Raw genomic sequence first — 144,179 nt, 5'->3', positions numbered from 1 at the left:
GGGGGAAAAGGCACAGGGAATAAAAAGCATAATTGGTAGGCACAAAATAGACAGGGTGAGGTTAAGAATAGTATAGGAAATGGAAAAGCCAAAGAACTTATATGTGAGACCCCTCAATATGAACTAAGGGGGAGAATGCTGGAGGGAGGTGGGTCCAGGGCAGAAGGGGATAAAGGGTAGATAAAAATAGGACAAGTATAATAACATAATCAATAAAATATAACTTCAAATGATGATAATAAATGGGCTAAAATATATTGTTTCTTGTACTAAAATAGTTTATATGGAAAAAAGTAACCTATGAGTAATAGCTCAGGAGAGAAAAAGCAGAGGGAGAAGAAATGGAGGAAAAGGCAGAGCTCTTTTATAATAAAGAAGGAATGAGAAAATTAAAAATCCCCATTGCAACCCATAATTTAATAACTTATTTAAGTTAGGATCATCAATGGATGCTGAAATGACTAGGTAAAAGGTTTTGTATACCATGACCTCATAATATCTCCATGAGATTACTTCTTTTTTTAAAAGTTATTTATTTATTTATTCATTCATTTATTTTTAGAAAGAGGGGAAAGGAGGGCAAAAGAGAGGGAAAGAAACTTCAATGTGTAGTTGCCTCTTACTTGCCCCTCACTGGGGGCCTGGCGCGCAACCCAGGAATGTGCCCTGACTCTTTGGTTCACAGGCCAGCACTCGATCCACTGAGCTACACCAGCCAGGGCATGATTATTTATTAACAATGAATAAATGTAACTTTTACCATGGAATAATCAGATGCATACATTACTTGAACCAAAGTGAACAAATTTAGTATCATTAAAAATGGGTCAAACCTAAATTATGTGCTTCTTGATGTGATACGATAAGAACATACTACCACCCATACATAGTATTCTTGCCAAATACATTTGAAGTTAACCTAGTCATGACACAACAAATGAATCCAGAATGTTAGACATTTTACACAATAAACATTCTAGACTCCTCAACTCTTCAAAGCTGACATTATGAAACACAAGTGAGGGGAAACTCTACAATCAAGGGTGTCCAACCTTTTGACATCTCTGAGCCACATTGGATGAAGAAGCGTTGTCTTGGGCCACACATTAAATACACAAACACTAACGAAAACTGATGAGCAAAGAAAAGGTTTTCAGTAAGTTTATGAGTTTGTGTTGAATCGCATTCTTAGTCATTGGCCCGTTGGACACCCCTGTTACATTAAAGAAACTAAAAATATGTGCCCTCTCTCCACCACGTGAGAAAACAGTGAGTATGGTCATCTACAAACCAGGAAGGGGCTCTCACCAAGCGTCAAATCTGCTTGTATCAAATCAATCTTGGAACCAAATCAATCTTGGACTTTCCAGGCTCCAGAACTGTGGGAAACAGATGTTTGTTTTTGATGGTTGTTGTTTTAAAAGACAAGTCCATCCAATGTAATATGTGACTTTGATTTGACTTTTGGATCATTTTTTAAAACTGACATATAGGACCTTTGGGGAACAACTGAGGCAATTTAAATATGGATTATATAGCAGGTGACACCACAAATCAATGTTAAATTTTTTATATGCATTTGATATTGAGGTTATATAGGAGAACCACCTTGTTCTTAGAGATGCAAATGAAAATATTTAGTAAAGTATATGATGTCTGCTCATATGTTTATTCATAAATGTTGAGCAACAAACAAAAATACACAAATAGTTATAAACAGAGATTAAGCAAATGGTGTAAAATGTTAAAAACTGGTGACTCTAAATGAGGGACATGCAGTACACATCAGTATACTATGCTTTTAGTTTTCCTGTAGCTTTTTTACATTGTTGTTCAGTTATAGTAATCCCCATCTTTCCCCCATTACTCTTCCCTGCCCTATCCACCCCCCACCTTCCACATTCAGTCCTCCCCCCCACCCCATTGTCTTTGTCCATGGTCCTTTTTCCTGTAGTTTTAAAATTTTTCAAAATAAAAACTTAGGAAAAAATAACTATAAAAATGCCAGAGTACCTCCAGTACTTTCCCAGAATCACTAACTGAATGCTTGACTCGTATGTACTGATGTAAATCCAATCTTTTGGAAGAAAGTGAAAAGCATTTGCCAGTATCCATAAAGTCTCAAAGAAAATGATCTAGTGCTGGGAAAGAGAACACACTTACCAATACTGTTCACAGATAGCCACTACCACAGGGCTGGATCCAGTTGATGGGCTAAAAAGATAACTAATCCTTCAAGGTTTGCAAAGTCAAAATGGGTCATAAAGACATAAATCTGCAGTTGCCGGTTGATAAAAATGGTACCTGAGATCTATGCAAAACTATCACCTGAATATTCCTTTTTCTCTGCACTCTTTGTAAGAGGCATGCTTCTCTGGATTTTGTCTGCTTCTACAGAGCTTAGGTCCCTCGCCTCCCTTTTTGCTCCAATATTTTAAAAGTCTCCATTTTCTTCTGAATTTTTAAAATTTAAATGTAAATAAATGGGCAATTTATTTTCCCCATAAAGAAAGAAAAAGAGATTATCAGTAATGCTTAAAGTCCCCTTTGACACATCTCCATCCTCTCTTCTCACCACCAAAAATACCACTGACAGAAGTTTGGTGTGTCTCCTTCCATTAAATATATACTGTATTTATATTAAATATATCACACTATATACTAAAAAAAAGTCCTCAGCCCCTGCAGTCCATATTTCTAATGGTCTTAACCTTTTTGGGAATCTGATAAAATTGCCTATACTTTTGCTAAAAAGAATTCACATTATATCTACACATACAAATATCACAAGTTTAATATACAATAAGAAGCCCATTCAAATGGAATCTATTCATTTCAGGTTAACAATTTCTGTTTTTCACTTTTAAACAATAGCCTCCTTTTTCTTCCAAGCTGTCATCACAATTCTTCAAAAACCAAGAGATGACCCAAGATCAAACAGATGTGTCTTCAAATCAATGCATGCTGTCTAATTTGAAACCAGAATCTATCACCTCTAAAATAAAATATCCTACATCTAAATCTCTCATGCATACTCTAACAAGTCTTACTCCCCTGTGACGCTTTGACCTACTCTAAGTCAGTGCAATTTGACCTTATTTCACATCCTTATTCCACACAGCTATACTGAATCATGCACACAGGTTCATTTCTTCAACAATCCTGCTGAACTTGCTATGCCAGTCACATTACTGGGAAGAGATCAAAGTATTCGGTATAGGGCCCTGCAAGCCAGAGTAAGTTTTATTATTTTTTTTCCTCCTGAAGGGTGGTGGAATTATAACTCTATATTCTCTATGTTGGAATTTCAAAAAGTTTGAGATTATTTATATTTTTAAAAAAGACCATGGAGTCTTAAAGTGAAAACAAGTTCAAGCTTACCAAGAAAACACACATCCTTAAGTTCCTTTCTCTCTGTGAGCAAAGATTTGCCCATCAGAAAGTGGGGACAAGTGTTTGACCTGGAATTTAGGAAATCTGACTAATGCTGGCCTCTTCTCTTCTCAGGTATAAACTTACATTATTATTACATTAGTCGATGGCCTCTCAACCTTACCACAGAATGTCCCCCTAATAGTAGAAAAGAATGGATGCCTACTTTGGGGGGCTGTGTCAGAGGAAAAAGCAGTTAGCCTAGGACTGGCTTTGAAATAATCTTTCTTTAAAAAATGTTTATTTTGTAGTCTTCCCCATAACACAATGTATTTGCTCTGATAGAAAAATCATTTATGTACCAGATAAATTGATAACCTTTTTAAATTTTATTTTAATCGTTGTTCAAGTACAGTTTTCTGTCCTTTACTCCCATCTCAGCCCACCCACCCATCCCTCTCCACGTCCCTCCCATTTCCAACCTAGTTTTTGTCCATGTGTCCTTTATACTTGTTCCTGTATACCCTTCCCTTTTTTCTAGATCATCAAATTAGTGTTTAAGGAATAAATAACTTGACCACCTATCATTTTTTCACAAACACATTGCTCTTTTGTTAGCTGAACTCCTACAAACACTCTGAAATACAGACACAAGAAAAGCAGATTTACATAAACTCACCAGGCACGCAACCACACTCAATTATGGTCACAAAACAAACTACACTAGCAGATGTCCTTACTCTGTCAGACAAGCCCACACTCGCGTAGAATCACACACGTGTTAACAACCTGCCACTGTCCGGCAACATCTCGCGTTGTTTCACACTCACACACTGAAGTGCCAGGAGAGGCACAAAAAGGGTCTCATGCTAGTCGCAGCCTCTGGCAAGTCGTTGCGTGGCTCCAGCTCCTTCCCCGCACCTGCCCCGCAGGCCAGTCCCACTTTCTCCTGATCCGGTAAGGCCCTGGGACTATTCAAGACTCCAAGTCTCAGGCCTCAACCGCCCCGGCTGCGCGCCCCTGACGCCTGCGCACTGCGCGCTGGAGGGCCCTCCCAGAAATCACCGGTGCGGCCTTTGGCGCAAGGCGGTTCTGGTGCGGGGTCCCAGGAGACCCCTGCTAGGTGGACTGCGTTTCCCAGTGCCTTGGCTGGCCTTGGACTACATTTCCCAGAGCCACCGGGTTCCAACGCAAGTTCATTTCCGTTTGTTCGCGCGATTTGGCGGCGTCGCGTGGGAAGGTTGTATCCGTGGAAGAAAGAGCTGGGGCCAGCTCTGGTGAGGCCCGTGAAGCCGAAATCTACCTGGAACCCGAACGCCAGACTTTGGACTCCGAACGGTACCTTCTGGCGAGGTGGGCGGAAAAGCTCGGAGGAAGCGTCGCTGGAAGTGCAGGTGTGGCAGTGTATCCTGCGGATTTGTATTGTGCGACAAACCTGACTGATTTTGGTGACTGTATAGGTTAAGGGGCGTGTTCGAGTGTGGGTTTGTGTTTAAGTGTTTGTGTGAATGTGAGTTATTTGTGACTATGAGGGTTTGATAATACTACTGTGACTGGGGTTGCTTGTGACTGAGGTGTGCGACGGTGCTGTTGTGACAGGGTGCACTTTGAGGTTGTGTTTTTGACTGTATCGTGTTTTACTGGATTTTGCCCGAGACTTTGGGGTATTATAAGTGTCTCTGACAGTGTTCGTGTCGGCTTGTTTCTTGTACCTGGTACTTGTTTGTTTGACTATCTGATTGGATGACTCAGTGTGCTATGTTGTGGGAGTGTTATGTGCCTGTGCCGTTTTCGTGACTATGAAGAAAGTAAAAGTGCTGCTATTAAAAGGTGTTTTTGGCCGTTGAGTGTTCCTGAAAGGGTGGTTGTGTGTGCTTGAGTAGGGTTGTGTGTGTGCTCTGTGTGTGATTTGATTTTAAGACCAGGCGGTCTGACAGTGTAGCATTAACGTGGTAAATGTGACTCTGGTGGTGTGACTATGGAAATGTTATTGTGTCCCTTTGTGTCGTCATTTGTATATTTTATAGTCTGTGCCCTTATGAGAGTTTTGTGGAGTACAGAGGTAAAATTGCTGTGGTGTTAATGGGGTTCATTCCAGGATAGAATCTGGCTGTGTCCTTTACTGAGGGAGGACTCGACTTCCTAACCTTCTTGCCACAGCGACTACCCTCCCTCTTTCTCTCATTCACACATGGCCTGTATTGATTGCTTTATGTCTGTATCCATCGTTAGTTCACCCTAGGGTTGTAGTTGAAGGTTCCGTGCTGTTTTCTGGTGCCCTCTTAAGGGTATTGGATGCAGGGAGTGACAGAAAGGAAGTCAGAAATTTGAGACCATGAATGAAGAATACAAGAGTTGTTTCTAAGCCACACGCCTGGTTTTGAGATGAAAATGTTAGAGCTGATAACACCTTCAAGAAAGACCACTTGGAAATGTAATAGTATTTCAAGAGTGGGAATGCTTTAGCAGAGTGTGTGCTGTAAGAGGCAAGCTGCACACTTAAGAACCTGTAACACACCCCTGTAGGGGTCTGTCTGTAGTGGTCAACTTTGCATCCAGAAGTACATTCTAGCCCAAGACAGGTGTGATTTTCTTTCTGAAACAAAAAGTGAAGAACTGTTCTAGTCTCCTTCTCACCTCCCTCTATGTTAAATGAGGGGTGGATTGGGGAGTGGGAGACAGAAGAGAGTATGTTCTAATTTAGAATATACCTTAAGAAAGGCCTAATAATTCCATTTTCTTTTCCTGACAGTAGAGCCCAGAGGAGGAAAAAATGGCTGTTATGCATTCAAAAGTAAACCAAGGTGAGTAGATGTTTCCTCTTTGTCTGCTGAACTGCCTTTGTTTCAGGACAAAGGAATCTTTGTTTGCTTTTTGGAATTTCCTAGCTAAACCTTTGCAAATAATGGAGGGGTAGGGCAGTTTTCTGTAGATTGGGAGCAAGGATCATGTGCAGTTAATTGTGATAGATGCTTCCCAATAGTGGTTAAATTGAGGAAGAATGGATTTGAGATTCATAAATTTAAAAAGGATTCAATATTATGTTATTTCTTACATAGCATTTTTTTCACCATTTAAATTCACTATAAGAGTTTTTATTCACTATATAAATCTTCCTAGAGTTTAGTAGGATATAATCTACTAGGGATCTGTAATCAAATTACTGTGTTTTTATTCACCTAAAATAACACCTCTCATATAGTTAAGCCACCCACCTGAGAGACAGAGTTAGGCTCATTTTTTTCATATTGCTTTTACTTTTAGAAATTGTTCCCTAGCCCTTGATTGAATTTTATTTTAAAAGTACCTAAAATATTTATATATTTCCAAAATCTAAACTACAGAACAAGAAGAATTCAGAGAAGTCTGGTATCCATTCCTGTCTTATCTACTCTGTTTCCTTCTTCCACATGTAGATAACTACCTGTAATTATCTTTGGTTTATTCTTCTGTTTGGTTTATGTGTTTGTATATATATGTATATATATTTTTAATGCCTCATTCTTAATTAAAAGGGAGACTCCTATGTACGCTGTTCTGTACCTTCCTTTTTTTTCTCACACATTAATGTATCTCAGAAATCATTCAATAACAGCCTGTAGAAATCTTCCACTTTCTTTTATAGGGATATTTTGTGTGGATGTGATAGTTTATTTTGCCAGTCTCCTATGGGTAGACATTTGGATTTTTTCCCAGTATTTTGTCATTGCATAATGCAGCAATCAATAACTGTCTATATGGTTTCTATTTATTTAGGTTTCTGTTTGGGACAAATGTCTAGAAATAGCCCACTTTTAGTTTATTTTAATGCTTTTGACATAAATTCTACCTGAATTGCAATGCTAATAATAAAATTGGTGCATTTTCTCATTTTCTCCCCTCTTTATCTTTTTCTCCATACCCAACTTGAGAAAAAATCTTAAATGTTTATACTGTTAGTTATTATTATTGTTATTATTATTATTAGGGTTTTTTTTTTTTTTTTTTTTTTTTTTTTTTTTTTTTTTTCAGGATTTCAGTAAATCTTTCAGGCTTCTAGGCCCAGGCTGGGGAACCTGGGCTGTTACCTACTCTGCTTTGCCCAGGGTGTCAGCAGGGACATGAAGGACCCTTCAGGTGATGCATATGAGGCCCGTTCTGCAGAGGCAGATGCTAGGCTGGAAAGGGAGCTTGGGTAACTTTTTTTGGTGCTGATGGTCCAGGCCTCTTTTATTTGTTTTTTATAATATATTTTTTTTTATTTTTCAGTTACACTTGACATACAATATAAGCCTATTTTGTCTTCTATTAATACAGGTACACAAACTTTCTTATACTTAGTATTTGTGTGGTGTATCTTTCTTCACTATTTTGCTTTCAACTTATCAGTGCCTATATATTTAAAGTCTGTTTCTTGTAAAGAGCATATCGCTGGACTTGCTTACCTTGTTTTGATGTTGTCTCTTTATTGGAATGGTTGGACTATTAATCTTTAAGGTAATTGCAGTGTAGTTGAAGCCCTGTGAAGGATGAGAGCATCCATATATGTCTTTTCAGAAAAGCTTGGCGCTTTTTAGATTTTTATTATAATTTCAGTTAAATTTCTTTGTGCTCAAAATTTTCAGTTAAAAATCTCTGATGACTTTAAAAGGAATTATGATCTTTAATTTTATCTGAATTATTTTTGGTTGTTAGAATGGACACAATTATCTATTGCACCCTCCTAATATACAGAGGAAGTGGAATTTCTAATTAAATATCTATTGAGCATCTATATCAACGATTCTCTGTAGAAGCAGTGACTTTTCCTAAGGAATGTTTTAGAAATATATCTGAGTGCTTTTAGGTATTATAATAACTGGGTGAAGGCTTCTAGCTTCTGAAAAACTAAAGCAAGACATGGATCTAGATCACAGGTTAGATAGCTTTTCTATAAGGGAATAAACAGTAAATAATTTAGGCTTTTTGAGCCATTCAGTCTCTCTTGTCACTGTTCAGCTATAGCACTCTAATGTGAAAGTAGCCAAAGACAGTATATAAATAAATGACTGTAGATGTGTTCCAATAAAGCTTCATTTACAAAAATAGTGGACCAACTTCTAATCTAGATGTCCTGCAGTGCACAACAAAGAATTGTTCTATGAATGGCAAAATGAGGATCATAGGCGAGGGAAAAAATGTGTTTCTTATTATGAGGGTCTAGTACCTTTTACATAAAGCATTTTTGCATGATTTATTTCAAGTTTCTATATTTAGTATTATTGCATGGTTTTACTATTAGTTAAATCTTTCAGGAATGCTAGTTTGTTTGAGAAAGATGAACTTTATTTTATTCAGAAATTCACTGAGACTTTTTAAAACAATAAAAAGTTTTGGCACTAATCGAAATACTGCTTATGACATTTGACTTCCGAGTACTACATACTTGTAGAAGCCTCCATTTGTAGATAATGAATTTCATTTATTCTGCAACACGTTTTTGTATATACATACACACACATACATACATATATAAATATAGCCTTTATTTCAAAATGTCAAATATAAGTAAAAATATGTCAACAATACTTAGTTGAATATTGTCATCTTATAAATCTAAATTTGTCCATTTTAAGTGGTTGTAAACATTTAATTACTTATGCCTTTTACTATAGTGGTTTGAGTTGTGACTGCATGGATGGAACTGGAGAGCATTATGCTAAGTGAAATAAGCCAGGTGGTGAAAGACAAATACCCTATGATTGCATCATGAACAGGAATCTAATCAACAAAATGAACAAGCAAGCAAAGTATAGCCAAAGACATTGAAATTGAAAACAGGCAGACAGTGACCAGAGGGGAGAGAGGAGAGGATAATGGGGGAAAAGGGTAAAGGGTTTACAGGAACAATTACAAAGGACATAATGGACAATAACAAGGGGGGTTGGAAACAGGGGAGGGAGGTGAGAAGGAGTGGGGGGAAAAGGCAGAAAACTACTTGAACAACAATTAAAAATTAAATTAAGGTAATATTTAAAGAAATATATATGAAATACAATAATTGGTCATTATCTATTTTGGTATTATATATAAATGGATCACTATAAGTTTTATTTCAGAAGTGATAAAGAAGATTTTGTAAATATTTTCTTTTTGAATATAGAGAGCACTGAGTTTGACAGGGGTAAGAACCACCACCTATATCCCCCCTACTTAGTGTGTATCTTGGGAATGGGAGCAAGAGACGAAGAGGAGGGCAACAAAGGTAATTCTAACTTAATTCTTTTGGTGCTTTGTGAGAAATGTGGTCTCATAGTTCTGTTTTCTTCATTCCAGCACTGCCTTTTCCAGACACTGTGCTTCTCCAAGATAGGAATCCAGGAGAGGATTGATCGTTTCTTACAGATATAAAAATCATGGCTCAGGTAAATGGGGTTTTCTCCTGTCCTCTTTAAATAGCCACTTTTTTTACAGGGTATGTGCATGTTTACATTCCTTATTCCTGAAACTTTTTTCCTAGCTGACCCCAGTCAGGAATGAGCTTCTCAGTTTATTCCATTCTTTGAACTGATAGCATCTTCTCTAACTGAGTCTTTCTAACCCAAGCTATATTCACATACAAACTGTTGAAAAATCATCTGACAGTCTTATGGGAAGTCCCTTATAGGTAACTAACTGCTTTTCTCTTACTGCCTTTAAGATTCTCTCTTTGTCTTTTACCTTTGGCGTTTCAATTACGATGTGTCTTGGCATGGGCCTCTTTGGATTCTTCTTTGAGACTCTTCTATGCTTCCTGGACTCGTGTGTCTTTTTCGTCCTTTCTACCAGGCTAGGGAAGTTTTCAGTCATTGTTTTTTCAAGTAGGTTTTCAATCCCTTGCTCTCTCTCTTCTTGTATGCCACTGGTAAAAATGTTGCTATGCTTGATGTTATCCCAGAGATCCCTTAAACTATCCTCATTTTTTGGATTATTTTTAGCTACTCTAATTGGGTATTTTCTGCTATCTTTTCTTCCAAATTGCTAATTTGATCCTCTGCCTCATCTAATCTGCTGCTGATTTCTTCTAGTATATTCCTCATTTCAGTTATTGTATTCTTCATTTCTAACTGGTTCTTTTTTTATGGATTCTATATATTTTTTATGCTGTTGAATTTCTCACTAAGTTCCTTGAGCATCCTGTAACCATGGTTTTGAATTGTGTATCTGGTAGTTTGATTTCCTTCATTTCATTCAGTTCTGTTTCTAGAGATTTCTCCTGTTCTTTCAGTTGGCACATGTTTCTTTTTATCCCCATTTTGGCTGCCTCTCTGTATTTGTTTCTATGTGTTAGGTAGGTCTGCTGTATCTCCCAGTCTCAGTAGGATAGCCTGATGTTGAGGGGGCCCTGTTGAATCCAGTGAAGCAGCCTTTCCTGTCACTTGAGCTGGGCACTCCATGTGTGTCCCCTGTGTGGGCTGTGTGCACCGTCCTACTGTACTTGAGCTTGGATTGCTATTGGTACCTCAGTGGGAAGGGTTGACTGGGCACAACTACAGTGGAGGAACTGCAGTGCCGAGGTTGACCCTATGGTGCAGAACTCACTTCAGCGAGGTTATGGTGCCCTCTAAGTCTGCCCCTTGAATGTGTTGCTTATAGAGGTGGTTGGGTGGTACTTCGGTATAGTCTGAAGATGGCCACTGGGGATGTGGGCTCTGGAGTCTTTTGGATGGTGCCGACCAAGGTCAGCTACTTGTATTTTTTCTGGGACCACCTTGCATGAACTACAAAGTGATCTGCAGATGGCTGTTATTTGGCCTGTGCTCGGAGGTACCCAGAAGAAGCCAAGTTGTAGACCAATTCTAGCTACTACTAGTGCCAGGTCTGGGACCACTTAGCAAGAGATACGTGGCATTCAGAGGCCAGATGCTGCTTGTTTGGGGTTGTGAACCTTTGAGAGTATTTAGGAAAGTACAGCATGAACCAAAACAGGCCATTTGTATGGAAAAGCCAGTGAAAGCAGCTTGGGTAGCCCTGCAAGTTGGGTGGGTTAGGGGTCTCAGGGACTCTTATTTCTTAAATAGTGAATAAGAAAGGGAAACTTTCATTTATTGGGAATGTGTGATGTACAAGACACATATTATACCAGGCATTTCTGTATTCTATTTCTTTTTATTGTAATATTGTATTTTTAAATTAACTTTATTTCATTAACTTTATTAATGCCCAGGCTCTGTGTGTAATGAGATGGTCTATATTCAGGAAATGTCTACAGCAACAGGATTGCCCATCATCTCCCCTTCCATTGAAAATACATTTTTTAATTTCCACTACTAGTATTATGTTTGTTGTTTCAGAGATTGGTGATGTTCAGGGATGTTGTCATTGACTTCTCTCAAGAAGAGTGGGAATGCCTGGACTTTGCTCAAAGGCATTTATACAGAGATGTGATGTTGGAGAACTATAGTAACTTGGTGTCACTAGGTAAGGAGATCTACTTTGTAGTATTTTAGGTTCTCTCTTTGGAATGGCTGCCTTAACTGATGTTATTTCAAGGTTGTTTTTAAGTAATTAACTGAATTTCTTCTCAAAGTAATGGTTTTAAATTATTGGGAGTAGACATAGTTTCTCCAGAAGGCACATTATCTTGTCCACCCTTCGTATATAATTACCTGTCTTCATATCTTCTTTGATGGTGAAGGGGCTAGGTTTTAACTCTGGGACACTTATAATATTGTAAGAAAAAATAGACTATGCATTGTTAAAATTTAGGTCTGCTAAAGGAGCTTACATTTTTTTAGAAATAGATATAGGTGGGCACTTAGGCTGTTTCCAGCACTTTTGAGTTGGTGTTTCCAGATTCTTAGGGTATAATCCTAGCAATGGGATCACTGGATTAAAAGGCAGTTCCATCTTTAGTTTTTTTAAGGAAACTCCATACTGTTTTCCACAGTGGCTGCACCAATCTGCATTCCCACCAACAGTGCATGAGGGTTCTCTTTTCTTTACATCCTTGCCAGCACTCATTGTTTGTTGATTTGTTTATGATGGCCATTCTTATCGGTGTGAAGTGGTATCTCATTGTGGTTTTATTTGCATCTCCCTGATGGCTAGTGATGCTGAGCATCCTTTCATATATCTATATGCCCACTGTATGTCCTCCTTGGAGAAGTAGCTATTTAAGTCCTTTGCCCATTTTATAATTGGGTTGTTTTGTCTTCATGGTGTTGAGTCGTATGAGTTCTTTATATATTTTGGAGACCAAACCCTTATCCAAGGTATATTGGCAAATATGCTTTCCTATATAGTTGGTTCCCTTTTCATTTTGAGGATGTTTTCTTCAGCCATGCAGAAGCTTTTTAATTTGATATAATCCCATAAATGAGTGGATCAAAAACTGTGGTACATTTACACAATGGAATACTACATAGGAGAAAGAAAGAAGGCGCTCTTAGCCTTCACGACAGCATGGATAGAACTGGAGAGTATTATGCTAAGTGAAATAAGCCAGGTGGCAAAAGACAAATACCATATGATTTCACCTGTAGGTGGAACCTAGTGAACAAATGAAACAAATGAGCTAAATAGAACCAGAGACATGGGAATAAGGAACAAACTGACAGTGACCAGAGGAGAGAGGGATAACAAGCGAAAGAAGGGTCTAGTCAAGGAACACGTGTAAAGGACCAATAGTAATGGACAACAGTGTGGGGACTAACTGAGGGAGCAGGCGGTGGGTGGGGCAGGGGAGAGCAATGGGGGAAAATTGGTACAACTGTAATGGAACAATTAAAAAAAAGAAAAATAGATACAGAAATGTATGTTTTTAATGACAACAGAAGAGCTTATATTATATAGTGATAGGCTGGATCAGTGCATTTCACTAACAATTCAAGTGAACCCAATCAATTGCAATAAGCACATTCTCTTATATATATTTCTTTTTATGGTTATCTTTGATATATAAAAACTTTTAATGTGATGTAATCCCATTTATTTATTTTTTCATTTATATCCCTTGCCCAAGGAGGCATATACAAAAAATATTGCTAAGAGAGATACCGAAAAGTTTAGTGTCTATATTTTCTTCTAGGTGTTTTATGGTTTTAGGCTTTACATTTAAGTCTTTAATCCATTTTGAATTTATTTTTGGTGTAAGAAGGTCTAGTTTCATATTTTGCATGTTTTTGTCCAGCTTTTCCAACATCGTTTATTAAATAGACTGTCTTTTACCATTCATTGTGTATTTTTGCAACCTTTGTCATAGATTAATTTGCCATTTAGCTGTGGGTTTATTTCTAGGCCCTATTCTGTTCCATTGAGCTATGTGTCAGCTTTTATACTAGTGCCATGTTGTTTTAAATGCTATCATCTTATAGTGTAGTTTGATAGGTGGTGCAATACCTCCAATTTTGTTTTTCTTTCTCAGTATTTCTTTAGCTATTCCTGGTCATTTGTGGTTCCATATACATTTTAGAACTATTTATTCTCTTCTGTGAAAAATGCCATGGGTATTTTGATAGGGATTGCATGGAATCTATAGATTGCTTTGGGTGGTATAGACATTTTATTGATAATTAATTCTTTCTATTCATGAACACCAGGTATGCTTCCATTTATTTATATCTTCTTAAATTTCTTTTGTTAGTGTATTATAATTTTCTAAGTACATTTCTTTTACCTTCTTGGTTAAATTTATTCATAGGTATTTTTTGATGCAGTAATAAATGCGATTGCTTTTATAGTTTCCCTTTCTGATAGTTCATTATTGGTGTATAAAAATGCAACTGATGTTTGGGTATTTATTTTGTATTCTACTTTACTGCATTTACTTATCAGTTCTAATAGTTTTTTGTGTGTTTTTTTGGTGGACTCTGGTGTTCTCTCTATATAGTATCATTTCATGTGCAAATAATGACAATTCTATTCTTTTCATATTTGGATACTTTTATTTCTTTTTCTTCCATGATTGCTGTGGTTAGGATTTACAATACTGTGTTGAATAGAAGGGATGAAAGTGAACATCCTTGTTTTGATCCTGATCATTAGGAAAATACTTTTAACTTTTCACCATTGAGTGTGATGTTAGCTGTGTGTTTGCCCTGTATGGCTTTTATTATGTTGAGGTATGGAGGTATGTTCCTTCTATTCCCACTTTGCTAAGAGTTTTTTATCAATATTGGTTGCTGGCTTTTGTGAAATGCTTCTTTTTTTGGACCTTTTAATATCATATGATTTTTAGTTTTCATTTTGTTAATGTGATCTACACATTAATTGATTTGCAAATATTGAACCAACCTTGTATCCCACTTGAATAAATCCCACTTGATCATGGTATAAGATCTTTTTAATGTTTTGTGGAATTTGGTTTGCTAATATTTTGTTGAGGGTTTTTGCATCTGTGTTTATCAGGGACATTGGCTTATAATTTCCTCTTTTTTGTAATGTTTTTTTCTGGTTTGGGGATTAAGATAATACTAGCCTCATAAAATGAGCTTGGAGGCCTTCCCTCTTCATCAGTTTTTTGGAATAGTTGAAGGATGGGTGTTAATGTTCTTTTAATGTTTGGTAAAATTTGCCTCTGAAGCCATCTGGTATAAAGCTTTTGTTTATTGGGGTTTTTTCCATCATCGATTTGATTTTGTTAGTAATTATTAGTCTGTTCAGATTTTCTGTCTCTTCCTGATTCACCCTTGGAAGATTACACATGTCTAGGAATTTATCCATTTCTCCTTGGTTGTCCAATTTGTTGGTGTATAATAGTTCATAGTATTTACTTATAATCCTTTTTATTTCCATTGTGTCAGTTTTCACTTCTCTTTCATTCCTGCTTTTATTTATTTGGGCCCTCTCTATTTTTTTTTTTGATGAGTCTCTTTAAAGGTTTATCAGTTTTATTTCTGTTTTCATTGAACCAGCTCTTGGTGTTATTGATCTTTTCTATTGTTGTTTTTAACTTTATTTCTACTTTGATCTTTATTATTTTCATTCTTCTACTCATGTGGGCCTTTGTTTATTCTTCCTTTTCTAGTTCTTGTGTTAGGTTACATTGTTTATTTGAAATTTTTCCTTTTTTGATGTATGCTTGTTTTGCTGTACATTTTTCTCTTAGAAATGCATTGGCTGTATCTCACGTATTCGTGGTGATTGTTTTTATTTTATTTTCCTCAAGCTATCTTTGGACTTCTTCCTTGATCTTGTTGTTAACTTGTTCATTGTTCAGTAGCATGTCATTTAGCCTCCACATGTTTGTTTTTCAGTTTTTTTTTTCTTTTAGTTTCTGGTTTCTTACCATTGTCTTTGGGAAAGATGTGTGATATGATGGAATCTTCTAAATTTAATGACTATTGCTTTGTGGCCTAATGTGATCTATCCTGGAGAATGTCTCATGTGTACTTTAAAATAATATATATTCTGATACTTTGGGGTGAAATGTTTTAAAATTATCAATTAAATCCATCTGGACTAATGTATCATTTAAGACCACTGTTTCCTTTTTTATTTTTTCTTCTGTCTGGATGATCTCTTCATTAATGTTATTGGGGGTGTTAAAGTCCCTAGTATGACTGTATTACTGTTGATTTCTTTATTTATATCCATCAACATTTACTTTATATATTTAGGTACTCTTATGTTGGGTGACTACATGTTTACAAGGGTTATATCCTTTTCTTGGATTGATCCCTTTATCATTATGAAAATCCCTACTAATCAGGAGTGTCCAAACTTTTGGCATCTCTGGGCCATGCTGGAAGAAGAAGAGTTGTCTTGGGTCACACATTAAATACACAAACACTAATGAAAACTGATGAGAAAAAAAAAGGTTTTAAGTAAATTTATGATTCTGTGTTGGGCCGCATCTATAACCATCCTGGGCCACATGTGGCCCATGGGCTGTGAGTTGGATATCCCTCCAGGCCTACTTTGTCTCTTTATAGCTTTTGTTTTAAAGTCTATTTTGTCTGATATAAGCATGGCTACCCCAGCCTTTTTCAGTTTCCATTTGCGTGAAATTTTTTTTCTGACCACTTACTCACAGTCTATGTTTGTCTTTCAGTGTGGATTGTGTCTATTATAGGCCAAATAAAAATGCATGTTTTTTTTTATCCATTAAGCCACCCTATCTTTTCACTAGAACATTTAGTCTATTTATATTTAAAGTCATTATTGATAATTATGCAATTATTACTATTTTTAAAATTCTATTCTGCTTGTTTTGTACTTCTCTGTTCCTTTTTTTCCCTCTTCTCTTGTGTGTTGATGACTTTCTATAGTGCGATGTTTGGATTCTTTCTCTTTAATTTTTGTGTGTCTCCCATATATTTTTGGTTTATGGTTACCATGTGCTTCACATATATACCAAACTGTGTTTATAGCAGTTTATTATAAGCTGATGTTCAGTTAAGTGTGAACATATTTTGTAATCACTACAATGTTTACTGATGCCTTCCTTGTTATGTTTTTGTAATTTTCTTTTTTACTTTTGTTTGTGTGTTTGTGTTCATCCTTTAATTTATTGTTGAAATCCCTTTAATGTTTCTTGTAATACTGGTTCAATGTTGATCATCCTTAGCTTTTTCTTGTATGGGAAACTCTTTCTCTCTTCTTCAATTTAAATGATAGCCTTGTTGGTTAGAATACTCTTGGTTGTAGGTCCTTGCTTCTCATCACTTTCGGTATTTCACTCTATTCCATTATGGCTTGCAAAGTTTTTGTTGAGAAATCAGCTGACAGTCTTATGGGAGCTTTCTTGTAGGTAACTAACTGCTTATCTTTTGCTACTTGCAGGATTCTTTCTTTGTACCTTTGGCATTTTAATTATGATGTGTCTTGGTGTAGGCCTCTTTGGGTTCATCTTGTTTATGCTTGTCTATGCTTCCTGAAATTGTATGTCTGTTTTCTTTCTTTCTTTCTTTCTTTTTTTTTTTTTTTTTTGTATGTCTGTTTTCTTAGCCTGGTAGGAAAGTTTTCACTTATTTTTCCTATAAATAGGTTTTTAATCCCTTTTTCTCTACTTTTCTCTTTCTGGTACCCTTATGGTGTCGGTACTCTTTATATTTTCCCTGAGGTCTCTTAAACTATTCTCATTTTTAAAACTTAGCCTTTCTTTTTGTTATTTGTTCGTTCCAATTAGGTGTTTTCTGCTACCCTGTCTTTAAGATTTCTGCTTCAGTCCTTGGCTTCCTCTGTTTGGCCATTGATATTTTCTAACGTAATCTTCATTTTAGTTGTTATATTCTTCATACTGACTCATTCTTTTGTTTTATGTTTTCTATCCTCTTTTTAATGTTCCTGTCTCTTTGTTGAAGTTCTCACTGAGTTCATCTTTTCTTTTCTTAAGTTCATTGAGCATCCTTATAACCTGTTTGAACTATGTACCTGATAGATTTCTTGTCTCATTTCATTTAGTTCTTTTTCTAGAGCTTTGTTCTGTTCTTTCATTTGGGACAAGTTTCTTTGTCTCCACATTTTGGCTGAAACTTTGTGTTTGTTTCTGTGTATTAAGTGGATGTATTGTCTCCCCATCTTGACAGAGTGACCTTATGTAGACAGCATCCTGTGGCATCTAGTGGCTCCGTCTCCTTCTTTAGCAGAGCCAGGCACTCCTTGGGTGTCCCTTGTGGGGGTTGTGTGTTCCTTCCTGTTGTGGTTGGATATCTTCTGCGAGGGTTGTGTGAGCCCTTCTGTTATCGTTGAGCCTTAGCTCAACGATGTGCTGTTGGCACATCAGTGGTTAGGGTTGGCCTTTAGTCTGTCTGGCTGTAAGGGCTTGTTGTGAATGCAGCTGACTAGTTATGTGGGAGCTGACTCCACATAGTGGTTGTTGCTTTACTGGGTCGCTGGTGACAGCTGAGTTTACTTTTTGGGTGTGTCATTTGTGCAACTGGTTGGGCAGTGCTCTGGTGTGGTTTGAAGCAGGATTCTGTGTGTGTTCATTTTGGAGCCTTTTTGGGAGGGACTTCTGTGCAGATCATCAGCCACCACTTTGTGCTGCTTGGTAGGAACTAAAAAGTGAACTGAGGCTGGTTGCTTGTTGTGCTGGGCTTCGGACCATTTGGTAGAAACCACAATATGCACTGAGGCCAGCCACCACTTGTGCCTGGTTTGTGGCTGCTTATTTGAAACTGCTTTCCATGCCAAGACTGGCCACCCTGATGACAGTCTTGGGACCGCCTGATGGGAGTTACAGTGTAAGTTCAGACCAGTTGCTGCTTCTAATAGTCTAGAGCCACTTAGCAAGAACTACAAGGCATGCTGAGGTTAGCTGCCACTTCTTTAGGATTGGTGACCTTTGTGAGATTTTGGGAAAGTTTGCAGTGTGATCTGAGGTAGGCTGATTATGTGGAGAGCCCCTTGAAGAGAAGAGGCTCAGGCTAAGAGAGTGAGTTGGGTGGAGTGGGGTCTCAGGGAATCACTAGGATGGCGCAAATGGTTTTAGGCAGGTTAATGGAGAGCACAGATTTGGCCTCCACCTGCCTGCACTGGGCTGGCTGGGTGGAGGAAGGATCAGCAAAGGAACAGTGGTGCTTGTCAGTGCTTGTCCACAGAGACAGTTGCCCCAACCCCTGCTCCTCCAGCCCTCTTCATGAAATTCGTGAATTCTGATAGTCCCTGCATGTCCCTGGAGCTTTCTCAGCTGTCCTCACTGCGCTCAAGTGAGTCTGTGCATGGTCCCTTTTAGACCTGTGCCTTGTTCTTTTGCAGCCCTCATTCATTCTATGATGCAATGCACACTGGTTTTCACAGCTAAAAGTTATGGGGACTTCTCTTCCCTGCATAGGTTCCCTAGACTGGAGAGCCAGGTATAGGTCTGGGACTCCTAACTCCTCAGGGTGGACCTTCACAACTCAGTGACCCTTCCTGGTTTTAAAAGATTTTATTTATTTATTTTTAGAGAGAGGGGAAGGAAGAACAAGAAAGAGAGAAACACCAATGTGTGTTTGCCTCATGCGCTCCTACTGGCGACCTGACCCGCAACCCAGGCATGTGCCCTGTCTGGGAATCCAACCAGTGACCCTTTGATTCTCAGGCTAGCACTCAATCCACTGAGCCACACCAGCCAGGGCTCTTTCTGATTTTAAAGCGACCCACCATAGGTGTGGGTCCTCTGTTCTGTATCTCTGCTCCTCCTATCAGCCTCAGCTTGGCTTTTTCTTTATAATTTTATATATGAAATTTGTCCAACTAATTTTCAGGTGGTTCTCATTGATGGTTGTTCTATAATTTAGTTATAATTTGATATGGTCATGGGAGGAGGGAGCATAGTTTACCTATTCTGCCATCTTGACCGGGAGTCTCTAGGTTTACAGCTTCATGATATGACATCTGTATATTCTGTTATGTACTCAGGAAGCGAAATCAGGTTTTTTGCAGTTACCATGTATTTGACCGTCTTTACAATCTTTATTCTCCTCCCATCCCTCTGCTCCCAGGTGATCACCATTCTGTTATCTGTGTATATGGGTTGTTTTTTTATTTGTTGCTTTTCTATACATCCCACATATGAGTAAAATCCTATGGTATTGTCCATTTACATCTCATTTATTTCACTTAGGATAATACTTTCAAGATCTATTCATATTGTCACAAATGGCAATTTTTCATTTTTTTCTTATAGTTAAGTAGTATTCCCTTCGATATATATACCATATCTTCTTTATCCATTCATCCAGTGAAGGACACTTGGGTTTTTTTCCCCTGTTTTTTAACTATATTTTTTATTTTTTATTGTTGTTCAAGTACACTTTTCCCCCCACCCCTCCACACAACCCTAGCTCTCCTTACCTCCTTCCCCTGTTTCCACCCCACCTTGTTATTGTCCATGTGTCCTTTATAATTGTTCCTATAAACCCTTCACCCTTTTCCCCCATTATCCCCTTCCCTCCCCTCTGGTCACTGTCAGCCTATTGTCATTTTCAGTGTCTTTGATTATATTTTGCTTGCTTGTCTGTTTTATTGATTAGATTCCTCTTAAATGTGAGATCATATGGTATTTGTCTTTCGCTGCCTGGTTTATTTCACTTAGCATAATGCTCTCCAGTTCCATCCATGCCTTTGCAAAGGGTAGGAGCTCCTTTTTTCTTTCTGCTGTGTAAAATTCCATTGTGTAAATGTACCATAGTTTTCTGATCCATTCATTTACTGATGGTCACTTAGGTTGCTTCTAGCACTTGCCTATTGTAAATTGTGCTGCTATGAACATTGGGGTGCATAGGTTCTTTTGGATTGGTGTTTCAGGGTTCTTAGGATATAATCCTAGTAGTGGAATTGTCAGGTTAAAAGGCAATTCATTTTTAGTTTTTCGAGGAAATTCCATACTGTTCTCCATAATTGTGGAACCAGTCTGCATTCCCACCAATAGTGCACTAGGGTTCCTTTTTCTTCACAAACTCTCCAACACTTGTTTATTGCTTTTTTGGTGATGGCCATTCTTAGTGTGAAGTGGTATCTTATTGTGTTTTTAATTTGCATTTCTCTGATGGGTAGTGATGCTGAGCATTTTTTCATATGTCTCTGGGCCCTCTGTATGTCCTCCTTGGAGAAGTGTCTGTTCAGGTCTTTTGCCCATTTTTAAATTGGGTTGTTTGTCTTCCTGGAGTGGAGTCATGTGAGTTCTTTGTATATTTTGGAGATCAACCCTTGTCTGAGGTATCATTGGCAAATATGTTTTCCCATATGGTTGGTTCTCTTTTAATTTTGATACTGTTTTCTTTATATCAGAAGCTTTATATTTTGCAGAAGCTTTATATTTTGATGAGACCCCATTTGTTTATTCTTTCCTTTATGTCCTTTGCTCTAGGGGACATATCAGTGAAAATATTGCTGCGTGGAATATCTGAGATTTTCCTGCCCATTTTTTCCTCTCCAACTTCTGTGGTGTCATGACTTATATTTAAGTCTTTTATCCACCTTGAATTATTTTTGTGTATGGTGTAAGTTGGTGATGGTTTCATTTCTTTGCATGTAGCTGTCCAGATGTCCCAACACCATTTGTTGAAGAGGCTATTATTACTCCACTTTATGCTGCTGCCCCCTTTGTCGAATATTAACTGACCAGAGAGACTTGGGTTTATTTCTTGGCTCTCTGTTCATTTTCTTTGGTCTTTGTGTCTGTTCTTATGCTGGTACCAGACTGCTGTTTTTGTTTTTTGGGGTTCTTTTGTTTTTGTTTTTGTTTTTTACAGTGGTGTTGTAATCCACTTTGATATCAGGTATTGTGATCCCTCCTACTTCATTCTTCTTTCTCAAAATTGCTGTAGCTATTTAGGGTCATTTATGGTTCCATATAAATTTTTGAAGTGTTTTTTCCATATCTGTGAAATAGGGCATTGTTATCTTAATGGGGATTGCACTGAATATATAAATTTCTTTGGGTACTGTGGACATTTTGATGATGGTAATTCTTCAGATCCATGAACATGATACAAACTTCTATTTGTGTCTTTCTTAATTTCTTCAGTGTTTGTATACTTTTCTGATTATGGGTCTTTCACCTCCTTGGTTAGGTTATTCCTAGGTGCTTCATTTTTCTTGTTGCTGTATATCAAATGGGATTTTTTTTCCCGATTTGTTTTTGGTATTTTATTGATAGTGTACACAAATGCCTTTGATTTCTGAATATTGACTTTGTATCCTGCTGTTTTGCCAAATTCACTTATTAGGTGGAGTAGTTTTTTGGTGGAGTCTATAGGATTTTCTATGTACACTATCAATGGCAGTTTTGCTTTCTCCTACCCAATTTGGGTGCCTTTTTTTTTTTTTTGGTCTGATTGCTGTGGCTAGGATTTCCAATACTATGTTGGACAGGAATGGTGAAAGCGGACATCGTTGTCTTATTTCTGATCTTAGTGTGAAAGCTCTAAGTTTTTGACCATTGAATATGATGTTGATTGTAGGTCTCTCATATATGGCCTTTATTAGGTTGAGGAATGCTCCCTCTATTCCTACTTTGCTAAGTGTTTTTATCATAAATTCATGCTATACCTTATCAAATGCTTTTTCTGCATCTGTTGATACTTTCATGTAATTTTTGTCTTTGGTTTTGCTTATGTGATGTATTATGTTTATTGATTTGTGAATAGTGTGCTATCCTTGCATCCCTGAGATGAATCCCACTGGATCATGGTGTGTGATCTTTTTAATGTATTGCTGGATGTGGCTTGCCAATATTTTGTTGAGGATTTTAGCGTGTATATTCATCAGCAATATTGGCCTGTAGTTTTCTTTCTTTGTTGTGTCTTTATCTGGTTTTGGGATTAAGATGATGCTGGCTTCATAAAAAGAGTTTCAGACTCTTCCATCTTCTTGGGTATGTTGGAATAGTCTGTTAGCTCTTCCTTAAAGGGTAGGGGTTAGCTCTTCCTTAAATTCTTAGTAAAAAACTCCTGTGAAACTCTCCTGTCCAGGCTTTTGTGTGTTGGGAGTTTTTTGATTACTACTTTGATTTCATCAGCTATTATAGGTGTATTCAGGCTTTCTGCTTCTCCTTCATTCAGTCTTGGAAGATTTTTTTTTTTCTAGAAATTTGTCCATTTCACCTAGGTTTTCAAATTTCTTGGCATATAGTTCTTCATAGCAATTTTTTACAGTCTTTTGTAGTTCTGTGGTATCAGTTGTAAACCCCCCTCTTTCATTTCTGATTGTGTTTATTTGGGTCCTCTCTCTTTTATTTTTCTTGATGGGTCTGCTTAAAGGCTTGTCGATTTTGTTTATCTTTTCAGAGAACCATTTCTTGGATTTATTGATCCTTAGAATTGTGCTTTTAGTCTCTATGTTGTTTAATTCTACTTATATCTTGGTTATTTCCTTCCTTCTACTTGCTCTGGGCTGTCTTTGTTGTTTTTCCTCTAGTTCTTGTAGTTGTAGGGTGAGGTTGTTTATTTGAAATGTTTCTTTTTTAGGTAGGCCTGTGTCACTATGAACTTCCCTCTCAGGACTGCCTCCGCTGTGTCCCATAGGTTTAGATTGTTGTGAGTTCATTTTCATTAGTTTCCAGAAATGTTTTTATTTCTTCCTTGATCTCATTATTAACCCATTCATTGTTTAATAGCATACTATTCAATTTCCATTAGTTTGATGTTTTTTTTTTCCTTGAAGTTGGTTTCTAGCTTTAGTCCCTTGAGGTCAGAGAAAGTGTTTGTTATTATTTCAATTTTCTTGATTTTGTTGAGGCTTGTTTTGTGTCCTATCATGTGGTCTAGCTTTTAAAATGTTCCTGTTGAACTACTATAAAGGACACATGGACAAAACCAAGGGGTGAGTGGAAACAAGGGAGGGAGGTGGGTTTGGCTGTGGTGTGGTATGATGTATTGGTGGGAGGAAAATGCAGACAACTGTAATTGAACAGTAATAAAATAATTTTAAAAAAGAAAATGTTCTATGTGCATTTGAAAAGAATGTGTATTGCTTCTTTGGGATGAAAGGTTCTATATAGATCAGTTAAGTCAATTTGATCTAGGATATTATTCAATGCCACAATATCTTTGTTGATATTTTGTTTGGAAGATCTATCCATTTTTGACAGTGGGGTGTTAAAATCCCCTACTATAATTGTATTGTCAATATATTTCTTGACGTCCTCTAACATTTTCTTTATATATTTGGGTACTGCTATGTTGGGTGCATATATTTACAATGTTTATGTCTTCTTGATGGAGTCTTCCCTTGAGTATTATGAAGTGACCTTCTGGGTCTCTTTTTATGGCCCTTGTTTTGAAGTCTCTTTTGTCTGGTATGAGTATTGCTACCCTGGCTTTCTTTTCCTGTTCATTTGCTTGGAATATTTGTTTCTAGTCCTTTGCTTTCAGCCTGTGTAGGTCTTTTGTTCTGAGGTGGGTCTGTTGTAGGAAGCATATGTGTGGGTCATGTTTTCTCATCCATTCAGCTATTCTATATCTTTTGATTGAAGTATTTACCAGTAATTCATTTACATTTAAGGTTATTATTGATAGGTACTTATTCGATGCCATTTTACTTCCTTCGTACCTGTGTTCCTCTCTCTCTCTCTCAATCTTTCTTCTTGTTCTTAAAGTATACCCTTTAGCTTCTCTTGCAGTGCTGCTTTGGTGGAGGTGTATTCTTTGAGGCTTCTTTTGTCTGGGAAACTCCTTATTTGGCCTTCCATTTTAATTGAGCACCTTGCTGGATAGAATAGTCTCAGTTGCAGGCCTTTGGTTTTCGTTACTTGGAATATTTCTTGCCATTTCCTTCTGACTTGCAGTGCTTCCATTGAGAAGTCAGCTGCTAGTCTTATTGGGACTGCCTTGTATGTTACTTCCTGTTTCTCCCTTGCTGCCTTTAAGATTCTCTCTTTGTCTTGGAATTTTGCCATATTAATTATGATGTGTCTTGAGTGGGCCTCTTTGGGTTCCTCTTGATTGGGACCCTCTGAGCTTCCTGGATTTATGTGACTTTTTCTCTCACCAAATTAGGGAACTTTTTCATCATTACTTTTTTAAACAGGTTTTCTATCCCTTGCTCTTCTTCTCCTTCTGGTATCTCTATTATATGGATATTATTACATTTCATGTTGTTACTCAGTTCCCTTAATACCTCTTCATTCTTTGTGAGTCTTTTTTCCTTTTCTTGCTCTTTTTCTGGGTGTTTTTTTCTACCTTGTCCTACAGCTGTGCTTCTTCTGTCCTGCTTTTGATTCCTTCTACTGTGTTCTTCAATTCAGAAATTATATTATTTTTTTCCTGTTGGCTCTTGTTGATAGTTTCTATTTCCTTTTTCATGTTGATAGAGTTTGAAGTGAGTTCATCATAGTTTCCCTGTAGTTTTTGGTATTTCTCTGTGATCTCATTGATCTTTCTTATAACCATTGCTTTGAAGTCAATGTTTGATAGCTTTGCCTCTATTTCATTTAGCATTCTTTGTGAGGCTTCCTCCTTTCATTTCATTTGGGGTTTGTTTCTTTGTCTTCTCATTGTTTGTGAGATTCTTCTTGTTAACTCTGCTTCTTAAATTCATCTGCTGACTCCCTGCATTTGTGGTGTGAACTTCCATGGTAGGAGACCTGTTAGACTCAGTGGTGCAGTCTCCTTAATCTCCCGATCTTGCTACTCTCGGGTCGTCATTTATGTTGGTTCTCTGGATATAATTGGGTTTGATTGTCATTGGGTCTTTCTTTGATGGGTCCTTCCCTCCAGCTGGTTAACTGAGGGTCACTCTTCTCACCACGTCTTGTATGTTGTCAGCACCATTTACTGAAGAGAATTTTTTTCTGTTGTACATCTTTGGCTCCTTGTTCAGCATTTATTTGCCTATCTACATGTGGGGTGGTTGGCTCTCATTTTTATTCCATTGGTCCGTAGTCTATTTTTCAGCCAATATTATAGTGTTTTGATACTATAGCTTTGCAGTATAGTTTGAAATCAGTGAGTATGATACCTCCAGCTTTGTTCTTTATCTCAGGATTGCTTTGGCTAATCTGGATCTTTTGTGGTTCCATATAAATTTGAGGATATTTTGTTCTGTTCCTGTGAAAAATGCCATTGGGATTGCATTAAATCTGTATATTGCTTTAGGTAATAATACCATTTTAACAGTGTTACAGTCCATGAACACAGAATATCTTTCCATTTGTGTGTGTGTTTTAAGTTTCTTTCATCAATATCTTGTAGTTTTGAGTGTACTGGTCCTTCATTAACATTTTTTGCTGATGTATTTTATTCTTTTTGTTGCAATTTTAAATGGGACTGTTTTCTTTATTTCTTTTTCTGGTATTGTATTCTTGGTATATAGGAAAAGAAGAGATTTTGTACATTGATTTTGTAATTTGAAACTCTTACCGTGTTTGCTTATTGTTTCTAAGTTTTTTGATGGGGACTTTAGTGTTGTCTATACATTGAATCATATTGTCTGCAGATAGTGACAGTTTTATGGGTTTTTTTTCCCAATTTGAATACCTTTTATTGTTTTCTTTTGCCCAGTTGCTCTGGATATGCCTCCCATTTCTCTGCTGAATAACACTGGTGAGAGTGGGCATCCTTGTCTTGTTTGTGATCTTAGAGGAAATGCTTTTAGTTTTTACCATTGAGTATGTTAGCTGAGAGGGTTTGTCATAAATGACCTTTGTAATGTTACAATAACTTCTATACTCATTTTATTGAGAGTTTAAATCATAAATGTATGTAATAGCTTGTCAAATGCTTTTTCTGTTTTTAAGATTTTATTTATTTTTAAAGAGAAAGGAAGGGAGGGAGAAGGAGAGGGAGAAAAACATTGTTGTGTCAGAGAAACATTGATCAGTTGCCTCTTGCAAAACCCAGCAGGGGACCTGGCCCACAACTGAGGCATGTGCCTTGACCAGGAATAGAAATGGCTTTGTGGGACAACACCCAAAGCACTCAACCACTCGGGTCAGGGCCAAATGATTTTTCTTCCTCTATTGATATGATGATATCATTTTCATCTTTTATTTTCTTAATGCACATTGATTGATTTTAGGATGGTGAACCAACTGCCTGTGCATCCTGGAATGACCTCCTCCTGAATGTTGTGTATGATCCTTTTAATGTATTGTTCTTTTCCATTTGTTTAAGATCTTTGCATTTATGTTCATCAATGATATTGGCATGCAGTTTATTTTTGTGTGTATGGTTGTTGTCTGGTTTTAGTATCAGGGCAATGGGTAATGTTGGCCTTGTAAAATGCATTAGGAAGTATTGCCTCTTCAGTTTTTTGGAAGATATTAGGAAGGATTATTAAATGTTCTTTGAGTTTGATAAGATTTACCAGTAAAGCCATATGGTCCTGGGCTTTTGGTTTAGAGGGAGGTTTTTGATTACTGTTTCAGTTTCCTTGCTAGTGGTTGATCTAGTTAGGCTTTCACATTCTTCATGATTCAGTCTCAGGAGGTTGTATATTTCTAAGAATTTGTCACTTATTCGAGGTTGTGGAATTTGGTGGTGTATAGCCTTTCATAGTATTCTTGTGTGGTCCTTTGTATTTCAGTGGTGTTTGTTGTAACTTATCTATCATTTCTGGTTTTATTTTTGGTTTTGGTAGAAGAGCTCTCTTGTAATTCAGGTCTTGTGGTGATAAATTCTCTCAGCTTTTGCTTGTCTGGAAAATATTTTATATCTCCTTCATATGTAAAGGATGACTTTGCTGGATATGGTGTCTTTGCCTGATGGTTTCTCTTTTGCAATATTTTGAATATTTCTTTTCATTCTCTCTTGACTTGCAATGTTAGAAATAGAAAATCTGATGATACTCTCTCTAGTGGACTTTCCTTGGTAAGTTACAGTCTTTCTTCCCCTGGCTACTTTGAGAATACTTTGTCATTAATTTCTGACTATTTGAATAATATGTGTCTTGGAGAAGGACCTTTTGTGTTGATATAATTAGGTGATTTGTTAGCTTCCCTTATTTTAAAGTCCAGTACTTTCCATAGGCTTGGGAATTTCCATCAATATTGTTTTTTGGAGTAGGCTCTCTGTTCCTTTCTCCCTCTCTTTTGTTCTTCTACCCATTATTCTTATATTGTTCTTTTAATGCAATCAGATAGTCATCATAGAGTTTTTAAAAATTTTTTAAACTCTTTATCTCTTCTTCCTTGGTCATTTCTACATTTCCATCTTTGAGCTTGCTAATGCTCACTTCTTGTTTTTGCTATTTCTAATGCTCTCTAATGTATTCCTCATCTCATTTATTGATTTATTTAGCTCCGGAATTTGTTTTTTTATAGTTTCAGTATCTTTGGTAAATTACTCTTTTTGTTTATTAATTGTGTTCCTGAGCTCATTGAACAGCTTTTCTGAGTTTTCTTGTACCTCACTGAGTTTCTTCATAGCTGCCATCTTGAGTTAACTGTCATTTAAATCACATTCTTCCATGACTGAGTTTGATTTACTAAAGACTTTTTATTTTGTTTTTGATGCTCCCAGGTTACTTTGGTTTTTCATGGTACTTAGTGGATTGTGCATGTGTCTGTACATCTGAGGTAGTTTAAATATTGTTTTACTCTGTACATTTTAGCAGGTTGATAGGTAGGGTACTTTCTCTTGTTTTCCAATAGAAGGTGCTATAGCACAGCTTTTGCTTTCTATCACCTGCACTTTTTGCACCTCTGGGATTACTGCTTTGGTTAAGGAAAATGTCATGTAACCACCAGTTTGGTGGGCGTCCCCTCTTTTACAGGCTTGCCTCGGTTACAGGACACCATTATGTGGAGGAATGTGGTGAACAGTAGAGAATTGGTTTTGTGAGCTCACAGCACTACTTCCTTTTTAAATAATGGCCACTGACCCCACTGTGTTTTTGATGTCTTCACTGTCTGCAGTGGCTCTGCCACGATTGTCTTGTCCTCCCTCTCATTCCACACTCTCTCATCATTCCAGTGTGCCTTCAGAGATACTGATATATGGATCTTTCAGGTGTGGGGGTTTGTTGAGCAGGGGATCCTTTGTTAAGCTATAGTTGTCTGATTTGTAAATTTAAGGGGAGTAACCAAATAACATTTTTTAAGTTTTGAAAAATAAATGTAAAGCAACCTTTTCTTTCCTTCTCTTCTTTTCTTATTTGTATCCAAAGACTCCCTCAACCTCATCAAATCCCATAGCTTTAAATGTCATCTATATGTTGCTGACTCCTAAATTTACATATTTAATATCTTTTTAGAACTCCATATTTGAACATATACTTGTCTACTCAACATCTTTTTTATATCAAATAATTCAAAACCAAATTCTTGATACTTTCTCCCAAATTTGCTTCTCTGTAAGCAACACATTCATTGCTCTAGGTGTTCAGGTAGAACACTTGATTTCCTCGACTTCTCTTTGTCATATTACATGTTCAATCCAATGATATCTCACATCTCACTTTCTCCACCTCTTTCTCCATAATCATCTTGTCTGAGCCATATGGATTATTTCTGTAGCCTCCTAACTTCTATCTACCCAGCTTTTGTACTTTCCCATTATCTGTTATCTTTTAATTTTAATGAAAATCCAAATGATTCATTTTTAAACAAAAATCGAATCTTTTCATGCTGCTTTTTATAACCCTCCAATGGCTTCTCTTCTGAGAGTAAAAGTCATTTTTTTTAAATGGCCAAAACTAAGATTTCTCTTGTCATTTATCTTAGAGACTAGAGGATTTTTTTTTCATTCATGTAAACTATACGCCCAATTTTGTGAAGTTTTTTTCTTAATCCCTGACCTATTGTTGGTCCATTTTTTAAAAAATTATTGTACTTTTCCCATTACCATTTAACCCCCTTATCCCCCCAGACCCCTGAAATCACCACACTGTTGTACATGCCCATGAGTCTTTTTTTCCTTCTTGCTCAATCTCTCCACCCCCTAACCTCCCCTGTCCCAATAGCTCTCATCCCGCTTTCTGTATCTATGAATCTCTCTCTGTTTTGCTTGTCAGTTCAGTTTGTTCATCAGATTTCACATATAAGTGAAATCATACTGTATTGCCTTTCACTGACTGGCTTATTTCACTTTTTTAGATCATTTAAGGTAAGCAGTTGAAGACTGTAAATGTCCTGAGGTTATGCTGGTTTTATTTTTTTTAATTATATTTTATTGGTTATGTTACTACAATTGTCCTGATTTTTTCCTCCTTTACCCCGCACCCCCTACTCCCTCAGGCAATCCCCCCACCATTGTTCACGTCCATTGGTCATGTGTGTAAGTTCTTTGGCTACTCCATTTCGTATACTGTACTTTATGTCCCCATGGTTATTCTGTGACTACTTATTTGTACTTTTTAATCCCCTCACCTCTTCACCGATTTCTTCACACCTCCCTCCCACCTGGCAACCATCAAAATGCCCTTTGTATCCATGATTCTGTCTGTGTTCTTCTTGTTTGCTTAGTTTGTTTTTTAGATTTAGATTAGTTTGTTGATATGTGTGTGTTTTTTGCCATTTTATTGTTTTAAAGCATGTTTACTATTTTAGTTTTTGATTCTTGTTTCATTGTGAATCTTCTTTACTTTCTTTTAAATTTTACATATTTTAGAATATTATGTTTTATTCAATATATTGGTGTTCTTCAGGCAATCTGATGCACTATCTACATATAAAGTGTATCCACTGTCACAGTCATAATGTACAACAGTTCCATTACACTCTCAAATTCCTTCATGCTGTCCTCTTGTTGTCAACTCCTCCCCCTCACCAGCCTATAGAAAATTGACATATTTCCTATCCCTATTGTTTTGTCTTTTCCAGAATGTCATGTAAGTGGAATCAAAATATATATTCTTGGGGTCTGGTATTTTTCACTTAATAAAATATATTTAAGATTATCCATATTGTTGCATGAATCATTAGTTTGTTTCTGTTTATTGCTGAATAATGTTCCATTGTATGGAAATATCAAAGTTTATTGATTCATTCGCCTTTTGAGTAACATCTGGGTTTTTACTTCTGGGCAATTATGAATAAAGCTGCTGTAATCTTTGTTGTATAGATGTTTGGACACAAGTATAAATACCTATGATTATGACTGCTAGATTGTATGTGAAGTGTGTGGTTAACTTTATTATAAAAGACAACCTACCAAACTGTTTTTCATCATGGGCGCAGTTTTTCATTCCCATTAGCAGTGTATGAGACTTTTTTGTTCTTTTTTATATTTCCACCCAACATCTTTTTTAACATAGAATTTCTTGAACTTTATTACTCCAGACTCCTTCCATTATGGTCAGTAATTGCTTTTTTCCTTTTCTCCTTCATCCCAAACATTATATACGATTACAGAAGCTTTTCTTTATGTCTTTGACCTGTATCAATGCCTCAGAAATTACAAAGATATTCTTCTTGGATGAACAAATAAATTGGCCTTGGATAAGAAAGTAAATAGGAGAAGATAATGAGACAGGGTGTAAAGAAACAAAAGAGACTGAGAAGTAATGATCAATGAAAGCAACTTGCTATTCTGGTTGAAAGAATAGGGAGAACTAAAGAAGATAACCAAGGCTAGTATCTAAGAAGCATTATGCATGAGGGAAAGCAATTGGTGAGGTATTTATACTTTTCTTTTTTTCTTCATTTCCACTTTAGATTTACTATGGGTGTACTTTTATTTCCCTTTGTTAGGAGGTATTGAGGAAACCACAGATGAACAGTTTCTAATTAATTTACCATGAGGGTGAGGAAAGGTTTACTATAGAAGAACAACACAAGAGTATGTAGGAGTAATAGACTGTTGGGTATCATTACTGTGGTGGTAGGTACATGACTTCATTCCTTATAGGGCTGTTTCTTTTATCTGTTTTCTCTTGTTTTTCAATTATTTTTGTACCTTCACATAGTTATTTGTTGAGTGCTCTATATTAGAAATAAAAATTACAAAATTATTTAGAAGACTTGGATTTCATTCATCTTCAATGAAGATTTAGGTTTGCTTATGGAAAGCAATTTTGAATTATTTTAATCCAAATTTCTGGGTTTGAAATCATTCAAATATGATTTAACTACAGACTCTGTCCAGAGTGGTCTACTGTTTCTCCCTTGTTTTTCATGGTAGCCCTGAGAGTTCCCATCCCAATGTATGGAGAATTAATGTTGGGTCCTATGCTACAGTTATTGTTGCCCAAGCTCTATGAAATAAATGGTCTAAAACACTGCCTAGTTTCTTCACTTCTCAGTTGCCTTTTCCAGATTATAAGACTTCCTTCAGGGGACAAGTAACCACCAAATGTTTAGGTTTTTTCATCTGAGTTTTCATATTTTTCAACTTTTAGCCCATTAATTCTTTATTTCAATATTAACTTTTTAATGTTTTCAGTCAGGTACCTTTTATATTTTGTCCAATTTGTGTAATTACTCTCATCTGGAAGGTTAGTCTAAAGTATTTAGCCTTCTGTTACCAGAAATGGGTGTTTAAAATTCAGGAACTTATATTTAAATTGAAACCTAAAGGATGAGAATAACTGTATAGAGTATCTAATATAGAGCAGTTCAAAGATGTGGAACCAGCTCTAACTAGTCGTAAGTTCCGATTGGATGTATGACTTTTTTGGAGCTAAAAGAAATCGAGTATGTTTGGAAAATAGCAAAGCAGAAAAGATTCATGGGGAAATCAGATACATAAGTAGGGACCAGACTATGAAGGGCTTTGAAGGGCTTTGTCAAAGTCATGAAAACCATTTGGATTTTATTCTAAATTTAATTTGAAAGTCATTTAAAAGTTCCAGTCAGAGATAGCAAATCACAATCTGAATCTGAATGAGAATCAGTTGGTGGAATATATTAAAACTAAAGATTTTCACAATCTTTTTCTGATTCACTAGATTCAGATCCAGTTAGTCTGGTGTGTTATCTGGGTATCTTTAATTTTAACAAACTTCCCAGGTGATTTTGATTCCCACCAAAGTTTGAGATTCACTGACTTAAAAAAAAATTGCTTAATCTCTCCCCTTATCTTCTCAGATTTTTCATTATTCTCTCATCTCCTATGTACCTTTTTTACATGTTAATATATGAGGTCATTCTTAGCTGATATTTTTTTCAAATTCTAGGTATTTGAAAAATATTACTGCATCACGAAATTAGTGAACTTTGATTATGCATGTTTATGTGTGTGAGAGAGAAAACTAGAATAGAAAGCAGATAGGTATTGCTTTATGCAACTATAAATGTTGCAGACTGTGATGTGAAAAGTAACTAGGTATTACTATAGGTCATAGTAAACAACATTTATAAACATAATGTAGTCCATATATTTTTCATGGGTATAATTTCCCTATATGCATTTTTTCCTATGTAGTCCTTTTTACTATTGAAGTTCTACTTCTGAAATGACAACTAACATTTTTTATTGGTTTTTATCTTTCAGATTTGCCTTCAAGGTGTGCAAATAAATACTTACCTCCAAGAAAGGACACTTATGAAACAGAATTATCCCAATGGGAAATGAGTAACAGGCTTGAAAACTATGATCTTAAGGAGTCCAGTTCTAGAGATTATTTGAAAGTCAGAGGCACATTGGATAATCAAAAGGAATATTTCAGTCAAGTAATCATCTTATATGAAAAAATGTCCATTTTCAATCAGCATACTTACTTATCTCAATATCCCACATGTCATTTTGAGAAACCCTATAAATGTAAGGAATGTGGGAAGGCCTTTAGACGAGCTTCACACTTAACTCAACATCAGAGTACTCATACAGGTGAAAAACCCTATGAATGTAAGCAGTGTGGGAAAGCCTTTAGTCGTGATTCACAGCTCAGTCTTCATCAGAGACTTCATACTGGCGAGAAACCCTATGCATGCAAGGAATGTGGGAAAGCGTTTACTCAGAGTTCACAACTTATTTTACATTATAGAATTCATACTGGTGAAAAACCGTATAAGTGTGAACAATGTGGGAAAGCCTTTATTCGTAGTTCACAACTAACCCGACATCAAAAAGTCCATACTGGTGAAAAACCTTATGAATGTAAAGAATGTGGGAAGGCCTTTACTCAGAACTCACAACTTACTCTACACCAGAGACTTCATACTGGTGAAAAACTCTATGAATGTAAAGAATGTAGTAAGGTCTTTACTCAGCTTTCACAGCTTATTCTGCATAAGAGAATTCATACTGGTGAAAAACCCTATCAATGTAAGGAATGTGGGAAAGCTTTTATTTGTGGCTCACAGCTTTCTCAACATCAGAAAATTCATAATGGGGAAAAACCATATGAATGTAAAGAATGTGGGAAGGCCTTTATTCGTGGCTCATTACTTATGCAACATCAGAGGATTCATACTGGTGAAAAACCCTACAAATGTGAACAGTGTGGGAAAGCCTTTATCCGTGGTTCACAGCTTACTCAACATCAGAGAATTCATACCAATGAGAAGCCCTATGAATGTAAGGAATGTGGAAAGACCTTTAGTCATGGTTCACAACTTACACAACATCAGAGAATTCATACTGGTGAGAAACCCTATCAATGTAAGGAATGTGGAAAAGCTTTCAACAGAGGCTCACTCCTTACCCGGCATCAGAGAATTCATACTGGTGAGAAACCCTATGAATGTAAAGAATGTGGAAAGACCTTTAGTCGTGGCTCAGAACTTACTCAACATGAGAGAATTCACACTGGTGAGAAACCCTATGAATGTAAGGAATGTGGAAAATCCTTTATTCGTGGCTCACAGCTTACTCAACATCACAGAATTCACACTGGTGAGAAACCTTATGAATGTAAAGAATGTAGAATGGCCTTTACTCAGAGTTCACATCTTTCTCAACATCAAAGACTTCATACTGGTGAGAAACCCTATGTATGCAATGAGTGTGGGAAGGCCTTTGCTCGTGGCTTACTGCTTATACAGCATCAGAGAATTCATACAGGTGAGAAACCTTATCAGTGTAAGGAATGTGGGAAGGCCTTTATCCGTGGTTCACAGCTTACGCAACACCAGCGAATTCACACTGGAGAAAAACCCTATGAATGCAAGGAATGTGGGAAGGCTTTTAGTCATGGTTCTCAACTCACTCTACATCAAAGAATTCATACTGGTGAGAAGCCCTATGAATGCAAAGAATGTAGAAAAGCCTTCACTCAGAGCTCACACCTTTCTCGACATCAGAGAATTCACACTGGTGAGAAACCATATCAGTGTAAGGAATGTGGAAAGGCCTTTACTCGTGGCTCACAACTAACTCAACATCAGAGAATTCATATCAATGAGAAATCTTTTAAATATAAGGAAAGTGGGATAGACTTTACTTATGGTTCACAAGTTTATATATGAATTTTTTGAATCCTTGTGATTAATACAGGCAGACTTCTGTGGTCATTAATCCATTATCATCAAAGAATTCTTAAAATTTGAATATGGGGAACTTGCTTGATAAAGCTCAGCATCACTGAATTTATGTAGGGAAAGATAATGTAATCCATGTAGAAAAATCTGTCATTACTGAAAACCAATTAAACATTAACAAATTTTAATAGACAGTAATTTGTTAGTATAGTAAATATAGGAAGGACTTTAGCCATAGCATGTCTTGACTATCAGTTGCCTTCCTTTGTGACATTGATAATTAACCTCCATTTTTGTTTAATCATTTGTAAGAAAATATACCTTATCAAATTCTTGAAAGTATTGTGTGAGTTATTACATGTAAAGCTTTTAGAACAGTGCCTTAAACATATCATATCACAAATATTAGCTGTCATTATAGTGTTAGATAATTTGCATGAAAGGAGACTTATAGTGAATATTGAGAAATCTTTCATTTAACACTTAACCTCAGTTATTTGAGTGGGGGCACTGTATGCTATAATAAACATGAGAAAGCTTTCATTCAAATTTCATCCAATATACTATAAAAGGAAATTCATACTATACAAAAAAGCACTGTAAATTCAACCAGTGGATAGTTGAAGAGGTGTTAAGTGAATTGTAACAAAGTCCCCAAACTCATAATTTCTACTGTTTCTGACCACAATTTAAGAATATTATTTAGAAATGAAAAAAAAAATGGATAGCCAAAATAAATCTTTCTACTTGGAACTTTTTAAAAATTCATGTTTACAGCTTTTGATTAAACTAAAAATAAAAGCTGACATTACAGACTATTTTGCAATGAAGAAATGAGTCTGGGTCAGAGACTGCTGTTTTTCTGTCTGATGTCCATTTTCCTTCTTTACTAACAGAATTCTTGGTTGAAAACCTGTGTCAGATTCCCTTGCAGATCAACAAAGTGGAAGTGGTATTTGTATGAGTATGACATTTAAGAAATCTTTTTTTTTCCTCTCTACTTCATTTTTATCTTTTTGTTTACAATGTGAACATTTAATCTGCAGCTCTGGCAGTTTTATGGGGATTTTGAGAATGGTATTAAGGATGGTGGAGCAGAAGCACAGAACAAATATACACCTCTGCCAATTTAATGGAACAGCCATAACAACTCTGGTCTTCTTGCTTCCTGTATTTCTTTATATAAAAATGAAAATAAATTTATTTGTTGATGCAGTTGTTATTTTCTTATTAAGGCTATAAAATTTTGTATCTGGGTGTGGAGTGCTGTGGGCAAAGAAATCTCAAATGTGGCATTGCCTTAGGGCTATGGAGAAAGAATCTATGTATCTCAGACTAGAAAACTGAAGATTGTTTTTATACACAGACATTTGGTCAGACTCCTACTCTCTCTCACAAGGCATATCTTGTGCCAGTCAAGACTGTTACATTAGAAGAAATGATGGGAGTGATTCAGAATGCTGCTTGTTTTATTCAGTAATGTTTTGTGAAAAACTCAAATTAGGGTTAATTACAAGGACTGCTAACATTTAAAACAATATTGTCTTGTTAAGAGATGCAGGTGCTCAATCCAGGTTGATGGTAAATTTCAGAACCTTGATCCTTGTTGGATTCAAAACCCAAACTGGTTGTCTTTAACTGAGGCCAGTTAACAATGATTTAAAGTGGCAGCCTAAACAAGAAATGAGACCATTGCCCGTCCTTGCAAAGGCAGTGAGTTTATTAGCAGCAAAAATAATTCCTTCCCCCAAACCTACTCTTCTTATTATTATGTTTGCTATATTTCAGGCACTGTGTTAGGTGTTTGGGATATATCAATGAGCAATTCTAGCAGGAGGTGATAGAATACTACATTGTAGAGTATGTTAGAACATGTTATGGGGAAAATTCAAAAGAAGTTGAGGGGGATATGACATTTTAGGTTGCTATATGAAATAGAATAATCAGGGTAAACCATGGAGAAGGAAAGATCTGAGTCAAGATTTGAAGGGGTGAAGGAATAAATCAGTGGTTATCTAAGGGAAGAGCATTCCAGGCAGAGAAGAGGCCCTATAATGAGACGATGATAGTATATTTGGGCAACAGCGGTGAAGCTTACTTGTAAACGTTTGTGCTAGTGGGTGATTGATAAAGGAGGTCAGAGAGGTAATGAACAGCCACATCCTGTAAGTTACTGTAAGCATTTTGTATTTCACTGAAGTAAATGTGCAGCTCCTGGAGAGTGTTAAGTAGAGGACATGATCTGGTATGTTGCTGTGGTGTTTAAAAACACACAAAACTTAAGTGGTGATGAACAGGAGGCTATGGCATTAATTCAGATAAATGATGGTAGTGGCTCAGACCAGAGTGGTAACAATGGTGAGAAGTGGTTGGAGTCTACAGATACATGGTAGCTATGATGGAGGAAGCCATATTTGTGTAGGGAGTAGATGTCAGGTGTGAGAAAAATGCCCAGAGTGAGTTTGACCCAAAAGTAGGTATCGAGTAACTGGAAAGATGCTCTCATCAGCTGAGATGGGGAAAGCTGCAGTTCCATCAGGTGCGTAGGGCAGATTGGAAATTCAATTCTGAACATGCTGGGTTTGATGTGTCTTTTAGACACAAAATCACAATATTGAGTAAGCACTGGGATGATCTAGCTTGTACAGTCAAACCTTGGTTCTTGAATGACTCTCATCTTGAACAGTTTGGTTTTCAACCAAGTTGTTTGTGGGAAAAAATATCAGCTGTTAAATACAACTTTGGTTCTTGACCCAATAACCCTTTCATGCTGATACCTGTGGGAAAATGATTCTGTTTTTTAAAAAATTGCATCTCAAACTGTATTCTGAAACAAATTAAATTTCAGAACCAAGGTACTGAACTATTTGTTGTAGAGGTTATGTTAATTTGGTAGTTATTACCTATACTTATTTAAAATCATGAGGCAGAATATGATCATTAAGGACCTGAATGTAGAGAGAGAAAGGACTGACCCCACCCCCCTTAAGAGTTCAAAGATGATATCCAGCAAAGGAGAATTAGTGAAATGGAAGAAAACCCAACAGGATAGTATCACAGAAGCCAAATGAAGGTGAGGCAAAAGATGATCAATGGTATCACATAACATTTGCAGATTCTCTAATAGGCTTTTGAAATGGCTATTGGATTTAGCAATATGGAGGCTATTGTTGACCTTAAGAAAAGCAAGGACATTTTTCTTTGTTTTGGAGTAAAAGCCAAGTAAAATGAAAATTAGTAGCTGTGAGTATAGAGACGACTTTTTAGAGGCATTTTGCTGCTAAAGGGAGAGAGATGTTAATAATTTGGAGCAATAGGAATAGGAGTATGGTGTAAGGATTGGAGAATAGCGATTCTGTATGCTGATGGGAATAATCCAGTAGAAGGGGAAAATTATTTGAGGCCAAGAAGGAAGAATCACTAGAGCAATGACCTCATGCAGGTAAGACTTAACACGTGAAGTATTAGCTTTAGATGATACGGAAAGGTAATTTCTGATAATAGGATAACAGTATGGTGCAGATGCTGAAAAATGGGTACCTGAGGTGGAAGAAATCTTGGAAAGTGGTCTTTTGATTCCTTCAGTGCTTCCATGAAGTATTAAGCAAAGATATTCATGCAGGTGAATTTATAAATGTGAAATTTATGGGGGTTGAGAGGATTGGGGTTTTAAATGAAAGGTATGAAATAGTCATTAAAGTGAATTATTGATTTATTTAAAATTATTTTTTTGTCTTTTTTTTAATATTTTATTTATTTTTAGAGAGGGAAGGGAGGGAGAAAGAGAGAGAGAGAGAGAGACATCAATGTGCAGTTGCTGGGGGCCGTGGCCTGCAACCCAGGCATGTGCCCTGACTGGGAATCGAACCTGTGACACTTCGGTTCACAGCCCGCGCTCAATCCACTGAGCTACGCCAGCCAGGGCCTAAAATTATTATTTTTAATGTATTTTTTCCATTACTATTTATCCCTCCATACCCTCTTTTACCTCCATACCACCCCTTCCCCCGGTCACCACAATTTCTGTCCATGAGTGAGTTCTCTTTTCCACTTGATCCCTCTACCTCCCAAGCCTGCCAAAACTATCATTGCCCACTTTATATCTGTCTCCATTTTGCTTGTTCAGTTCATTAAATTCCATGTGAGGGAAATCACTGACTGGCTTATTTTACTTAACAGAATATTCTCCAGGACCATCCATGCTTTCACAGAGTAAAATTTTCTTCTTTTTCATAGCATAGTATTCCATTGTTTAAATGTACCATAGCTGTTTTTACTTGCTCATGTACTGGTGGACATGGGCTGTTGTAAGTAATGCTACAGTGAACATAGGGGAGTATATATTCATTCAAATTAGTGTTTGGAGTTTCTTCAGATAAATTCCCAGAAGTGGAATCACTAGGTTCTGTTTTTAATTTTGAGGTAACTCTTACTGCTTTCCACAATGTCTGCAATGATCTGCATTCCCATCAGCAGTGCAGAAGGGGTCCCCTTTCTCCACATCCTTGCCAGTGCTTGCTTCTTGATTTATTGATAATAGCCATTCTCACAGGTGTGAGGTGATACTGTGGATTTAATGTGCATTTCTCTGGTGATTAGTGATGTTGACATCTTTTCATATGTCTATTGACCATCAGTATGTTCTCTTTGGAGGAGTGTCTGTCCAGGTCCTTTGCCCATTTTTTTTTAAAGTTGGACGTGTGTGTGTGTGTGTGTGTGTGTGTGTGTGTGTGTGTTGAGTTTTAAAAGCTCTTTATACATTTTGGATATTAATCCCCTACTAGATGTATCAGCAAATATGTTTTCCCATTCAGTGGGTTGTTTTTTTCATTTTGTTGATAGTTGCCTTTGCTGTGCATACTTTTTAGTCTCATTTATTTTTTTCTTTTTATTTCCTTGCCTGAGGAGATATAGCAGAAAAATTGTTGCTACTAAGAATTTGAGATTTTACTGCCTTTGTTTTATTTCTAGGACATTTTTGCTATCAAATTTAATATTCAAGTCTTTAATCCATTTTGAGTTTTTTTTCTTTATTTTTAAATTTAATTGTTGTTCAAGTACAGTTTTCTGTCTTTTACTCCCATTTCAGCCAACCCCCCCAGCCCTCCTCACCTGCCTCCCATTTCCATCCCCCCCTAGTTTTTGTCCATGTGTCCTTTATACTTGTTCCTGTAAACCCTTCCCCTTTTCCCCTGAAATTCAAGTTCTTTTGTATTGTGTGAGGTGGTCTTTTCTTGTCCTGTCTCTTTTCTTTTCTTTTCTTTTCTTTTCTTTTCTTTTCTTTTCTTTTCTTTTCTTTTTTCTCTTCTCTTCTCTTTTCTTTTCTTTTCTTTTTTCTTTTTGTCTTCCCTTCCTTCCCTCCTTCCCTCTCTCTTTTCTTCTCTTTCTTCCTTCCTTCCTTCCTTCCTTCCTTCCTTCCTCCCTTCCTCCCTTCCTCCCTTCCTCAACTTCCTCCCTTCCCTTCCCTTCCCTTCCCTTCCCTTCCCTCCTTCCCTTCCCTTTCTTTCTCCCCCCCCCCCCCGTGGGTATCTGTCCAGTTTTCCCAACACTATTTACTAAATAAACTATCTTTATCCTATTGTATGATTTGGCCTCCTTTGTCAAATATTAATTGACTATAAAGATGTGTGTTTACTTCTGGGGTCTCTATTCTGTTCTATTGATCTATATGCCAGTACCATGCTGTTTTGTTTATTATGGACTTGTGTGACAGTTTGATGTAAGGTAGCATGATTCCAACAATTTTGTTCTTATTCTCAAGATTGCTGTTGCTATTTGGGATGTTTTGTGGTGCCATCTAAATTTTGTAATATTCTGGTTCTGTGAAATACACCATTGGTATCTTGATAGTAATTACATTAAATCTGTAGATCACTTTGGGTAGTATGGACATTTTCATTATCTTAATTCTTCCAAGCCATGAACACAGTATATACTTCAACTATTTGTATCTTCTCAAATTTTCTAGTGTCTTTTCATTTTCTCAGTTCAGGTGTTTTCCATTCTTGGTTAAATTTATTCCTAGGTATTTTATTTTTGAAGCAATTATAAATGAGATTGTTTTCTTAATTTCCTTTTCTGAGAGCTCGTTATTGGCATATAAAAATGCAACTGGTTTTCTAAATATAAATTTTATATCCTACCACTTTACTGAATTCATTTATCTGTTCTATTTGTGTGTGTGTGTGTGTGTGTGTGTGTGTGTGTGAAATCTTTAGAGTTCTCTCTATACAGTATTATGTCACCTGCAAATAATGTGTTTTACTTCTTTCTGACTTGGATATCTTTTATTTCTCCTTGTTTGATTACTGTGGCTAGGATTTCCAGTACTATGTCGAATAAGTGTTGAAAACAGACATCGCTTTGTTGTTCCCAGTCATAAGGGAAACACTTGTAGTTTTTGTCCATTGAATATGATGTTGGCTGTGAGTTTGTCATATATGGCCTTTGTTACATTGTGGTATGTTCCCTCCATTTCCACTTTGCTGAGCATTTTTTCTATGCATATGATCATGTATTTTGTTTTTATGGTGTATCAGGTTTATTGATTTGCAGATACTGTACCAAACTTGCATCCCTGGAATAAATATGACTTGATCATGGTATATGGTCCTTTTGGTGTATTGCTGTGTTCAGTTTGCTATTATTTTGTTAAGGATTTAGGCATCTATGTTCATCAGGGATATTGGCCTATATTTTTCTTCATTTGTACTGTCTTTAATCTGATTTGGAATTAGGATAATGCTGGCCTTGTAAAATGAGCTGGGAAGTCTTCCCTCTTGAATTTTTTGGAATAGTTTGAGGAGGAGAGATATTAGATCTACTCAGAATGCTTGATAAAATTCACTTGTGAAGCCATCTGGTCCAGAGATTTTGTTTTTTGGGAGTTTTAAAAAAATATTCTTTCAATTTCAGTAGTTGTAATCTGTCCACTTAGATTCTCTGATTCTTCTTGATTTAGTTTTGGAAGATTGTGTATGTCTAGGAATATGTCCATTTTATCCAGATTGTCCTATTTATAGGCATATAGTTGTTTGCAATATTTCTTGAAGTTATTTCTATTATTTGGTGTCAGTTGTTACTTCTCTTTCATTTTGGATTTTATTTATTTGGGTGCTCCTCTTTGCCTCACTTCTCTCCTCTCTCAGAGTCTGGTTAAAGCTTTCACAATTTTGTTTTCTTTTCATAGAACCTGCTGTTGGATTCATTGATCTTTTTGTGTTGCTTTTTTAGACTCTTGTTTGTTTATGCTCTTATCTGTCTTATTTTCTTTCATCTACTCACTTTGGGCTTTGTTGTTCTTTTTCCAAGTTCCTTTAAGTGTGAAGTTACATTGTTTATTTAAGCTTCTTGTTTCTTGAGATGGACCTGCAATGCTATGAATTTCTTAGGACTGCTTTTTCTGTGTCCCATAGATTTTGGGTGGTTTTGTTCTCATTTTCACTTATTTCAAGGTATCTTTTTATTTCTTCCTTGCTCTCATTGTTAACCCATTCATTTTTTAGTAACACATTACTTAGTTTCTGTATCTTTGTGTGTTTCACTTTTCTTTTTGTGAATTTCTAGTTTCATAGCATTATGATCAGAGAAGATACTAGATATGATTTTAATTTTCTTAAGTTTATTTAGACTTGTTTTGAGTCCCATCATGTGGTCTATTCCAGAAAACATTCCATGTACACTTGAAAACAATTTATAATCTGGTGCTTTGGGATGAAATGCTGTGAAGACATCAATTAAATCCATTTGATCTAGTGTGTCATTTAAAGCTATGACAGCCTCATTGATTTTCTGTCTAGAAGATCAGTGATGTTAGTGGTGTTAAAATCCCCGACTCTGACTATGTTTGTCAATATCTCCCTTTATGTTTATCAAGATTTACTTCACATACTTAGGTGCTCCTATGTTGGTTTCCTAGCTGTTTACTAAGTTTATAACCACTTGTTGGTTGTTCCCTTTACCATTTTGTGGTGTTCTTGTCTCTTACTATAGCCTTAGTTTCAAAGTCTATTTTGTCAGATATAAGGAGTGCTACCCCAACTTTTTTCTCTCCATTTTCATAATATATCTTTTTCTATCCATTTACTTTAGTCTGTGTGTATCTTTTGTTCTGAGGTGGGTCTTGGAGACAGCATATACATGTATGTGGGTCTTATTTTCTTATCCATTCAGCTACCCTATGTCCTTTGATTGGAACATTGAAGCTATTTATATTTAAAGTGATTATTGATAGATATGTGTGTATTTCCATTTTATTTTTTAACCATGTTCCCTGTTTCTTTTTCTTCTCCCTCCTCCGCCTTCCTTTCTTCTCTTTTCCTCCTTTCTCTCCCTCCTCTCATTAACATTTGTTATAATACTGGTTTGGTGGTAACAATCTCTAGCTTTTTTTCTTTTTGTCTTAGAAGGTTTTATTTTTTCTTAATTTTAAGTGTTAGCCTTGCTGGTTAATGTAATCTTGGTTGTAGGTCCTTGCTTCTAATCACTTTGAATATTTCATGCCAGTCTTTCATGGCCTGAAATGTTTCTGTTGAGATATCAGATGACAGTCTTCTGGGAGCTTCCTTGTAGCTAACTTTCTCTTGTGCTTTTAAGATTCTCTCCTTGTCTTTAGGCTTTTCCATTTTAATTTTGATGGGTCTTGGTGTTGACCTCTTTGGGTACATTTTGTTTTGCTTCCTGGACCTGTCTTTTTTTTTCCATTTAATTCTTTTTTCTTTTTGCTGCTCTGATTGTATGTTTTCTACTTTGTCTTCCAAATAGCTGATTTGATTGTTTCATGTAACCTTCTGTTTATTCCTTCCTGTGTATTATTTATTTTAACTATTGCATGCTTCACTTTTGATGGGTCCATTTTTATGGTTTCTGTGTCTTTATTCATGCTGTTGAGCATCCTTATAATAATTTTTTTGAACTGTATATCTGATAATTTGCTTGCCTCCATTTCATTTAGCTGTTCTTCTGGAGAATGCTCTTGTTCCTTCATTTTGGACTTGTGTGTTTGTCTCCCTATTTTGGATGCCTATTTGTGTTTGTTTATATGTATTAGGTAGACCTGCAAAGACTCGTGCAGACTTATATTATACGCTACCTGTGACTAGCCATGGGCAATGTGTATGGAGCTATCAGTGATCTAAAGCTTGTGGTTCCCTATGCTGAGCCTGGGTGCGTGCTGAAAGGACCAAGCTACACACCAAGGCTGTCTTTTACCATTCTGTTCCTAGGGGCTGGACCAGTCTTGAAAAGTCTCAAAGCACCCAGAGATCTGCCTGCTACTGCAGGCTGCCTGTTAGGCTTAGTCTTGAAACTGCCTCTGGCAGTGCTCTTCAACAAGCCTTAAGCTCCACAGGGTGTAGCAAGAGGGATTCCTGTGGATGGGGCTATTGCTTGCCCCCAGGCTGATGCCACATGGAGGGGAGTGCTCTACCCAAGAAAAATATTTTCTGCAGTGTGAGGGGAAGACTGAACATAGGGATCCTGCTGACTTACCCTTCAGCTTTCTTCCCAGTCACCAACCCCACATAGATTCTCCTCACACAGATCTAGTCCATTTTTCCCTCCACCCAGCAGAGCCCAGGTTAAGTGGCTACAAACAGAATGTTGGTCATTGGTCCTTTTAAGAAGGTGGCTACATCTCTAGTAGTCTCTCTCTGGCAGACTGAAACCCTGTGGTTCTTCATAGCTAGATGTATCTTGAGCATCTTTCCTGGTTTGGTGTTCTAGGCTGGGGTGCCCAGCTTGAGGTTTAGACCCCTCACTGCTAAGGGGAGAACTCCTCACAGCTGAGATATGCCCCTGGAACTTCAGCTGCCACCCATGGGAGCCCAGTCAGCCCTCTCACACCTCTGCACTTCTACTGGTCTTGTTGTGGTGTCTGTCTTTGGTTTTTACGCTTCTCTTCAGCTAGTCTTCAGCTGGTTATTCAGAATGATTTTTCTATAATGTAGTTGTAATTCCATTTTGGTCCTGGGAAGAACTTAGTGTAGCTTCCCCTCTATTCTGCCACCACCCTAGATACCATGAGATATTTAATGGTTTAGGGATGAACAATATGATTCCCTGGAAACAATAAAGGGCCAGAAAAATGAAAGAACAGAGGTGCTAGGTAAGCAAAAGGAATTAGCAGGCTTAAAACTATATATGAGATCTTCAGAACTGTAATTAAACAGTATCAAATAATTTAAAAGCTTGTTGAGTTTTTGAGGGAAATGTACTGCTAATGAAACTTTGCAACAACCTGTTTCTCAAGTCCCCTAAGCAACTCTCAGACTATAGTACAAATCTGTCAAGAAATCACCCATTTACATAATTTTCTCAAGGATATACATGGAACAATATGTGTTATGAAAGTATATTCATATACATATCTAGGAAATAGTCTTTCCATTTGATTTTTAGAACATATGTAAGCTGTATATTCTGTTTTTTAAATGTTCCTTACTTTTTCACTTATGTATTTTGGCAATCTTCCCGGTTTCTGTTGATGCATAACAGTCACCTCAAACTTGTCTTAAAATACAGTGATTATTTTATTTAGCTCACATCTACAAATATTTGGATAGGGGTTTCCAGCAACATCTCATCCCTGATTCATACAGCATAAGATGAGGTGACTTGAAAGTTGGGTATTAACTTGATAGCTAAAGGGTGGAATTATCTGAAGACTCATTTGTCTCATAATTGATTATGGCTGTCAACTGAACCTCAAGTAGAGCCATTAGACAAAATACCTACATGTGATATTTTAATGTGATTCCAGTGTGTCCCAAAGAACAAAGTGGAAGTTCAGGTACTTTTTATGGTTTAGTCTTGAAAATCATGTATCACTTGTGCTGTATTCTATTGGTTGAGGCAGTCTGAGCTCAATGAAAGAAGTGTCCACATTGTAATAGAACTTGTAGGGTAAGATGTATTATGGCCATCTTTGTAAAATGCAGTATTCCATAAAGTTGCTTCCATATATATCCTTAAAGTCACACAATCTCACTCCAGCCTTTCCTCACTGGTTTAGGCAATTACTTCTTGATGGGAGAGGGTGACATAGTAAGAGGATATGAGGTGGGACATATTTTGGTGGGAAATTTAGAAAATACATTCTGTCCCAGACAGCATTTCATACCTAAAGATTCCTTAGTTTTGGAGGGAAGATGGCAGCTTTACTCTAGGCAGCGTTTTTCTCAGCTTCTGTGAAGAGGGGGGAAACTCGCAGATCGGTGGAGAAACAGAGCAAGTGGGCTAGGTTACTGAATCACTTTTGAAAGCAGGACATCAAAAATTATTGCACTCACTGGAAAACCAGACGGTAAGGAGTCTGCTACAGGACAAAAGGGGCCCAGGGATCAGCGTGGGGTCTAGGGGTGTGCAGATCCCAGGCCCACCTGGGGTGCTCCGGGGTCTACCCCAGGGCACCCGGGAGAAGGAAGTCGCTGCTCCCTCCCCGGAATACTGGGGTGAGCAACTCCAGGGGAGAATGTGTTGCTAAAAGGAACAGATTGGACAGTTGGACTGGGAAAAAATTGCCCAGGGAGTATAAACACCTGCTCAGAGGCCTGGGAGGAGTGAGGTACACTAGCTGACAGGACCAGGGGCAGCCTGGAAGGGCGCCTGCAACCCTAGCCTGGTGGAAGTGCAGATCGGTGGAGAGTACAGAACCGGGCCGCGCTCCACTCGCGCCCCATAGGGAGGCCTGAATCGTGGCACTTGGTGCGTTCCTACAGTGGTGGCTCAGAGATTTCCAGCCAGCCCGACCGGGAGCTGGGAAAGGTGCCCACACCCAGACGGAGTGCGGTTGGACGGGGAACACGGAGCTGGAATCAGCTTGGCACAAGCACCGTCAGGATGACTGACTCTCATGCGCTTTGATCTCGGAAGGGTCACAGCGAGGTGCATAGGGCCATCCTAGACCCTGAATCTGAAAAGTTTGGGGGAGGGGTGCGCCCTTTTACAATCCCCAGGGAGGGTGCAGTGAATCCAAAAACATCGCGGGTGCCTCCTGAAATCATAGAGCTGGAAACCTGCAGGACCCCGGAGTCCGGAAAAACGTGGAAGTGATATCCAGAGAGCCAGTGTGTGCTGGAGCACCCAGGCTGCCTGACACACCTGCTGAGGTCTGGCTGGGAGAGAGAGAAGCATTTCAAAGATCCCTCAGCCAGCTGAAGCGAGCAAGATCAGAAAAACTGGTCTGGCCAGTGAGAAACCAACAAGAGGTTTTTTTGTGTGTGTGTGTGTGTGTTTGTTTGTTTTTTGGCTTTGTTTGGTTTCTCTTGCTGTTGTTGGTTGATTGATTTTATCTTGTGTTTTATGTGACATTTTATTTTTCAATTCTTGTTATTTTTATCTCGCAATCCCTTATGTTTCTCTTCCATTCATCCTAATATTATTCTTTCCACTCCAAATTTATCTCTCCTGCATTACATCTTCTGCTTTTCTTTCCTTTTTTTTTTAATCTTGCAAGTTACTGTAAATTTGTATTATCTTTTTCTCACTCTTCCGACATTTTTTATTTTAATAATATTTTGGTATTCTTTTTCTTTCTGTATAATCTTTGCTTGGCTGGTTATACTGTCATTTGATAGGTTCCCCCGGTATCTCAGTCACAAGGTGTTGATAAGTTACTATCCTTCATCTGTGTTCCATGAATACACCTCTCAAGGTTCTATACTCTTTATTCCTGTTATCTAGACCTCATCGATTCTGCCACAAGACTGTCACTTTACTATTACTGTTAGTAAGACCTAGTCTATACAATTGTAAATACTTCGTAATACCCCTACCTGATCTCAGCCCACTTTGCAATTTTCTGAACTATAACATTGTGGGGGTTGTCTCTATTCTTTTACTCACTACTCCTATATACTAATCTTTAGTCCAACCCTACATTAGAATCTGACCTCCCACAGCCTCACAGCTTTCTAGATCCAACTAACAATCCTCTCGTCCCCAATAAGAGTCTTACCTTCTTTCCATTCTTTCTAAAACGTGGATAGTGGGGTGGAGGATCACGGTTAACACTATAAGGAGCCAAAGGATAACCCTTCTCTTCTCTACTGGCTGCTAAAGTAAATATCATAGTATACTGTCTTGCTGTTTTAAAGCATTTTGCCTTACTCCTCCAACTGATCACAAAAAAGAATAGGGGGAAGCTGTGAGCCCCAGGATACACAAAGGAGATTGCACCACTGAATCTCGCAAATATTCTACCACAGGAGTTCACACCATAATTACAGGGAATCAGAACAGATCAATTTAAAAAACAAGAAGAAAAAAGAACAAACCCACGAACAATGAGAAAACAAAGAAACAACCCCCAATTGAAGGGAAATGAGGAAGCCTCAGGAAAAATGCTAAATGAAATAGAGGCAACTCAACTATCAGACAGTGAGTTCAAAACAATGATTACCAGGAAGTTCAATGAACTCACAATGAGCTTTCAGAAATTAGAGGGAAACTACATCAATCTCACTGCAAACTATATGAACATGAAAAAGGAAATAGAAACTCTCAACAAAGGTTAAGAGGAAATGAAGAATACAATTTCTGAACTGAAGAACACAGTAGAAGGAATGAAAAGCAGGATTGATGAAGCAGAAGATCGGATTAGCGAGCTGGAGGACAAAGTAGAAAACAGCATCCAGATAGAGCAAGAAAAGGAAAAGAGGCTGAGAAAGAATGAAGAGGGATTAAGAGAAATGAAAGACAATATGGAACGTAATAATATCCATATAATAGGGATATCAGAAGGAGAAGAAGAAGAGCAAGGGATCGAAAACCTAGTTGAACAAGTAATGAAGGAGAACTTCCCTAATTTGATGAGAGAAAAAGTCACATAAATCCAGGAAACACAGAGAGTCCCAATCAAGAGGAACCCAAAGAGACCGACCCCAAGGCACATCATAATTAAAATGACAAAATTTCAAGACAAAGAGAGAATCTTAAAGGCAGCAAGGGAGAAAAAGGAAGTAACAAGGGAGCCCCAATAAGGCTACCAGCTGACTTCTCAATGGAAACACTTCAAGCCAGAAGAGAATGGCAATACTCCAGGTAATGAGAACCAGAGGGCTGCAACCAAGGCTACTATATCCAGCAAGGCTCTCGACCAAGATAGAAGGCCAAAGAAGAAGCTTCCCAGACAAATGAAGTCTAAAAGGATACACCTCGACCAAACCAGCTCTGCAAGAGATTCTAAAAGGAATGCTTTAAGGAAGGGAGGGAAAAGAGAGAGAGGAACACACGTACATAAAAGACAATGAATTAAGTACCTATCAATAATAACCTTAAACGTAAATAGATTAAATGCTCCAATCAAAAGACATAGAATAGCTGATTGGATAAGAAAAAATGACCCACATATCTGCTGTCTACAAGAGACCCACCTCAGGATAAAAGACCTACACAGGCTGAAAGTGAAGGGCTGGAAACAAATCTTCCAAGCAAATAGACAGGAAAAAAAAGCCAGGGTAGCAATACTCATATCAGACAAAATAGACTTCCAAAAAAGGTCCATAAAGAGAGACCCAGAAGGTCACTTCATAATACTCAAGGGAAGAATCCACCAAGAAGACATAAATATTGTAAATATATATGCACCCAACATAGGAGTGCCGAAATACATAAAGAAAATCTTAGAGGACTTCAAGAAAGATATGGACAGCAACACAATTATAGTGGGAGATATTAACACCCCACTATCAAAAATGGACAGATCTTCTAAAAAATATATCAACAAAGACATTGTGGCATTGAACAATACCCTTGATGAAATGGACTTTACTGATATACACAGAGCCCTCCACCCAAAAGAAGCTAAATATACATTCTTTTCAAATGTTCATGGAACATTCTCAAAGATAGACCACATGATAGGACACAAAACAAGCCTCAAGATTTCAAGAAAATTGAGAGTTCTGGCAAGATGGAGGAATAGGTGGATGCACTGTACCTCCTTGCAAAACCAAGATTAGAACAACAATAATTTACAGTCAGAATAACGCCCAGAACCGGCAGAGGATTTATCTCAATGGCAGTTGGGCAGCCAAGGAGTTGAAATAGATGCGCTCATCCAGACTGGTAGGAGAAGACGAGCCGGGCGGGCACAGAGCTGGCTCAGGTCGGCGGCGCGCGGAGGTCTGGGAAAATTTGGCGCAAAATTGGCGCGACAGCCATCCGGGGCACAAGAACGCAGCGGTGATCCCTGAGTACGCAAACCCAGAGGGGTAGCGTGCAGACCCAGAGGGGTAGCGATTGTGGACCAGGGCAGAGCTCAGAGCCCGGGAGCCCAGAGAAGGGTCTGAGTCCAGGAGAACGGAACTATCGCCATTGTTTTCTCCCGTCCCTGCTCCCGCTCCCACCCCGCCCCCACATAAATGTCACAATCTAGCAACTGGGGTGCCCAGCCCTGGTGGATGCCTAAGTCTCCACCCCCCACCATAACAAGAGCAACCAGACCTGGGGCTGGGGGGCGGGGAAGGAGAGATGGGGGAAAAACATGTTTTCAACAGAGCAGGTCAGTCCCCCAGGACTCATCCTTTTGAGCTACCAAGAAATAGCCAACCTATCAGATGCGCAGTTCAAAACACTGGTGATCAGAAAGCTCACCGAATTGGTTGATTTTAGGTGCAATTTATATGAAAGGATGCAGATTATCATAAAAGAGATTCAGGAGGATACGCGGAGGAGAGCCAATAGTGAAAGGAAGGAATCTGAGTCTCAAAACAATACAGTGGACCAGAAGGAAGATAGAATCAACCAATCAGGAAAGCATGATGAAATAAGAATTCAAAAAATTGAGGAAAAGATTAAGAGCATCCAAGACACCTTTAAACATTCCAATATCCGAATTATAGGGGTACCAGAATCGGAAAGGGAAAAGCAACAAATTGAACACGTATTTGAACAAATAATAAAGGAGAACTTCCCCAATCTGGCAAAGGGAACAGTCTTCCAAGAAATCCAAGAAGCTCAGAGAGCCCCAGAGAAGTTGGACCCAAGAAGAAACACACCAGGCACATCATAATTACATTAGCCAAGGTAAAAACGAAGGAGAGAATCCTAGAAGCAGCAAGAGATAAGGGAACAGTCACCTACAAAGGAGTTCCCATCAGACTGGCAGCTGATTTCTCCAAAGAGACCTTACAGGCAAGAAGGGGCTGGAAAGAAGTATTCCAAGTCATGAAAGACAAGGACCTACATCCCAGATTGCTCTATCCAGCAAAGCTCTCATTTAGAATGGGAGGGCAGATAAAGTGCTTCTCAGATAAGGTCGAGTTAAAGGAATTCATCATCACCAAGCCCTTATTTTATGAAATGCTAAAGGGACTTATCTAAGAAAAGAAGATAAAGAAAAGACATGTATAGTAAAAGGACAGCAAACTCACAAATATTAACAACCACACCTAAAGCAAAACCAAAAGAAACTAAGTAAACAATTAGAACAGGAACAGAATCACAGAAATGGAGGGCACATGGAGGGTTAGCAGCAGGGGGGTGGGAGGAGGAGGAGAGAGGGGAAAAGGTATAGAGAATAAGTAGCATAGAATGTAGGTTGAAAATAGATAGGGGGAGGGCAAGAATAGATCGGGAAATGTAGAAGCTAAAGAACTCATAAGTATGACACATGGACATAAACTAAAAGGGGGGAAATGTCGGTGGGAGGGGGTACAATGGGAAGGGGAGAGAAGGGGGAAATGGGACAACTGTAATAGCATAATCAATAAAATATATTAACAAAAGAAAAGAATTACAAGAAAATTGAAATCATACCAAGCATTTTCTCAGACCACAAGGGACTGAAGCTAGAAACCAACCCGAAGGAAAAAAACCATAACACTCAAAATCATGGAGATTAAATAGCATGCTATTAAACAATGAATGGGTCAAGAATGATATTAGGGAAGAAATCAAAAGGTTTCTGGAAACAAATGAAAACGAACTCACAACAACCCAAAACTTATGGGACACAGCCAAGGCAGTCCTAAGAGGGAAGTTCATAGTGACACAGGCCTACCTAAAAAGGTTAGAAACATTCCAAACAAACAACCTAACCCTACGTCTACAAGAACTTGAGGAACAGCAACAAAGGCAGCCCAGAGCAAGCAGAAGGAAGGAAATAACCAAGATCAGAGCAGAATTAAATGACATAGAGACTAAAAGCCCAATTCTAAGGATCAATGAATCCAAGAGCTGGTTCTTTGAAAAGATAAACAAAATCGACAAGCCTTTAAGCAGACTCATCAAGAAAAAAGAGAGAAGACCCAAATAAACACAATCAGAAATGAAAGAGGAGAGATTACAACAGATACCACAGAAATACAGAGGACTGTAAGAAATTACTACAAAGAGCTGTATGCCAAGAAATTTGAAAACCTAGATGAAATGGACAAATTTCTAGAAAAATATAATCTTCCAAAACTCAATGAAAAAGAAGCAGAAAGCCTGAACAGACCAATAACAACAAAAGAAATTGAAGCAGTAATCAAGAAACTCCCAACACACAAAAGCCCTGGACCAGATGGTTTCACAGGAGAATTCTACAAAGCATTTAAGGAAGAGCTAACCCCTATCCTTCACAGACTATTCCAAAAAATCCAAAAAGATGGGAGTCTCCCAAACTCTTTCTTTCTATGAGGCCAACATCATCCTAATTCCAAAACCAAATAAAGACACAACAAAGAAAGAAAACTTCAGGCCAATATCACTGATGAACATTGACGCTAAAATCCTCAACAAAATACTGGCAAACCACATCCAACAATACATTCAAAAGATCATACACTATGACCAAGTGGGATTCACTCCAGGGATGCAAGGATGATTCAATATTCGCAAGTCAGTAAATGTAATACATCACATAAACAAAAGCAAAGACAAAAACCACATGATCATATCAATTGATGCAGAAAAAGCATTTGTTAAGGTACAGCACCCATTCATGATAAAAACACTCGGCAAAGTGGGAATAGAGGGAGCATTCCTCAACATAATAAAGGCCATATATGAGAGAGCTTCAGCCAACATCATACTCAATGGCCAAAAATGAAAATCTTTTCCACTAAGATCCGGAACAAGACAAGGCTGTCCACTTTCACCACTTCTATTCAATATTGTATGGGAAGTTTTAGCCACAGCAATCAGTCAAGAAAAAGAAATAAAAGGCATCCAAATTGGAAAGGAGGAAACAAAACTGTCACTGTTTGCAGATGACATGATAGTATACATAGAAAATCCTATAGACTCTACCAAAAAACTGCTTGACCTAATAAATGAATTTGGCAAAACAGCGGGATACAAAGTCAATATCCAGAAATCAAAGGCATTTCTGTACACCAACAATGAAACAGCAGAAACAGAGATCAAGGAAAAAAATCCCATTTGAAATAGCAAAAAGAAAAATAAAATATCTAGGAATGAACCTAACCAAAGAGGTAAAAGACCTGTATTCAGAAAACTACACAACACTGAAGAAAGAAATCAAAGAAGACACAAACAAATGGAAACATATACCGTGTTCATGGATTGGAAGAATTAATATCATCAAAATATCCATACTACCCAAAGCAATTTACACATTCATTGCAATCCCTATTAAAGTACCAATGGCTTATTTCACAGACATAGAACAAACACTTCAGAAATTTATATGGAATTATAAACGACCCCGAATAGCTGCTGCAATTTTGAGAAAGAAGAGTAAAGAAGGAGGGATCACAATACCCAACACTAAACTATACTACAAGCACTGTAATCAAAACAGCCTGGTACTGGCATAAAAACAGGCACATAGACCAATGGAACAGAACAGAGAGCCCAGAAATAAGCCCAAGTCTCTATGGTCAATTAATATTTGACAAACGAGGCAGCAACATAAAATAGAGTAAAAATAGCCTCTTCAACAAATGGTGTTGGGAGAACTGGACAGCCACGTGCAAAAAAATGAAACTTGAGCACCAACTTACACCATATACAAAAATAAATTCAAGGTGGATAAAAGACTTAAATATTAAAAGTGACACCATTAAAGTCCTAGAGGAGAACGTAGGTAGGAAAATCTCAGATATTTCACAAAGAAACTTTTTTACTGACTTGTCCCCTAGAGCAAGGGACATAAAGGAAAGAATAAACAAATGGAACCTCATCAAAATTAAAAGCTTCTGCACAGTTAAAGAAAACAGTATCAAAATTAAAAGAGAACCAACTGTATGGGATAACATATTTGCCAATGATACCTCAGACAAGGGTTTAATCTCCAAAATATATAAAGAACTTACATGACTGCACTCTAAGAAGACAAGGAATCCAATTAAAAAGTGGGCAAAGGACTTGAACAGACACTTCTCCAAGGAGGACATACAGAGGATCCAAAGACACATGAAATGATGTTCAATATCGCTAGCTATCAGAGAGATGCAAATTAAAACCACAATGAGATACCACTTCACACCAGTCAGAATGGCCATCATAAACAAAGCAACAAACAACAAGTGTTGGAGAGGTTGTGGAGAAAAGGGATCCCTAGTGCACTGCTGGTGGGGCTGCAGACTGGTACAACCACTATGGAAAGCAGTATGGAACTTCCTCAGAAAACTAAAAATGGATCTGCCTTTTGACCCAGCAATTCCACTGCTGGGACTCTATCCTAAGAATACTAAAACACCAATTCAAAAGAACCTATGCATCCCAATGTTCATAGCAGCACAATTTACAATAGCTAGATGCTGGAAGCAACCAAGATGCCCATCAGTAAATGAATGGATCAAAAAACTATGGTACATTTACACAATGGAATTCTGTGCAGCAGAAAGAAAGAAGGAGCTCCTACCCTTTGCAACAGCGTGGATGGAGCTGGAGGACATTATGCTTAGCGAAACAAGCCAGGCAGTGAAAGACAAATACCATATGATCTCACCTTTAAGAGGAACCTAAATAACAAAACAAAGAAACAAGCAAAATATAACCAAAGACACTGAAATAGAGGTCAGGCTGACAGTGCCCACAGAAGAGAGTAGAGGGAATTTCAGGGGACAGTGGGAAGGGTTCACGGGAACAAACTTAAAGGACACATGGTCATAAACTAAGGGGAGGGTGGTAATGGGAGGGAAGTTGGGAGGGTGGGAGGGGGGGCTGGATTGTGAGTAAAAAGGAGAAAACTGTATTTGAACAATGATTAAAATAAAATTTTAAAAAAAGATTCATTAGTTTTATGGTAGTAGTTCTATAGCTATATATTATTTTTAATTGAGGTACTATAATTTTGGCAAACTGCCAAACTGTTATTTTTCTCTGGGTTCTTTATTTTCCATTCTTCATTGCTAGTTGTGGGCCGGTGACTCCTTGCAGGGCATTTGGTCCTGTACAAAACATCAGTGGAGATATTTGGTACATGGCAAAAGGTATTTGGTATTTGGTCACATTTGGCAATACAGCCACAATTCAACTATTGGACCAATAAAACAAGATTTTTATGTAGTAATCCTGTAAACCAAGAGTATAAATAAAAATTATGGGATATTTCTTCAGCATGGACATTTTGGACAGGACCAAATATCAAGAATCTCTGGGTGTGGATAAAATATCTCTATAAACATTTTGTACAGGACCAAATGTTCACTGACCCTGTGACTAAGTAAAACATCAGAAATGATAGGCAGTTTTCCTTTCATTTTCTAAAAAAGTAATTTCCATAAGAATGTAGAAATAAATACTTGTACATCATTAAGTACAATTGATGTAAATAATGTTGCTATTAAAGGATATATTTACTTCTAGTTTGAAACCATGATGGAATATAAAGAAATATTAGACTAAGGTAAAAGACTAATTACAAGATATAAAAGAACTCTGAGCCCTGGCTGGCGTAGCTCAGTGGATTGAGCGCGGGCTGGGAACCAAAGTGTCCCAGATTCGATTCCCAGCCAGGGTACATGCCTGAGTTGCAGGCCATAACCCCCAGCAACCGCATATTGATGTTTCTCTCTCTATCTCCCTCCCTTCCTCTCTAAAAATAAAGAAATAAAATCTTTAAAAATACATTAAAAAAAAAAGAACTCTGAAGAGTATCCAAGCTAAGGGAGTGTATTCAAGGAAGGACAAATTTTGAAGGTGGGCCCTATCTCTAAGTCGAATCAGGCTTCATAGAATGTGTGGTTTTAGTCCCACTTGATGAAGAATTTTGGTGGGTTGTTTGGGCCAGAGTCAATCTACCATCATTTAGAAACCAGGAACAAATCTTTGGGACACAATTTACCTGCATGTGGTAGAGTTGAAATGCAGGTGCAGGGCTTACAGAACAGTATCTGCATTGAGAGGACCATGGGAAACCACAAGGGCATAGGGAAGCCACAGCTGGTGGGCAGGCAGCTAGGCAGACTCAGAGGCCTCTGCAGGCCATGGACTACAGTTCACATTGTGTTGGCAAGGTAGTCAGTTGGCCTTTGCTGGGTTGTATAAGTTGTGAAAAGATTGTAATATGCTCTCTAGGATATATGGATAGGGCAGAGCACCACTGAATGTTATATATCTACACAACCAGAGAACCATGTAGAAGGAAGAAGAAAATTCAAAACATCACACCAGGACCAGTAAGAAAAGCCTACTGAAAAAATTAACATTATCCTCACTGAAAAGAACAAAATGCTTAGAAGTCAGTCCATTATAGCAGGGCATGTACTGAAAGTTTAATTTGGAGCTGTGAGGCAATAACTGATAACTGGCACAACAGTGGAAAAATATCTTGAAAATATAAGCTCCTTTCAGTCAGGAAAACAGTGGAAAAACAGTGAAATGCTTGTGTAGGTAGTTCATAGGAAAGAAAGCATAAATTACCAATAAACAAAAGTAGTTTATCCTCATTAGTATTCAGGAAAATGTGAACCTGAGCTAGAAAAATAAATTTAGCAAGTATCAAGAGTTAGCAAGGAGTGAGAATTTGGAGAAAGGAGAATTTCATATGATGGTAAAAGTGAAAATCATGATTAATTTAAAGACAGGCAGTACTGCCCTGGTGGCTCAGTTGGTTGGAGTATTGCCCTGTACATGAAAAAAGGTTTGATCCCCAGTCAGGGCACATGTGGGAGGCAACTGATCTCTCTCTGTCTTTTTCCTCTCCCTCTCTCCTTTCCTCCCTCTTTAAAAGGTCAATAAAAACATCCTTGGGTGAATATTAAAAAAAGAAATAGATAGTACTTACTTTAAATTTTAAAGATCTATATGCCAAATGACAGTATATATATATTCATAATATAAAGATATAATATATTCCCCATAACACACACAAGTATACCAGGACATAAATACAAATATGCTTCAAGTAACATTGTTTGTTGTATCTTTATTTTAGTCTTATATCTATAATTAAATATATTATTTATAGAACACACTACCCCCTAACAGAATAAAATGAGTACATTTTTTAAAATACTCATAGAACATTTACCATGATAGGCTATATGCTGGGTCATAAATATCAACAAATTAAAAGAATCTAAATAATATAGAGTATGTTCTCTAACTATAATGGAATCAAACTAGAATCAATAAAAACAGTAACAAGGAAAATATCAAACGCTTGGACATTAACAAACATAAACAATTTATGGGACAAACAGGAATTCTCAAAGGAAACAAAAAATATTGAACTGAATAAAATACAAGCTACAGATATTCATAGCAGCTTAATTTAAAATAGTTGAAAGCTGAAAACCATCCAGATGTCCTTCAGCAGGTAAATGATTAAACAACAGTGGTGCATCCATACCATAGACTGATAGCAAATAAAATTTTTTTTTGGTAGCATGAACTAGTGATACAACAACTTGGATGAATCGCCAGAGAATTATGCTGAGTGAAAAAACAACCAATCTCAATAGGTTCCATAACATATGATTCCATTTATATAATATACTTAAAATATTAAAATTATATGAATGTAGAAAACATTAGTGGGTGTCATTGCTTAATGATGGGGAAAAAAATGAAAAAGATGGGCCCTGGCTGGTATAGTTCAGTGGATTGAGTGCAGGCCTGCAAACCAAAAGGGTCACTGGTTCAGTTCCCAGTCAGAGCACATGCCTGGGTTGCAGGCGAGGTCCCCAGCAAGGGCTCCATGAAAGGTAACCACACGTTGATATTTCTCTTCCTCTTTCTCCTTCCCTCCCTCTCTCTCTAAAAATAAATTTTAAAAATCTTCAAAAAAGATGGATGTGTGTTTGTGGTTATAAATGAGAGACACAAGTGTTGTGATAGAATTCTGTATATAAATTGGTCAATATACAAACCTAAACATGATAAAGTTTTATAGAACTAAACATAGACATACATGAGTACAAGACTAGGAAAATATAAATAATACCAGTGGATTACATCAATGTCAATATCCTGGTTGGTAGTGCATTACAGTTTTGTAAGATGTTATTTTTTAGAAATCTGGGTAAAGTGTACACAAGATCTATATAATTAAATATATTAAATGCTAACTACTCTTTTTTTTTTTTTTTGCTTTCAAGTTTTCCCAGTAAATTCTTGATTGGATAAAGCTTGCCCTCTAATAGATTACTAATGAAAGACTATGGGTATTCACACATATTGAAAACTATTTGTCTATAGCCTTGTAATGGAAGAAAAATGGCCAGTAATAAAATATTTGACCCATGTTATCACTTGAGGTTTAGAAAACGCTGTTCCATCTCTGCAATACTTTTCAGTTTTTGAAAAGTATAATGTCATTGCCCTCTCCTCCCAGATGAATGGAGAAACAAATGACAACCAAGACTGTTAGAATTTTGAAAGTATTTGCTTCACATTTCTAACTAACTTCATTGTTTTATATTTGAGAATTCTCTAATATATTAATTAAACTATGATATACTTTACAAATAAGCCATATCTTTAATCTCTTTCCCTAGTGCTTGTCATTTTCTAAAATGCAGCCAATATTGTTTTACTCAATTGAACCAGTAAAAAACATTATGAAAAACATACAAATTAATAATGTTTAATCTGGACAAATACTTCCTAAGATGTTAATTTTTGAAATTTAAATATATATATATCCTTATAATTAAAGAATAAAGCAATGTCAATTGGTAAATAAAAATTTACAATATAAACACATTGAATCTTTTATAAATTTGACCCTTGTAACCATTTTCACTTAAAGTCTATTTCACCTGACAATAATATGGAAAACCCCACTTTTTTGTTGACAATTTCCATAAACTATATTTATCCATCATTTTAATTTCAATGTATTTATATCTTTGTATATAAAGCAAGTCTCTTGTAAAATAAAAAACATTTCAATGAACCATGTTTTTATCCATTCTGCCAATCTCTGTAATTTAATTGGAGAGTTTAATGAGTTTAAATTAAAGGTAATGAAGGACTTGTGATATTTACCTATTTATTTTTTGTGTTTTATATATTTTTAAATTGCTATACTCTTTCATTCCTGCTGTACTTATTTGATTTTTTGTAGTATATAACATTGATTATAATTCCTTTACTGTATATTTTTAGTTACTTTGTAGCATTTTCCTTTGGGAGTTACCATAAACATTTTAATGTTTGGATAATGCCAATTAAGTCTCAACAATATACAATCTGATCTCGTATATCTCTGTACCCTCTTTTGTATTGTTATTGTCACAGACTACATCTTTATACATGTTGTGCCCATTCCTAGATTTATAATTTTCTATGTTTTGATTTTATTTTTCTTTCCTGGTTACTTTTCTATTTTATTTTTAAATTATAGTTTATTGATTATGCTATTACGGTTGTCCTGATTTTCCCCCTTGGCCTCCTTCCACCCAGCATCCCCCACTCCCTCAGGAATCCCTCCACCCTTGTTCATGTCCATGGGTCTTGCATATAAATTCATTGGCTACTCCATTTCCTATACTGTACTTTATATCCCCATGGCTCTTCTGTAACTTATTTGTACTTCTTAATTGCCTCACCTCTTCATTCTAACCATACCGCCTTCCCATCTGACAACCATCAAAATGCTCCATGATTTTGTCTCTGTTCTTGTTGCTTAATTTATTTTTTAGATTCAATTGTTGATGGATATGTATTTTTGCCATTTTATTCTTCATAGTTTTGATCTTTTTCTTAAATAAGTCCCCTTAACATTTCATATATAGGTGATGATGAAACTCCTTTAGTTTTATCTTGTCTGGGGAGCTCTTTATCTGCCCTTACATTCTAAATGAATAGAGTAATCTTGGATGTAGGTCCTTGCTTTTCATGTTTCCAAAGCTATTCATGCTTTGAATACTTCTTTCCAGTCCCTTCTTGCCTGTAAGTTTTTTTGTTTGTTTGTTTGTTTGTTTTAGAAATCAGCTGATAGGCTCATGGGAACTCCTTTGTAGATAACTCTCTCCTTTTCTCTTTCTGGTTTTAAGATTCTCTCCTTATCTTTAATCTTTGGCAATTTAATTATGTTGTTTCTTGGTGTGTTCCTCTTTGGGTCCAACTTGTTTGAGACTCTCTGACTTCTATGTTTATTTCCTGCAACACACTGGGGAAGTTTTCTCTCATTATTTTTTTCAATAAGTCTTCAACTTCCTGCTCTTTCCCTTCTGGCACCTCTAAGATTTGAGTGTTGGAACATTTAAAATTGTCTGAGAGGTTCCTAAGCCTCTCCTCATTTTTTTTGAAACCTTGTTTCTTCATGCTGTTCCAGTTGAATATTTACTTCTTCCTTTTGCCCCTGATCATTGATTTCAGTACTGGTCTCTTTCCCTTCACTGGTGGTTTTTAGTATATTTTTCTTTATTTCTATTTGTATAGCATTCATGTCTTTTGTTTTGTGTGTACTTAATCATTTCTGTGAGCATTCTGATTACCACTGTTTTATATTTTTAAATGAAAACATTAACCATTCACTTGGAAATTTGAGAAATCCAGTTAAAATGGTAAACTAAGCATTTTATTACAAAAATTCCCATTTTCATTGCAAACAATAAAATAGCTACAAATTCAACAAATTTGACAATTTCTTTCCAAGAAATATAGAGAAAAGCAGTCTTGGAGATATTAAAATAAGTGTGCTTAAAGTTTTCAAATAGACAACTTAAATAATAGAAATCATCTAATAAGAGGATGGCATAAAAATAGGTGGATTTATTTTTTATTCAGTTACATTTCTCCTGTCTTTTTCCTGATTGCTCACCCCTACCACAGTCAATACTCCCATTGACCGTGCCCATGAGTCCACTATTTGTGTTCCTTTACTTGTCCCTTCCCCTTCTTTCCTCTGTTACCCCCCTCTAATCACCCCCTGGGCACTGTTTATTTGTTCTTTATTACCAAATCTCTGATTCTATTTGTTTGTTGACTAGGTTCTACTTACAGGTGAGATCATATGGTATTTGCCTTTCACCACCTGGTTTATTTCACTTAGCATAATGCTCTCCAGTTCCATATATGCTGTTGTGAAAAGTAGGAGCTCCTTTCTTTCTGCTGTGCAGTATTCCACAGTATAAATGTACCACAGGTTTTTGATCCACTCATTTACTAATGGGCACTTAGGCTGTTTCCAGCTCTTGGCTATTGTAAATTGTGCTGCTATGAACATCAGGTTGCATAGGTTCTTTTGGATTGGTGTTTCAGGGTTCTTAGGATATAATCTAGCAGTGGAATTGCTGGGTCAAAAGGCAGTTCCATTTTTAGTTTTCTGAGGAAATTCCATACTGTTTTCCATAGTGGTTGCACCAGTTTGCAATTCCACCAACAGTGCACAAGGGTTCCCTTTTCTCCACAACCTCTCCAACACTTGTTGTTTGTTGCTTTGTTTATGATGGCCATTCTCAATGGTGTAAAGTGTTATGTCATTGTAGTTTTAATATGCATCTGTCTGATGGCTACTGATGCTAAGCATGCTTTCATATGTCTCTGGGTCCTCTGTATGTCCTCCTTGGAGTAGTGTCTGTTCAAATCCTTTGCATATTTTTACATTGGATTGTTTGTCTTCCTGGTGTTAAGCTGGATGAGTTCTTTATACTTTGGAGTTCAAATCCTTGTCTGAGGTATTATTGGCAAATATATTTTCCCATATGGCTGGTTCCCTTCTCATTTTGCTGATGTTTTCTTTAGCCATGAAAGAGTTTTTTAATTTGATGAAGTCCCATTTGTTTATTCTTTCTTTATGTCTCTCATTCTACCAGACATATCAGTGAAAATATTGCTGCGTGGAATATTTGAGATTTTCCTGCCTATGTTCTCCTGGACTTTTATGGTGCTGAGACTTATTTTTATTTGAGTTTATTTTTGTGTATGATGTAAGTTGGTGGTTGAATTTTATTTTTTGCATGTACTTGTCCTGATCTCCCAACACCATTTACTGAAGAGACTATTATTACTCCATTTTATGTTCCTATCCCCTTCATCAAATATTAATTGACCATAGAGACTTGGGTTTATTTCTGGGCTCTCTATTCTGTTCCATTGATTTATGTATCTGTTCTTATGCCAGTACCAGACTGTTCTGATTACAGTGGACTTGTAATTTAGTTCAATATCAGGTATTGATTCTTCCTACTTTGTTCTTTCTCAAAATTGCTGCAGCTATTCAGGGTCACTTATGGTCTGATGTGAATTTTTGAACTATTTGTTACAGATGTGTGAAATATGTCATTGGTATTTTGATAGGTATTATATTGAATTGATAGATTGCTTTGGGTAGTATGGACATTTTAATGTTGATTCTTCATTTCATTAAGATGGTATATGCTTCCCATTCTTTATGTCTTCTTTAATTTCTTTCTTTAATGGTATGTAGTTTTCTGAGTACAGGTTATTTATCTCCTTGGTTAAGTTTATTCCTAAGTACTTCATTTTTCTTGTTGCTATACTAAATGGATTTTTATCATAAATTCTCTTTGTTATTTTGTTGTTGGTATACAAAAATGCTATTGATTTCTGAATTTTGGCTTTGTATTCTTTTGTTTTGCCAAATTCACTTATTAGGTTGAGTAGTTACATAGGGTTTTCTATATACACTAACATGCCATCTGCAAACAGTGACAGCTTTACTTCCTCCTTTCCAATCTGGATGCCTGTTTTTTTCTTTTTCTCATCTGATCACTGTGGCTAGAACTTCCAATAATATGTTGAATAAAAGTGGTGAAAGCAAACATCCTTGTCTTGTTCCTGATCCTAGTGGGAAAGTTTTTAGTTTTTGCCTGTTGAGTATATTGACTGTAGGCTTCTCATGTCTGACCTTTATTATGTGGAGGAATGCTCCTCTACTCCCACTTTGCTGAGTGTTTTTATCAGAAATGGGTGCTGTACCTCATCACATGCCTTTTCCGAATCTATTGATATGATCATGTAATGTTTGTCTTTCCTTTTATTTATGTATTACATTTATTGATTTTTGAATATTGTAACATCCTTGCATCCCTGGGATGAACCCCACTTGATCATGGTGTATGCTCTTTTTAATGTATTGCTGGATGCAGTTTGCCAGTATTTTGTTGAGGATTTTAGCATTTATGTTCATCAGCATTATTGGCCTGTAGTTTTCTTTCTTTGTTTTGTCTTTATCTCCTTTTGGAATTAGGGCAATAGTGGCCTCAAAAAATGACTTTTGGAGTCTTCCCTTTTCTTGGATTTTTTGGAGTAGTTTGGGAATAATCAGGGATACCTCTTCTCTAAATGTTTGTTAAGATTCTCCTGTGAATTCACCCTGTCCAGGGCTTTTGTTTGCTGGGAGTTTTTTGGTTACTGCTTCAGTACTACTAGCTGATATTGGTGTACTCAGGCTTTCTGCTTCTTTGTGAATCAGTTTTGCAGGATTATGTTTCTAGAAATTTGTACATTCCTCCCAGGTTTTTAAATTTATAGCATATAACTTTTCATAGTAACTTCTTATGATCCTTTGTATTTCTGTGGTATTGGTTGTAATTTCACCTGTTTTGTTTCTGATTTTATTTATTTGGGTCCTCTCTTTTTTTTTTCTTGATGAGTCTGGGTAAAGGTTTGTTGATTTTGTTTATGTTTTCAAAGAACCAGCTCCTGGATTTATTGATCCCTTGGATTGTTCTTTTAGTCTCTATGTCATTTAATTCTGCTCTGATCTTGATTATTTCCTTCCTTGTACTTGCTCTGGACTTTGTTTATTGTTGTTCCTCAGTTTTTTGTAGATGTAGGGTTAGGCTGTTTATTTGAAATGTTTTTATTTTTTTCTAGGTAGGCCTGTATTGCTATGAATTTCCTTCTCAGGACTGCCTTTGCTGTGTCCTGTAGGTTTTGGGTTGTTGTGTGTTCATATTCATTTGTTTGTAGAAACTTTTTTGATGTCTTGTTTGATCTCATTGTTTATCTATTCATTGTTTAATAACATATTATTTAGTGTCCATAGATTTGATTGTTTTGAGTTTTTTCCTAGAGGTTGGTTTTAAGTTCCAAGGCATTTTGCTGTGAGAAAATGCTTGATACGGTTTCAGTATTCTTGAATTTGAGGCTTCATTTGTGTCCTACCATGTGGTATGTCTTTGGGAATGTTCCATGTGCATTTGATAAGAATGTATATTTTGCTTTATTGGGAAGAAAGATTCTGTATATATCAGTTAAGCCAATTTGATCTCGTGTGTTGTTCAGTGTCACATGTCCTTGTTGATTCTTTGGAAGATCTGTCCATTTGTTGACAGTATAGTGTTAAAGTCCTGTACTATGAGTGTGTTGTTGCTTATATCTTTCTCAAAGTCCTCTACAATTTTCCTTATAAATTTGGGTGCTCCTATGTTGGGTGCATATGATTACATGTTTATATCTGCTTGATGGAGTCTTAAGTATTATAAAGTGACCTCCTTTGTCTCTTTGTATGGGCTTTGTTTTGAATTCTATTTTGTCTGAAGTATCACTACTCCAGCTTTTTTTTTTCCTGTCCATTTGCTTGGGAGATTTTTTCCCAACCTTTCATTTTCAGTCTGTATAGGTCTTTTGAACTGAGGTGGGTCTCTTGAAAGACAGCATATATGCAGGCCATGTTTTCTTCTCCATTCAGCTACACTGTGTGTTGTGATTGGAGTATTTAATCCATTTCCATATAATGTTACTACTGAAAGGTATGTAATCACTGTCATTTTGTCCCTTTTGTACCTGTGTTCTTCTCTCTCAACTCTATACCTTCAGCTTCTTAAAGCTTTCATTTTAGAATATCTTGCAATGCTGGTTTGGTAGAGGTATATTCTTTTAACTTCTTTTGCCTGGGAAACTCCTTATTTTGCCTTCCATTTTAAATGACAGCCTAGCTGGGTAGAGTAGTCTTGGTTGCAGGCCTTTGCTTTATCATTACTTGGAATATTTCTTGCCATTCCCTTCTGGTTTGTAGTGTTTCCATTGAGAAATCAGCTACTAGCCTTAATAGAGCTCCCTTTTATGTTATTAGCTGTTTCTCCCTTTCTACTGTTAAGATTCTCTTTGTCTTTAAAATTTGGCATTTTATCTATGTGTCTTAGAGTAGGTTTCTTTGGATTCATATGATTGGGACCTTATGGGTTTATGAATTTGCTTGGCTTTTCCTCTCTCCATGCTGTGGAATTTTTCTGTCATTATTTTTTTCAAACAGGTTTTCTATCCTTACTCCTTTTCTTCTCCTTCCAGTATTCCCATAATTTGAATGTTCTTGTGTTTCATGTTGTCTTGAGGTTCCCTTAAGCTATCCTCATACTTTTGGCTCTTTTTTAATGCTCCTGCTCTGCCTTGGTATTTCTTCCTTGTCTTATCCAGCCTGCTTGTAATTCCTTCTAGTGTTTTATTTTAGATATTGTATTCTTTATGTCTTTCTGGTTCTTGTCCATAGTTTTTATTTCCTTTTCGATACTGTTGTAGTTCCCACTCAGTCCCTTGTAGTTGTCAATGAGTTCCTTGAGCATCATTATAAACATTCTCTGAATTCTGTATCGATAGTTTGCTTGCCTCCATTTCATTTAGCTCTTTTACTGGGGAGTCTTCCATTGTTTTTGATTGTGGGTTCTTTGTCTCCCCATTTTAGGTGATGCATTTTTTTGGCCTCAGAGTGCCCTGCTTTGCCAGCTGTTTTTGTGGTGTTGATTTCTGTGGTAGGAGTTGTGTAGGACTGAGTGGTGAAGTCTCTTTGATGTCCTTGTCTGGATGCTCTAGGGCTGCCCTTTCTTCTGTTTGTGTGGGCTTTCTAATTGTACTTGGGCATTAGTTGTTGGTGGTTTCTTTGTTGGTGGGTTCTCCCCTCCAGTGGTTTACTGGTATTCACAACTCCCACCTTGCCTTGTATGCTATGTACAGGTGTTGCTTAACAAACAGTATTACTAGACAACCAAACCTATGTAAGCAAAAAGAACCCCCTTACTGCATCAGCAATCTCAACCACAAATGAGCTAAGATTAATAAATGTGAAGAGAGATTATGGATATTATAAAATAGGACCAAGGGAATATGAAATGACTAAAATAGGATAAAATGTTATTGAGTGGCATGAGGGAGGAGAATTGATAAGAGTAGGAATACAACCAAGGTGAAGAAAGGGTGAGAACAAAATTTAAAATGTTAGTAAAACATAAAAGAACAGTCGGAACAATGAGATAAGAAAAGGAAAGAGTATACTATGAGGTTTCAAGTAAAACTGAAAATGTATTGGACCAATGGGTGCAAACTGGAGAAAACCCACAGTAAAGCTGATAGCAACAACAGCTGAATGGAATTTAATAAAGATGTTACAGGAATAAGACTGTTGTGGAAAAGCAAAAAGTGAATATGAAATATCTACCATAAAGAAAAATTATTTTGAGGATTGGGAAAAGCGCAGGTTGAGCAAGAGGAAAAAAATGAAATAAAATTGCTCACTCGACTGATCAGAGGCATGGGGGTATGAAATGCAGTAAGATGGGGAATGAGTATTCTATGGGATAAAGTACAAACAAATAGTGAATAAATAGGAGTTCCATTGGCAAACTACAGCAATAACCATGGCATTTCACTCAACTAGCCACTGTTTATAAAAGGTGGAAAAGAAATAAGACTTTTATGAGAGGGAAAACGAAGGTGAGCTGACAGAAGAGCATTTCTGTGAGGTTAGAGAGAGGAGAAATATTGAGTGTAGGGGATAAGGACATGCTGTGGTGTGAGAGAAAATAAAGTTTACAAGAGTGGTAATAAAGCTCAGGAAGATGACACAATTGATTAAGGCCAGGGGAAGATGCTGTGGGGTTTGGAATAACAATAATGTGGTGAAAAATATATAATCTGAATAAAAAGAATAAAAAGTAAAAGACCAAGAGTAGTGGGTTATTTGGAATAAGAGTGAAGTGAAAGAAAAATTGAGATGTAATATGAAAGGGAGAAGGAAAAAACAAAACAAATGAAAAAAAATTAAACATGCAAGTTCTGATGAAGCAAGGTGAAATTTGTCTCCATTCTTGGTGTTTACCTTCTGACTTCTTTTTGGATCTGTCTAGTTTTGTCTTAACTCCAGGTCTTACTCTTGAAAAAAAAAAAAAGAAGCCACCTGCTGGTTGTTAAGTTTGCACTACGGGTTTTATAGATCTTTCTGATTTCTGCAGGCAGAGAGGGACTGGGCTCATTTTTCCTTTCCTGTGGTTCAGCAAGTATGGGGGCTCAGTCTGGGTTAGGGTTAGGCACCTCGCTTTGCGCCCCTTTGATCAATTCTGAGGTGCACTGAATGGGAGCAAATTGTGCCCACACTCCTCTCTCTTTGTTGGCCAGGCAGCCTGGCCAACAGCATGCAGCATGAATGAGGCCCCTGCACAGTGTACCTCAGTCCTCCTTTGGCATAGTCTCTTTGGGCACCACTACCACTCTGAGCCACTGCACAGCTTTCCACACATTCCAGATTCTCTGGTAAGTCCACAGTCTATCTCAGTTCAGTCATTTGCAGCTCTTTTCCTAGCTCCAGGTGCCTCCAGGATTCCCCTCCCCACATCCTCTGGCCTTGTCCTGTCCAGAGACAACTGTGACAACTTGGGTGCACCACCAGCTGTGTGTGTGCCTCCATGCCTTTCTCCCCATCTCCCCCACCCCCATCCACTTTTCACACTTCAAATCTCTCCTGGTGTGAGTCTGGGATCCCTGCCCCAGACGGGGAGGGAGCCACTAGGTGCTATCACAGACCTGGTTCTCCTCAGATGTTGCCCCTGCAGCAGCTGTGGTTTCTGGTGCCATGCCCTGGGACTTTCCCAGTCTGCCTATAAAACCTCCTTACCACCCCTTTTGAAGTGTCCTTTGCACACTTTGGCTTCTAAACTTCATATTAACTAAGATTCTGTTAGCTGTTCACTTTGTCCTTCAGAGGATCAGCTAAGTGCCCCAGTTGGGTGCACGAGAAAGTGGGCTCAGTTCCCACCTATTTTGCCGCCATTCTCTCTCTGGATTTATTTTAAAAATTATTAAAATCTGCTCTGACTGGTGTGGCTCAGTGGATTTAGTGCCAGCCTGCAAACCAAAAGGTTGCTGGTTCGATTCCTAGTCAGGGCATATCTGATTACCAATGATTTGAACTCTGCATCTGATAAGTTGGCTGTCTCCTCCTCGCTCTGCTCTTTTTCTGGAGTTTTGATCTATTCTTTCATTTAGGCCATAGTTCTTTGTTTCTGCATACCTGTTACATTGTAAGGGGTGGAGCCTTAGGTACTCACTAGGGTGGGACAACCCACTCTTCAGCATTGTGGTGCTGTATGTGGGGGAGGGATCAGAGAGGGAACAATGCTGCTTGCTTGGTTCTTGCCCTGCTTTCAAGAGACTGGCAGTTTCTCCTGCTGCCACAACCTACACAGGTTTTTAAAGCCAGAGTTTCTGAGTCATTATTTTGCTGGAACCCTGGGTTGTGCAATCTGCCTCACTCTTTGGTTGTTCCTCCTGGTTTATCTGCACTTGAATGTGGGACCACCAGCTCCCGCCTTGCCACATGTCCTCTCCACCCAGCTGCCTGTCTGTGCCCCTCCTACCAGTGTGGATGAATGTTTCTTCTTTAACTCCTTGTTGAAAGACTTCAATACAGTTCAATTTTCTGGCAATTCTGGTTGTATTTGTTTTTTAATTGGCTGTTTCCTTCTTTTGGTTGTGCAAAGAGGGAAGCATATCTACTTACACCTCCATCTTGGCCAGAATCTCCTGGTTCCACTTTTCTTTAGCTGTAGAGTTTCTGCTGAGAATCCAATGATAACCTAATGGTCTTTCCATTATGGGTTATTTTCTTCTTTTCCCCAGCGCCTTGAGAAATTTTCGTCATTAGTTTTTGACAGTTAAAGTACAATGTGCCTTGAAGATGGCCTATTAAATGTTCTCTTTGCCTCTAATTCAAGGATCAAACTTTTTAAAATAGGTTTGGGAAGTTCTCTCCAACTTTTATTTTTTTTAATACGATCTCAATTACCTTTTCCCATACACTTTTTGGTATGTCTATTATTCTTATGTTGCTCTTTCTCTTGGAGTCAGATAGTTCTTGTATAGTTGTTTCACTTTTTTCTCTCAATTCTTTCTCTTCTTTCCTCTATGTCATTTCTAGATTTCTATCTTTAATGTCACTAATTCTTTCCTACATTTGGTCAGGCTCTATTTCTTGTACTCACTAGTTCATTATTTATCTTTTATTGAGTTCTCTATCTCCAGAATTTCTATTTGGTTCTTTTTTTTTTTTTTTGACAGTGTAAAACTCTTTGATAAACTCTCATTTAGTTCTCTGAATTTGTTTCTGGCTTCATTAAACTGCCTATCTGTGTTTTCTTGCATCTCACTGAGTTCTTCCAAAACTGCAATCTTGAATTTCTGCCATTAAATCACATATTTCCATGTCTTTATGCTTGTTTTCTGGAGATTTTCCATTTTCTTTCTGAGCTGCTTTGCTACCTTGGTTACTTATGGTATTTGATGGATTTCTTCCCTATCTAGACATCTATGTATGAGTGGCACTTCTCAGATTACTACAAAGAAGTATTTTTTGAAAAAAAAAACTTGTTTTTATTTTCCAGTAAGTGGCACTGAATCTTAGGATTTTTAGCTCTCATGAGCTTCTCTGGCTTTTCAGCTGTCTGTAGGGTGGTGAAAAATGCTCTGTGTTCCATGGGGAGGTATGTACCTTTCTTGTGATCCTGTTTCCCTGGGCTCAAGGAACCAAGCCTACAGGGGAATACAGTGGGCAATGAGGATCCAAATGCATGAAATTCCAGTGCTGTCCTTCACAGCCAGAATCCTCAGGTAGTGTAGTAATAATGTGTGGGTGTAGGGTGAGCTGGGGGTAAACTGCCTCTGTTGATTTGCTGTCCCAGCAATAGTGACCAGTGGACGTCCACAGAATTTCCTCTGCAACTCCACCCAACCTTGGGACTGGTAGAAGTGCATGCCCTTCACTAAGGGAAAGAGTGCTTCTGTAGTGCCAGTTCATGGGTTTGTAGACATGCTTTGCAAGCTGATACAAATGGTGAGGGAAGGTGAACTCTGAAAAACTGGGAGAAAGCAGTCTGGCTCCATGTCTTTGTCTCTCTGTCTGAACTGCTAATAGTCAGCATCTCTATCCTTTGTTCCTGCCCAGGTAACTGGGTTGAGCTGCTGCTACTACTGCTCATTCCTGCGTGAATTCTCACTAAATCTCTTTCTTCCTGGCTGAAAAAAGTTCAAGCCACAACCAGATTCTTCCCCTTTCCAGGCTGAGCCCCAGACTGAGCTCTGGGCTACAGGGTTTGTCTAACTTGTCCACCTTCAGATGTTTCAATGTGCAAATCTCTCAGAGATGTTTGTGCATTGAGCAGAAAACCCTTTGTTGAATTATAATTGCTCAAAGTGTTAAAATTTCAAGGGGGAGAGACCAAGGGGATTTCTCATGCCATCACCCTTCTGGTGTCATTCCAGTTGGTTGAATGTTTTTGACTAGTTATTCCAATGTTTGGGTTTCCTCTGTGATAGTTTCTGTCAAATTCATATATACATATGAGTGGGACATACTTTCCTTTTTTTGTATACTGTATACTTTTATGTTGATATCTGGACATTGTAAGTAATATAAAGCTGTAATTCTGAAAATCAGAATCTTCTCTTCCCAACATATTGCTGAGTTTAACTTGTTGAGGACTGTAGCCACCCTTTGTTTAGTGATTTCTGATAACTATTTTTGCAAATTGTGTATTGTTTTTGCACATGATCACTGCAGTTTTTATTCCATTATCTCTGCAGTCGGGCATAGATATTAATTAAACCTTCATACCATCAAGTAGATATAAACATTTATAAACATATATGCACTGTTTTACTCAGCTGGGGATGCCATAATAAAATATAGAGTGAGTGGTTTCAAGAGAGAAATTACTTTCTTACACTTTTGAAGTTCAAAATTTAGAGCTCAGGGTGCCAGTCTGTTTCCAACAAGGGCTTTCCTCTTGAGTTGTAGATGGCTGCCTCTTTGCTGGGTGCTCATATGACCTCTTCTTTGTCTAAACATGAAAAAAGAGAATGAACAAGCTCTCTGATGTCCCTTCTTATAAAAGAGCTAACCCTATCATGAGATCTCCACCTCCTGATGTCAACTAACCCTAATTACCATCTAAGGCCCCATCACCAAATATTGAGTTGGCCAAAAAGTTCATTTGTTTTTTTCTGTAAGCTGGCTCTGGGAGCATTTAGTTGTCTTTAACTCATTTGAAACAGTTTTGTTGAATTGTATTATGACAGCTGTCATCTCAGCATACATTTAAAAATTATCAAAACTAATGAATTTATACATAACCATTTTAATATTAAAGATGGATGAAAAATACACAGTTTTTGCAAATTGTACTTTACTATTTGAAGAAATGTAAAAATGCAACTGAAATGCAAAAAAGGGAAAAGATTTATACAGTGTATAGAGAAGGTACTGTGACTGATCAAATGTGTCAAAAGTGGTTTGCAAAGTTTCATGCTGGAGATTTCTTACTGGATAATGCTCCACAATCAGGTAGATCAGTTGAAGCAGATAGTGATCAAATCAAAACATTGAGAACAATCAATGTTATACCAAACAGGAGATAGCTGACATACTCAAAATATCCAAATTAATAAAGTTACTGGTAAAAATGAAAAAATGTGTCTTGTATTTTATAGAAAAAAAACTAAACAGACTTTTTGGCCAACCCAATACAATCACATTAGGGCTTAAGGCTTCAGCATATGAATTTGGGAAGCAAACAAACATTTAGTCCATAACATGACCAAACACAGCCCCCAAATATATGAAGTAAAAAAGTCATGCTTGAAGGTAGAAATAGTTATACAATAGTAGCTGAAGACTTTAGTACTCCACTTTTAATAATTAACAAGACAATGAGACAGAATATCACTAAGAATATAGAGGATTAACACTATAAACCCACTGGGCCTAACAGACACTCTACCTGATAACAGTAGAGTACTGATTTTTTCTCAAATGTACAGAGTATGCTCCAAGATAGATTATATAATAAATCATATAGAAAGTCTTAATACATTTTAAAGGACTAAAGATATATCAAGTTTCTTTATGAATCAAAATAAAATGAAACTAGAAATAATAGTAGGAAAAAAGGACATTTCACATACATATGGAAATTAACACACCTTTAGAAATTAATGCATTACAAAAGATATCAAAAATAAAATGAGAAAAGTCCTTGAGATGAATGAAAGTGAAAATACAACATACAAAGAATTATAAAGAATAAGCCTAGTGAATAAAACTAGAAATCAACAGAAGTGAAAAGTCCACAAACATGTAGACATTAAACATATTTGTAAACAATACAAAAAATAATAAATTATAAGAAAAATTAGAAAATATCTTGTGAAACATGAAATAAGAACATGACATACCAAAATTTATAGGATGCATCAAAATAAGTGCAAAGAGGGAAGTTTATCACTGTAAACATTTACATTAAAAAAGAAGAGAGATGTTATGGAAGCTGGAGCTGCTGGTGAGCAGGACCTGGTCTGGAAAACAAAGGAGATTAATTCTGATCAAGATGACAACCTCTAAAAAGCACCCAGACTTTGTAACAGAACCCATGGGGGAACAGCCAGTGGAGAACCTGGCTGGGATTGGTGAAATCATGGGCAAGAAGCTGGAAAAATGGGGCTTTGACAAGGCCTGCATGGTCCTTGGCCAGTTTCTGGTGCTAAAAAAAGATGAAGACCTCTTCTGGAAATGGCCAAAGGACACATGTGGCATCAATGCAAAGCAGTTTCGGGACTTGCTTGCATGCCTTCAAGAGTGGTGTGATGCCTTCTTGTGACACTCTCTGGGGAGCCCCCAATCCCTAACCCCAGTCTTGAGTCTCCAGAGTTTGCATCTGAGTTGGGGCTCTACTCTTGTCCTCTACAAAGGAAATTATTGCTGTGTACTCACCTCTGGTCCTCTGGGTCTTCAGGGAAATTCTCTCATCTCACCATTTCAACTTTTTGTTGAATTCTTGCTCTTACATGCATCTTCGTTCTCCTCCTGCCAGTTTCAGGTCAATAATTATCAACTTTTCTGAGTGGATTCCTGGCCCCTTCCCTCATTCCTACTTTCTCCTCTGGTTCATTTTATACTATTTGGCTTCTCTCTTGCCAAAGAATTGTCTATATACTTTTTTTAATCAATAAAATCAATGGCCTTCAAAAAAAACAGAAGACCTCAAATCAATATTTTAACTTTATATCATATGAAACTATCAAAAGAACAAATTAAACCCAAAGCTATCAGTTGATGGAAATAATTAAGAGCTTATTTAAACAAAATAAAGAATAAAAACACTAAAAATGAACAAATGCAGAAATTGGTTCTTTGAAAATATTGGCAAAATTAATAAACCTTTAGATAGAGTAACAACTTAAAAGAGAGAGACAGAGAGTTCTGGCTGGGTGGCTCAGGTGGTTGGAACATTGTCCTGTGCACCAAAAGGATGTGGGTTTGATCCTCACTCAAGGCACATACCTAGGTTGTGGGTACCCTATTAGGGCACATATAGGAGGAAACCAATATTTCTCTCTCACATTTATGGGTTTTTTTTCTCTCTCCCTTCTCCTCTCTCTAAAATCAATAAAAGCACATCCTTGGGTGAATATTTTTAAAAATAAATAAATAAGAGAGACAGAGAGAGAGAGAGAGAACTCAACTTACTGAAATCAGAAGTGAAATTAGCAACTTTACTATCAATTTTACAGAAACAAAAAATGTTATTAGAGAATACTACAATTTAGGCCAATCAAATTGATAACCTTGATAAATGGACAAACTTCTATAAATACACAAACTACAAAAACCAACTCAAGAAGAAACAGAAACTATGAATAGACTAGTAACAACAAAAATTAAATCAGTAATCAATAAAATCCAAACGAAGAAAAGTCCAAAACCAGATGATTTCCCTGGTGAACTGTATCAAACATTTAAAAAAAATTAACACCATTACTCCTCAAACTCTTTCCAAAAACAAATTGGAAAGAATACTTCCAATCTCATTTAATGAGGTCAGCATTAACCTAATATCAAAGCAAAATAAAGACACTGCAAGAAAAAAATCTATAGGCCAATACCCATTATGAAGATAACTTCACATTTCTTGAACACAATATTATCAATAATAATATGCTAATAAATTCAGCAGCCTATTAGAAGGATTATATACCATAAGTGGAATTTATCTGCCTTGTGGAGGTTAAATAAAAATATTAGAAGGAAAAGCAAAATTATATGGTTATATCAATTGTTGCAGAAATATGCTAGAGCTAAAACATAACATAACATTCTATGCTTAGAACAAAACATAAATCTTTGTAACCTTGGATTAATGGTTTCTTAACATAGCAAAAGCAAAAACAACATAAAACAAATGAACTTCAAAAATAAAAACTGTTTGCAAGCAGACCATTAAGAAAGTAGAAAACCTACAAAATGGGAGAAACTGTTTTCAAATAACATTTGATAAAGGACTTGTCTTAATCTTGTTGAGCTGCTATAACAGAACATCATTGTTGGTGGCTTATAAACAAGACAAATTTATTTCCCTCTTCTGGAGAATAAAAAGTCCATCAAGGTACTAGTAGATTTGGTGTTATGAGTGCCTGCTTTCAGATTCACAGATGCACATCTTTTCACTGTGTCCCTGCATAATGAAAAAGATAAGGGAGCTCTCTGGTGCCTCTTCTATAACATCATGTCGTTAAGGAAATGGAAATCGAAACCACAAGTAGTACCACTTTACAACCACTGGGATATTTATAATCTACATGATATATAATAACAAGTATTGGAGAGGATGTAGGGAAATGGAAGCCCATACATATTGGTGTTGCAAATGACATGGTCACTTTGGAAAACATCTTGGCAGTTACTCAAAAAGTTAGGCATACCATGACCTATGATGTAGCAATTTCACTCATATACCCAAAGAAATGAAAACATATGTCCACACAAAAGTTTTACAAAAATGTTCATACCAGTGGCCTGTGCTGGCAAGCCACATAGAGCTGGGTTTTTGTAACTGTGTCTTCCAGGTGGGCTTCTGTTCAGATTCAGACCAGAGTGTGCTGGGCTCTGTGACTGCATTACAAAGAAGCAGAAGCAAGAAGAAGAAGAACCCCATCCCTTACAGGGTGCCAGCACCACACCAGAGGCTTTTTGAACCACTCCTGCCAGGTCATGGATACCCCCAATGAGTGCAGTTCTGTGAGGGAAGGAAGAGCAACTCGGAGCAGAAACATTCAAAGGGGGAGACTCAAGGCAGACCAAAGTTCTGGGATCCAGAGGCCTCACCCACTGCTCTACTAGAAGCTTTTCTCTCACCAGTTTGTGAAGGGCTGGGTGGGGAGAGCATCTGACATTGGTTTACAACAAACTCTCAAGAGGCCTAGGACTGGCACAAGTGGCCAGCGTTGGACAACACCAGAGCAAAATCCAACAGGCTTCACAAACAGCAACATCCAAAGGGTGATTGCAGAGCACAACATTCTGCTGAGGCTGCCACATATTTATAATCTTATTTTCATTTTTTCTTTTCTTCTCTTTCTCATATCTCTTATGCTCTCTTTTCTTACTCAATTTCTCTAATTTTTTCTTTTAAAATTATTTGTTTTTCTTTTCCTAAGCTTTTTTAATTGTTTAGGTAGAGTTGTCTCCATTCCCTGATTACCCATCTACCCTGCCCCACCAACCCCTACCTCACATCCTCAAACTTAAACCGTTTGGTTTGTCCATGAGTTCTTTATGCATGTTCCCCGAGGACCTTTCACCTTCTTTTTCTTTCCTCCGTTATTCCCCTCCTCGTACCCCTCTGGCCACTGTCAGTTTGTTCTTTATTTCAATGTTTGTGGTAATATTTTGCTCTGTGGTTCTATCATTATTATTAAAGTGCAGTTGCCTTCATTTCCCCCCCCACCACCACCTTCTGACCCACCCATCACCACAACCCATCCTTGATCCTACCCATTTTGGCTTTGTCCATGTGTACTTTATACATGTTCCTTGACAACCCTTCCCCTTTTGTCCCCATTATCCCTTCCCCCTTGCCTCTGGTGACTGTCAGTTTCTTCTTTATTTCAATGTCTTTGGTTATATTTTGCTTGATTGTTTGTTTTGTTGATTAGGTTACAATTATACCTGAGATCATATGGTATTTCTCTTTCACTGCCTGGCTTATTTGACTTAGCATAATGCTGTCCAGGTCCACCCATGCTGTTGCAAAGGGTAGGAGCTCCTTTCTTTCTGCTGCATGGTATTCCATTGAGTAAATGTACCATAGTTTTTTGATCCACTCATTTACTGTGGGGCACTTAGGTTGCTTCTAATATTTGGCTATTGTAAATTGTGCTACTATGAACATTGGGGTGCACAGATTCTTCTGAATTGGTGTTTCAGGATTCCATCAATCCCTTTGGAATTGCTGGATCAAAAGACAGTTCCATTTTTAGTTTTTTTTGAGGAAATCCCATACTGTTTTCCGCAGTGGCTACACCTGTCTGCATTCCCAATAACAGTGTACCACAGTTCCTTTTTCTCTACATGCTCGCCAACACTTGTTTGCTGCTTTGTTTATGATGGCCATTCTCAATGGTGTGAAGTGGTATATACTGCAGTTTTAATCTGCATCTCTCTGATGGCTGGTGATGCTGAGCATCCTTTTCTATGTCTCTGGGCCCTCTGTATGTTTTCCTTGGAGAAGTGTCTGTTGAAGTCTTTTGCCCATTTTTCAATTGGGTTGTTTGTCTTCTTGGAGTGGACTCGTGTGAGTTCTTTATATATTTTGGAGATCAAACCCTTGTTCGTGGTATCACTGACAAATATGTTTTCCAATACAGTTGGTTCTCCTTTCATTTTAATGCTGTTTTCTTTAGATGTGCAGATTTTTATTTTGATGAGATCCCATTTGTTTATTCTTTCCTTTATGTTTCTCGCTCTAGGAGACATATCAGTAAAAATATTGCTGTGTGAAATATCTGAGATTTTCCTGCCTATGTTCTACTCTAGGACTTTCATGGTATTGTGAATTACGTTTGTTTTTTATCCATCTGGAGTTTATTTTTGTGTGTGGTGTAAGACCTCTCAAAGCCATTTGTTGAAGAGGCTATTTTTAATCAATTTTATGCTTCTACCCCCTGTCAAATTTTAATTGACCACACAGACATGGTTTTTTTTTTTTTTTCTGAATCATGAGGGTTTTTTTTTTTCTGAGTTCTCTTTCATTGATCTGTGTGTCTGTTCTTATACCAGTACCAGACAGTTTTTTTAAATTAATTTTTACAGACAGGGGAAGGGAGGAAGAGAGTAGAGAAACATGGATGTGTGGTTGCCTTTCACACACCCCTTACTGAGGACCTGGCTTACACCCAGGTATGTGCCCTGACTGGGAATCGAACCTGTGACCCTTTGGTTCTCAGACTGGCCCTTGATCCACTGAGCTACACCAGCCAGGGCCAGACTGTTTTGATTACAGTTGCCTTTTACTATGGATTGATATCAGGTATTGTGATGCCTCCTACTTTGTTCTTCTTTCTCAAAATTGCTGCAGCTATTCAGGTTTGTTTATGGTTCCATATAAATTTTTGAAATGTGTGTTCTATATCTGTGAAGTATATCATTGGTATTTTAACAGCGATTGTGTTGAAGCTATAAATTGCTTTGGGTAGTATAGACATTTTATTAATTGATGTTAATATGATGATGTTAATTATTCCAATCCATGAACATGGTATAAGCTTCCATTTATTTGTGTCTGCCTTGACTTGTTTTCAGTGTTGTATAGTTTTCTGAGTGCAGGTCTTCTATGTTCTTGGTAGGTTTATTCCTAGGTACTTCATTTTTCTTGTTGCTATAGCATATGGGGTATTTTCTTAATTTCTGTTTCTGATGTTTCATTGTTGGTGTACAAAATGTCTTAGATTTCTGAATATTGACTTTGTATACCACTGTTTCCCAAATTCACTTCTTAGGTCAAGTAGTTTTTTGGTGGACTCTATATAGAGTTTTATAAATACACTATCATGCCATCTACAAAAAAAATGACAGTTTTACTACCTCGTTTCCTATTTGCATATATTTTATTTCTCTTTCTGGTCTAACTGCTGTGGCTAGGACTTCCAATACTATGTTGAATAAAAGTGGCGAAAGCAAACATCCTTGTCTTGTTCCTGATCCCAGTGGGAAAGCTTTTAGTTTTTGTCTGTTGAGTATGATATTGGCTGTAGGCTTCTCATGTCTGGCCTTTATTATTTGGAGGTATGCTCCTTCTACTCCCACTTTGCTGAGTGTTTTTATCATAAATGGGTGCTGTACTTCATCAAATGCTTTTTCCAAATATATTGATATGATCATGTAATGTTTGTCTTTCCTTTTGTTTATGTGATATATAGTGTTTATTGAATTGTGAATATTGTACCATCCTTGCATCCCTGGGATGAATCCCACTTGATCATGGTGTATCATTTTATTTGATACATTGCTGAATGCGCTTTGCCAGTACTTTCTTGAGGATTTTAGCATCTATGTTCATTAACAATATTGGCCTATAGTTTTCTTTCTTTGTTTTGTCTTTGTCTGGTTTTGGGATTAGGATGATGCTAGCCTCATAAAGAGTTTGGGAGTTTCCACCCTCCTGGATTATTTAGAACAGTCTGAGAAGGACAGGGGTTAGTTCTTCCTTAAATGTTTTGTAATTGTCCTCTGAAACCACCCGGTCCAGGGTTTTTGTGTGCCAGGAGTTTTTTTATTACTGCTTCAATTTCATGAGCTGTTATTGGTCCCTTCAGGCTTTCTGCTTCTTTTTCATTCAATTTTGTAAGATTATGTTTCTAGAAATTTATCCATTTCACCCAGGTTTTCAAATTTCTTGGCATATAGATGTTCACAGGAATTTCTTATAATCCTTTTTATTTCTGTGGTATCAGTTTTAATCTTTCCTCTTTCATTTCTGATTTTATTTATTTGGTTCCTCTTTTGTTTTTCTTGATGGGTCTGCTTAAAGTCTTATCAATTTTGTTTATCTTTTCAAAGAACCAACTCCTGGATTTGTTGATCTTTTGAAGGTTTCTTTTCAACTGTATGTCATTAATTCTGCTGTTCTTGATTATTTCCTTCCTTCTACTCACTCTGGGCTGTCTTTGTTGTTGTTTTTGCAGTTTGTGTAGATATGGTGTTAGGCTGTTTATTTGAAATGTTTCTATCTTTTTTAGGTAGGCCTGAATCACTATGAACTTCCCTCTCAGGACTGCCTTTACTGTATCCCATAAGTTTTGAACTGTTGTGAGTTCATTTTCATTTGTTTCCAGAACTTTTTGATTTCTCCTATGATCTTATATATTCATTGTATTTTTTTAAAGATTTTATTTATTTATTTTTAGAGATGGGAAGGGAGGGAGAAATACAGAGAAACATCAATGAGTGATTGCCTCTTGCATGGCCCCCACTGGGAACCTGGCCCGCAACCCAGTCATGTGCCCTGACAGGGAATCAAACCTGCAACCGTTTGGTTCACAGCCTGCACTCAATCCACTGAGCTACACCAGCCAGAACCCATTCATTGTTTAATAACATACTATTCAATATCCATAAATTTGAGTTTTTGAGTTTTTTCCTCGAGGTTGGTTTCTAGTTTGTCTCTTGTGCTCAGAGAAAATGCTTGTATGATTTCACTTTCCTTGAATTTTTTGAGGCCTGTTTTGTGTCCTATCATGTGGTCCATCTTTGAAAATGTTCTATATACATTTGAAAAGAATGTGTATTTTGCTTCTTGGGGATGAAAGTTTCTATATGTATCAATTACGTGCATTTGATGCAGTGCATTGTTAAATGCCACAATTTGTTGCTATTTTGTTTGTCAGGTCTATCCATTGGTGACAGCGGGGTGTTAATATCCCTTACAAGAGTGTTGCTGTCTATATATTTCCTGAAGTCCTTCAAATTTTTCATATACATTTAGGTGTTCTTCTGTTGGGTGCATATACGTTTACAATGTTTATGTCTTCTTGATGGATTCTTTCCTTGAGTATTGTGAAGTGTCCTTCTGTGTCTCTTCTTATGGCCTTTCTTTTGAAGCCTATTTTGTCTTTTAGAGGTATTGCTACTACAGCTTCTTTCCTATCAATTTGCTTGGAATATTTTTTTCCAACCCTTCACGTTCAATCTGTATAGGTCTTTTATTGAGGTGGGTTTCTTGTAGGCAGCATATATGTGGGTCATGTTTTGTTATCCATTCAGCTGCTCTTTGTCTTTTGATTAGAGCATTTAATCCATTTACATTTAAGGTTATTATTAATAGGTACTTATTCATTGCCACATTATTGCCTTTGTACCTATGTTCCTCTCTCTCTCACTCTTTCTCTTCATCTTTTTAAATCAGTCCATTTAGCATATCTTGCGGTGATAGTTTTATGGAGGTGTACTCTTTCAGCCTTCTTCTGATTGGGAAACTCCTTATTTCACTTTCCTTTTTAAATGAGAGCCTTGCTGGGTACAGTTGTCTTGGTGGCAGACCTTTGCTTTTCATTACTTGGAATATTTGTTGGCCTTCCCTTCTGGCTTGTAGTATTTCTGTTGGGAAATCAGCTTCTAGCCTTATCAGAGCTCTCTTGTGTTTTATTTCTGGTTTCTTCCTGCCTTTAAGATTCTCTGTCTTTAAAACTTGGCATTTTATGTATGATGTGTTTTGCAGTAGGCCTCTTTGGTTTCATCTTGATTGGGACCCTCTGTGCTTCTTGAACTTGCATGGCTTTTCCCTTCTCCCAGTTAGGGAAATTTTCTGTCATTATTTTTTTCAAACAGGTTTTTCCATCCATTGCTCCCTTTTTTCTCTTTCTGGTATTCCTATGATTCAAATGTTGTTGCATTTCATGTTGTCCTGCTTCCCTTAAGCTATCTTCATATTTTTTTTAGTCCTTTTTCATGCAGCTACTCTAGCTGGGTGTTTCCTTCTACTTTGTCTTCCAGTTCACTAATTCAGTCCTCTGCTTAATCCAGCCTGCTTGTAATTTCTTCTAGCATGTTTTTTTATTTCAGAAGTTTTATTTTGTATTTCTTCCTGGTTATTGTTTATAGTTTCTATTTCCTTTTTCATACCATTGTAGTTCTCACTCAGTTCCTTGTAGTTGTTCCTAATGAAACTTGTAGGGAAAGTTGCACTAGGTACCAGAAGTTTACACTTGGAAAGTCTCTCCTTCGTATCCACTTGTCAGTCTAAAATCTATGCAGTACATTCCCATTTAACACCTGGCAGCTTGGAGAATACAGCTTACTTCAAAGTTATTTATAAGCATGAGATTTAAGCAGTACAGTGATATTCCAGATCCTAGGGACCTATGACAAAAGTATTTAAATTCAGCATTTCCTTAACTACTAAAGGCAGTAAAACTACTACTAAAAGCACTCAAAAATAAAAATTCTGCTGGATATTAATTATAACCATAGTAACTAAGTTAACATAGGCATATATTTTTAAACCCAGAGGTATAGTGTATCTTTGCTTCTAAATGCTACATACCTTAAGTAAATTTCAGTCTCCACCCCACTTATACTGTAATGATCTTACATCATTTCCTTGTTTGTTTCCTCTTCCCTGCTCCATACATTTTATAAAAAATACTAATAGCTACCATTAAGACTGCTAGGCATTTAATATGGCTTATGATAACTTCATGTAACAGTTCTATGACAAAGGCAGAATTATTTCCCTTTAACATCTAAGAAAACTGACTTCTGAAAGGCTTGTAATTGGTCCATGACAACTCTAGACATTTAGGTTAAAAAAAAACAAACCAGAGGATTAATAATTCATGCTGCATAAAAAATGGTGCCCTGGAAATGTTAAGAATGAATGATGATGCATAAATTTCCACATATATAGTCAACTAATTTTTGACACAGGCACCAAGAATACACAATGGTGAAAGGAGAGTCTCTTCAATAAATGGTATTGGGAAAACTGGATATCCACACACAAAAGAATAAAATTAGACACTTATTATATATGAAAAATAATGCAAAATGTATTAAAGACTTAAAGATCTGAAACCATAAAACTCCTATGATAACACACAGGGAAAATATTCCCTGACATTGGTCTTCACAATGATTTGTTTGGTTTTGACACCAAAAACACACATCAAAAGCAAAAATAAACAAGTAGAACTACATAAAACTACAAAGCTGCTGCACAGCAAAGGAATAAGTCAACAAAATGAAAAGGCAACCTATGAAGTGGAAGAAAATACTGGAAAGCTGTATGTCTGATGAGGGTTTAATATCCAAAATATATAAGAAATACAACTCAATACCCCCAAAGTCCTAATTTAAAAAGGGCACAGGACCTGCATAGACATTTTATGAAAGGAGAATACAAATGGCCAACAGGTATGTAAATAGATGTCCAACACCATTAATTATCAGGAAAATTCAAATCAAAACCACAAAGTCAAAGAGTTATTACTTCACACCTGTTAGAGTGGTTACCAAAAAAATGTCAAAAGATAACAAGCATTGAAGAGGATGTGAAAAAATTAACCTTTGTACACTCTTGGTAAAAAATAGTAAATTGTTACATCCATTATGAAAAACAGTATACAGACTCCTCAGAAAGTTAAAAACAGAACTGCCATATGACCTAGCAATCCTATTTCTGAGTATACATCCAAAGGAAATGAAACAACTTTAGTGTCTTTAGAGAGATGGATTAAGAAAATTGTGTGTGTATGCACACAATTTGGAATATTATTCAGCCTTTAAAAGGAGGAAATCCTGCCATTTTCAACAACATGAATGAACCTGGAGGACATTAAGCTAAGTGAAATAAACCAGACACAGAAAGACAGATACCACTTAATCTCACTTACATGTGGACCCTTCAAAAAAAGAAGCTGAACTCAGTAACAGAGAATAGAGAATAGTAGTTACCAACAGGGTGGAGGTGGATAAAGGGGAGAGATTGATCGAAGGGTATAAACTTTTAGATGTAAGATGAGTAAGTTCTTATCACATAATGTATAGCATGGTAACTATAGTTAATAATAATGTACTGTATACTTGTAATTTGCTAAAAGAGTAGATTCCCAGTGTTCTCACCACACACACAATAGTAATTATGTGACATAACAGACATGTTAGTTTGCTTGATTGTGGTAATCATTTCACAATGTATAAATAAATCAAAACATTATGATGTACACCTTAATTATATATCCAATTTTGTCAATCATACCTCAAGAAAATCAGGGGTAAATGATGGGGAAAAGACAAGTTATATAAGTAGACTATAAAATATTCAATGTAAAATCATAATTACTCTAAAAATTCTGAAAACTGGAACAGTCACCAAATTGTTAACAGTGATTGCACCTGGAAGTTAATTATATGTGAGCTATGTCCTAAAGAAAATGGTGAATATGAATGGTAACATAAGTAGCACACCTGAGTAGTAATAACTGACAAAACAAACATCATTTAAATATTTTTATTATAAAATATTTTAAATATACAAAAGGTACAGAGATTAATAACCTATTTATAAACCCATGACCAGCTTTATCAAATTATAAGAATTGACCATACTTATTTCTGTTTTGAAGAAATAAATGATTATTTGCATCCTTTGATTAATCTCATTATTCATCCCCCCAAGTTACCACTGTTCTGAATTTAATGATTATTTTCATGAATGTTACTGTACTACTTCTATATGATATTTACCAATAGAAAAAAGTGTTGATTTGCATGTTTTCAAACATTATATTAATAAGTGGTACCTTGTCATACAAAACTCTCTAATTCAATTTCATAATTTTTGAGAGTTGTTCATATTGATAGAAGTATAAATAGTTCATTCATTTTAAATACATTCATCTTAATGGTTATTTTGATTGCTTTCAACTTTCAATCTCACAAATAATTCTGAAGTGGATCTTCAAGTACATGACCCTGAAAACATGAGAAGAATGTAGTAGGTATCGCCAATATCTGGGTGTCTCTGCACCACACTGGAAGAAGAGTTTTTCTGGGCCACACATTAAATACATTGTGACACGTAATCACAAGAAAATCTCATAATGTTTTAAGTGAATTTACAATTTTGTGTTGGGATGCATTCACAGCCATGCTGGGCTGCAGTTTGGACACCCCTGCTAGAAGTGTGGATAATGTGTCAATGAGTATCAACATCCCCAACTTTACTAGATATTGCATAATTATCCTAAACACAACTACTTCCAAATAGCACTGTATGAACATTCCTATTGTTGTACATCTTTTTAATCATTGGCAAAGTAATGCTTTTGCCAATGTAATGATCTTGAAATAGTTCATTGTGCTTTTATTTACATTTCCCTTACTACTAGTCACACACATAGTGAATTATTCTAATATCCCCAAATCCATTCTTTCATTACTAATATGATTAATTTTTATCATATGCAAAATTTCTACAGATAGCTCATACTCAAGAATTTTCTTGCCATTCTTAAGAATTCATACTTCATAGATGAATTTCAGAACAAACGTGTGAAAATAAAGGGCAAAAAGCCCATTCAGAAATTATGATTTGAAATGTAGTAAATTGTGAATCAGGAATAATTAGTAACTTTCGCCCTGGCTGGCGTAGCTCACTGGATTGAGCGCGGGCTGCAAACCAAAGCAAAGGAATAACTAGTAACTTTGTTACCCTGACTTTCTTCAGTCTAGACCATATAATAATACTTTTGAGTTTACTTCATTATTCTTCAGTTAAGCATGAAATTTAAGCACGAATGTGAAAATTTATGCTTAAATTTAAGTATAACACTCTCAGCCTCTGGAATTTAACTCCATGAGAACATTGTCTTTGTATTGATCATCATTGTCTCCTCATGCCTGAAACAGTGACAGTGCCTGTCAAATAGTAGCTAGTCAATATTCACTGAATGAAACTATACATATATTGTGTGTGTGTATATATATATATATATATATATATATATATAATTATAGAATACATATACACACAATGTATATATTCAGAATATACATATTCTGTAGTCATACACACACACACACACACACACACACACACACAATCTGTAGCTCTCTTCCCTAAATTCCCTTTTGATTTAAATTTTACAATCATTAGATAAAAACATTTATAAACATTGTACTTTCTACAGCATGGAAGAGTTTAGATGCTTTGAAATTACCTAGATTAAATCATACAACTACCTGGGCCTTGGCCTAGTGCCTTCTTGTGGTACAGTATGATTTTCTAGCTTTATGGGCTTTTTTTGGTTGTTTTTTGGAGTTAATTGCAATACTCTATTCTTTTATCTAAATGTAAGCTTTGTATTTTCAGTAAATCTTCATATTTTAATTGGTTTACTCAATTCATTCTCTCTAGAGACCTAAAAATGGCTATAATTGTTATATTTTTATTATCTGTGTCTATATTGATTTCTCACCTAGAGTACAAACACTGCACTTATGTTCTATAATTTTTAGTTTTCCCAGTTCCGACCTGTTGCTTCCCAGGGATGTTTGACTACTTTGTCCACTAAGGAATCTTGTTTTAGCTATGAAGGGTAAGTGAGTTAACATATGCTGAGTGTGTAGAAGAATGTGCTATATTTAATGCACTAGATGAAATACTTTACAATAAAAATTTTTACTTAATATGCATCAATTTACAACATACATTATTTCATTTAATATTTTCTAAAATACAGTATCCTTGCCCTGGCTCGGTATCTCAGTTGGTTGGAGCATCATCCTGTACACCAAATGGCTTTGAGTTCGATTCCCAGTCAGGGCACATATCTAGCTTGTGGGTTTGATTCCCGGTTCAGGTATGTACAGGAGGCAACCAATGTTTCTCTCTTATATCAATGTTTCTCTCTCTAGCTCCTCCCCTTTCTTGTCTCTCTAAAATCAATAAACATAAAACATATCCTCAGGTGTAGATTAAAAATGTAAGATACTGTATCTTATATTTAAAATAGGGATACATTATCCTTATTTTAAGAATTAAAGAAAACCCTGAGGTTTAGATAAATTAAGAAAATTACTCAAAGTCACACAATCCCAAAGCAGTGGCAGAGTATAATTTTCTAGAATCTAAGGTTTTCATCCCAGGAAGTGCTTAGTGCCCAGAGAGGGAAAACAAATAAAATAAGGCTAAGAGGTATAAAAGAACCAGCTAATAAAGCAACTCACAGACAATTTTAAAGACTGAGGATGTTAGTTTAAGAACAACAGCAAGTCAAAAAGTTTTAACTGGAAGCAGTGATGTATATATTCTTACACTTTAAAAAGATCGTTTTGGGTGCAAGGTGAGAAATAAGTTTAAGGAAACCAAAAGTTGATAAAGGAAGTCCTTGTTAGAAAATCTTTAGCAGTGATCCAGGTGAGATGGATCATAGACTAGAGTGATATTGAAGATGGAGAAAGAGTATACATCCAAGAAATACTTATAATAGTGTCTATAGGGCTTGGTGATTGACTGAATTAGGTGGTGAGAATGACACCCCAAGATGGATTCTCTGATGATGAGCAAGATGTGCATGCTGCCTGAAGGTTTTCTTGCATTCTTTACATTCATAGGGTCTCTCTCCAGTATGAATTCTCTGATGTTGGGCAAGGGATCCACAGTAACTAAAAGCCTTTCCACAAACATTACATTCATAAGGCTTCTCTCCAGTATGAACTCTCTGATGTTGGGTAAGAGATGAGTCATTGCTGAAAGCCTTCCCACATTTAATACACTCATAGGGTTTCTCTCCAGTATGAACTCTTTGATGTTGCGCGAGGTAGGCAATCTGGCTGAAGGCTTTCCTACATTCCTGACATTTATAAGGTTTTTCCCCAGTATGAATCCTCTGATGTTGAGCAAGGTGTGAATTCTGGCTGAAGGCCTTCCCACATTCTTTACATTCATAGGGTCTCTCTCCAGTATGTATCCTCTGATGTACAGTTAGATATGCACGAAGGCTAAATGCTTTCCCACACACGTTACATTCATAAGGTTTCTCACCAGTATGAACTCTCTGGTGTTGAGCAATTGATGATCTATTACTAAATGCTTTCCCACATTCAACACATTCATAGGGTTTCTCTCCAGTATGAACTCTCTGGTGTTGAGCAAGATAGGCAAACTGGCTGAAGGCTTTCCTACACACCTTACATTCATAAGGTTTTTCTCCAGTATGAACTCTTAGATGTTGAACTAGGTGTGCATTCTGACTAAATGCTTTCCTACATTCCTTACATTCATAAGGTTTCTCTCCAGTATGAATCCTCTGATGTTGAACAAGATTTGATCTCTGGCTGAAGGCTTTCCCACATTCTACACATTTATAGGGTTTCTCTCCAGTATGAATTCTTTGATGAAGAATAAGGGATGAGCTCTGGCTGAAAACTTTTTCACAGTCATTACATTTCAAAAGTTTCTTCTCTGTATAGATATTCTTGGGTTTAATAGCCATTAAATTTTTTTTAAATCTTTTATTATGTATATCATGTTTATATTTTTTTTCCTCTTTTGAAACAATCTGTTCTGTATGAAGTAGTGTATTCACATGGAAACTTGGCCAATATTTCTTATATTCTTGTCCTCTCTCATTAATAAGGGCTTCTTCATGAGTGATTGTCTCTTCTTTAAAATATGCATTCTGATTCATTGTTTCCCTCTCAAAATGGCCCTCACATTTCCATTCCCATCTCAAATTGGAGTACTGAAGTCCACAGCTTGTAAGTTTTTCTATTATCTTCTGAGATGACTGTGCTTCATAAATGTCCTGTTTTGGGGTTAATTCTTCACTCTCATACACAGATTCCCAGCCTGAAAAATAATAAGAAAAAATGTCTCCTCTATTATGTACCAGGTGGTACATTTATGAAAGTACATAAAGTGAAGTGAGTTTAATAGCAAATGAAACCAACAAGAACACTGGTTTTCATAGTTCTGAAGTGTGTAAGAAAAAAGAAAAAAACAGGTTATACAGAATCTTGGTGGGGAATGGTTAGAATTATAGAAAAATCAGTAAGGTAAATCTCAGGTCAAGAAGAAATTATGGAATAAACACTCTCAGCAAAGTGGAAACAGAGAGAACATACCTCAACATAAATACCACATGTGAAAAACCCACAACTAACATCATACTCATGATGAACATCATACTCATCATAACACTAAAAAGCAAGTTTTTTTTCAAGATAAAAAAATCAACAAGATCTCCACTCTTGCCACATTTAATAAGCATAAGATTGAAAGTTCTAGCCACAGCCATCAGACAAGGAAAAAAAAAGTAAATGGCATACAAATTGGAAAGAAGTAAAGCTGTCATCATTTGCAGATGTCATATTACTATATAGAGAGAACCCTAAAGCTTCCACAAAATATTTTTAGGACTAATATATTCAGTAAAGTAGCAGGATACAAAATTAATATTCAGAAATTGATTGCATGTTTATATACATTTATGAACTATCAGAAAGAGAAATTAAGAAAATAATCCAATTTAAATTGTATAAAAATAATAAAATACCTACACATAAAATTTAAACAAGGAAATAAAAGACCTGTACTTGAAAAACTGTAAGAAATTGGGGGTACAAGCAAATAAAAGGATATACCTGGCCATGAATAAAAAAAATAACATTGTTACTACCCAAAGTAATCCACAGACTCAATGCAATACCTATCAAAATACCAATGGTATTTTTCACAGAACTAGAACAAATATCCCTAAAATTTATACTAAACAACAAAAGACCCTAAATTGGCATGATAATCTTGAGAAAGAACAAAGTTGAAGGTATCATGTTACTTGACTTCAAACTATACTACAAGGTGATAGTAATCAGAACAGCATGATATGTGGCATAAAAACAGACACAGAGATCAATGGAAGAGAATAGAACCCAGAAATAAACCCATGCCTATATGGTCAATTATTCTATAACAAAAGAGGCAAGGATGTACAGTGGGGTGAAGACAGTTTTTTCAACTGATGGTGGGAAAACTGCACAGATAAATGCAAAAAGATACTATACCGTTTTCTTATGTGGAATCTAAAAACAAAACTCAAATGGAGTATACTTAACTGTAAGATTTGAAACCATAAACCAAGAAAAAAATAAAATGGCAGTAAGTTTTTTGACATTGTTCTCAGTAACATTGTTTTTGTATATGTCTCCTTAAGGGAAATAAAAGAAAAATAAGAAAATAAAAGTAGTTATACAGATACCAAGTACAACATAAGAAATATAGTCAATAATTTTGTGATAACCATATGTGGTGTCAGATGGGTACTAGACTTATTGGGACAATCATTTCTTTAGGTCTATAAATGTCTAATCATTTTTGCACACCTAAAAGTAATATAATTTGTATGTTGACTATTATGGAAAGTTAATTTTTAAAAAGGAGAAATTAAGAAGATGGCTGGACTCAGTTACAACTTTATGCATCTATGAATAATACAGGCACTGAAATAACCTCCATTCATATAGTTGCTTCTTTTAAAAACATTCACTTAACATTATGAAAGGTGCTATTCTAGAAGCTTTCAATATGACAGTAAACAAAGCAAAGATCTTTACCTTCATGGACCTTATTTTCTTTGGGAGACAGAAAATAGGTGCTAATTAACTAAATTTTATTGTATGTTAGAAGGTAATAAATGCTACAGGAAAAAAAAAAAGCAGGTAACATTCTCACATGGATATCTCCCTCTCTGTCTCCTCTCCCTTCCTTCCTCCATTCCCTCCTTCCCTTCCTCTCTCTCTAAAATTAATTTTAAAAAATCTTTAGAGGAGGATTTTTTAAAAATCAGGTAAGAGACAAGGAGTGTTGATGAAGTCAAAGACAGGAATCCTTAATAAGTTAATATTTGTTAATGACCATAATAAACAAATCAACAAACAACAAGTGCTGGCAAGGTTGTGGAGAAAAGAGACTAGTACACTGTTGGTGGGAATGCAAATTGGTACAGCCACTGTGGAAAACAGTATGGAATTTCCTCAAAAAACTAAAAATGGTACTGCCTTTTGACCTGGCAATCACACTGCTAGGAGTATACCCTAAGAATCCTGACTTCTGGCAAGATGGAGGAATAGGCAGATGCATTGTACCTCCTCGCACAACCAAGATTAGAACAACAATAATTTACAGACAGAATAACACCCAGAACTGACAGAGGATTTATCTGAATGGAAGTCGGACAGCCAAGAAGTTGAAGTAGACCCGTACATCCAGACTGGTAGGAGAAGACGAGCCGGGTGGGTGCGGGGCTGGCGCGGGTCAGCGGCGTGTGGAGGTCGGGGAAAATTTGGCGCGAAGATTGGCGCGACAGCCATCCGGGGCGGAAGAATGCAGCAGTAATCCCTGAGTACACAAGCTGCGGCTGGCGGACCCAGTGAGGCAGCGATTGTGGACCAGGGCAGAGCTCGCAGCCCAGGATCCCAGAGAAGAGTCTGAGCCCAGGAGAACGGAACTACCGCCATTGTTCCCTCCCGTCCCCGCCCCCGCATATAACGTCACAATCTAGCGACTGGGGTGCCCAGCCCTGGTGAACACCTAAGGCTCTGCCCCCCCACCATAACAAGAGCGACCAGACCGGGAAAAAAAAAAAAGGAGAGACAGGGAAAAAAAAAGGAGAGACAGGGAAAGATATAAGACATGTTTCCAACAGAACAGATCAGTCTCCGGGACTCATCCTTTTGAGCGACTAAGAAATAGCCAATCTATCAGATGCGCAGATCAAAACACTGGTGATCAGAAAGCTCACGGAATTGATTGATCTTAGGCGCAGATTAGATGAAAGGATGCAGGTTACCATAAAAGAGATGCAGGAAGATATGCGGAGGAGAGCCAATAGTGAAAGGAAGGAATCTGAGTCTCAAAACAATACAGTGGACCAGAAGGAAGATAGAATCAACCAAGCAGGAAAGCATGATGAAATAAGAATTCAAAAAAACGAGGCAAAGCTTAAGAGCATCCAGGACACCTTTAAACATTACAACATCTGAATTATAGGGGTGCCAGAATGGGAAGGGGAAAAGCAACAAATTGAGCACGTATTTGAACAAATAATAACGGAGAACTTCCCCAATCTGGCAAAGGGAACAGTCTTCCAAGAAATCCAAGAAGCTCAGAGAGCCCCAAAGAAGTCGGACCCAAGAAGAAACACACCAAGGCACATCATAATTACATTAGCCAAGGTAAAAACGAAGGAGAGAATCCTAGAAGCATCAAGAGATAAGGGGACAGTCACCTACAAAGGAGTTCCCATCAGACTGTCAGCTGATTTCTCCAAAGAGACCTTACAGGCAAGAAGGGGCTGGAAAGAAATATTCCAAGTCATGAAATACATGGACCTACATCCCAGATTGCTCTATCCAGCAAAGCTCTCATTTAAAATGGAAGGGCAGATGAAGTGCTTCTCAGATAAGGTCAAGTTAAAGGAGTTCATCATCACCAAGCCCTTATTTTATGAAATGCTAAAGGGACTTATCTAAGAAAAGAAGATAAAGAAAAGACATGTATAGTAAAAGGACAGCAAACTCACAATTATTAACAACCACACCTAAAGCAAAACCAAAAGAAACTAAGTAAACAACTAGAACAGGAACAGAACCACAGAAATGGAGGGCACATGGAGGGTTAGCAGCAGGGGGGTGGGAAGAGGAGAGAGGGGAAAAGGTATAGAGAATAAGTAGCGTAGAATGTAGGTTGAAAATAGATAGGAGGAGGGGAAGAATAGTACGGGAAATGTAGAAGCTAAAGAACTCATAAGTATGACACATGGACATGAACTAAAGGGAGGGAACGTGGGTGGGAGAGGGGGTACAGGGTGGAGGGGAGAGAAGAGGGAAATGGGACAACTGTAATAGCATAATCAATAAAATATATTTAAAAAAAAAAGAATCCTGAAACACCAATTCAAAAGAACCTATGTACCCCAATGTTCATAGCAGCGCAATTTAAAAAAGCCAAGTGCTGAAAACAGCCTAAGTGCCCATAAGTAAGTACGTGGATCAAAAAACTTTGGTACATTTACACAATGGAATACTACACAGCAGAAAGAAGGAGCTCTTACCCTTTGTGACAGCATGGATGGAACTAGAGAGTATTTTGTTATGTGTGGCTTATTTCACAATAAGCCAGGAAGTGAAAGACAAATACCATATGATCTCACCTATAAGTGGAGCCTAATTAACAAAACAAACAAATGACCAAAATAGAACCAGAGACATAAAAATAAAGAACAAACTGACAGTAACCAGAGGGGAGTGGAGAGGGGGATAATGGAGGAAAGAAGGGTAAGGGTTATCAACGAACCTGTATAAAGGACCCATGGACAAAGACAATGGTCGGGGGGCGGGGAGGGTTGAATGTGGAAGGTGGGAGTGGGCAGCAAAGGAGGAGAGTTTTGGGGGAAAATGGGGACAACTATATTTGAACAACAATAAAAATAGTAAGAACATTTAAGCAAAGATTTGAAGGAAGTGATTAGTTGCTTAGATATTTGGAGAAAGTTACTTAGATATCTAAAGTAGAAATATATTTGGTACATTTGAGGAATAACAAGAAAGACAGTGTCGCTGGGGAGGATGGAGTAGTAAGAGACATGAGATAAAGGCTAACAAGATTACTTAAGTATTACAGGCGTCCTAAGCAATTTGACTTTTACTCAGTGGATGGAAGCCACAAGTTTGAGTAGAAGAGGGATATTTAATTACTAATTAATGAGCACAGTGGAAGTTGGGAGGCAAGAAGAGAAGGAAGGGGACCTATTTCAGTAATAATCAAGAGATTCTGTCCTCTAGGGAGAGACAGCAGTCTTCTAGAAACCCAAGCACCCTCTTAAAGAACCAGCACACAAAATTTTGTTCAAGCCACTTACCCTGGGCTGGCAGAGGGAAAGCAGACTGGAGCAGACTGGAGTTGTGTGAGTACAAACTAGGATTTGTGGCTCCAAGGAGAGAGCTAAAGGGACAGCTGCCATGATCCATGTGTTGAATGTATTTCCCACACTGTACAGAAATGCCATCTTTCCTAAGTTGAGCACTAGCCTCTATACTGCATTGACCTGGAGGAATGCACTAGACCTACCCTATTAAGTCCCTGTCACCTGGCCCTGTTGAGTTCATGCCCTGCAGAGAAGACAGCTGCCTGGGTACATGGTGTAGAGATACAGGAAGATTCAGGGTGTGTTAGAGTCTAAGTATATGGTTCTGGGGCTCCTGTGCCATGCACCAGAGAGACCCTCATGCCCCCCAACAAGAGATCCACTAGCACCCCCCACCAACTCTCAATGGCCCTGACCTGCCTAGCTCATGCTCTTTGGCCAGAGTAGACCTGCTATACATACTCTCTTGGAAGACTCTTGAGGAGTTCCAGGCAGATTCAAGGACAGACTGAGTTGTGGGGCTTTAAGGGTAAGGGCCATTTTTCTCTTGCATGTCTGATGAGCACCACCATTCCAGTAGAGAGCTCTCCCTTCACAAAGCAAAATCTTCTGTTTGGGCCTGACAAATGTATGCCACTGGTCTCAACCTGATGAATCCCTGAGACCCTGCCTTGCCACAAGGGTCCATGGACACACAGCAGATAGCACCTGGCTATGGTGTACCTAGAGACTTTTGCCTCAGACCCAGCACTGGTCCTGAGTTTAAATCTGTAAATCTGGTGATCACTACTTGCTCCTACCAGGAGATTCATAGAAACCTCCCTCATGTAACTTGCACACTTCCAGAAGCTCTTTCAGTAACTGAGACTAATAGTCAGCCAGCAGGCAAAGGTAAATCTTGGAGTGCCTTGGGCCTTTTGCTGGCCTGCACCAAGACTTGGTCCTGGCAAAAACCAACTATGGTGTACAGCCTGGCCTCTCCCCCACACACCCAGGCCCAGCAGAGGCCCAGTGATTCACAAACTGTGAATCACTTTGTATTTCCAAACAGGTAGCCGAGGGCCAGTCACAGGCAATGCCTGATATTTACCTGGACCAGTGTCCCTTGCTAGACAGACTCATAAAACATCAAGGCACAATCCAATTAGTTCCAAAAGTAGCAGACACAAAATCTCGGCAGGCGCCAGACCCTGCTGTGGCAAATTTTGCTTCATGGTGTCAGCCACTGCATAACATCTCATAAACTATGGTCATAGTCAACACTCATTGTCAGCCAACTGGAAGGTCAACCCTACCCACTAAAGATCAAGAGCAATAAAAACTCATATACAACAGGGAGGTCACATAACCCACACAAGAGACATTCCTGGATCATCTAGTTCAGGTGATGAAGGAGACTGCAACCAAACCTCACAATACACCTGGTATATAATGACACCAAACCAAGACTGGGAGGCATAGCAGATGTGCTAATACACAGAAACAAATACAGAGAGGTAGCCAAAATGAGGAGACAAAGGAACATGCCCGGAATGAAAGAACAGGGGAAATCCCCAGAAAAAGAACTAAATAAAATGGAGGTAAGCAATCTACTAGATACAGAGTTCAAAACAATGGTTATAAAATATCTCATGGTACACAGAGTAAGAATGGATTAACTCAGTGCAAACTTTAAAAAAAGGTAGTGGGCATAAAACAGGACATAGAAACCATAAGAAAGAACCAGGCAAAAATGAAGAATACAATATCTGAAGTGAAGAATACACTGGAAAGATTCAACAGCAGGCTAGATAAAACAGAGAAATCCAAATCAGCAATTTAGAAGACAAAGTAGCAGAAAACATCCAATTAGAGCAGCAAAAAAAAGTATTTTTAAAATAAGAATAGTTTAAAGAACCTCTGGAACAACATTAAGTATAACAAGAAGATCCGCGTCATAGGGGTACTAGAAGGAGGAGAGAGCAAAAGGATTGAGTATCAATTTTAAGAAATAATGACTAAAAACTTCCCTAACTTGGTGAAGTAAAAAGACACACCTGTCCAGAAAGAAGGGAGAGTCCCCAAAAGATAAAACTACAGGGGCCTACACCAAGAAACATCATAATTAAAATGGCAAAGGTTAAAGACAGAGATCAAATGTTTAAAACAACAAGGGAAGAATAGTTAGTTATCTACAAGGAAACTCTCATTAAACTGACAGCTGTTTTCTCATCAGAAACATTTCAGGACAGAAAGCATTGGCAGAAAATAGTCAAAGTGATGAAAAGCAAGGACAAAAACAAAAAACAAAAAACAACCCCCCACCCCCGACTACTATACTCAGCAAGACGATCATTTAAAATTGAAGAACTGTAGAGCTTCTCAGATAACAAAGCACTAAATGAATTCATTACCAACAAATGAGTATTGTAAGAACTGTTAAAGTACTTATTTAAGAAGGAAAAAAAGAGGAACAGGTTACAAAAAATAAAGTGGCAATAAATATGTACCTATCAATAAACACTTTAAATGTAAATAGCTTAAATTCTCCAATCAAAAGGTACAAGATAACTGAATGGATTAGAAAAGAAGACCCTTGTATATGCTATCTACAAGAGACCCGATTCAAAAAGAAAGATACGCACAAACTGAAAGTAAAAAGATGGAAGAAAATATTTCACGCAATGGGAAATTAAAGCTGGGATAGCAGTACTTATATCAGACAAAATAGACTTTAACACAAAGGTTATAGTAAGACACAAAGAAGAATATGATGATAAAGGGATCTATTTAACAGGAAAATATAACCCTTATAAGCATTTATGCTGCCTACCTAGGAGCACTTAAATATAAACAGTAAATCTTCATGAACATACAATGAGAGATTGACTATATAATACAGTCATAGTAGAGGATTTTAACACATGATTGACATCAATGGATAGATCTTTCAGATAAAAATCAACAATGAATCAGCAGTCTTAAACAACACACCAGACTAGATGGATTTCATTGAATATTTTCAAAGGATTTTATCCCAAAACAGCAATATATACACTCTTTTCACTTGAAAGGATTCACATAGAACATTCCCAAGGATAGACTACATGTTGAGCCACAAAACAAGGCTCAATAATTTTCAGTATATTGAAATCATGTCAAACATCTTCTCCAACCACAATGGTATGAAATAAGAAATCAATTACTAAAAAATTCTGAAAAACACAAACCATACAGAGGCTGAATAACATGCTACTGAAGAATGATGGGTTCACAATGAGATAAAGGAAGAAATCAAAAGCTACCTTGAAACAAATGAAAATGAAATCATATCAATCCCAAAGATATGGACACAATAAAAGCAGTCCTAAGAGGAAAATTCATAGCATTGCAGGGCAACCTCAAAAACAAGAAACATCTCAAATAAATAATCTAATCTTGCACCTTAAAAAACACTAAAAAAGGGGTAACAGACAAAGCACACAGTGAGTAGAAGCAATAAAATAATAAAGATCAGAACAGAAATTTAAATAATAGAGACTAAAAAAACAAAACAAACTTCAATGAAGCCAAGGTATGTTTATTTGAAAAATAAACAAAATTGATAACTCTTTATCCAGACCCATCAAAAAAAGAGTGAGAGAACACAAATAAGTAAAATTAGAAATTAAAGGGAAGTAACAACTGAGACCACAGAAATTCAAAGATTATAAGAAAATATTTCAACTATATGCCAACCAACTGGACAATCTGGGAAAAATGGATAAATTCTTAAAAACATACTATATTCCACAACTGCATCCAGAAGAAATAAAATAAGTAAACAGATCATTTACAATGAACAGAATTGAAACAGTAATAAAAAAAACTAGCCCCCCTACAAATGTCCTGGACTGGATGGCTTCTCAGGTAAATTTTACCAACCTTTTAAAGAAGAACTAACACCTATCCTTCTTAAACTATTCTAAGAAATTCAAGGGGAAGGAAGACTCTGAAGTTCATTTTATGAGGACAGCACTACCCTAATTCCAAAACAGATAAAGACACTACAATGAAAGAAAATTAAATGCTAATATCCATAATGAACATAGAAGCAAAAATCTTCAAAAAAATATTAGCAAACCAAATCCAACAATACATTAAAAGGATCATACACTACAATCAAATGTGATTTATTCCTGGCACGCAATGTTGGCACAATGTCTGCAAATAATTAATGTTATACATCACATAAACAAAATGAAAGATAAAAATCATATGATCATTCAACAGATGGCAAAAAAGCATTTGACCATATGCAGCACTCAATTATGATAAAAACTTTCAGCAAAGGGGAAATAGAGGGAACATAACTCACAATAGTAAAGGCCATATGTGGCAAGCCCACAGGTAACATCATATTCAATAAGAAAAAACTAAAAGTTCCCCTGAAGATAAGAAACAAGACAGGGATGTACACTTTTACCACTCTTATCCTACATATACTGGAAGTTCTAGCCATAGCAATCAGGCACAATGAAGAAATAAAAGGCAGCCAAATTGAAAAGGAAGAAGTAAAACTGTTATTATTTACAGGAGATATTATATTGTATACAGTGAACACTAAGAATTCCACCAAAAACTACTAGGACTGATAAAAAATTCAGTAAAGTAGTAGGATATAAAATTAACTTTCAGAAATAGGTTTTATTTTGATACACCAATAATGAAGTGTCATAAGGAAATAATCCTACTTACAATTGTGTCAAATAAAAATTACCTACAAATACACTTAACAAAAAGACTAATACTCAAAGATGATGGCAAGGCAAGTGACATAAACCCACTTGTTCTTGTGTACCCAACTGGGACACCTAGCTGATCTTTCAAGGAACACAGCAAACAGACAACAGAATTCCAGCTGATACAAAGTTTGGAAGCCAAAGAATGCAGATGATGTATAAAAATGGATGGTAAAGAAATTTTGCAGGCTGATGGGAGGGTCCCTGGGCCCTGTGCTGGAGACTATGGCTGCTATAGTAGCTCTGAAGGAGAGCCTGGTCAGCAATTGTAACTTGGCAGCTCCCTCCCCTCCTAGAGGGGTGAGTTTACAGACCAGCACCAGGAGAAACCTGGATGCTTAACATCGCTGAGGGGATAAAGCTGCAGTAAGACACACACAGCTGGTGGCATACACTGGCTGGGACTGTGGTTGCTGGCTGGTACAGCACCAGAGCAACTGGTAAGCTGGGTCACACATAGAGATGGGAGAAGAGATGGGCCATGACTGGCTGAGAACCAGGTAGTCTCTGAACTGGTCAGAGTTGGTCTGTGTGGAAAGCCAGGTGCCTGTTAGGAACAGCCTGCTGCAAACAAGGGAATTCACTCGAACAAAACTCTCAGATACTGTGCAAGGAGCGCTTGCATGAAGCAGCCATGCCTGAGAAGAGGGAGGATGTGATTTCCTACCACTTGGGGCACCTCACAGACTGATCAAAGGGGGACAGTAGGGACTCAGAGAGGTAGCAGCACCCAGAGACTTAATTTAATAGGGGGACTAAATGGCCCTGAAGGGACTTGAGGTTCATGCAGACCCAGGCCAACAAAGAGGGAGGAGGAGAGGTATGATTTGCTCCACTCAGTGCACCTCATGTACTAATCAAAGGGCTGCACAATGAAGTGAACAATAGGCATTTGTCTTGCATATATGAGCAGTGGACAGTGTGGGCCACACATCACTCTGAGGGTGTGGAAAGGAAACTGGGTACCTGTGAATGTTGTAGCCCAGACTGAGCCCCCATCCGCACAGAACCACAGCAAAGGAAAAAAAATGGAACTCAGGAACCCAGCCTTCTCTGACTGCAGCATCCAGGAAAACCAGCAAAACCCATTGGACAGGTTTAAAGCCAGCAGGAGGCATTTTTTTCCTCAACTATAAGACAATAATACCTGGAGCTAAGAGGAAACCAAAGACAGACCCAAAAAGAAGTCACAAGGCTAACCAACAACTGAGACAAGTTGCAACTTGCTATCCTTCAGAACTTGCATTTTATTTTTTCATTTTTATATTATTATTATTATTGTTAATTTTACTTCTTTCCATTTAGTTTTTTTTCTGGTTTGTGTGACTTCATTGTTTGATTGGTTTTCTTTACTCTCCCTTTCATATTGCACTCTAATTTTTCCTCATTAACTCCATTTGTATTCCAATAACATACTACTCTTGGTCTTTTACTCTTTATTCTGATTATATATTTCTTATCATATTATTGTTACTCCAAATCCCACACAGCAACCTTCCCTGGTCTTAATCCATTTCATCATCTTACTGAGTTTTATTACTTTGTGTTTAACTTTATTCTCTCACACACTATGCCAAGTTTCTGTCCCTTACTTTCACTATAGCTTACGATCTACCCTCACATAAATGTGCTGCTTTCTGGAATCACTACACATTCTTTTTCCCTTCTAATAAGAGTCATCCCTTTTTCACCTTTTATAAAAAGTGGCTAGTTGGGTGAAACACCATAGATATTGCTGTACTTCTCCAAAGGACCTCCTATCTGTCTCTACATGTTAGTACTTTAAATCTCATAGAATACTCCCCTGTTGCCTTACTCCACTGCACCTTCACTCTATCCCTGATCACACACAAGATGAGGTGGGAGTTGTGAATACCAGTAAACCCACTGGCCCCTTTGTTGGGAGAACCCCAACAAAGGGGCCACCAACAGGTAAAGCCCAAATACAACAAAAGAGCCCACACAAATGGAAGAAATGGCAACCCTAGAGCATCCACACAAGAAGATCAAAGAGACTGTGCCACTGGGTCCCACAGAACCCCTACCACAGAAGCTCACCCTATGAGAACAGCTAGAAAAACAGAGCATTGGGAATCAGAAAAAAGAAAAAGACTCTCCTAAAACGAGGAGACAAGGAAAAGAACCTGCAATAGAAAGGAATGTAGGACTTGGTAGTAAAAACACTAAATGAAATGCAGGTAAGCAAACTATCAGATATAGAATTCAAAAGAATGGTGATAGGATGCTCAAGGAACTCACAGGCAACTACAAGGAACTGAGTGAGAACTAAAAGAATATGAAAAAGGAAATAGAAAATATAAACAAGAACCAGGAAGAAATAAAGAATACAATTTCTGACATGAAAAATACACTAGAAGGAATTACAAACAGGCTGGATGAAGCAGAGGACTAAATAAGTGAGCTGGAAGACAAGAAAGAAAGAAAAACCCAGGTGGAGCAGTAGCACAAAAAAATACATGAAATATGAAGATAGCTTAAGGTAACTGCAAGACCACAACATTCAATATTTGAATCACATTAAAATCATAGGAATACCAGGAGGAGAAGAAAAGGAACAAGGGATAAAAAAAAACCTGTTTGAAAAAATATGACAGAAAAATTCCCAAACCTGTGGAGTGGAAAAGCAATGCAACTTCTTGAAGCACAAGGGTCCCAATAAAGATAAACCCAGAGTCCTACTCTAAGATACATCATAATTAATATGACAAGTTTTAAAGACAAAGAGAGAATCTTAAAAGCAGCACAGGAGAAATAGGAAGTAACATGCCAGGGAACTCCAGTAAGGCCAGAAGCTAATTTCTCAACAGAAACACCACAAGCCAGAAGGGAATGGCAAGAATATTCAAAGTAATGAAAAACAAAGGCTTGCAACCCAGACTACTCTACTGAGCAAGGCTCTCAATTAAATTGGGAGGTGAAATAAGGAGTTTCTCAGACAAAAGAAGGCTGAAAAAATACACCTCCACTAAACCAGAACTGCAAGATATGCTAAAGGAATTGCTCTAAGAAGAAGAAGAAAAAAAGCAAGAGAAAGGGGAACACAGGTACAATGGGGGAAAATGAGTAACTACCTATCAATAGTAAACTTAAATATAAATGGGTTAAATGTTTCAATTAAAAAACATAGAGTAGCTGACTGGATAACAAAATATGACCTACACATATGCCGCCTACAAGAGACACATTTCAGAAAAAAAAAGACCTACACAGACTGAAAGTAAGGGTTGAAAAAATATTTCAAACAAATGGGCCAGAAAAAAAACCTGGTGAAGCAATACTCATATCAGACAAAATAAACTTCAAAACAAAGGCTAGAAAAGAGACACAGACATACAATTCATAATAATCAAGTAAAGAATCCATCAAAAAGACATAAACATTATAAACATATATATACCCCAAATAGGAGCACCCAAATGTTTAAGGAAAATCTTGGAAGACTTCAAGAAAGATACAGACAGCAACACATTTACACTAAATTTTAAAACCCCACTTTCAAAAATGGATAGATCTTCCATACAAAATATCAACAAGGATACTGAGGCATTGAACAATGCCACAGACCAAATGGACTTAACTGATATATATATATAGGGAAAGAAACTTTAATCCAGAAGAAGTAAAATACATTTTCCTTTCAAATGTACATGGGACATTTTCAAAGATAGACTACATGATAGGACCCAAAAGAAGCCTCAACAAATTCAAGAAAATTAAAATCATAGCAAGCACTTTCTTGAACTATGAGCGCTTGAAACTAGACACTAACCTCAAGGAAAAAACTCAAAAACACTCAAAATCATGGAGACTAAATAGCACACTATTAAACAATGAATGGGTTAAAAATGAGATCAAGGAAGAAAACAAAAAGTTTCTGGAAACAAATGAAAATGAATACACCACATCCCCAAATTTATGGGACACAGCAAAGGCAGTCATGAGTTGGAAATTCATAGTGATCAGGACTACCTAAAAAAGAGAGAAACATTTCAAATAAACAGCCTAATCCTAGATGTACAAGAACTGGAGAACTGATAACAAACAAAGCCCACTGGGAGTCAAAGGAAGGAAATAACCAAGTTCAGAGCAGAATTAAGTGACATAGAGACTAAAAGAACAATTCAAAGGGTTATAAATCCAGGATCTGGTTCTTTGAAAAGATAAACAAAATCAACAACCCTTAAGCACACTCATCAAGAAAAAGAAAAAGGACCAAAATAAAATCAGAAATGAAAGAGGAGAGATTACAACGGATACAACAGAAATACAAAGGATTGTAAGAAATACTACAAACAACTATATGCCAAGAAATTTGAAAATGTGGGTGAAATGGAAAAATTTCTAGAAAAATGTAATCTTCTAACAGCTGATGAAATTGAAGCAGTAATCAAAAAAAGTCGTGGCAAACAAAAGCCCTGCACTGGACCCTTTCACAGGAGAATTTTACAAAACATCTAAGGAAGAGCTAAGCCCCTATGCTTCAAAAACTATTCCAAAAATCCAAGAAGAGTGAAGATGCTAACTCTTCTTATGAAGCCAGCATCATCCCAATCCCAAAACCAAATAAAGACATAACAAAGAAAGAAAACTTCAGGCCAATATCACTGATGAACATAGACACTAAAATCCTCAACAAAATATTAAAAACCACACCCAGTAATACATTAGAAAGATCATACAACATGATCAAGTGAGATGCATTCCAGGGATGCAAAGATGGTTCAATATTCACAAATTAATAAACGTAATACATCACATAAACAAAAGGAAAGACAAAAATCACATGAACATATCAATAGATGTGGAAAAAGCATTTGATAAGGCACAGCACCCATTTATGATAAAAACACTCAGCAAAGTGGGAGTAGAAGGAGCATACCTCCACATAATAAAGGTCAGACATGAGAAGCCTACAGCCAATATCATACTAAACAGACAAAAACTAAAAGCTTTCCCACTGGGATCAGGAACAAGACAAGGATGTCGGCTTTTACCACTTCAACATAGTATTGGAAGTCCTAGCCACAACAATCAGACAAGAAAAAGAAATAAAAGGCATCCAAATTGGAAAGGAAGAAGTAAATCTGTCACTGTTTGCAGATGACATTATAGTGTACATAAAAAACCTCACAGACTTCACCAAAATACTACTCAACCTAATAAGTGAATTTGGCAAAACAGGGAGATACAGTCAATATTCAGAAATCAAAGGCATTTTTGTAAAACAATGAAATATCAGAAGGAAATCAGTGGAAGAAATCCCATTTTCTATAGCAACAAGAAAAATAAACTACCTAGGATTAAACCATACCAAAGAGGTAAAAGACCTGTACTCAGAAAACAACACAACACTAAAGAAAGATACTAAGGAAGGCACACACAAAAAAATGGAAACATATACCATGTTCATGGATCAGAAGAATTAAGATAATCAAAATGTCCATACTACCCAAAGCAATTTACAGATTCAACACAACACCTATTACAGTACCAATGGCATATTTCACAGACATAGAACAAACACTTCAAAAATTTATATGGAACCATAAATGACCCCGAATAGCTGTTGCAATTTTGAGAAAGAAGAGTAAAGTAGGAGGGATCACAACACTTGATACCAAACTGTATTACAAGGCCACTGTAATCAAAACAGCCTGGTACTGGCATAAAAACAGGCACATGGACCAATGGAACAGAGCAGAGAGCCCAGAAATAAACCCAAGTCTCTACAGTCAAATAATATTTGACAAAGTGGACAGCAGCATAAAATAGAGTAAAAATAGCCTCTTCAACAAATGGAGTTAGGAGAACTGGACAGCTACATGCAAAAAAATGAAACTTGAGCACCACCTTACACCATACACAAAAGTAAATGCGAGGTGGATAAAAGATTTAAATATAAACTGTGACACCATTAAAGCCCTGGAGGAGAACGTAGGCAGGAAAATCTCAACTGTTTCATGCAGCAACATTTTTACTGATATGTCCCCATAGAGGAAAGAATAAACAAATAGAATCTCATCAAAATAAAAAGCTTCTGCATGGCTAAAACAAACAGTATTAAAATGAAAAGGGAACCAACTGTATGGGAAAACATATTGGCCAATGATACCTCAGACAAGGGTTTAATCTCCAAAATATATAAAGAACTTACACGACTCCACTCTAAGAAGACAAGCAACCCAATTAAAAAATGGGCAAAGGACTTGAGCAGACACTTCTCCAAGGAGGACACGTAGAGGATCCAGAGACACATGAAACAATGTTCAGTATCGCTAGCTATCAGAGAGATGCAAATTAAAACCACAATGAGATACCACTTGACACCAGTCAGAATGGCCATCATAAACAAAGCAACAAACAAGTGTTGGAGAGGTTGTGGAGAAAAGGGAACCCTAGTGCACTGTTGGTGGGATTGCAGACTGGTGCAGCCACCATGGAAAACAGTATGGAATATCCTCAGAAAACTAAAAAGGGAATTGACTTTTGACCCAGCAATTCCACTGCTGGGAATATACCCTAAAATCTTGAAACACCAATCCAAAAGAACCTATGCACCCCAATGTTCATAGCAACACGGTTTACAATAGCCAAGTGCTGTAAGCAACCTAAGTGGTCCACCAGTAAATGAGTGGATCAAAAAACTATGGTGTATTTATACAATGGGATACTACATAGCAGAAAGAAAGAAGGAGCTCCTGCCCTCAAGAACAGTGTGGATGGATCTGAAGAGCATTATGCTAAGTGAAATGAGCCAGGTCATAAAAGAAAATACTCTCTGATCTCACCTATAAGTGTAACCTAATCAACAAAATAAAGAAGCAAGCAAAGTGTAACCAGAGACATTTAAATAAAGAACAAACTAACGGTAACCAGAGGGGAGAGGTTTAGAGATAATGGGGATAAATAGGGGAAGAGTTGTCAAGGAGCATATATGAGGTACACATGAACAAAGTGAAAAGGGGTAGGATCAAGTGTGGAAGGTGAGAATGGGTGAGACGAGGGAGTGGTGGGGGCAAGAAGGAGACAATTGTACTTGAAAAATATTTAAAAAAAAAGATGTACTCAGAAAATTAGAAGACACTAAAGAAAGACCTTGAGGAAGATAAAAAAAAAAGGGAAGCATATACTGTGTTCATGGATAGGAAAAATTAACATTACTAATGTATCCATACTAGTTAAATGAATCTCTAGATTCAACACAATATCTATCAAAATATCAAAGGTCTATTTGATATCAAAGGTCAAAGAAAATAATCAAAATATCAAAGGTCAAAATATCAAAGATCAAATAAAATAATCCAAAAAATTTATATGGAACCAAAAAATATCCTGAACAGCCACAGCAATCTGGAGAAAAAAAGAATAATGGTGGTATCAAACTGCCTAATATCAAACTGTACTACAAGCCCACAGTAATCCAAACAGCATGGACTGACATAAAAACAGACATCTAGATCAACAGAACAAAATAGAAAGCCCAGAAATATACCAATGCCTATATGATCAATTAACATTTGACAAAGGAGATAAGAACATAAAATCATGTAAAAACAGTCTAATAAATAAGTGGTGTTGGGAATATTGAACAGATAAATACCAAAAGTTAACACTAGACCATCTTCTAATGCCATATATAAGAATAAACTAAAAAATGCATTAAAGACCTGAATGTTAGATGGAAAACCACACAAATCCTAGCAGAAAACATAGCCAGTGAAATCTGTAACATTTCTTAGCAATATTTTTTCTGAAATATCTCCTAATGCCAAGAAAAAATAAAAATAAACAAATGGAACTATATCAAAGTAAAATGTTTCTGTATAGCAAAGGAAACTAACAAAATAAAAAGACAACCTATTGAATGAAAAGTAACCAATAAAACAAAAAGACGCCTTGGCCAGATAACTCAGGTGGTTGGAGCATCATTCAGTACACCAAAAAGTTGTGGATTCGGCCAGAAACGTGGAAATAAAGAACAAAGTAACAGTGACCATAGGAGAGGGGAAAGAGGGAAAGAAGGGGAAGGGTCAGGTCAAAGAACATGTATAAAGAACCTATGGACAAAGACAATGGAAGGGAGACGACTGAATGTGGAAGGTGGGGTGGGGAGGTATGGCAGGGGAGAGTAGTGAGGGAAAAATGGGAACTATAATTGAACAACAATAAATTTTTTTAAAAGTTGTGGGTTCAATTTATGGTCAAGGTGCACCTAAGAGGCAACTGATTGATGACTTTTTGTCATATTGATGTCTCTCTCTCTCTCTCTCCCTTCCTGTCTATGTAAAACATATCCATGGGCAATAAAAAAAGGTGGAAAAAAATTTTTCAATATTCACCAAAGATTCATCTAATAGGGGGTTAATATCCAAAATTCATAAAGAACTGATAGAAATCAACACTAAAGAGACAACAATCCAATTTAAAAATGGGCAGAAGACCTGAACAGTCAGGTCTGGATATACATCTGTATATCCAAAGAGGATATACAGATGGCCAACAGACATATGAAATGATGTTCAACATCAGTAATCATCAGACAAATGCAAATTAAAACCACAATGAGGTATCACCTCACACCTGTAAAAATAGCTATCAACAAATAACAAGTTCTCACAAGAATTGGAGAAAAGGGAACCATAGTGCACTGTTGGTGGAAATGCAGACTGATGCAGCCACTGTGGAAAACAGTATGGAGAGCCCTCAAAAATTAAAAATGGAACTGCCTTATGACCCAGTGATCCCACTCCTGGGAATATATCTAAAGATATCCAAAACACTCATTCAAAAGAATATGTGCACCCTTATATTCATTGTAGCATTATTTACAAGAGTCAAGATATGGCAGCAACCCAAGTGCACATCAATAGATGAGCAGATAAAAAAGTTGTGGTACATATGTACAATGGAATAATACTCAAAAAATAAAAAAGAATAAAATCTTACCATTTGCAACAGCATGAATGACACTAGAGTGTACTATGTTAAATGAAATAAGTGAGTCAGAGAAATAAAAATACTATATGATTTCATTAATATGTGAAATCTAACAAAATAAGTAAATAAACAAATTGAAACAGACTCACAGAGAGAACAGATTGATGGTTGTCAGAGGGGAGGGAGTTTGAGTGACTGACTGAAAAAGGTGAACAAATTTAAAAGTACAAATTGGTAGTTACAAAATAGCCATGCTGCTGCAAAGTACAGCATAAAGAATATAGTCAATAATATTATAATAACTATGTATGGTTAGGAGTGTACTGTAAATATTGGGAGGAGCACTTGGTAATGTGTTATGATTGTCTAACCACTATGATGTACACCTGACACTGATACAAAATATTTGGAAGTGTAAATTGTAATTGAAAATAAAATTTGAAGTCCTTTTAAAAAACCACGAAGAACTAGTAATAGCAACATCTAATAATAATAATTAAAAATTATGTATATGTTGACTTGTAAAACACCTTAAATGAATCATTAGATAAATATAGCACATATATAGAAACTATAAAAAGATTACTGTACTACATATATTTCTTTATTTTTTCAAAAATATATTATTTTGCAATTTTAGAATCATTTTAAAAAAGCAATGGATATATAAAGAAAATAATTAACTTCAGAAGATACCTTTAACATTAACAACAACAACAATGAAGACAGAAAATACTCTAGAAATAAACTTCAAAAGAAATAAGCAAAAGCTTTACAATTCTAATGAGTGTTCCATCACTTCCCCAAAAAAAATCTGAATAAAGGGGGGAGATGCACACTTTGCTCTTATATAAAAAGAATCAACAATGTACAGCCAAAATTCTCACTATATCTATTACGTTCATTCAATTATAATCAGAGCTGCATTGTGATGTTTTTTATCTTCATTTCAAGAATATTTTTTTATTGCTTTTAGAGAGAAATGGTGGAGAGACAAAGAGAGAGAAGCATCAATGTGAGAGAGAAAGATCAATTGGTTGCCTTTCACAGGCTCCCTGACAGGGGATTGAACCCACAACCCAAGTATGTGCCCTAATGGGAACAGAACCCACAATCTTTTGGCGTACAGGACAATGTGCTAATCAAGCCACACTGGCCAGAGCTCTTACAACTGTTTAAAGACCTGTGTAATAAATAATTTGACATGCTTTTGTCCATTTCCCAGGAGGCAACCTCAAAACTCTCTAAACTCCTAGAAAGAGAGTATTTATTATTTGTGGTGAGTCTCTTGGACCACACCTGATATTTTATACTAATAAGGTGACTCATGATTGGCCCATAGATAATTTTTGCTAATGTGATGATTCCGGATAAGTCAGACTAACAATGCCAGAAAGACCAACCATGTGATGAGAGGGTTGGAACTTCGGGCTACCATGATATCAACCTGGCTTTTGGAAAGGGAAGGAATGCTACAGATTGAACCATGTTGGGCAATGATTCACTCAATCAGCCTATATAATGAAACCAAAAAACAAAAACAAAACTCTCTGGGCACTAAAGCTTGAGATACCTTCCCTGGTTGGCAATATTCCTCTGAATACTGAGATGCAGAAGTTTCCTGTTTGCAGCTCTCCCATATCTAAACCTTGGTGTACTGGTTGGTTCTTTCTTTCTTTTTTTTTAATCCTTTGTTATAATTAAGTAAATCATCATATAACTTTTTCCTGAGTTCTGTGAGTCAGGCTAGTGAATTATCAAAACTTAAGCATCTCTAAATTTGTATCCAGGTGGTCGGCAATGAGGGTGGCCCTGAAAACACCCCAACTTTCAGCTGGTATGTGAAATTAGTGCAGTCTTCTGGAACACTGTTCTCTCAGACATTGCAGTTTGGCATAATCACTGAAAGGTTGTTGCTTTTTCTTTTAATTCTAAATGTCATTAAAGAAATAAACATGAAACCACAGTAGACTATATGTTAGCCCATAAAACAAATCTTAATATATTTTAAAAGACTGAAATCATACAAAGTATCTTTTCTAATCATAATTTAATTAAACTGAAATCAATAGCAAAATAAATACTGGAAAATCCACAAATACATAAAATTCAACAACATACATTTAAAACAACAGGTGAATTGAAGAAATCACAAGGAGTTTAAAATATCTTGAGATGAATGAGTATAAAAACACAACATACCAAAATTTATGTGATGCATCAAAAGCAGTGATAAGAGTCTAATTTATGTCTGCAAATGCTTACATTAAAAAAGATCTCAAATCAGACTTCTGACCAAGATGGAGGCATAGGTAGATATGCTTTGCTTTCTTGTACAACCAAAAGAAGGACAGCAACCAGCTTAAAAACAAACAAACAAACAACTGCAGAACTGCCAGAAAATTGAACTGTATGGACGTCTGACAACCAAGGAGTTAAAAAAGAAACATTCATCCATATGGGTAGGAGGGGTGGAGATGGGTAGCTGGGGCAGAGAGGATGTGTGGCAAGGTGAACCAGGCAGGCAAGTCAGTGGCTGGTGGACCCAGGGTCCCACATTCATGTGCAGCTAAATGGGAGAAACAACTGGGGAACGAGACCATGGAACACAGGGTTCTAGTGCAGGGAAATAAAGCCTTGAAACCTTTGGCTATAAAAACTCGTGGGGGTTGCAGTGGCAGGAGAAACTCCCAGTCTCATAGGACAGTCCATTGGAAGGACACATGAACCTAGAACGATGGGTCCTAGAACCTATACAAACCCACCTGGGAAACAACACAAGAAAGGCCCAATTTGCTTGTGGTTAGAGGGGGAAGTGACTGAAAGGGGTAAGGGCCAAGCAAGTGGCATTGTTCACTCTAAGACAACTCCCACACATACAATGCCACAACACAGTGAAGTGCATTGCCCTGCCCTGGCAAATACATAAGGCTCTGCCCCTTACAACATAACAAGTACACCCAGACAAAAAATTATGGCCCAAATGAAAGAACAGATCAAAGCTCCAAAAAGAGAACTAAGTGATGAAGAGATAGCCAACCTATCAGATGCACAGTTCAAAACACCGATGATCAGGGTGTTCAGAGAAATGGTTGAGTATAGTCACAAAATAGAGGAAAAACTGAAGGCTATACAAAGTGAAATAAAGACAAATATACAGTGAACCAACAGTGAAGGGAAGGAAATTGGACTCAAATCAACAATTTGAAGCAGAAGGAAGAAATAAACATTCAACCAGAACAGAATGAAAAAACAAGAATTCACAAAAAGTAAGGAGAGGCTTAGGAACTAAGGGACAACCTTAAACATTTCAACATTCAAATCATAGGGGTACTAGAAGGAGAAGAGGAAGAGCAAGAAATTGAAAACTTATTTGAACAAACAATGAAGGAGAACTTCCCCAAGCTGGCAAAAGAAATAGACTTCCAGGAAGTCCCAGAGAGTCCCAAAGAAGTGGGACCCAAGGAATCACACACCAAGGCACATCATAATTACATTAGCCAAGATTAAAATAAGGAGAGAATTTTAAAACCAGGAAAAGGAGACAGTTATCTACAAAGGAGTTCCCATTAGACTATAACCGGATTTCTAAAAAGAAATCTTGCAGGCAAAAAGGGGCTAGAAAGAAGTACTCAAAGTCATGAAAGGCAAGGACCTACGTCCAAGATTACTCTATGCAGCAAAGCTATCATCTAGAATGGAAAGACAAATAAAGTGGTTCCCAGATAAGGTCAAGTTAAAGGAGTTCATCATCACCAAGCCCTTATTATATGAAATGTTAAAAGGATTTATGTAAGAAAAACATCAAAACTATGAACAGTAAAATAACAAGAAATTCACAACTACCAACAACCGAACCTAAAAAATGAAAACAAACTAGAATTGGAACAGAACCACAGTAATGGAGATCACATGGAGGGTTATCAGAGTTGGTGGTGGTGGGAATGGGGGAAAAGGTACAGGGAATAAGAAGCATAAATGGTAGGTACAAAATAAATAGGGGTAGGTTAAGCATAGTATAGGAAATGGAGAAACCAAAGAAGTTATATGTATGATCTATGGACACGAACTAAGGCGGGGAGGAATGCTGGAGGGAGAAGGAGTACAGGGGGGAGGGGATAAAGGGGAGAAAAAAATGGGACAAGTATAATAGCATAATCAATAAAATACACCTTAAAAATCTCAAATCAGTGATTGAACTTTACATCTTAACAAACTAGAAAAAAGCAAACTAAGCCCAAATCTAGAAGAAGAAAATAAAGATTCAAGCAGATAAACAAAATAGAGACTAGAAAAATAATAGGGGGAATCAATAAAACCAAGAATTATTTCCTTAAAAGGATCACAAAAGTGACAGACCATTAGTTAGACTGACTAAGAAAAAAATACTCAAATAACTAAAATCAGAAATAAGAAAAGGAACATTAGTAACAACTTTATACAAATAAAAAGGATTATAAGAAAAATACAGCTGACCCTTGAACATGGGTTTAAACTATGTGGGTCCACTTATACATATTTTTTTCAATAAATACTGTACATGTATTTTCTTACATTATCTTTTCTTTAGCTTACTTTATTGTAAAAATATAGTATATAATACAGATCACATATAAAATATGTGTTAATCAACTGTTCATGTTATTAGTAAGGCTTCTGGTCAACAGAAGGCTATTAGTAGTTAAGTTTTGAGGAAGTCAAAAGTGATACATGGATTTCTGACTGTGTGAAGGGTCATTACCCTTAATGCCCATGTTGTTGAGAGTCAGTTGTACTCTAAACACTGATACCAACAAATTGAATAAACTAGTAAAATGGACGAATTCTAAGAAACATATAACCTACAAAGAGTGAATCATAGAGAAACAGAAAATGTTAACAGACCCATAGCTAGTAAGGTGATTGAATCAGTAATCAAAAACCTCCCAATAAAGAGAAGCCTAGGACCAAATAGTGTCAGTGATGACTTATATCACCCATTTACAGAATTAACACATATCCTTCTCAAACTCTCCTCAAAACTGAAGAAGAGGAAAGACTTCCAAACCCATTCTGAGGTCAGCATTACTCTGATACCAAAGCTATACTAAGACACTACAAGAAAATTATCGACTAATATCTTTCATGAATACTGATGAAAATATTCACAACAAAATACTAGCAAACTGACTTCAACAGCATATTATAAAGACTATATACCATGACAGAGTGGGATTTATTTCTGGAATTCAAGGATGATTCAACAAAAAAAAAATGCAGCACACCACATTAACAGAATGAAGGGGGAAATTTACATGGTCATGTAACTGATGCAGAAACAGGATTTGACAAAACTTAACACCCTTTCATGGTAAAAAAAAAAACACTTGACAAACTAGGAATAGAAGGAAACTACAACATAATAAAGGCTATATATAAATAGCCCATAGCTAACATCATACTCATCCAATAGTAAGACTAAAAACTTTCCTCTAAAACAGGAACAAGACAAAGACACCTGCTTTCACTACTTTCAGTCAATGTAGTATTGGATGCTTTAGCCATAGCAATAAGGCAAGAAAAACATATTTATAACACCCAAATTAGAAAGAAATAAATAAAATTCTCTGTTTGTAGATGATATGTATGATCTTCTACATGGAAATCCTAAAGACTCCACCAAAAAAAAAAAAACTTGTTAGAATCAATAAACAAATTTAGCAAAGTAGCAGGATATAAAGTAAATGCACATAAATCAGTTGCACTTCTATAGACTAACAATGAACAATCTGAAAAGAAAATTAAAATTCAGAAAACATTTCCCTTTTGCAAAGGCATCAAAATGAATAAAATACTTAGAGATTAACCAAAGAGGTGGAAGACAAAATGAAAACTACAAAACATTGCTGAGAGAAATTAAAGAAGACATAAATAAATGGAGACATCTGTGATCATGAATTAGAAGAGTTAACATTGTTCAGCTGTCCCTACTACCTAAAGCTATTCATACATTCATTGTAATCCCTATCAAAATCCCAATGACATTTTTTCCAGAAATAGAAAAATCAGGGACTTCCGGCAAGAAGGAGGAATAGGTGGATGCACCGTACCTCCTCGCACAACCAAGAATAGAACAATAATTTACAGACAATAACACTCAGAACTGACAGAGGATTTATCTGAATGGAAGTCGGACATCCAAGAAGTTGAAGTAGACCCGTACATCCAGACTGGTAGGAGAAGACGAGCCGGGCGGGCGCAGGGCTGGCGCGGGTCGGCGCGCGGAGGTCGGGGAAAATTTGGCGCGAAATTGGCGCGACAGCCATCCGGGGCGCAAGAACCCAGCGGTGATCCCTGAGTACGCACACTGCAGCTGGGGGACCCAGTGAGGCAGCAATTGTGGACCAGCGCAGAGCTTGCAGCCCAGGAGCCCAGAGAAGGGTCTGAGCCCAGGAGAATGGAACTGCCGCCATTGTTCCCTCCCGTCCCCGCTCCCGCCCCGCCCCCACATTTAACGTCACAATCTAGCAACTGGGGTGCCCAGCCCCGGTGAACACCTAAGGCTCCGCCCCGCACCATAACAGGAGCGACCAGACCGGGAAAAAAAAAAAAAAAAAGGAGAGACAGGGAAAGACATAAGACATGTTTCCAACAGAACAGATCAGTCCCCCAGGACTCATCCTTTTGAGCTACCAAGAAATAGCCAATCTATCAGATGCACAGTTCAAAACACTGGTGATCAGAAAGCTCACGGAATTGATTGATTTTAGGTGCAAATTAGATGAAAGGATGCAGGTTACCATAAAAGAGATGCAGGAAGATATGCGGAGGAGAGCCAATAGTGAAAGGAAGGAATCTGAGTCTCAAAACAATACAGTGGACCAGAAGGAAGATAGAATCAACCAAGCAGGAAAGCATGATGAAATAAGAATTCAAAAAATTGAGGAAAAGATTAAGAGCATCCAGGACACCTTTAAACGTTCCAACATCCAAATTATAGGGGTACCAGAAGGGGCGGAGCAACAAGTGGAAAAGTTATTTGAACAAATAATAAAGGAGAACTTCCCCAATCTGGCAAAGGGAACAGTCTTCCAAGAAATCCAAGAAGCTCAGAGAGCCCCAAAGAAGTCGGACCCAAGAAGAAACACACCAAGGCACATCATAATTACATTAACCAAGGTAAAAATGAAGGAGAGAATCCTAGAAGCAGCAAGAGATAAGGGGACAGTCACCTACAAAGGAGTTCCCATCAGACTGTCAGCTGATTTCTCCAAAGAGACCTTACAGGCAAGAAGGGGCTGGAAAGAAATATTCCAAGTCATGAAATACATGGACCTACATCCCAGATTGCTCTATCCAGCAAAGCTCTCATTTAGAATGGAAGGGAAGATAAAGTGCTTTTCAGATAAGGTCAAATTAAAGGAGTTCATCATCACCAAGCCCTTATTTTATGAAATGCTAAAGGGACTTATCTAAGAAAAGAAGATAAAGAAAAGACATGTATAGTAAAAGGACAGCAAACTCACAAATATTAACAACCACACCTAAAGCAAAACCAAAAGAAACTAAGTAAACAACTAGAACAGGAACAGAACCACAGAAATGGAGGGCATATGGAGGGCTAGCAGCAGGGGGCTGGGAAGAGGAGAGAAGGGGAAAAGGTATAGAGAATAAGTAGCATAGAATGTAGGTTGAAAATAGATAGGGGGAGGGCAAGAATAGTACAGGAAATGTAGAAGCTAAAGAACTCATAAGTATGACACATGGACATGAACTAAAGGGGGGGAACGTGGGTGGGAGAGGGGGTACAGGGTGGAGGGGAGAGAAGGGGGGAAATGGGACAACTGTAATAGCATAATCAATAAAATATATTTAAAAAAAAGAAAAATCAATCCTAAAATCCATATGGAATCTCAAAGGAGCTGAATAGAGAAAAAAAATCTTGAAAAAGAACACTTCCTGATTTCAAAACTTAATACAAAGCTACAGTAATCAAAACAGTATGGTACTGGCATAAAGATAATACTGGATTTGACAATGATCTTGATTATAATACCAAAAGGAGGAAGTGAAAAAAGGAGACAAAAACTGGACTACATGAAATCTTTTAACATTTTGCACATTTAAGGACACAATCAACACAGTGAAAAATGCAACTCATGGAATGGAAGAAAATATTTGCAAACCTCGTATCTGATAAAGGGTAATATCCAGAATAAATAAAGAACTCCTACAACCTAACACGAACACAATAAAAAATAGGCAAAGGATGTGAGTAGATATTTATCCATAGAAGATATACACATGGCTAACAACCACATGAAAAAATGCTCAACATCACTTATCATTAGGGAAATGCAAATCAATACCATGAGATACCACTCCATTCCCATTAGGATGGCTACTGTTTTTTAAAAAATAAAATAACAGGTGCTGGGGAAAATGTGGAGAAATTGGAACTCTTGTGCACTGTTGGAGGGAATGTAAAATGGTATAGCTGCTATGGAAAACAATATGGCAGTTCCACAAACAATTTGATATAGATTACAATAAGATCCATCAATTCAACTTCTGAGTATATACTCAAAAGAATTGAAAGCCAAGTCTCAAATACATAGTTGTACATCCATCTACATAGATACATTATTCACAATAACCAAAAATATAGAAACAACTAAAGTGTTCATTGTTAGATGGATAAACCACATGTGGTACATATATGTAATGGAATATTTTTCAGCTTTTAAAATGAAGGAAATTAAAGCCCTGGCTGGCATAGCTCAGTGGATTGAGCGCAGGCTGTGAACCAAAGTGTCGCAGGTTCAATTCCCAGTCAGGGTACATGCTTGGGTTGCAGGCCATGACCCCCAGCAACCGCATGTTGATGTTTCTCTCTCTCTCCTTCCCTTCCCTCTCTAAAAATAAATAAATAAAATCTTTTAAAAAAGAAGGAAATTATGACACATGCTACCACATGGGTATACCTTGAGAACTTTATCTTAAGTGAAGAAGCCAGTCACAAAAAGACAAACATTCTATGATTCCAATCATATGAGGTACCTAGACTATTGAAATTCATAGAGAAAAAGTACAATAGTGGTTACCAGGGACTAGAGATGGGGAGAATGAGGAATTATTATTTCATGGGTATAGAGTTTCAGTTTTACAAAATAAAGAGAGTTCTGTGGAAGGATGCTGGTGATGGCAGCACAATTATATGAATGCTACCGAGCTAAACACTTAAAAATGGTTAAAAGAGTACATTTTGCCATAAGTATTTTACCATAAATTTTTAACAAATTAAATCTGTTTTTAACCTAATACAAAAGAATAACATCCTTACTAAGAAATAGACTTTAAAAATAAACAAAAACTACAAGTAGTCCATTAAAAATAGGTAAGTAGCCCTGGCTGTGCTCAGTGGATTGAGCACTAGACCGCAAAGCAAAGGGTCACTGGTTTGATTCCTAGTCAGGGCACATGCTTCCAGTAGGGGGCGTGTGAGTAGCAACTACACATTGATGTTTCTCTCCCTCTCCTTCCCCCTCCCCCTCTGTCTAAAAACAATAAATAAAATATTTTAAAACAATAAAAGGAAAGAAAGAAATATAACTATAGTGTTAAGAGTGATTTTAAAAAATAGGTAAGTAATATGAAGAGACCACTTAAAAAATAACTGGCAATAAATGCATGTAACAACATCATATACTCAAGAGATATGTAAATTGGGAAATACATTGTGACATTATATTTAATCTATCATATTATCAAAAAGTGTAGCCCTGGCTGTCATGGCTCAGTGGATTGAGCACTGGACTGTAAAGCCAAGGGTTGCTGGTTTGATTCCCAATCAGGGCACATGCCTGGTTTGCGGGCCAAGTCCCCAGTAGGTGGCACACAAGAGGTAACCACACATTGATGTTTCTCTCTGTCTTCCTCCCTGCCCCTCTCTCTAAAAATAAATAAATAAAATAAAGAAAAAAATATTATACTGTATAACTTTCAAACAAGCAGACAGAGAAAAAATGGAAAAAGCAGGATTTATGGAGAAAAATAAGATTGTGGAAATAAATTTAACTGTTAATATTACAAAAAATATAAATGACTACTGTCACTGAGTTAAAAGATAAAGATTATCAAACTGTAGCTATATAGTATTTATAAGAAAAACAGTATACAGAATAGAAAGTAGAGAGTAAAAGGGTGGAAAAAACTATACCAAGTAAATATTAACAAAAGAAGGTTAAAATAGCTATATAAATATCAAACAAAATACTTAAGGGAAATTCATCACTAGATTTCAAGAGGGTTACAATAGTACAAGGAAGAATTCATCAGAAAGATCAAACAATTCCAAAACCATAAGACCTAATAAAATACTTTTAAAATACATAGAACCAGTTGTAAGAATTACAAAGAAAATTTACATATTCACCATTAGAGCAGAAGTTTGTAACATATGTCTCCCCATGATTGTTTACTTAATGAAATTTTTTAAAAAAAATCAATAAGGATACAGAAGATTTGGCCAGCAAAATGAGTAAGTTAATACAATGAATGTATATCAAATGCTATAATCAACCAACAGGAAATAGACATTATTTTTCAAGGAAACACAGAATATTTACAAAATCCCTAGGATGTAAAGCAAGTTTCAAAAAATTTCAGTGAAGGCATATTGACACACTTTCTAACTACAATGCAATTAAACCAAATGAAAATATTAAATTTCAACTTTAAAACTCCCAAATAATTCACTGGTTAAGAAGAAGAAATCAGTGAAAATTATAAAATGCTTAGAAATACAGATAACAAAAGCTACATGTGAAAACATGCAGGATATATTGCTAATATAGCTTTAAGTACTTCAAATAGAAAAGAAAAAGTGTCAAAAACAATGAATTATCAACTTAAAAGTTAAAGAAAAGAGAATAGGATAAATGTAGGAGGAATAAAATAATAAAGATAAATTCATGAAATTTTAAGAAAGCTATGTTAGAAAGGATTAGTAAAATTTAAAAAAGTGTCTGAAAACACTAAAAAACTGATAACGCCTCTGTAAAGATTTGTCTCTCCCTTTTGGAAAGGAAAAAAAGAAGCCATAATTGGTACTGGAAGAAGTTGGTAGCTACCAACTTTAGAAAATAATGGATAACTTTAATAAATTTGAAAACTTACATAAATATATATTATTAGATAAAAATACCATAACTCCGTGACTATAGGAGAATAAAAAAATATAAAATCTAAGAACATATCAATTTAAATTCTTTTTGCACACACACACACACACACACACACACGCACAAATTCCAGCAAGATAAACAAAGTTCTACAAAATATTCAAAATTTTGAATACAAAATATTAAAAAAACAAATAATTTTGATTTACATAAATTCTTCTAAGGAAGAAAAAGAGGAATACCCATTAACAGATTTTGTGAGACTAAGACAATATTAATTCCAAAATATGACAAGAACAGTATGTGAAGGAAAAACCGAAAGATAACGTCACCCATAAACAGATGCAAAAAACCTTAAAAAATTATTGCTGTACAGCAATAACAGTGAACAGAAAACATATAGATGGGTTTGTATCAAGAATATAAGACTGGTTGAACACTAAATATGTAATATGTAATTCACCACATTAACACATGAAAACTAAAAACTATTTAATCATCTATAGATACAGAAAAAACATGTCTTAAAACTCAAATGCTTTCCACAATTAAAACTCTAGTAAACAGAACTGAAAGGGAGTCTACTAAAAACCTTCAAATATCAGAATTATTAATAAGAAAATATTAAAGCATGTTCATTGAGACCAGAAGTTGCAAGAATGCCTGCTATCAGTACTTCAGTTTCTACCATACTGAAGACTGAAGACAGGGCAACAGAAAAAAGAAATTAATGGCATAAGAATTTAAAGTGAAGGAGTGTTGCAGGTTCAATTCCCGGTCAGGGTACATGCCTGGGTTGCAGGCCATTACCCCCAGCAACTGCATATTGATGTTTCTGTCTCTCTCTCTTCCTCCCTCCCTTCCCTCTCTAAAAATAAAAATAAATAAAATCTTAAAAAAAAATAAAGTGAAGAAACTGCCATTATTCACAGATTTACCTGCTCACAGAAAAAAAAAAAAACAAATCTAAAACTTTTTTTGAAGATTTCATTTATTTATTTTTAGACAGAGGTGAAGGGAGGGAGAAAGAGAGGGAGAGAAACATCTATGTGTGGTTGCCTCTTATGTGTACCCCCTACTGAGAACCTGGCATGCAACCCAGGCATGTGCTCTGACTGGGAATTGAACCAGAGACCCTTTGGTTCATAAGCCAGCACTCAATCCATGGAGCCACACCAGCCAGGGCAGAAATCTAAAATTTATTATCATTAATAGTAGGACACCTTATCAATGTTGCTGGCTATAAGCTCAATGTATAAAACCTGCCTTCATTTTTGCATATGAATAACAAATAGAAAATATAGACATTTAATATAGCAGCCAAACCAATATGCCTAGAAATTGATCTAACAGAAGATGTGCATGGCCTGTTTACAGAAATTTATAAAACATATTGAAGGAAATTTAAAAACCTAAATAAATGGAAAGATAAGCCATATTAACAAATAGAAAAAAATTAACTGGTATATGAAATAAATCAATTAACAAATCCAAAGCTAATAGCTTTATTGTTTTCTGGTAGAAATTGACAAGCTGACCCAAAACTTTTCTTAGGTGGCCAAAGAGCAAACAAAAGATTCTACAGAATATAAACAAGGTACGGGGACTTGCCCTAACAGATATTCAGCCTTATAATAAAGTATTTCATTTCAGATAGGCTGGGCATAAGGAAACAGAGACAGAGTAGAGCTCAAAATCAGATCCATATACTATAACCTGATATAGTAAGAAGTAACATTCAGAACAATAAGCAAAAGGGCTTGTTTATTCAGTACCATATTTTTGGACCATATGACACATCTAAGTTTTAGAGAAAAATAGGAAAAAAAATTTTGTAGCAAAAAATGTGGTAAAATATTTAATAACATAAATAACATAATATTTCACTAATGTAAATGGAAACAGAACTCAACAGCAGCATTAACAACCATTATTCCTCCCAAATTGGGGGGGGGGGGTGCATCTTATAGTCTAAAAAATAAGTAACTATCTAGGACATTTGGTTTCCCATAAGGCAATACAATTAAATTTACTTCAATCTCAAAAATTAAATTAAATTGTATTATGGCCCTAAATATAAAAGGAAAATCTTTAGAAGATAATTTGAGAGTATATATAACTTTGGAATACAGAACAGTATCTTAAAATAAAATATTAAAAATATAAATTACAAATGTATGTATAAAAGACAGTCTTGTTAAAAATGGGCAAAAGACTTGAACAGGTACCTCACAATGGAGGAAGTGCAAATGGCCATTATAAATATGAAAATATGCTAGCCATGACTGGTGTGGCTCATTTGGCTGGGCATTGTCCCACAAAGCAAAAGGTCACCGGTTTGATTCCTAGTCAGGGCACATGCCTGAGTTGTGGGTTCAGTCCCCGGTAGGGGTGAGTATGAAACCAACTGACTGATGTTTCTCTCCCTCTCATTCTCCTTCCTTCCCTACTCTCTAAAAATAAATAAATATTTAAAAATAATTTTAAAAAAGAAAATATGTTCAATGTCTTTAGTAATCAAGGGAATTCAGGTTATAAGTATAAGAAGATAATATTTCACATCTAGCAAGTTAGCAAAATTTTTTTTAACTTGTCTTTTCCAAGTGTGGTTCAATGACCAATTTCACACACAGCTGCTAAGATATGTAAATTAGTACAAGCACTTTGGAAAATAAAATAGCATTGTCTAGTAAATTCCTGGCTGTATTCTCTAAATGAACTCCAGCATATGTGCAGCAGCAGTCACATATAATAAAGTTCATAGCAGTAACATTTACAATAGAACAAAATTAAGACAATTCGAGTGACCTTCAATGGATAAAGCATGGTTTACATAGTGGAATACATTATACTTCATCAGAAACAATTATTCAATGAACCATAGCTATTAAAATCAACATGAACGAGCCTCAGGAATACAATTTTGAGTTTAAAAGGGTCAGAATTACATACACAATATATTCCATGCATAAAAGTTTAAAATATGGATATAGGATACAACTATAGAGAAAAACCAAGCAATGATAAGCAAAACTGTAGGATAATGGTTACCCCACTGAGGGGGGAGATGAACCATGGGTAGAAAATGGTATATCATTAGGCAGAGGCCCTCAAGGGCCTAAAATGGCATTGATAATTTTCTATTTCTTACACTAAGAAGTAGGTATATGGGCTTTTGTTCTGTTACTATTTAAACTACACATTTATGCTAAGATATTTGTGTGTAAGTTGTTTAATAATAATTACTAAAAATTTAATCACACATATTTGACATATATTTGTGTCAAATAATATTTGACATATTATGATTGTACATCAAAAATTTTTTCTCACAAAACTGAACAAGGACATAAAAGATTGGGAAGAGGTAGTAGTAGTTGAGTTGGGGAGTGGTACTGATAAGAGGTGTTTACAAAGATCTTAATTTTCTTCTAAACTTCAGTTCTCTATTTTACCTCAATGATTCCTATGTCCATAAGAAAATCCTTCCTATGCCACAAAAAACAACTTATTATTTCTTCCTCAAATGTTTTCTAGTTTCTGACCTGTGTTTTTGCTAAAGACAATCATCTTCTCAGTTATCCAAACTCCTCTGCCTCACCTTTTTCTGTGAGTTTCCCATTTATGGCAACTTTCTCTTCATATATTCCATTTATAGCTATATCATAACTCTATGGCTAACCTACTAATTTTTTTATTTATGTAAGTGTATAATACCCTAGCATCTTGCAAGTACCTTGTTTAAAGTAAAATCTCAAAAAATGTTGATTAAAGAAAAAATAAACAGACCACTAAGAGAAAAATGAGGCATTTGGGGATGTACTAGTACTACCAATAGCAGCTAACAGCTACTGCATTCATAATATGAGATAGGGACTATTCAAAGCACTTTAAAAGTAATTACCCCATTTTACGTATGAAAAACAAAAGCACGGAGAGGTTAGTAACTTGCCCCAAATGTCACTGCATGTGTCAGGATTTGAACCTGGTACATTATGTAAAGCTGTCTGTCAAGCTCAAAAGTTTATCAGATTAGGAAAAGATTTTTTTTAAATACTGAAAGGAGCTTATGAAATTGGTAAGAAATGGGACTCAGAATAGATAAGTGAGTTATTAAAAAGAAGGAGGCAAAGTGTTAAAGGAGAGACAGTTATGAATAATAAATTTGAGAGAACACCCCAAAAGGCCCCAAGTTTGTACTGAGACCAAGGGCATCTGAGAACATGCTAAAGAAAAATGAAGAGGCGACACCTTTGAGTCATGCTGACCTGCCCCCTGCAAAGTTTTTTACCTATTTCTTCTTTACCTACCTGAGCACAAGCCTTTCACCAACTCTCTCTTTACCATCCATGGCTCTTTCCCTTGTTCCAACAATAATATTATGCTTGGCTTAGAAAAGCAAAGTCCTGTATACATAAAAAGAAACAGAATTTGATCATACTGTGGATATCCCAGAACACACATCTAATCCTTTGATCATCAGGGGAGAGGGGGCTTAACAGTAAACCAGAGAATAATGTGTTAATGACACATATTCAAAAGATAGGGAAGCTGAACCTTCTGGCACAGACCAATCCACTGTTAACTCCACAAATATTAAACCATTATTTGGTACAGGAAACACACATTTGGCCAAGCACTGCAGACGCTATCCAAAAAGTCATAATGGTGGTAGCAAAGAGCCCCTTATGAATAGAAGTTCGATTCTGCAAGATGTTCTTTCTTTTTTTTTTTAATATTTTATTTATTTATTTTTTACAGAGGGAAGGGAGAGAGAGAGAGAGAGAGAGAGAGAGAGAGAGAGAAATATCAATGTGCGGTTGCTGGGGGTTATGGCCTGCAACCCAAGAATGTACCCTGGCTGGGAATCGAACCTGGGACACTTTGGTTCCCAGACCGCACTCAATCCACTGAGCTACTCCAGCCAGGGCAAGATGTTCTTTCTTACCCAATGATACCAAGATCCTGTAGTTCTCCAACATCACGTTACTGTACAGATGCCTTTGAGAAGAATTTAGACAATCCCACTCCTCTTGGGAGAAGTCTATGGCCACATCCCTGAAGGTCACCAACTCCTGAAATGAAATAAATTAAGTAAAATAACCTCATCTCTTACCAGACTTACCTCATTCATTTTGCCCCCCTGGCCACAGTGGGCTCACTAATATATCCTCAAACAGGTCAAGCATGTTCCCCCTCAGGGCTTTTGTACTTCTTGGATCACTCTGCATAAAAATAGGCACGCTCCTGCCCCAGTTTTCCATCCCCCTAAGTGTGGTTATATTTCTCTATGGCACTTAATTTTTTCATTATTTATTGTCTCCCCCTCCCTACCCACACTAAAATATAAGCTCCGTGAGGGCAAAGTACCGTATGTTTTCTTTTGGTTGCTGTGCTATGCCAGTTACAGAACAGTATCTGGCACACATGCGGTATTCAAACATCCACTGAATAAACTGAATTAATAAATGACTTGTTCAAAAAGTTCAAGAGTCTGTAAGAGGATTAGAAGTGAGACCAGAAATTGTTTGCTATATCTCTAAAAAGTGTGCTAGACCGAGCCAGTCATGAATTCCATTAAAATTCAAATACTTCAATCCAGAGAACCTAGATTAAACAGGTATTCCCCTCATAATAGCACTCCTGCCTAAGTGGGCTGGGAAATGTGATTTGATTAAAAAAATGTGCGAGCCGTGCTGTGATTCAGTTGAATTTCAGACTTGTATAATGTGACCACTTGCTGATGAAACTAACACACATTATGTGTCTGTGTGGGTATGTGTATAGAATTTGTTTTTTGTACAAAATTGAAAAAGATAAATCTGTCATGGCAAGAAAAGACTTCATTATTGGTCATTTGGTACAATTTTGTCATGATTTAAAAAGAAGGTGCCTATACCAAATAAAAATTCTTAAAGTGCTTTGCAACACTCGGTAACATTTTTTATTTAATTATATGAAGTAGTTCGTGAATTTCTTCCTCTCTGTTCTTGCAATAACATACCTCATATGTTGCATAAATCTTCCTGTTAAGAGTTTGGTTCATATGGTAGATATGCTTTCAAAAATTGTTTTAGCTTATATAAACACATATAATAAATGTATAATTATTTTTATATATGACATACACATTTTTTCACTTATCCTTTGACCTTAAACAGTTAGGGAAAATAATTACAACGTCAATATAAGAAGCTTAAATTCTAACTGTAAAATATTTATAGTTAGACCTCTAACAAATGAACATAATACTTAGTTTCAAAATCCAGTCATAATTATAATCAAACCAGTCTGAGGCATAACCACAGTTCTCTACACCACTGATACCCTTGCAGAAACATGGCTCCAAGCTGAGAAGACTACTTCCCCCTAATTCCTGTCATGCAGTCACTCTCATTTCCCACAGCCCTTGCACAGAAACTGAAAGTAAGCCTCTTTGAGCCTTATACTTGTTTCCAGACTATTCCCTTTCTCCCTTCTCCCCAAAAGACACCCACTTTTATATCTCATGAAATCACACTGTATCAGTCACACTATCCCTCATTGTTTTTGTTATCTACCAACTCCTGGCAGATACCAATTCTCTGTCATTCTTTGAACACATGGCTCACCATCATTCTCTCCAATGCAATTCCTGTTATAATCTTTGGTCATTTCAATATTCATATAAGTAATCCTCCCAACAACCTGGACTCTCAGTTCCCCAACTCCCCTCGCCTCCTATAATGTCCTTCATACTTGTACAGTCATTCACTTTCATGGCAGTGCCCCAGACCTTGTCATTACCAATAAGGACCAAACCCTCCAAAATCTCTTACTTCCACCTTCTATATTCTGACTTTTGCCCCATGGTGTCCCATTAGGATAATTATTTCACCCCAAAAGGACCTACAGATCATTGATCTTGCCATGGTTTCACTGCTCCTCACCTCTTTGTTCCCTCACTTCCTAGCACAACCATTTGCTATAATCACTCCATGCGTACACCTTCAACTTTCCTGCACTTCTCTCACTTAACTGTATTCACCTGGTTAAATCACAGCCCTGTCTCAGCATACACTCAGTTTCTGTACTCTACACAGCTGAACTTTACTAGCATGACCATATTAAAACAAGAATCAGATCGTGTGATTCCCATGCCATAAAACTTCCATAGGCTCATTTCACTCATCTTGAGATGTCTGACTTTGAGGTTTCTATTACATAATCAAACATAGGCAGTTGAATATACAAGTCTGGATTATACAAGAGAGGTCTGAGCTGTATACAGGTTGGTAAATGTTGGCATATAGATGGTATTTAAAGCTGTGAGACAGGATAAGATCACCAAAAGAGTGATTATAGACAGAGCACAGAAGAGGACCAAGAACTAAAGCCTCTGAGTTAATAGGTGCTTAATAAAAATGTGTTGAATGAATGAATCAGTGTTTGGGCAGAGACTAGAATGAAGCTGGTCTGTGTCTGTCGCAACAGCATTTCAGGCAGAGGAAGCAGCAAGGGTAAGGCCATGATTAAGAATATATCCAACTCATTATAAGGAAGCTAGTGTGGCTAAAACCAAGTAAATTACAGACAGGGTGAGAAAAATTATATGAAGTCAGAGGGATGATAGTCAAGGACCAGATTATGTAGGACCTTGCAGGCAAAGACATTTATCCTGAACAGGTGGGAATTCATTGGAGAGTTTTCAGAAGTAACATAATTGGTTACTCAGAAAAAGTTTCAGAAGAAGGAAAATTAATGTCTGCTTGCTTTAAAAAGCAGGAAAATATTTCAGGAAACAGAAACACCAACTCACCTGGTACATGGCTTTAAGAAGTCCCACAGCCATTGGTTCCTCCTCTTGGCTCTTCTTTTGGGAAACGGCTGTGTCCTTAGACAAGTAAGATGGGAAAGAGAACATGAGAAACTAGGTTTTCCCTGCAGCCCTAGAATCACCAGCCTAGAAGTTTCCAGCTTCTCTCCTCCTGATAAGAGAGCAGTATCCTCTCCAATAAAGAGAAAGCATAATGGAAACCTGGGAATTTGCATACAATCTAATCTATGCCTAAATCATCCGCTGATTTATTATTTTAACAATAGATTTTCTGGATTTTACAAATAAAAACTCCGAGTAATGTATATAACCATTTATATAAAGACAACACAACTAATAAGTAACAGCACCAAGATCAAATAAAGGGTCTTCTTGACGCCACAGTCCTCTTCAAGAAATCAGTGGTGGCACTCAGTCTCACTCAATCTCCGTAGCTACAGATTCTTAAACACTACAGCGTCAAGCATTTTACACACGTCACAGTCAGTGGCCATGGGTATGAACAGTCTCCACAGTCACCCTCTCCCGTACCCCAAAGCCTCACATACGAGGGTATTACAACAGACGGTCTCCCTCACACAGCCCCATCACAAAGAAGCCGAGAGTACAAGAGCAAGGGGATAGAACATACTCTTCCACCCCTACTCACAGGCTCATGCTCCGTGGCACCAACCACTGACTTGCACCCACAGTCACCCAGATACGATGTGTACAAGCATATCAAATGCCGGTTTTGCAGGGCACCATATCAACGACCAAGTCACACAGAGGGCCCAGGGACTGGCGGCCCGATGACTCACAGGCCACTTCTCGGCCCACCCCCTACCTGTAGAACTGAACTGGGGGAAAATCCCGTCCTCGCCTCCAAGGCTGGGCCAATTCTGCAAAGGCCCACCTCCACACCTTAATAATCAGATGGAACCCAGCCCCCGCAGGCCCAGAAAGAAGGGACAAGTGTCCTCTCGAGGACACAAAAGAGCTCAACTAATACACGCGGTGTCCACTGGGAAATGTAGTCCAAACCAGGGGGGGAAAAAAAAAAACCACCAAAAAACCCCGCGGTGCTGCGGAGTCCGAGTGCGCTGGCGCTACGGGCTCCAAACGCCACTTCCTCTGCTCCCCCGTCCTCCCGTGCCGCCTCTCCCAGATATTCCGGAAAGAGCTCAGAAGTCCCTGTTCCTCCTAGCTCCGGGCCTGGGTCCGCAAGGGGGACTGAGCCCAGTTTCCTTTGAGTTGGTCTAGGTCTTAAGTTCGCAGGCATAAAACCTTGGTCCACAACCCACAGCATCCTGGGCTGAGCCCAGGGTTGGCTGCAGGGGGCGGGGTCTATGTGTGGCACTAGTGAAGGCCTCTTGCACAAAGTGGGAAGAGGGATAGTTCCTAGAATTTTGTAAAGGTCCTTGAATAAAGTGGGGTGGGGGCGGGGAGCGGGCAGAGGGCGGGAACAAGGGCTACAGTGTACAGGCGCCTTATCGGTCTTTACAGGGGTCCTCTAGGGCAGTCTTGTTTACTGAATAACTTACCTTGCAGGCCGACCCATGGGGTCAAGGTAAAAGTATAAAGGGAAAAGACACCAGCGTTGGAGCTGGTTGTCACTACCAAATCCAATAAGCAATGACAGCGATTGAATCTTTTATGGGCACTTTATTCAGATGGCCAGCGATCTAAGAAGATGGCGGGTTCATACCCCAACAAAACCATCTTATCTTCTCTTTCCTGGCCAGATCTTTTGTAAAGGGGTGGAAGATAAACAAGGTACGGCGAGGGCTTTGAGATTCAGAATCTGCAACATTCCTGTCCTCAGCAGTTAGCTGTTCCCGAGGGCGGGGGGCGGGGGCGGGAGGGGGGGGGGGGAGCGGGGAAGCATGTCACACAAAAGGCCCAGATGCCCCAGGAGGTCTGCTGTTTTTCCCAGGAGCCAGGATGGGCCTTATCTGTAGTTTCTGAAACAAAAGCTAAACATACACATTACTTGCTAGACTTACAGCTTTTTACCTTAAGCTAAAATTTTCCAAGTCTTGAGTCCCCTATCAGAAGGTGTAACCATTCTGGTATTTGTGATTTGGTAATGATGGGTGTGAATATTTCCCCCTTCCTAAAATGGCCCTTTTGCCAGGCATCTTCAAATTTTGCTTACTCTCTACATTGATACAAATGTAACATTTCCAAAGAAGCTTTTCCTAATCTCACCTCTCCCCTGGCACTTCATGGCTCCTTAATGTATAGTAATACTATACTCACTTAGGACAATAGTGTTGATGGGAGAGACCTGGTTCTTCTTGCTGATGCATATAAAGAATTACATATCAGCAAATCTAGTAGTATGAAATCAGTTTATTAGTGGTCCACTTCCATGGAAGAGAACAGGACCAGGTAGAGTAGGGGGTGAAAGGGAAAGTTTCAGAGCAAAGCAAGGTGAGAAAAGCAAGAGCCCTCTGAGCCCCAGAGAGGGCAAGTCCTTTGTTCTCAGGTCTTATATAGTTGGTGGGATAGGAGGGGAAAAAAAAGTTACATATTGATTAATGGGTAAATGTGGTGCCAGCTTTCCTGGGGAAATGTGACTACCCAAATTTAGGGATGAATGGGGGTCTGTCTGGCCGAATTCTTATCTTGCTCCAGACCCCATTTGGTCATCCTGTTGTAAGACAAATATGTGACAGGAGTCAGTTCATTAAATTTTGGGGCACTTTCCAAAGTTATTTATAGGATCTTTCTGTAAGCATCAGGGACTCCCTTGTAAGACAGATAGTGACCAGAGGTAGGCAATTAACCAAACTTGATTTATGGTCTCTTTCTTGCTAATATAGTATTTCTTGTGATATTGAAACACCTGGCAATATTATCAGAACAGGCTTAGGACTGCTGAGTTAACATTGAGACTTGTCTTCTTCCTCCTCCCTGCCTTGGTTTACTATTTATTCTACCTAATTGGTAAAAGGCATTTCCTGGCAACAGGGTGATAAATACTGGCCAGTGACATTATTGCAGTCTCAGAGTTCTTCCTATGCTGTCTCCTGCTTCAATAGTGTTAATATTTTAAGTTTTTCATTTGTTTATTGTCTACCCACAAGTTTCTGTCATCAGACTGTGATTTCTTGAGTTCGTGCATGATACTTTGATTCTGTCATTGTGTGTGTGTTTCTGTGAGAGTAACTATGTAAAAACTGTTGTGGAGGGCATGCTGCATTTCTGTGACCGTGTGTGATTGTATGTGTGAGATTTGTGAGGTTCCTTCGGACAATGTGCTATAATAGAAAGGGTCAGACTGGTAGAGAGTGGAGTAAGAGTGCAATATGATAGCATGTGTGACAGGCTGTGAGGATCAGATTAATGGATGTGGATTTGTGTGTGGAATTCTTCCCTGTGCTGCCCGATTTGAAAACATCAACTTTGTGCTAGATGCTTTTTGAAACAGAGAAAATATACTTAAAAATTTGCAAGTAGAGTATTAGCGAGTGGAAGTGCAGCCTCAAGAGGCTTAATATATGTGTAATTGGACAGCAAATAGAAATCTAGATCCACAAAAGGGAATGAAGAGCACCAGAGATAATGATGACAGTGTACACATATAAGACTTTTTTTATTATTTAAACTTCACTAAAAGATACATTACTATTCAAACTAAAATAAAAATAATGTAGTTTAGGATATATATCATATAGAAGCAAGCTGTATGAAAACAATAGCACAAAGGCCAGGAGAGGAGAAGTATACAAAATAGACTACTGTAAGTTTCTTCTATGTGAATTTGAACAGACACTGTGATAAATGAAATATACAAACTCTAAATCCTAAAACAAATACTAAACTAACAATAGGTTATAGTTAACAATCTAACAAGAGAGATAAAATGGAATAATAAAAATAGTTGGAAAGAGGAGAAGGGAACACATAACAAATGAGAAACCAATCACAGGATAAAAGGTTTATGTCAATCATCATATTAAGTATAAATGATCTAAAAACGCAATTAAGAGGCACTGAGTGTAGGAATGGATTTTTTTTTAAAGTACAACTTAATCATAAACTGCCTAGGAGAAATTCACCTCAAATATAACTCAAAAGGTTAAAAGGACAAGGATGGAAAAAGATAAACCACAATAATGCTGTGCAAAGAAAACTGGAATGGGAGTTCCAAGAACTGCAGAGCAGCTGGAAGCTTGGTCCACTTGCTCCCAGCCTTGGACTGGACTTGCAGCTAAACTGAAAAACCAGTTGAAGTACAGTTGATCTAGAAGGAGCACAGAAGTTAGCTAGGAGGAGATTGGTAAGAGGGGCAAAACCACAGACAGGGTGAGCCCCTTTACCCAGTTGCAGATAAAAGCGGGGGTAATACTGTGGCTGCAAAACTCCCTCCCATAAAGGGATCCCCAACCCAGAGCAGCAGAGACACGACTGGGAGCCCGTGTAGCATTGGGCTGTGGGAATCAGTGGGGATTCTGTCAAACTGGGTGACTTGGACTGCATGATCCTAGGGAAGGAAGGCACCTATTGCCACAACATCAGCCTGGGAAGTTCACTCCAGAGTATTACCGCTGGCGAGGTCATGCTGCATGAACAGACCCTGCAGAGGGGTCTGCTCGGTACACCCAGGAGTGACTGCTCTGGAAAAGCTTTGGGCAGAGAGCTGGTCAGTGACTAAACTGTGTGGCTTGGGAAAGAGGTTTGGTCTCACACACCTCAAGTGCATGGTTAACTGCTCCATCTGTAATGTCCTGCTGGGTTCCTAGGCACAGGGAAATGGCACCATGCTGGGATTTTCAGCCTGCCCTGCTTGGTTTGACAGCATGGGGGAGCCAAACTTTTGGCCCATTTAGAGCCTGGGTGGAGCTAAGAAGTTTGACCCCACTCTGCTGTGACCAGACATAGAAAGAGATAAGAATGACGAAAGAGACTGGTTTTTGGACCTCTTCTTGCTTTGTTTGGCAGTGTGGGGGTGCTGGGGAGCCACACAGTTGGATTTGGGGTACTGTTTCTCCTGGGGAGGCTCCTGTCTGGGAGTTAGATGTGCAAGTGCTGGGCTCTGTGGCTAAATTATGGGAAGGCAGATTCAAGTTCACCTGCAAGTTCAGTCCATGCTGCCCCAAGAAGGAGAGAAAGTGCCCGCTACATCTGCTACAGGTTGCAGACACCACCCCCAGTGGGAGACCCTTTGAATCGGCCCTGCCAAGTCCCCCTTATCCCTGCTGAGTGCACATCTGTGGGGGAAAAGAGGGACTCAGAGGGTGACTTTCAAAGTGAGACACCTGAGACAGACCCAACTTCTGGGCTCTTGAGGCCCCATCTGCCATGCTACTAAGGACTTCCCCCTGCTAAGGTCAGGGAAAAAATATGGGACAGACTCAAATGTGTGGCTTGGGGATGGAGGAATACACTCACCATATTCCCTGATATTTGAAAGGCAACTTCCCCTCATGGGAGATTCAGCTGTAAGAAGGTGCAGCTTGGGGGCCCCCAAAAGGATTGGTAATGGGGTCTAGAACTCAGGGTGTGCAGGAAATATTAAAAATATGGGATGTCCTCATCCCCACAAGTCTGAGCTGGAGGTGGGACACATGGAGCAGGGCCATTGAGTTGTTTTGCATAGCAATTGTTTTGCAGCTAACCTCTGGCATGGTCATTTAACATATCTATAACCTTCAACTGGTTTCATGGATGTGTTAAATAGCTGTGGCCATGCTTTGAGCCAGGGAGAAGGGAATAACTTCCACCCAGGTTGTAACTGGGAGACAACTCCCCCTGGTTACAGAGCCTGTGTGAAAGCTTGGAGATGATTGCCTTCATGCCACAAAGCCACACCTGCCCAGACTCACGATGGCAGCCCAGAAAAGCTGGAAAATACGGCAGTGCTGGCAAGTGTAGCTGATTGTGGGAGAAGTCGGAAATGGGGTTGCAGAGGAAGATTAGCACTGGGATTTAAACCCAGGTGCGGCAGCCCTGACAAGAATCACCACAGGGCTTTAGCAGAGAACTGTAGGAGGGTGCAGCCAGGGGGCCCTCAAAAGAAGGATTTGTAATTGGGCCGAGAACTCAAGGTGTCCATTAAATATTAGAAAGATATATGGGATGTCCTCACCCTCCACCACAGGTGTGAATTGGGGGAAGGGACACATGGAGCAGGGTCATTGAGAGCTGTTTTGCATAGCAACAGCTTTGCAGCCAACCTCTGGCATTGTCATTTAACACATCTATAACTGTTAACTGGTTGCATAGATATGTTAAATAGCTGTGGGCTTGCTCTGAGCCAGGGGGATGGAAGGAACTTCTCCACCAAGACTTAACTGGGGGGCAGGTTCCTTGGTTATAGCACCTGTGTGAGAGCTTGGAGGGACTTGGCAACCATTGAGGAGAGAACCATTCGGTCTTTAGCAGAGTGGGGACTCCCTCAGCCCTACAGGGAGAGAATCACCATGCAGCTTTAGCAGAGAAGTGCCACTCAGCTTTGGCAGAGTGGCGACCCCCCTCCTTGCAGCCATTGAGGGGGGAGAACCACATGGTTTTGGTTGAGTGGGGACTCCCTCAGCCCTGGAAGAGAGAACCTCATGGCTTTACCAGAGTGGGGACCCCCACAGCTTTAGAAGGGGGAACCACCACCCGGCTTTAGCAGAGATCCTGGCGACAGAGCTGATGGTGCCGGGAACTGAGGGAGGCCTACCAGCCGAACATGGATTACTGGGAAGAACAAGGAGCTGCCTGAGCCACGGACTTCTATTTCTTTTCCTGAGATATGGTACCCCAGATTGGGCAAAGGGGGAAGGAAGGACTGTGTGTGTTTGTGGGTGTTTTAAGGGACTTTGGGATTTTGATGAAGACATTAGGTTACTACTTTAAGTCTGTATAGCATTAAATAAACATTTCCTTTCTTTTTCATGAATCTCTGGCAGCGAACATAACAAGCCTGGGGGTTTTCTTTTGGGTAATAGTATATCGCCCTTAGGCCTCCCTTTGTTCTGTAACAATAGGATGGAAAAAAGTCATATAATGATTAACAGATAAATGTAGTGCTGTTACAGAACAAACAAGGAGGGCCTGGGATGATATACTATTATTGAAAGAAGGCCCCAGGTCTGTTATGTCCGCCGCCCGAGGAAAGACGTCTCTCAATGCCAGAGATTCGTGGAAAGGAAAGGAAATGTTTATTTAATGCTATACAAACTTCAAGTAGTGACCTAATGTCTTTATCAAAAATCCTAAAGTCCCTAAAAACACCCACAAACAGTCACAGTCCTTCCTTCCTTCCCCCTTTGCCCAGTCCAGAGTACCGTATCTCAGGAAAGGAAATAGAAGTCCATGGCTCAGGCAGTCCTCTGGTTCTTCCCAGTTAGTACTCCATCTCGACTGGGAGGTGTTGGGAATAAAGAAATTAAGAACTAAATTTCACCTTAGTAAACAAGAACCACATTGTAGCTAAAAAAGGAAATGATAAGGGAGACATAGTGCAGCTAAGCAAACATCCTGTGTCGAGCAGATGCTCTCCCCTGGGTAGGCTAGATAAGCAATACTTTGTAGTTTTAATGAGAAAATAAGAACCTAGCTAGCTAGAGCCAGGAGATTACTAGGTTAATGAACAAACATACTGCCTTCCAGCCTTATGCAAGAATGCTTGGTTTGAAATTCTCGTGCTCGGTCTTTGTAAGCGAATTGCTAACTGCCACGTCAGCTTCTGGATAACACTTGCTTGCCCGCCCCTATATAAGGACATAGTTGTAAGCGCTCGGCGCGGCTCTCGTTTGCAGCTCCTGTGGGCACTGTGTCGCTGGACACTTTGAGAGTTCGCCCCTGCGCAGCTTAAACTTGGCCAATAAAGTAACATCTTTGATACCCTGAAAGTCTCCGATATTTGTTCTCGAGTTTGCTGGATGCTACAGGAGACATCCCTGGGTTCCTGGCACCCTCAGCTGAGTCGCCGGGATCTCTGCTAAAACCAGGTGGTGGTTCCCCCTTCTAAAGCTGCGGGGGTGGGGGGGTCCCCACTCTCGCAAAGGCACGTGGTCCTCTCTCCCAGGGCCACGGGAAGGGAAAGTCCCCACTCAGTCCAGGCTGCGTGGTTCTCTATCTCTCAGGGCTGCGCATGGTTCTCCTTCTCAGGGCTGCACATGGTTCTCCTCTTCAGGGCTGCACATGGTTCACCTCCTCAGGGCTGCGCATGGTTCACTTCCTCAGGGCTGCGCATGGTTCTCCTTCTCAGGGCTGCGCATGGTTCTCCCTCAATGGCTGCTGTGTCTGGGTTTAAATCCCCCGCGCCAATCTTCCTCTGCAGCCCCATTTCCGACTCCTCCTACACTTGGGCACACTTGCCCTCAATCTGCTGTCTTCTCCAGTTTTTCTGGTCACCATCACGGGTCTGGGCAGTTGTCACCCCATGTCATGGAGCCAATCTTCTCCCAGCTCCCACGCAGGAGCTGTAACTCAGGGGACCTGCCCCCCAGTCCCATCTTGGGGGGAGATCCCTTTCCATCCCCCTGGCTCAGAGCATGGCCACAGCTATTTAACATATCTAAGCAACCAGCCAAAGGCTATAGATATGTTAAATGACCACACCAGAGGTTAGCTGCAAGGCTGTTGCTATGCAAAACAGCTCTCAATGGCCCTGCTCCATTTGTCCCTTCCCCCAACCCACACCCTTGGTGGTGGTGGGGGGTGAAGACATCCTAAAATCTCCTAGACACCTTGAGTTCTGGACCCCATTTTAAAATGCCCATTTGGGGTCCCCCCTCTTGGCTGCACCCTGTAACAGTGCCAGCTTTCCTGGGAAAATGTGACTACCCAAACTCAGGGATGTGTGGGAGTCTGTCAGCCTCAATCCTTATCTTGCTCCAGACTCCACTTGGTCAACCTGTTGTAAAACAAATACATGACGGGAGGCAGTTAATTAAAATTGGCCACTTTCCAAAGTTATTTATGGGCTATTTCCTTCTTTCTTGCTAACATAGTGTTTCTTGAGATGTTGGAACACCTGGCAATATTATCAGACCAGGCTTAGGACTGCTGAGTTAGTATGTGAGACTTGTCTCCTTCCTCCTTCCTGCCATCGATTTATTATTTATTTTACCTAATTGGTAAAAGGCGTTTCCTGGCAACCAGGGTGCTAAATGCTGGCCAGTGACAGTATTGCAATCTCAGAGTTCTTCCTGTACTTTCTCCTGCCTCAAAAGGGGTGAAAGGACTCTTGCTGGTGGGCCATAAGAAGGTTCCACGTGGGTTTGGATTAACTGGAGAACACTGCAGTGACATAGCTGATGGTACTGGGAACCGAGGGAGGCCTGCCAGCTGAGCACAGGTTCCTGGGAAGAACCAAGGGCTACCAGAGCCATAGACCTCTATTTCTTTTCCTAAGATATGGTACCCCAGACTGGGCAAAGTGGGGGAAGGAAGGACTGTGTGGGTTTGTGGGTGTTTTAAGAGACTTTGGGATTTGAATGAAGACATTAAGTCATTACTCTTAGTCTGTATAACTTGAATAATTCCTTTCCTTTTCACCAATCTCTAACATAGAGAGCTATAATTCTTCGGTGATGGGAAAGGTGAACCTAGTACAGCAGGACCCCAGGAGAGGGGAGGTTCATTTCGATAACATTGTGGGACCCCCTTCCCTGGTGGCTATTCAGAGAAAATCATGGGAGACCACATGTGCAGTAGTGTTAAAGTAAAACAACTACTTGCACATGTATAGTAAAGCCCACCAAAACTAGCCAGGAAGGATTGGCCCTATAAAAATAGAGTCCCTCCAGCCCATGAGGTCAATCTCTGCTTGGAGTTGGCCTGCTCCCATGTTCTCTGCTATAAACTCTGGGTGTTTGGTTCAGTTCTTAATCCCGATCACCAAGAAGCTGGGTAACTGCTCCCACCTGTGACACAATGGCCCCGCCATCCTTATTCCATTTGAGGCTCTTTCAGAGACTGAGACTTTTCAATAATTAAGTGTGGTAGCTGGCTGGCAGGTGGAGACAGGCAAAGGTGGATCATGTTGTTTTGGGAAATTTGCTGACCCACCCTTGGGTCCCATGTTGGCAAAAGCTGGCCTTTGAATACTGCTTGGTCCTTCCCCTGAACAGAAGAGCCCAGCAGAGATAGCCACAAATGGTGGATCATATGTAGATTCAAACAGGGGGTCAAGGCAAGATATAGATGGCATTTGACATTGGCTAGCACAAGAGAAACTCCTAAGAGTCCAGGAACAAGCACACCAAGTGGCCAGTTTCAGAAAACATCAAAGCAGGACACAAGCTTCATGCATGGTATATACAAAGGGAAATTGCAGCAGGCACTGAAATTAGCTGAGGCAAACTACAACTTTTTTCTTTTTATCCTTATCTTTATTTTTACTTTGTATTTCATTTTTTCTTCTCTTCTTTCATATTGATCTTGTTCCTTTTCTTATTTTGTCTTGTTCTTAATTTCAATGTCTCTAGTTATACCTTGCTTGCTTGTTTGTTTTGTTGATTAGGTTCCACTTATAGGTGAGATCATATGGTATTTGTCTTTTACCACCTGGCTTATTCACTTAGCTTAATGCTCTCCAGTTCAATCCAAGTTGTTGCAAAGGAGAGGAGCTCCTTTAATCCTTCTGTTGTGCCATATTCTATCGTGTAGATGTACCATAGTTTTTTGATCCATTCATTTACTGAAGGGCACTTATATTGCTCCCAGCATTTGGCTATTGTAAATTGTGCTTCTATGAACATTGGGGTGCATAGGTTCTTTTGGATTGGTATTTCAGGGTTCTTAGGATATATTACCAGCAGTGGAATTTCTGGGTCAAAAGACAGTTCCATTTCTAATTTCCTGAGGAAATTCCATATGGTTTTCCACAGTGGCTGCAGCAGTCTGCATTCCCACCAACAGTGCATTGTGGTCCTCTTTTCTCTACATCCTACCCAACACTTGTTGTTTGTTGATTTGTTTATGATGGCCATTCTCACCATTGTGAAGTGGTATATCACTGAGGTTTTAATTTACATATTTTTTATGGGTAGGGATGCTGAGCATCTTTTCATATGTCTCTGGACCCTCTGGATGTCCTACTTGGAGAAGTGTCTGTTAAAGTCATTTGCCCATTTTTTAATTGAGTTGTTTGTCTTCCTGGAGTGGAGTCATGTGAGTTCTTTTATATTTTGGAGATCAAACCCTTGTCTGAGGTAGCATTGGCAAATATATTTTCCCTTATAGTAGGCTCTCTTTTCATTTTAATGCTGTTTTCTTTAGCTGTGCAGAAGCTTTTCATTTTGATGAGGTCCCATCTGTTTATTCTTTTTTTATGTCCCTTGTGCCAGGGGATATATTGTTGAAAGTATTGTGTAGAATATCTGAGATTTCTCATGTATGTTCTCCTCTGGGACTTTTATGGTGTCAAGACTTACATTTAAGTCTTTTATCCACCTTGAATTTATTTTTGTGTATTGTGTAAGTTGGTGATCGAGTTTTATTTTTTTGCATGTAGCTGTCCAGATCTCCCAACACCGTTTGTTGAAGAGGTTATTTTTACTCCAGTTTACTCTTCTGCCCCCTTGGTCAAATATGAACTGACTGTAGAAACTTGAGTTTATTTCTGGGCTCTCTATTCTGTTCCACTGGTCTATGTGTCTGTTATGCCAGTACCAGGCTGTTTTGATTACAGGGTCCTTGTAATACAGTTTGATATCAGGTATTGTGATCCATCTTGCCTTGTTCTTCTTTCCCAGAATCGATGTGACTATTCAGGGTCATTTATGGTTCCATATAAATTTTTGAAATGTTTTTTTCTATATCTATGAAATATATCATTGGTATTTTAATAGGGATTGTATTGAATCTATAAATTGCTTTGGGTAGTATGGACATTTTGATGTTTTAATTTTATGAATCCATAAACATGATACAAGCTTCCATTTGTTTGTGTCTTCCTTAATTTCTTTCTTTGGTGTTGTATAGTTTTCTGAGTACAGGTCTTTTACCTTCTTGGTTAGGTTTATTCCTAGGTACTTTATTTTTCTTGTTGCTATAGCAAATGGGATTTTTTTTCTGATTTGTTTCTGATATTTCATTGTTGGTGTACAAAAATGCCTTTGATTCCTGAATATTGACTTTGTATCCCACTGTTTTGCCAAACCAATTTATCAGATTGAGCAGTTTTTTGGTGGAGTCTATATATTTTCTCTGTACACTATCATGTCATCTGCAAACAATGATAGTTTTGCTTCCTCCTTTCCAATTTGGATGCCTTTTATTTCTTTTTCTTATCTGATTGCTGTGAAAAAGAGCAACCATGATTATGATTATAGTATTGGAGGTCCCTGCTGTGGCCTCCAATACTATATTAAATAGAAGTGGTGAAAGCAGACATTCTTGTCTTGTTCCTGATATTAGTAGGCAAGTTTTTAGTTTTTGCCCATTGAATATGATGTTGGCTGTAGGTCTCTTGTATATAGCCTTTATTATGTTGAGGAATGCTTTCTCTATTCCCACTTTGCTGAGTTTTTATCATAAATTGGTACTGTACCTTATCAAATGCTTTCCACATTTATTGATATGTTCATGTGATTTTTATCTTTCATTTTGTGTATGTGATGTATTACGTTTATTGATTTGCAAATAGTGTACCATCCTGAATCTCTGGGATGAATCCCACTTGATCATGGTATATGATCTTTTTAATGTATTGCCGGATGCAGTTTGCCAATATTTTGTTGAGGATTTTAGCGCCTATGTTCATCAGCGATATTAGCCTGTAGCTTGTGTTCTTTGTTGTATCTTTATCTCCTTTTAGGATTAGGATGATGCTGGCTTCATAAAAATGGTTTAGGAGTCTTCCCTCTTCTTGGATTATTTGGAATAGTCTGTGAAGGGTAGCAGTTATCTCCTCTATCAATGTTTTGTAAAATTCTCCAGTGAAATTATCAGGTTCAGGGTCTTTCTTTGTGTGTCAGGAGTTTTTTGATTACTTCTTTGATTTTGTCAGCTGTTATCAGTCTCTCCAGGTTTTCTGCTTCTTCTTCATTCAGTTTTGGAAGATTATTTTTTTCTAGAAATTTGTGCATTTTGCCTAGGTTTTCAAATTTCTTGGCATATAGTTCTTTTTAATAATTTCTTACAATTCTTTGTATTTCTGGTGGTATCAGATGTAATCTCTCTTCTTTCATTTCTGATTGTTTATTTGTGTCCTCTTTTTTTCTTGATGAGTCTGCTTAAAGGCTTGTTGATTTTTTTTTGTCTTTTAAAAAAAACAGCTCCTGGATTTATTGATGCTTAGAATTGTGTTTTTAGTCTCTATGTCATTTAATTCTTCTCTGACCTCGGTTATTTCCTTCCTTCTACTTGCACTGGGCTGTCTTTGTTGTTTTTTCTCCAGTCCTTGTAGGTGTAGAATTAGGTTGTTTATTTGAAATGTTTCTATCTTTTTTAGGCAGGCCTGTATTGCTATGAACTTCCTGCACAAGGCTGCTTTTGCTGTGTCCCATAAGTTTTGGACTGTGGTGTCTTCATTTTCATTTGTTTCCAGAAACTTTTTGAATTCTTCCTTGATCTCATTCTTAATCCATTCATTGTTTAATAGCATGGTAATAATGAGTTGATAAATGTATCTCCATGAATTTGAGTGTTTTTGAGTTTTTTCCCTGAGTTTGGTTTCTAGTTTCAGTCCTTTGTGGTCACAGAAAATGCTTCCTATGATTTCAATTTTCTTCAATTAGTTGAGGCTTGTTTTGTATGACCTATCTTTGAAAATGTTCCATATGCATTTGAAAAGAATGTATATTTTGCTTCTTTGGGATGAAAGATTCTATATGTATCAGTTAAGTCAATTTGATCTAGGATATTTTTTCAATGCTGCAATATCCTTGTTGATATTTTGTACAGAAGATCTATCCATTTTTGACAGTTGGCTGTTAAAATCTAGTATAAGTGTGTTGCTGTCTGTGTCTTTCTTGAAGTCCTCCAAGATTTTCCTTATATATTTGGGTGCTCTTATGTTGGGTATATATATATATATATATATATATATATATATATATATATATATATATGTTTAGAATGTTTATGTTTTCTTGATGGATTCTTCACTTGAATATTATGAAATGTCCATCTGTGTCTCTCTCTCTTTTTTTGACGTTTATTTTGAAGTCTGTTTTATCTGATATGAGTATTGCTACCTCTGATTTTTTTTCCATCCACTGGATTGGAATTTTTTTTTAACAATCCTTCACTTTCAGTTGGTGTAGGTATTTTGTTCTGGTGTAGGTCTCTTATAGGCAGCATATGTGTGGATCATGATTTCTTATGCATTTAGCTCTTCTGTGTCTTTTGATTGGAGCATTTAAGCCAGTTACATTTAAGGTTTTCATTGATAGGTACTTATTCATTGCCATTTTACTTCTTTTGTATATGTGTTCCACTCTCACTCTTTTTCTTAATGCAGTGCCTTTAGCATATCTTGCAGTGCAGGTTTTGTGGAGGTGTATTCTTTGAGCCTTCTTTTGTCTGGGAAACTCCTTATTTCACCTTCCATTTTAATTGAGAGCCTTGCTGGGTAGAGTAGTCTTGGTTGGAGGCCTTTACTTTTCATTACTTTGAATATTTCTTGCCATTCCCTTTTTTGTTTTGCAGTGTTTCCATTGAGAAGTCAGCTAATAGCTTATCGGTGCTCCTGTGTATATTACTTTCTATTCCTCCCTTATTGCCTTTAAGATTCTCTCTTTGTCTTAGAATTTGGCATTTTAATTATGATGTGTCTTAAAGTAGGCCTCTTTGGGTCTACTCCTCCTTAAAAGGGGTGCCCTCTTGATTGGGACCCTCTGTGCATCCTAGATTTGTGAGACTTTTTCTCTCATCAAATTAGGGAAGTTTTCCATCATTACTTTATCAAGGAGTTTTTCTATCCTTTGCTCTTCTTTGTCTCCTGGTTTCCCTTTTATAAGGGTATTATTATGTTTCATGTTGTCCTGCAGTTCCCTTAACACCTCTTCATTCTTTCCCAGTCTTTTTCCCTTTTCTTGCTCTTTTTCTGGGTGTTTTTTTTTTTCTACCTTGTCCTCCAGCTTGCTGATTTGATCCTCTCCTTCATCATGGATGCTTCCCCCCCTTCCACCGTTTTCTTTACTTCAGAAATTGTATTCTTTATTTCCTCTTAACCTTTGTTGATGGTTTCTGTGTCCTTTTTAATGCTGATATAGTTTGCATTAATTTCCTCATAGTTTCCCTGTAGTGTTTGGTATTTCATACTGAGCTCATTGAGCTTCCTTATAACCACTGCTTTGAACTCAATATCTGAGGGTTGACTTGCCTCTATTTCATTTAGCATTCTTTCCGAGGATTCCTTCGTTCCTTTTGATTGGGGGTTGTTTCTTTGTTTTCCCATTATTTGTTGGACTCTTCTTGTTTGCTTCTGCTTCTTAAATTAATCTGTTCTGACTGTTGTGGTGTGAATTTCTATGGTAGGAGGCCTGTGAGATTCAGTGGTGCAGTCTCCTTGATCACCTGAACTTGATGCTCTTAAAATGCTGCTTATGTCTTTTATGCTGGTTCTCTGCATATAATTGGGTTTTGATTGTTGTTGGGTCATTCTTTGGTCAGTCCTTTCCTGCTGCTGGTTGAGTTAGAGTCACTGGACATACCATGGCTTTTATGCTGTTGTGCAGGTGCTGTCAGAACAAAACCAGAAAACCCTGGGAACAAACCTACATCCACAAAAATTACTTTCTCCCCCACAATCCCACTATCAACAGCAGGTGAATGAGTATTGATAAGGATGTAAAAAGATTAAGACAATTATGAGAAAGGAGAGAAATAAACTACAGTATAAGATTTAGTGACTAAATATGTACAAACTTGCTGGACAAGAAATGAATGTTAAGAAGCTGTGCAGGAAAGAATGTATCATAATCATGGAGAAGATCACAGCAGATGTCATGTCAGTAGCCTCTAGTATTTACCACTGTATTTCCTGTCTTGATCTGCCTCTGATGATGTCAGATGTTGACCCTGTCTGACCTTGGGCATCCTACTCTGAGACTGCCAGGGACCTACTGTCTGTGGCTGTGTCCTTCAGTTGTTAATCTAGTCACTCTGTGCTCAGCAGCCAGACTTAAGCCCCATAGGGTGGGATAGAATCCCTACTTGTGTTGGGGCTATTGTTTCTCCTCAGTCTGCTTTTGCTGGAAGGGGAGTGGTCTGCCTGAGCAGAATGGCTGCTGCCATAGGGGTAATGACTCAGCACCAGGATCCTAGGGCTACTCTCTTAGCTCTCTCTCCAACGCATCTGTCACCAGTGTCTCATCAAGTGTCTCCAGCCCACTCTGTCTCTGCCTTTGTCAGAGCCAGCCCCAGGTAAGTGGGTATAAATGAAAATTTGTATGTTAGCCCTTTAAATGGCTCTTTGTGTCTCCATCCATCCATCTCTGGGAGAGAACAACTCTGCTGCTTTTCACCACCAGTTGTTATCTGTACTTTTTAGGGCTCTGGTGCTTGAAGTAACCCTTCAAAGGGATTTTGAGAATCCTCCCTATTTATGCCTGAGCTGTGACCTTCACTGGAAAAGCAAAATATAGTGCTGTCTCCCAGGAATAATTGGTCCTTCTCCTCAGGAGATTAGTACCTTTAGATGTTTAGCTGTTCCCTTGGGAGAATTGACCCTTCCCCCAGAGCAAAGGGTTAGTTAGTCAAAATCACACAAGGCCCTTGGTGTGTAGCCACTTTTGTCTAAAACATTTAATCATAGGCCCCAAAGTGAGACTTTAGAATCTCACTCAAGGGAAGGACACTTTGCTTGGAACTGTTTCCAGGTAGACCCCAAATGCTGTCCCAGCATCTGTGTTTGGGTGTTGATGATTTCCCATCTGGTGATGTATGCTCTTGATTCTTGCTTTTATCTTTGATCTCACTTAATAAAGAGCTTAATTATTCACCTTTTACTTGTGGTTTTTATTGTCTGCAAATCCAAAACTCCAAATTAAGGGGCCACAATCTCATATGTGCCCCTTAATGGCACAGTGTTCTAAGCTGGGGACCTTAGCTTAGGGTTTAGACCCCACACTTCTCAAAGGTATCCAACCACTAGCTTAATTATCCCTCTGGTGCTGCTGCCTGTGGCCATCCAGCCAGCTCTCTCAAATCTCTACCTCACTCCTTACCAGTCTGTTAGTGTTGAAGATGATTCTTCTGTTGGTTTGAGGTTATAAGGCTTCTCTTCTATTATTCAGTTGTTTGTTCTAGGTGATGTCTCCACAATTTACTTGTAATTCCAGATTGGTCATGGGAGGAGGTTAGTGTGTCTTCCATTTACTCCTCCACCTTCTTACCTTCTCCAGAAAAATCTTGGAGGACTTCAAGAAAGATATAGACAGCAACATACTTAAAATAGGGCATTTTAACCCCACTGTCAACAGTGAACAGATCTTCCAAACAAAGGATCAACAAAGATATTGTGGTAGTGAATGATACACTATATCAAATGTACTTAACTGATATATATAGAACCTTTTACCCCAATGAAGCAAAATATACATTCTTTTCAAATGCTCATGGAAAATTCTTATAGATAGATGACATGATAGGACATGAAATGAGCCCCAATAAATTTAAAAAAATTAAAATCGTATCAAGAATTTTCTCAGATCACAAGGGCTTGAAACTAGAAACTAACCTCAAGGAAAAAACTCAAAAACATTCAAGTTCATGGAGAATGATATTAAAGAATGAATGTGTTAACAATGAGATCAAGAAAGAAATAAAAAAATTTTCTGGAGCCCTGGCTGGCGTAGCTCAGTGGATTGAGCGCGGACTGCAAACCAAAGTGTCGCAGGTTTGATTCCCAGTCAGGATACATGTCTGGGTTGCAGGCCATGACCCCCAGCAACCGCACATTGATGTTTCTCTCTCTCTCTCTATCTCCCTCCCTTCATTCTCTAGAAATAAATGAATAAAATCTAAAAAAAAACTTTCTGGAAACTAATGGAAATGAGCACACAACAGCCCAAAACCTAGAGACAGAGTGGAGGCAGTCCTGAGAGGGCAGTTTCTAGCAAGACAGGCCTATCTAAAAGAGAAACATTTCAAATTTCAAATATCCAACCTAAACATACAATTATAAGAACTGGAGGAACAACAACAAAGCCTAGAGTGAGTAAAAGAAAGGAAATAAT

General features: G+C 37.6%; 3 protein-coding genes and 1 long non-coding RNA gene across 12 annotated transcripts; 3 read left to right on the top strand and 1 right to left on the bottom strand.

Moving 5' to 3' along the window:
• Nucleotides 1-4,204: 4,204 nt before the first annotated feature.
• Nucleotides 4,205-36,766, top strand: LOC118496623 (zinc finger protein 420). Of its 9 annotated transcripts, none has more exons than XM_036012912.1 (5): nucleotides 4,205-4,725; nucleotides 6,128-6,176; nucleotides 9,667-9,755; nucleotides 11,664-11,790; nucleotides 33,111-36,766. In XM_036012912.1, exons 3-5 carry the CDS (start codon nucleotides 9,747-9,749, stop codon nucleotides 35,024-35,026), a joined length of 2,052 nt encoding a protein of 683 aa, XP_035868805.1. In that variant the 5' UTR covers nucleotides 4,205-4,725; nucleotides 6,128-6,176; nucleotides 9,667-9,746; the 3' UTR covers nucleotides 35,027-36,766. The 9 variants fall into 9 exon arrangements, with proteins under 9 accessions (XP_035868805.1, XP_035868804.1, XP_035868810.1 ...); XM_036012911.1 differs by having other exon boundaries at nucleotides 6,125-6,176; XM_036012913.1 differs by lacking the exon at nucleotides 4,205-4,725 and adding an exon at nucleotides 4,749-4,766.
• A 35,310-nt stretch (nucleotides 36,767-72,076) lies between these two features.
• On the top strand, nucleotides 72,077-73,373 carry LOC118497691 (barrier-to-autointegration factor-like). The gene has a single exon (XM_036012921.1). The coding sequence runs from the start codon at nucleotides 72,928-72,930 to the stop codon at nucleotides 73,267-73,269; it is 342 nt and encodes a 113-aa protein (XP_035868814.1). The 5' UTR covers nucleotides 72,077-72,927; the 3' UTR covers nucleotides 73,270-73,373.
• A 13,064-nt stretch (nucleotides 73,374-86,437) lies between these two features.
• ZNF570 (zinc finger protein 570) lies at nucleotides 86,438-127,082 on the bottom strand. Its single transcript, XM_028529715.2, has 5 exons — nucleotides 126,893-127,082; nucleotides 126,049-126,123; nucleotides 123,199-123,325; nucleotides 122,561-122,656; nucleotides 86,438-88,296 (listed from the first exon to the last, which is right to left on the bottom strand). Exons 2-5 carry the CDS (start codon nucleotides 126,079-126,081, stop codon nucleotides 86,939-86,941), a joined length of 1,614 nt encoding a protein of 537 aa, XP_028385516.1. The 5' UTR covers nucleotides 126,082-126,123; nucleotides 126,893-127,082; the 3' UTR covers nucleotides 86,438-86,938.
• LOC118497692 lies at nucleotides 94,455-102,247 on the top strand. Its single transcript, XR_004900213.1, has 3 exons — nucleotides 94,455-94,468; nucleotides 98,670-98,673; nucleotides 101,900-102,247. It is a non-coding gene; the product is annotated as an uncharacterized LOC118497692 (long non-coding RNA).
• Nucleotides 127,083-144,179: the final 17,097 nt, after the last annotated feature.

Source organism: Phyllostomus discolor, chromosome 12 (assembly GCF_004126475.2).
Source record: "Phyllostomus discolor isolate MPI-MPIP mPhyDis1 chromosome 12, mPhyDis1.pri.v3, whole genome shotgun sequence".
NCBI lineage: Eukaryota > Metazoa > Chordata > Mammalia > Chiroptera > Phyllostomidae > Phyllostomus > Phyllostomus discolor.
Note: the sequence above shows the minus strand (reverse complement) of the source record. Positions and strands in the feature narration are given on the sequence as shown.

Coding starts and splice junctions, on each gene's coding strand:
- ZNF570 (XM_028529715.2), bottom strand. CDS start 126,081: ATGGCTGTGGGACTTCTTAAAGCCATGTACCAG. Junction 123,326..126,048: donor TTCTTAAAGCCATGTACCAG/GTGAGTTGGTGT, acceptor ATTTCATTTCAG/GAGTTGGTGACCTTCAGGGA. Junction 88,297..122,560: donor GGTGAAAGGCTTGTGCTCAG/GTAGGTAAAGAA, acceptor ATTATTTTTCAG/GCTGGGAATCTGTGTATGAG.
- LOC118497691 (XM_036012921.1), top strand. CDS start 72,928: ATGTTATGGAAGCTGGAGCTGCTGGTGAGCAGGACCTGGTCTGGAAAA.
- LOC118496623 (XM_036012912.1), top strand. Junction 11,791..33,110: donor TAGTAACTTGGTGTCACTAG/GTAAGGAGATCT, acceptor TTTATCTTTCAG/ATTTGCCTTCAAGGTGTGCA.